This window comes from Cydia pomonella, unplaced genomic scaffold, assembly GCF_033807575.1.
Source record: "Cydia pomonella isolate Wapato2018A unplaced genomic scaffold, ilCydPomo1 PGA_scaffold_162, whole genome shotgun sequence".
NCBI lineage: Eukaryota > Metazoa > Arthropoda > Insecta > Lepidoptera > Tortricidae > Cydia > Cydia pomonella.
The window spans coordinates 59,802-203,980 of record NW_026907804.1 but is presented as its reverse complement, the minus strand read 5'-3'; the positions used below and the strand labels follow the sequence as shown (position 1 = coordinate 203,980).

The following is a 144,179-nucleotide window of genomic DNA, read 5'->3' as shown; positions in this document are numbered from 1 at the left end:
CCTATTAGTCATTATTTTTTCTAAGAAAGCATTTATATGCGAAGTTTGAAGAAGCTTTAATAGTTATTTAAATCACTCAGACCAAGTCAACCGTTAGTGTTTGTAGAACTCGGACTTGTCCCCTCACCTAGAGAGTATTCGTCCCAGAATACAAACTATTTGTTAACAGTAGTCACTTTGTCTAATCATTACATTACTTTAGGTTCGGTTATTTCTGCATTCGTTATTAGAAAGTTTATTTATTTCTTAACCACTTCGACACTGTTTAGTAATACTGGAATGATGAAATTAGACTATATGTAAAAACATTACTTTAACCTTCTTTCAATATTATACATAAATCTTTTATGTTTTATATATAATATAATATCACTTGGTAATCGCACTAAATAATCTAATATAATGTAGAGAAAGATTGTGATTTCATGCGATGGCCAAGTCAATCTATTTATTTAAAACAAAAGATTTTTAATATTGGTATGGTCACTATAAGAGGTTGTTAGGTTAGCGAATTCCGTAACAACTTAAGACAGAAGATCCCATAAGTATGAACTGAATAAATTTTAAGAAAAAAACCGACTTCAATGAGGGAGGAGATTATTATTGATTTTGGATTTCATACAATGAAATTAAAAAGACAGCGTCGTACGCCTATTTATGTCTACACCTTGACACATTTCATGCCGGTTGACTGGTAAAATACCCACAATACGGTATTCGACTGTATTTAAAATAAATTATTTCACACCATGCATTAAATAATAATAAAAATAGCGATAAGTTTGCTTAAAAGAGTTGAGAAGTACCCTCAATTCCTCGTGGAATCCATCATCAGAACTGAAGCTTGACAAAAATGTGCCTTGAAAACCTAACTGCTTCACAAACATGCGAAGAGAACAAATTGCCAAACGTGAACTATGCGGCGTTGAAGAGTTCCATTCTGTTCATCACCAGCAGTTCCGCTTCATCAAATATCATTTCTACAAATGTCAATGCTTGATTTGATGATGAAAATATTAACATCACTATATATATATATATATATATATATGCTCTTCACATTTGAAGAGTTCCCTCTATTCCTCATGGATACCATCATCAGAACTGAGTTTTGACAAAAAGGGGACCAATCTGTATATATATAGATTCAATCAAAAAAATAATTTTCAAAATCGGTGCAGAAATGACGGTGTTATGAAGTAACAAACATTAAAAAAAAACATACCAGCCGAATTGATAACCTCCTCCTCTTGAAATCTTGAAGTCGGTTAATTAACCGACTTGGTATTGCATGGATTTAACAAAGTAACGGTAGAAGAACTGAGTTGCGACAGTTATGTTTTTGATGACATCTTATTTCTTTTCATTGATAGTCCTACTTTTTTTCCTTTCCGGTACCTTCTACTTCTTGAATTCCATTATATTATACATATATTATACAGGCACACTGATTCATTCGCTGCAAATGTAACTTTGTAATCCTATACATTTATATGGGATTACAAAGCTATATTTATGCAGTTGGTGTATCTAGAAAACTGGACCGAAATTGCAAAGTATTTGAGTTTTTCCTTGATTTATACACTAAACACTAATTGTATTCTAAATTTGAAGCTTCTATGTCTGCTAGAAGTGTCTTAGAGTTTTGACGATCGGTCAGTCAGTGAGTGAGTGGCAAAATTAAGAAACTTTGACTAGTTCTTCTTCTTCTCCTTTGACTAGTTATAATTCTTAAACTACTGGTTCAAATTGAATGAAATTGGAAATATACTGTGTTTATACAATGCCAGCTTGGGTACTGAAAATTCAGGCTTCTAGTTTAATTTACAACGAAGTTATAGGGGGTCGAAAATGGCCTGAACTGCTTCGAGGAAAGGATGGTACGGCCGGGCCGCTTTTTTGCTTGAGTTGGCGGGGGCACTGCCGTGCCCCCAGATCACTTAGCATTTCCTTGGATTATTAAAGTGGAGTTCAATAGTTTAGTTTTATACTTAAATCAATTATTTACCTACTTATATCAATTATTGATATTTCAATGAAAACAACGAGCGTACCACATTGAGGTTATATAGAGCAAGATCCCAGAGACCTTACTTATTTTCTCATGAATAAAATGTATGGTATCCCATACATTTTATTCATATATGAAGTGTTATAGGTAAAAAACTTAGGTAAGTCACCTGTTGTATGTAGTTGTGACGTGTTCGAATAGACATTTGTTTTGTTTGAGTGTGTCTTTTAAACATGTATTGTCTATTCGAACACGTCACAACTACATACAACAGGTGACTTACCTAAGTTTTTTACCTATAGTATGTACTTTTAATGTCTGCATACTTGCTATGTATATTGGCCCGACGGTAATTTGTCCGGTACAAGGTGCTAAAGATAAGTAAGTAAATTCTCATTGCTGATTTTTACGTATGTTTTTGGAAAATATTGGAAAAAATTGATACTCAACATTGCCAGGCCATTTCCGCCGGGGATAGCTTTTATCAGACGCTTTAAAGCTATCGAAAAAATATTGTAAGTTTACTTATATTCTCACTCTTGATTTTTATATATGATGCTCAGAGACACAACTACTACTACAAGTAGCCAAACCAATTGCAGGGGCCCAATCTCTGGCCTCCGATTGGTCTGGCTACTTACAGTACGTCAAATGCTAACAAAATCTGTCATATTTGTTTACATTACCTTTTTTAACTCTGCTATATGTTAGTTTGACACTTTAATATCTCAAACGTGCGAGAAAAAACCCAGGCCAATAATCTAATCTCCTTCTTGCGTACCTACTGCTTTCACATGTACTTTAGTACAAACGACAGTCTCACTGCCCTGAAGATAAGGGATAAGTCAGTAGCAAACTGTCATTTATGTAAACCCTAGCCTCCGTGACTTCGATCGCGTAGAAGTGGTTGACGACGTGCACCTACTACCTCTGACAGATTAACACAACAGCCCCGCCTGACTAGGGAAGCCGTCGACTTATCTGTCCGAGACACGGCAGTTCAGCAGCGTGTCCTGGCAGTTTACAACTCTTCTACGAAATGCTGGAACAACATATCTCCTCCTATACATATCTCTTTAGCTTGCAATTGCTGTGTTCGTGGCAATTACCTTGAACCTACGTATACTTATTACTTACCACGGATTATACAAATCGTCAGACTTAAGCATTTTTTTAAATATATAGTGATACCCTACAATGTACACCCAAGGCCAAAAGTATGGAAACAAGCTGCGATGCAAGCGATGTAATATATACTACTCATTAGAGACAAAATGGTAAATATAATAGTAGAAGATTTTAAAAGTAAATTACTCAAGTTGTGACTATGATATTTGCCAGTTCAATATTTTTCAAAGCAATTAAAAGTAAAAGATTATACCCTTTTACTTTTAATTGCTGTTAATTAATGTTACTTTTTCCTAATTTTTTTTTATATTATCGACAATATTTTAGGATATTTCGATATTTAGCGAGTATTTTTAACCTTTTGTGGTTAGTTAATAATTTTAGGTTACAATTATAAAAAAAAGACAGAAACATGAGATATTAAAGAAAACAACCTTGTTTCCATACTTTTGGGTGTATATAAGGAGACAACTCAAAATTTGCATTTGATTACTTTTGTGCACACACACACACACATGTGGATAAAATGCAACTTTCTCATCAGTTTTTGAACGATCAAGAGTGCCTTTACCAGCTGATGTGGTGAAAATAAATGTTGTTACTGTAATGTTCTGTAGATCCTCACAAAATGTTTATTTCTTTCTGTCCCTCCTCCCTCCTCAAAATGTTATATTTGTTCATTCACATTACGGCCTGTTCGGTTGTGAAACTCTCTTCCTATCAAATTAAGCTCGACAAACTGAGAATTTTAATTCTTTTGTGGTTAGCGTTCTGGCTGAATGTCCAGCGACCTTCACCAAGGAGGAGTTTTGACCGCAGGGTGTCCTGACACTGCGGGGTTGCGTAATGCATCTCAGCAAGAAGTAATATGTTTTGACGACCGGTCTGGCCTGGTGGGTAGTGACCCTGCCTATGAAGCTAATGGTCCTGGGTTCGAATCCCGGTAAGTGTATTTCTGTGATGAGCACAGTTATTTGTTCCTGAGTCATGAGTGTTTTCTATGTATTTAAGTAGGTATTTGTATATTATATATATTGTTGTCTGTGATAATGTAGTTATAGCTTCATAACTACATCAAAATCGATTCAAATTCAAATTTGGAACATCTCTGAAAAAAAAAAGCAATTCAACTTGACCTCTATTCTAATATCAGTCGATTGCATACAATTTTGACATAAGTATGTCGCATGTTAGTTTGTATCGAATGATACGGAAATAGGCCCCCGACTCTAGTTTGTCTCTAAATTTAAAAAAAAACTACATGCATGAAAAAAGTTTTCATTTACCACCATTTGACGTACAGTTTATCTTTTAATTAGTTTTAAGCATAAAATGAATATGTTTTGTTGTTTTTAAGGTAACTATAGCAAAAATTTCGTGTAAAATAAGCGATAAAAATATTTCGGTGACGCCACCACATATCCGCGAGTTCCGATTCGATTTGGCAACGATGCCCTAACGGAGGCTGTAATTTGGGTTACTGAATATTTCATAGTAAGTTTATAATACGTGTGTAGATAAAATAGTGTATGTAACTGTACATAATTAGGCATTAAAACGCTCGTGTGATCTTTTTAAGAAACTCACTTCGTTCGTTTCTTAAACCCACACTCGTGTATTTTAATGACTTTTATTATGTAGCAGTCACATAAACTACTATTCTTTATTGTTATTTATTTATTTTCGTATAATTTTAAGAAATACCTTATACATACGTTATAATATATTTAGGTATGCTAGTTTTAAAGGTATTTATCTAAGGGGCACTTTGCCTTACATAAAGATTGTTTAAGGCTAACCGTTTAACAACAACGGACGGTTAAGGATGTATATTGTTGAGGATGGACACACCCAGGTTGTGTAACTTGTCTGTTGAACTGTCAAAGATTATCTTTGTAAAATTTGTTGGCACGAGTATTTGTGACCAACAAAATATAAAGTCATGTCAAAAACCAATGGTCAAACGGTTTGCAGGGACTTTTGCCATTTTTACTTACACTTACACACCAAGAAATCTCCCGAAAGTTGCTAATCAGAGTTTCTGAGGAAAAGTATCATATTTTTCTTCAAATACTAGACTTTTTGGATGGTATTGTCCAAGGGCTGAATTTATTGTACTTTTACGTGAAATAATGATCTTTGGAATGTACATTATCGAACATATACGATAATTATCGTACGCCTGGCAACACATCTCAATCGGTCACCCACTCCGAAACAAAAAGCACCATTAACACATTTTTTTGCACTTAGGATTAAAACCAGTTAGCGGTCCATCGAATCATCAAACACGAGTCATGAAGCGGATACTCCCCGCGCCCGCCGGCCCCTAATTATTTCCGAATCACTAGGGGAATGATGATTACGTGTTCTAATACTACTTATGCAGAATTATGTTTGCGAGGAATCACTATAATCGGTGTTATTATGGATGGTGGCGTAATTTGGGTCGAATTCGTGGCGCAAATCAACCAAGTAGCTGGGCGGGCGCATCGCATCGACTGCTGATATATTCTGACATCTTTGGCATCCATCAAGACAGATCGTCTTGGCGCCGAAGGATAAGGAGAGCCGACCCCACCTAATGTGGGATAAGGCATAGCAAAAGAAGAGACCTTTGGCATCCATTAAACACATTCTTAGGTACTTATTATGATTGGTGCATAAAGCATCATTGGATAAAACAACGCCATATCTCTACAAGTATCTGCTACTACTGCTACGCGTTTTACATATAGAGCTAAGAATAAAGCTTTAAAATTTTGAAGCCTGTTCTCATCCGCCAATACTAATACCTGACTGTAAAATATATCTCTCTAGGGAAGAAGGAAAGCACAACTTAACAAACAAATATCTTACATACAATAACTATACCTTACATGAAAGTATAAATAGCGGTCTTATACCAGAAAGCATTCTATATCAGGTGACCAGAGTATGAAGTACCTGTCTAGTAATAGTAAAGTTTGCTGGTGCTATGAGTGAATAACAGCTGCAGTGCTGGGAAGCCGTCGCCAGGTGTCCGCCGTCACGAGCTGCTGGTCGAAGCCGGCGGCCTTCCGCTCCGACATGCTGCCTGGCGCACTAACAACTAACAACTAATCATGAGGATTTCATATATAATGTGCTGTAGTGATTGTCAAGATGGCGCTCGAACCGGAAGTTCCGAGTTTTAGTGATTCGACCTATTTCCAATATGATACTGATGTGTCAGTGTCAAAACTGTCAAAGGTGACATTTCTTCAACCAAGAACTTCCAGTTCCAGTTCGATCGCCATCTTGATAGTCATGCCTCGTGACTAATTCCTTTGTTTTATGCTCATTCATATTGTTTGAAGTGTAATGTCAATAAAAATAATGTGGGAGTGTGCAGTGAATGGAAAATTAATCTTGCAACGCGTTTTACCACCAATTTGGAGCAATGGCCGGTAGTCCACGTGCTACTTGTAAAGTCCAGCTATCGCTTTACATCATCATCAATGGCCACAGCATCCTTGTCGGATGATTGTCGCAACGTCATTATCTTCGGTTGTGCCGGTTAATGCAGCTTCGCTTATGGCTTAGCAACCCAAGAGCTGATAAAATCACCGTATATACACTGTCTTGTACTAACCGTACAATTTTAGTCGTATTTAAAGCTCTTAATACCTTTATGCCTGTATGCCTGTGTACGTACATAACTTTTTTTTTTATACTATGTCGGTGGCAAACAATCATACGGCCCGCCTGATGTTAAGCAGTATCCGTAGCCTATGTACGCCTGCAACTCCAGAAGAGTTACATGCGCGTTGCCGACCCTAACCCCCTCCCACTCCTCGTTGAGCTCTGGCAACCTTACTCACCGGCAGGAACACAACACTATGAGTAGGGTCTAGTGTTATTTGGCTGCGATTTTCTGTAAGGTGGAGGTACTTCCCCAGTTGGGCTCCGCTCTAGATCTGGAATGACATCCGCTGTGCTGTGCCCTACCACACAGAGCGAGATGACATTCACAATGCCCATACCTCTCTTGTGGACGTAGTTTAAGGACGTACCCGGGTCCAAACGGGTTTCTTTTTGTTAACCTGTTTATGTGCAATAAAGTGACTTAAGTACATACATACATTATTACCTTGATACTGGCAAAATATTCCCACTGGATTGAAGCCATAATTTTAAAATAATGAATGAACAGATCTAAGAACTAACATTCGTATTGGCCTGTCAATCTAAGTTTAAATGTGCAGTGTGTTTAGGTTACAAAAAAAAAGTACTAGATGCTACTTTTTATTGAATTTACGAGCTTGAGAGCTCGCCGCAGAAAAAGGGAAATCAAAACTATAGGTAGATACCATCAACAACCCATTCCACAAAGCGCCCTCTGTAGTAAGTAAGCTCTTGGTAGATTTTCCAAAGACTTTAAAATCGACAATATAATTCACAACAACATGTCGACTTGCGTTTACACACTTTCTGAATCATAAAATACATAATTTATTTAAGCTTAAACGCCTAACATCTTATTTAAGACCGTCACATCACATGACGCCCGCCGTCTTATTGTTTCTTCTGCGATTTCTTCTCATCATTCTAGCCTACGGTACGGGATTAGGAGCTCACGTGCGTGTCAGCTCGCAAACAACTTATATAATTACTTTACGCGTTTAAACTATATTTAGTCGACAGGAAACAAAACGTAAACAAAGCATGTGACACAACGCTTACTTAATACGTGTGCGGCTTAATTGGTTACAAACTTAACAGCGTCACGGCTGAGACATTAATTTGCATGCTAATGAGCATGAGGCAAATACACTGATTTTAATGATATAATTATCGCAATGGTGATTATTAAATGAATTAAATGATCGTGTCGCGTTCGCCACGCGATTTTGATCTGACAAGGGGCAATTAAATTTTTTGTTTAAGTACGAGTAGGTATAGCGTATCCCTTAGGTAACAAAAGTAATGTAAACAAACAAAACCACGTGACCGTGAATAATCAGTTCTTGGAATTTTTTTTCGTAGGTCCCTCGGGGGAGTGTAAATTCAAAAAGTAGACTGAATCAGGCTTCTGTGTATATTCGAAAAACTGATTATTCACGGGTAGGGTCGGTTTTTTGGATATAATGTCTGTACTACATTGATACTGCTCACGAGCCGGTGCTCTTAAAAATGAGGTTTAAATGTATTAAAATATACCGGGTTAGTCCTGCAACAGGAACACAAAATTAAACTCTAGGCTGTAGCCGTATTCCTCAAACTGACCAACATTTGTTCAGCGACTTTTAAAAATAACTTGTGTTTTGATTTTTAACACACCTTACATTAAGGAAGTATTGTTTAGTGTAGTTAAGAAGTAATAAAATAAATAAATAAAGAATAAGTATTATAGGGCATTATTACACAAATTGACTAAGTCCCACAGTAAGCTCAATAAGGCTTGTGTTGAGGGTACTTAGAAAACGATATATATAATGTATAAATATTTATAAATACTTAAATACATAGAAAACACCCATGACTCAGGAACAAATATCCATGCTCATCACACGAATAAATGCCCTTACCAGGATTTGAACCCGGGACCATCAGCTTCGTAGGCAGGGTCACTACCCACTAGGCCAAAACGGTCGTCACAAAGTCTAAGACTTCATATCATTTTAAAATAAATAAATTAATATTATGGGACAAACTTACACAAACCGACCTATCCCCACAGAAAGCTTAGTAAGCCTTGTGTTGTGTACTACACGACGATATATTATAGATAGATATAGATACAGTGAAATCTAGTTAATTGAGGCCTGAATAAATGGAAAACCTCAATAATTGCAACCAAAAGTCCGGTCCCGGTGCCTAGGGACCAAAAGGCCTCTATACCTAACTGAAATAATGGAACCTCTTTAAATAAAATTCAGATTATAGAGCTTTTCTTAATTGCCTCTGTAATTGACCTAAGACCTAAGAAGACAATTGCAACTAAGACCTTTATAATTGAAACAGTGCTAATAAGGTCCGCTATTTTAGCCCTTCATCTTATTACCTCTATTATTGATACGAGGCGTATGTATTACCTCTGTAATTGAAAAATATTATTATAATAATAATAAATATATTTTAAAATAATTCAAATCTTTAATTAATACCATTTTTTTTTTATTGGGTATCTGTAGGTAAAGTAGTTTTGTTTAAATCAATTAAATTACACATTCAGTTACATAATATGTTTTACATTTCAATAAAACTCTCTTCTACAATTCACGGTAAAAATTTAAAACTATTATAACAAAATAGAAAAGTAATTGTGTTGTGTTGCTGGGTGTCCATGATTGTAGATACTCAAATATGTCCTTACCAAAAAGTTAAATAACAGAAAAGAAGCGTGATTGTTTTACTTAATATGATGATGAACGATTCATTAACATTTACTGATTGCGTAGGCTGTAGTCCTGCTCACGTCTCATGAATTACTCTGTATATGTTACATATTAACACTAAAATTCGCATTTCAAAATAACTTCCACACTCAAATTTATTTACGAAGGTATAATAGAGAACTATCTCTTTTTATAAAAGTGTTACTCAATTTCTCCAAAATATCAAAAATGCACAACGTTAATATTCAAGTTTCCACTTCTGCCGGCACTCCCGGAGTGCAACCCGTTTTTTTTTTGTTTTTTCATTTCATTTCATTTAATCATTTAAAACCTTTTTTATTCGCTGGGTAGGGGTACTTAAGGGATAAGAAACAAGCCAAGTAACAATACACTAATAGTAACTTAAGAGTTAGGTAGAGGTAGGTAAGTGAAATGAAAATTGATTAAAAATATTCCCAACTTGTTCCATATCTAATCAATATATTTGTTATGTCACTTAAAGTAAGCATTTGTCATCACTCATCAGAGTTATCTCTAGATATGGCTATCTTTCGCCTAACAGAGCTGTCGCCGTCATCGTCATTTCGATGACAGTGCGTATCGATTGCGTATCATAGATACGATAACTTATCGGGAGGAATTTTCTATTGGCACTGACAACATAAAGGCACCAGCCAGCCGGCCTAGCCAAGGTGACAATCGCTATCGCTTCGACAGCGAAACACTTTGTGTCTCTCTATCACCCTTCCGTATTAGTGCGACAGTGACAGTTGTGTTTCGATCGCTACGGAGCGTAAGCGATTAGAACGTTGGCTACGCGGCCTGAAAGCCTGCCGTCAACATCAAAAAATCGAATATCATTATCTGCCTCTTTCGGCCTTATTCGAACAATGCTTTTAAAAAGTCACAGCGATACGATACCGATCTGTTAGTGTAAAAGGTGACGTTTTTTGGTTGAAGAAATGTCACTTTTGACACTCACAGATCGGTATCGAATCACTGTGACTGCATAAGCATTATTCGAACCAGGCCGTCTATCGCTCAAATACGCAAGGGCGGTTGAAAGGCAGATAACGATTTTGAAATTTTCGGTGTTGGCGGCAGGGCCTCTGTACATCCTCAGTAGATCAACGTTTAGTTAAGGATATTTTGGTAGGATAGATAATATTAAGTAGGTATGGTTAATGTTCTGAAACCATTTGTGTTGCAAAATGTGCATAATAGGTACCTGTTTGATGATAGGTACATATAATATTTTTTTACTTTGTTTGTCTTTTTAGGGTTCCGTAGCCAAATGGCAAAAAACGGAACCCTTATAGATTCGTCATGTCCGTCTGTCTGTCCGATTCTGTCACAGCCACTTTTTTCCGAAACTATAAAAGTTATACTGTTCAAACTTGGTAAGTAGATGTATTCTATGAACCGCATTATGATGTTCACACAAAAATAGAAAAAAAAACAATAAATTTTGGGGGTTCCCCATACTTAGAACTGAAACTCAAAAAATCTTTTTTCATCAAACTCATACGTGTGGGGTATCTATGGATAGGTCTTTAAAAATGATATTGAGGTTTCTAATATCATTTTTTTCTAAACTGAAAAGTTTGCGCGAGAGACACTTCCAAAGTGGTAAAAAGTGTGTCCCCCCCCCCGTAACTTCTAAAATAACAGAATGAAAAATCTAAAAAAAATATATGATATACATTGCCATGCAAACTTCCACCGAAAATTGGTTCGAACGAGATCTAGTAAGTAGTTTTTTTTTAATACGTCATAAAAAATTTAAAAAAAAAATTTTTTCATCAAACCCATACGTGTGGGGTATCTATGGATAGGTCTTCAAAAATGATATTTAGGTTTCAAATATCATTTTTTTCTAAACTGAATAGTTTGCGCGAGAGACACTTCCAAAGTGAAAAAATGTGTGTCCCCCCCCCTGTAACTTCTAAAATAACAGAATGAAAAATCTAAAAAAAATATATGATATACATTGCCATGCAAACTTCCACCGAAAATTGGTTCGAACGAGATCTAGTAAGTAGTTTTTTTTTAATACGTCATAAAAATTAAAAAAAAAAAAATTTTTTCATCAAACCCATACGTGTGGGGTATCTATGGATAGGTCTTCAAAAATGATATTTAGGTTTCTAATATAATTTTTTTCTAAACTGAATAGTTTGCGCGAGAGACACTTCCAAAGTGAAAAAATGTGTGTCCCCCCCCCTGTAACTTCTAAAATAACAGAATGAAAAATCTAAAAAAAAATATATGATATACATTACCATGCAAACTTCCACCGAAAATTGGTTTGAACGAGATCTAGTGAATAGTTTTTTTTTAATACGTCAATAAATTAAAAAAAAAATTTTTTTCATCAAACCCATACGTGTGGGGTATCTATGGATAGGTCTTCAAAAATGATATTTAGGTTCCTAACATCATTTTTTTCTAAACTGAATAGTTTGCGCGAGAGACAGTTCCAAAGTGGTAAAATGTGTGTCCAAAGTGGTAAAATGTTGAACAAGATCTAGCAAGTAGATTTTTTTCTAAGCTGAATAGTTTACGCGAGAGACACTTCCAAAGTGGTAAAATGTGTGTCCCCCCCCCCCCCCCCCCCCGTAACTTCTAAAATAACAGAATGAAAAATCTAAAAAAAATTATATGATATACATTACCATGCAAACTTCCACCGGAAATTGGTTTGAACGAGATCTAGTAAGTAGTTTTTTTTAATACGTCATAAATGGTACGGAACCCTTCATGGGCGAGTCCGACTCGCACTTGGCCGCTTTTTTCTATAAACTTAATAGGTAGGTAATGTAAATGTATAAATTTTAACAGACAGTTATTTACATAATGCATTTATATCACTTGGGATGTAGGTGAGATGTAGTGCTAGTTTTTAGGCAAGTACATGATATATTATATTTGTCTATATTAGTTTTCTAACATTTGGTTTGTTAGTAAAAAGGTTAGCCAAGTCAAATCTTGAACTTGAATTGCCAAAACCCAAACCCAAGTGTAAGAAATGCATTATTTAAAGAATGCTTTGTTTGAATTTCAGAATTTATATCAATACCAACCTATTAAGTAGCAAACATTATGGTAGTATCAAGAAACGAGTAATTGTTACACCTATAAATTGTATAGTCGTGTAACTAAAATTTCTGGATTTTCTACACAGAACTTGGCACCTATATATAAATCTCAATCTTTTGTGCGCGACGTCAACAACGACGCATTATCTGGATATGGAGCTTGTCTCATTTCACTTTTATATTTTTGTTGTGATATTGTGTTACCTACTTGAATCTTCTTGTCTAATTTTATATTATTTCTGAACTTCGATGGTCTGCCGGCGGCTAGGATCGGGCGACTTTTAATGGAACGACATCTTTCTATATATTAACAGCTCTCAAATTTCAGATACATAATATATGTCCCGTACCTACCCGCCAGGGCGGCGCCACAGTCATGCACATGCGAATACGTCGCGAATGTGACATTGTTGGTAGCAAAAACTTCGCGAAATGGTAAACAGCAGTTTTTGCCCTGGTTTTGTCACGTAGCACTATAGTTACAGAAGTTTTGCCATAATAATTACTTTTTGCTGCTACAAGTTTTTTGGCACACAATAAAAGTTAGTTACGTACAAACAGTAACAGTCTTAACTGCCCATCGGTGGACCTTATATCGTTCGTAATAAGGTCCACCGATGGACAGTTAACAGAGTGGGCGATGGTGTATATATACTTCTTGCACTGTCATCGAGTCTCTGGATCATACTTGTATAAGTTGTATATTATGCTGGTCAACCTGTTGTTAATCCTTTTAATTTGTGCGTAGGTTACAAGTAGATACTTGTTTGAAAAACGATTACGTAGATTAGTTACAACAGTTTATATCGGAATACTCATAGGGACAATTGCAGCTGACAAGCAGCCTGGAAAATAAATGAAATGAAAACAAAAGAAGTACCTACAGATTAATCGTACTTTAAATGGGGAGTGTGTGTCAAACTTGCGTGTAAAGACAAAAATCCTGCATAAATACCCACAAGAGTCGCATTTGGATGTAAATGTTTTGAGAAAATCTAAATTTACTCTTATACAAATCCATCCGCAACTGCCTGGAGAGTGGGGATATATGAAAGACAATGGAATGATTTCCAGCGGATCTATATCTGTCACAACTGAGAAAATAACATATTATGTAGGACAAAGCATGTTTAGAATTATATACACATATATATTACGTTACATATTCGTTCGAGTCGACCGCCGGTCTTTTCTATTATAGGTACCAGGTCTGTGGCAAACAAGTATACAGAAGTGTTACTGTGTGCCTTTAAAGAAATAAAACAGAACCCGTATAAGGTTACTCATGTGTTTGTTGGTTTGTGCGTCCATCTGTCAGAAACCCACAAGAATGATAAACGCTTTTACGAATAAAATATTCTTTGTGTGAAATGTAAAAAAATGTGTAATTTCGTAGTTTTTTGTACAACCTAGCAGAGACATCCTTCCGTAAGTCCTGCGAGCTGCCTTTAGGGTTGCCATTCGTCAGGATTTTCCCTGATGATGTCAGGATTGTTGGCCCTTTGTCAAGAATGCGACGGACTTGGCTGATTTTAGAAACCTAACTACTGGACAGAAGCTAGCTAAAAGCTTGAAGTTGGATAGAGGAATGGAAAGGTTTATGCTTTAGCATATGATGGCGAAATTTTCTTGGCAAAAACATAAAGGTACAAGATTTTAAAAACTTCAAGTTATGCCTCCTTACATATCTTAAAGTTTTTAAAAATCTCGCTTGGTCCTTATCAAGTCATCCCGCTATCAACGTGCGCGCGCGCAACATGTCACGATAATCCCCGGCCGCTGCGCAAAACACGAGCACATGTCGTTGACAACTTACTGCTGTTTGTTCCTCCCACGTGTGAGATAACACCTGCGAGAGCACGTATTTGTCACACACTAATATTGGACTAGGGCAATCCGAGTAGATAATGTAAATATCTACACTGAAAAAAACAATTAGGTAAACTCATTGAGTAGGTAATCCAAAAATAACTGAACTTAAGAAGTAATAAATAAATATTTTTTACAATACACTTGCTCGTAACGTGGAACTTATTGAACCGCTTTTAGGCTCATAATCGGAAATATTACGCACGTGTGCTTTTTTATGCAGGGGGGGTCACCTCTCTCTGTAGCTGACTGAGTACAGTCAGTTGAAAAATAATTCTCAAACATGGTCGAAAATGGTCGCATTTTGCTCGTAAATCGAACACGCAAAGTGGCCAACTTTCAGCGGTGTGGACGCAGCAGACGATATACAATTCCATTTTTAGGGTTCCGTAGCCAAATGGCAAAAAACGGAACCCTTATAGATTCGTCATGTCCGTCTGTCTGTCCGATTATGTCACAGCCACTTTTTTCAGAAACTATAAGAGGTATACTGTTCAAACTTGGTAAGTAGATGTATTCTATGAACCGCATTAAGATTTTCACACAAAAATAGAAAAAAAAAACAATAAATTTTGGGGGTTCCCCATACTTAGAACTGAAACTCAAAAAATCTTTTTCCATCAAACCCATACGTGTGGGGTATCTATGGATAGGTCTTCAAAAATGATATTTAGGTTTCTAATATCATTTTTTTTCTAAACTGAAAAGTTTGCGCGAGAGACACTTCCAAAGTAAAAAAATGTGTCCCCCCCCCCGTAACTTCTAAAATAACAGAATGAAAAATCTGAAAAAAATTATGATATACATTACCATGCAAACTTCCACCGAAAATTGGTTTGAACGAGATCTAGTAAGTAGTTTTTTTAAACACTTCATAAAATTAAAAAAAAAAAAATTTTTCATCAAACCCATACGTGTGAGGTATCTATAGATAGGTCTTCAAAATGATATTTAGGTTTCTAATATCATTTTTTTCTAAACTGAATAGTTTGCGCGAGAGACACTTCCAAATTGGTAAAATGTGTTCCCCCCCCTGTAACTTCTAAAATAACAGAATGAAAAAAAAAAAAAATATGATACTATGCCAACTTCCACCGAAAATTGGTTTGAACGAGATCTAGTAAGTAGTTTTTTTTAATACGTGATAAATGGTACGGAACCCTTCATGGGAGAGTCCGACTCGCACTTGGCCGCTTTTATCCACTGCGCGCGGGGATCCGGCCGTCGCCCCTGTGGCCGGCGCGTCCCTGCACGCGATACCGGGTGTGAACCCGCAAGGAATCTCCTCTTCTAACCTAACGTATACGACAATCGCTAAATATATTTATTGATGTTTGAGGTATATCGTCAGAAAATTACTTTCTTTCCATTCCTCGGCAACAATATAATATTTATGTCCTTCGCGCGGAAACCGTCTTCAACTTCAACGTCAAAAATAGTATACCGTACAGTCACGTCTGAAAACATCGGTACCTTAATATGTGGGCAATAAAATCGTGTATACATATTTTTAGCACTTTTTTCGTATCGATATTTTCAGATGTGACCGTACAAACCTTGGACAATAAATAAAAAAGCCTCAGATCACATGGTTGTCGACCTCGGCTTTGCGTCGGCCATCAAATCTATGACATTTCTTACTTTACGTTACAAACCGACGTGTTGGCCGGTATGACGCATAGCTCGCAACTCGCAAGTCCTAATTTTTGTGTGAGCATCAACATAATGTATTGTTATGCAACCATCGGCCCTATTCGAAGAATGAAAAGATAAGATAACGATAAGTTCTCAATTAGATATCGTTTGTATGTCGTATAATTGACAGAAGCGGCACGATTGGGGCAACCAATGTCACTTTGACGTGAGAAATATCGTAAATAGATCTTATAGAGATCACAGCAGAATCGAAATAAACGTCAATTTTGACATATCGTTTAGTTATCGATCTTTTCAATCTCTTTCCAAGATCTTAAGCATCTCTTAATCATTCTTCGAGTCGGGCCCCATGTCTTTCCGTTCTATGCAAGTCCCGAGGCTGAACAGGAATAGATGTAGTTATTGTGTTACGCTCCATCTTCCAGCCTGCCAGTGCAGTCAGTACGAGACACTCGCTTGTGTTTACTTAGTTGCGTAATTAATTAATTATATTCACGTGAGAGTCACACAAACCTAGCCGCCGCCGCCGTACAATCAAAACATTCTAAATTAACTAAAAGTTAGTTGTTAGTAGTAAATCTAAAAACAAATAAAACTAATCTAAGTTTTATTTATTTTTAGATTTATATTTTAAGTTTTATAGGTTACTTAGTTCTATAATTCTGTTATTTGTTTTTTTCTTTTAATTTTATTATACTTTTATGAAGTGAAAGTATGTATAATTCTTTATTTAATCTTTATTGCACAATACAAAAAAGTACAAATGGCGGAATTAATGCCCGACGGCGTTCTCTACCAGTCAACCATTGCGTCAAACAGAAAAAACTCCGAGTTAACCGTTTATACAGTGCAGTTTAACGCTGTATAAATGGTTAACTGCGAGTTAGTTCGCTAACCCTGGAACGCGGAAGTGGACGCAGATATTGTCAAAAGGGTAACTTTTACATCTATTTATTTTAACACCTCACCTAGTTAACTAATTTGCCTGCTGACAGTACCTGAGGAGGCTGACAAAGAATTGCGACTCCAAGATGCAGGAAACTAGGAAAGTTCTGGTGTGTCCAGTGCTTTGATCAAACCTCGTTTTTAATGCTACCGGTTATTCCAATGACTTTTCTATTTTACTTTGTATTTCATACGATTTTTGAGCCCAGTTTTATATTAAGAAAGTGTCTATGTGAGAAGCTTATCTTCTACAGATCGTGTATGTTACATACGATCACATTTTTATTCCACGGGTAGTAAGTATGTGTACCTATAGACCCTAATGAATGAAGTTACACATGTTTTATTAATAACTTAGCGACCCACCCCACCCCGCCCCGGCTTCGCACGGGTTCCACAAAACCTTAACAAAATACATTCCTAAACCTTCCTCAAAAATCACTCTATTATTAGGTAAAAACCACATGAAAATCTGTTCAGTCTTTTTTGAATTTATCGCGAACATACAAACTGTCTCTCTGCCGATTCGAACTTTAAGATACGTCAAATATTTATTAGGCCTAGATATGATATAGATCGGATGAGTCAGTGGAAAAAGTGACATTTCTTCAGACAAAAACGGGTCGAATGTAAATATACTGCCTACTCGTACCTCGAAACACAAATTCAAATAGTTTTTGTTGAGAATGTATTTTTGTACTTACTGTAGATTTTGTTAGGTCTTAAGTGTTACTTGTTTTGCTGCCTTAGTTATGCAATTGAGATGTATATTTATAGGTACCGTGGTTAATTGTACTGCATTTGATAAATTCTTTGATTATTTTTCATATAATTTATTCTACAACGCAGATTGTTTCTGGATAAATTTGTTTGTTTATGAATGAATACTTACTATGACTATATGAAATTATAAATACTATATGTGCATGCTCAAACATACGGTAAGAATGTAAAGAAACTGCCTACAACCTACCTACTTACCAGAGTCAGTTCATTTACATTTACCGTTTACAGAAACTGGCTTCGTGTTTTCCTTCCTCCTAATATCAGGATTTGCGATAGTAGCCAGTAGGTATCAAACTCACAGTTATTGAGGAAAATCTACGTGTTGTGATATATAATTTATTTATTAAATGACAAGATAAGGATTTAATGGGCTGGCGGACTAGGGTCCATCAGGGGCATTAGGACTTCCTACATCACATCGTAATATTTGCTACATCCTGCTTGTATCACAAACAAAAATTCGTGAGGATGGATCATGATACATGAGCATAATGTTCTGGTCTTCGTGTTCGGGTAGCTATTTATGTACCCGTGAATGGGTTCCAGCAGGCGTTCTACATGACATCAAAGCTCTCCAAACGGCATCTACGTGTTGGATCTATATACCCACGCACGCCCTATAAATGACCGGGCTTGAACACCCGAGAATTTGTAACGGAGATACAAATAATAATAACAAGTCCGCAGGCCGCAGGGCAACTTGTGGCGAGCTGTTGGGGAGTAACGACTCCACGGACCCGAGTGCTCCCGAGAGTCGGTCAGGGTCTCCGTCTCCGGCGTGTTTTCTTCGGTCGGAGTGGACCCCAAGGGGACCCGCAGAACTCTCAGCTCTGGCTTGCGTTCATTGGCCGTCCAGAGAGGAATCGTTAGAGCTATATGCTCCGGGGGTGGAAGTGATTTAGATTTTTAGATTTAGATTTATTTATTTTCATAACGATAAATTACAGTGTAAATTATTCTTATGTTAATCTATATGAATTTACATTACGAGTATGATCGTCAATGATTTGGCATGCAAACATATAATTACTCGTATAAAACGTCAATAATAATATTAATAATTATAAAAAAAAAAAAAAAACAAATTCGAAATTACCGTCAAATTAAAAACTATGAAACAAAGGAAACAGGAAACAAAAGAAATAATGGAATACATGTCAAACTAAATATTTAGTAGATATCACATAATGATCGTCATTAAAACTAAGAGCAGTAATAATTAATAATAGTCTAGAACAAATGTGATCTTAAATCAATTTTACATAAACTATAATGTTAAATACTTAGTTATTATAATTTTAATTCCATGTATTCATCCACTGAATATAATGGGTTTTCCAATAAAAAGTCCCTCAATTGACGTTCAAATGCTTCGTTAGATATTTCAGTTCTTAATTCGGCGGGTAGACGTTCGTAATAAGTTAGGCCTATTACTCGCGGATCTTCCCGTCGATCTGATTTGTTTGCCCATAACTTGAAAGATGCATAAGACGCGAGTCGGCACAGTGGCTGTTATCAGCCACTGGGTAGAAAGCGGCGCACACCTCTCGACACCCCTGAGCCGCTCACACCGGTGTTGCTCCTGGTCGTCTTTACGATGGCAGTTTCAGGGGCCCCTCTAGTCAGCGGTAAGTCACCGCCTGCCTCGATAACGTGTTTAAGCATTGTTATGGCAGATTTTTTTTAATACTACGTCGGCGGCAAACACGCATACGGCCCGCCTGATGGTAAGCAATCTCCGTAGCCTATGTACGCCTGCAACTCCAGAGGAGTTACATGCGCGTTGCCGACCCTAAACCCGCCCCTCCACGTTGAGCTCTGGCAACCTTATTTACCGGCAGGAACACAACACTATGAAGTCTATGAGTAGGGTCTAGTGTTATTTGGCTGCGGTTTTCTGTAAGGTGGAGGTACTTCCCCAGTTGGGCTCTGCTCTAGATCTGGAATGACATCCACTGGCTGTGCCCTACCACACAAAGCGAGATGACATTCACTTCACAATGCCCATACCTCCCTTTTGGACGTAGTTTAATAGATTATTATTATATATTATTATTACAAAAGTTGGCAATATGAGGTGGCAGCGTGCGGACGCGGATATGCAGTGGCATGACCCTTACTTCCCGTTATAAACACATAAATACATAAAAAAACAATATCTATAAGGGTTCCGTTTTTTGCCATTTGGCTACGGAACCCTAAAAAGTGAAAAAAGTTACTTAACCTTTAGTAGAGTTAAAGAATGGGTGTGTAATGCTTAATATAATTTAACTATCTACATTTGTCATAATGCCACTTGATATAATATTATTATATGTTATAATGTAATTTTTATTATACGTTTCTTTTGTTATATTGTGATTTCATCTAAACTGTCATTGATATAATACCTATTGTAATAGAATTTTTAAGCAGTATATAGTCATGTTTTATAATGACTTTTGTTATCAATGAGTTTTTCGGAACTTATAACAATTTTGTTTTTAATAAGAAGGTTAAGGACTTTACGGAATATCATTTGATATTCACCACTAGCTTTTCGGTGAAGGAAAACATCGCGAGGAAATCTGCATACATCCGCGAAGAAATTCAAAGGTGTATGTGAAGTCCCCAACCCGCATTGGGCCAGCGTAGGGACTCTAGCCCGAGCCCTCTCGCGCATGAGAGGAGGCCTGTGCCCAGCAGTGGGACGTGTATAGGCTGAATTATTATTATAATTATAATGTATTATGTGTAATTATTCTTATTGTCATTATTTTAATGACTATTGCATTACGTATGAAAACGATGATGACGAAGATTTTCTCATCATGGGATTACCACGACAGATGGCGTGCATCAGGGTAAAGAGTTGGTAAAGAGGAATGCTGTTTGTTACTTAAACGTTGAAATATGGTAACATTAGGTACCATTTAATAATAAAAAAGATTGAAATAAAATACAAAACAAATTGTTTCACTATAGTTAGTATTAAGTAAGTAAATATTCTTTATTGTGCACCATACAGTTAAAAATAGACAGGAAATGAAAAAACACTTAAAAGTTAGGTAACAACAGGCGGTGTTATCGCTAAGAAGCGATCTCTTCCAGACAACCTATTAATTAGGGCATATAGTAACTATTAGTGGCTCTGTGAGCTGTAGACCTCGCTCATTACAGGGCCGCTACAATAGATGAATACCTGGTCAACGTGGCACTGAAAGGCCCAATAACACTACAATAATAACAATAAAAAAATACTAGGGTCAGATGCAAAAGGCGGTGATCTTAGATACGGCGCGGAGAGTCTGGCGGTTCCTCTCTCTGCGGCCCTGACCACCGGCAGCTTGGGCCCTGCCCCGCTGCTGGCGGCACCCTAGGTTAGGTTTTTATAATATGTATAATTATTTTTGTACGTGTTTTCGTATTTTACATTTATATTCATGTTGTAAAAAGTCTAACATAAGAAGAAAGAAAAATAAAGGAAATAATAAAATACAACAGATGGTTTTGCTTAACGAGAATGTTCGGTCGGAATTGTATGCATGGGCTTATCTTTACTGTTGAATTGTTGATCAATGATTATTACGAAAAGACTAAGGTCAATTGGGAATACCGAGATAAATGCGCTTAATTATCTTCGAAACGCAACGTATTATAACAATTATAGCCATCGACATCAACACTTCGAACAGAGGGGGTTGCAATATTTATAAAATGTTCCGTTTAAAAGAAATATTTAAAAGACGCATTTACCTCAAGTGACACATTTGTCCCGGTTGACATTGGAATCATACTCAGTGTAGCGTGACGTTACTTTTGCGTCAACGGCATGAAATGTACGGGCCCTGCCCGCGTAGCCAACATGCCAATCGTTAATGCTCCGTAGCTAGAGATGGGTAGGGGTACTCAGTATTTACTCAAAGCATCCGATAAATACCCGTGTTTACTCATTTAGCTGAGTAAAAACGATTGCTGATAAAGTATATAAAAAGTGAGATTTAAGAACTAAATTGTTTTAAATTGAAGAGTGATAAGATAATTAACGTATACTAACAATATTTACAAAGGAAAAAGCATATAGGACGCTTAATTTTTGAAAAAAAAAGGGTAATCGTCAATGAGAGGCAACTTGTAATAATGCGTAGTTAACAATTTTGTTTTTAATAAGAAGGATATGGAGGACTTTAAAAATATGGGACTTGAGTTCTATCGATGTTATAGATAACTGCATGTTGCGCAAAAGTGTTTACGCTGCACTTAAGACCTTTTAGTAAGGGTTTTTTTAAGAAAACTTAATAATGGCTCAATGGATCATGTTCAAAGTATTTTTTTGTACTCCATTCTTCGGCTAATCTTTTGATATTTTTTTTAAACTTTGGTTTGAAAGTTAAAGAAAGGTAAACATTATTTCGGCCTTTAGAAACGGGTTTTTTTCTAAAAGTATTCAATTTATCAAAAAATATTTTTTTTTATGGAGGATAGTCTCTACTCTAGCCTTCAACAGCAACTTGTAGGTATATTGTGTACAAGTAATTTTTAAAGACCTATTTAATGATGGTTTCTGTTTTTTTTTGTAAAAATTAGTTACATTGTCCCCCTTAAAAAATATTTCTTACAATTTTGAGTACTTAATGCAGTAGCGGCTTACAAAATACACGTATACCTATTTCAAATTTATATGCCCTTTCAGCACTCTAAATAGTTTATACCCACCAATTTGGGTATAAACGAGAAAATACTGCTATATTGAGTAAATACTGAGTATTTACTGAGTATTTACTCGGTAAAGATTAGCAATTTTAGTAACAAAACTTCCGTGAGACACACACATATTAAATATGTTACAACGGGTCACTCACGTATACGGGGTACGGAGTGAAACATGTCGAGCGTTTTCGACTTAAATACGTGAGTGACCCGTTGTAACATGTTTAATATATTTACTCGGTGTTAACTTGTGCCCCAGCTGAAATAGAGACCTTCGTTAACGCTCGGTCAATTACCCTTAAAACGTGTTGTGGTCTTATCAATAAATACAAGCCGTATAAGACAATTAGTTACTCGTAATATATGGAGTTTAATTTAAGAGACCGTTTTCGATTTTGGTCGCAAAAATGTCAAATTGATAAATTTAGTCGATGAAATTTTACATTTTTGCTCTAAAATGGTTAACGGGCTCTTAATCATAAACAGCCAAAGTTTTGTTTTGCTATACGGGTATTTCCAGTGGGTTTTTTGATCGCTCGGAAACTTACACCGACACACAAATTAACCGGGCACCTATGCGGTTTTTGTAACAGCATACCTTAACAGGTTTTTGTCCTAATGTTGGTATAAAAACGCCAAGGATACCTACTCGTATAAAAAGTGGGCACTGCGCAGTGCCTCTTACTCCGAGGACATAAGGAAAACTTACCGGAGCCGGTTCTAGTAAGTAAGTAAGTAAGTAATATTTTATTTGTGAAACACAGGTTATAATACAGATGACAGTGAAATGATATAGTACTCTGTGATCTACCATATAGGTGTACAAATATTTAGTCTTATAGCTAACTTATTATCTAGATAGCTTAGAACCTATTATATATTTACATTATAGCACATTAATTTGAAATTATGTCACATAAAATAAATTAATAGAAGGGATACTTTTGGTTACGGGCAAAGTTTTTGTCAGATAAAAATTCATTGATGGTATAGTATGTTCCTTTGATGAGCTCTGTCTTTAATATGTTTTTAAACTTTTGGATCTCTAATACTTTAAGGCTTTCAGGTAGTGAATTGTATATTTTGGACGCCATGCCTAATATACTTTTCCTTAATAAAGCAGTTTTGCCACCTCTCGTTTGTATTGCATGTCTATATCTGGTATTTCTCACGTTTCTCACGTTCTGGTTTTTCTGATTGAACAACTTGTTACGCTTTTGATCCTATTTTGAAATGACCTTGAAAATTGGCTAAGCTGATTAGTGCATGCGAAATGCAATGAAAGTAATGCGTGAGATGCGCACCAATCACAAAGATAGCAGATAGCCTAGGTCGTATAGAAACAAGATATAAATAAAATAAAAAGTTTTCTGAGATATATAGGTATTCAAAATTCCAAATCAAAGTTACATAGCAAACGGAGTCCATTCCATCTGACTCCTACTTTCCGAAATGTATCCCTTCCGATAACCGACCATCTTGAGCTTCTCGGAATCTCGCTGACTTCGAAACTCAACTTCGGCCCGCACATCGAGTCGAAAGCACAGTTAGCAGCAAAAAAGCTGGGCATCCTCAACAAGGTGAGGCAGTATTTTACACCTAGGCAACTGCTCGATCTTTACCTAGCACAAGTGCGATCATGTGTGGAATACTGTTCGCATCTGTGGGATGGTTCAGCAAAATACCAGCTTGAGGCGCTCGAGTCAGTTGAGAGGAGAGCCAAGAGAATCATTAATGATGACGATCTGACGAATGCTCGACTCCAAAGTCTGGAGCATCGTCGCAAGGTTGCCAGCCTAACGATCTTTTACAGAATACATTTCGGAGAGTGTGCCGAGGAACTGCACAACCTTATTCCTCCGTCCCCATTTCACCATCGGACTACCAGACAATCGGCACTCCGGCATCGCTTCATGGTAGGTATTCCACAAATACGCACGAAGCGTTTTGCTTCAACATTTCTTATGCGAACTGCCAAGGAGTGGAATGCCCTGCCCGAGTCTGTGTTTCCGCATGAGTACAATCTGGGTCTCTTCAAGGCTAGGGTAAATAGGTATCTCATAGGTAAGCGTGTTCCACCGTAGACCGCATCATCACTTACCATCAGGTGAAATCGTGGTCAAACGCTTGCCTATCGTTATAAAAAAAAAAAACACTGAGCATTTCGCCAAACTCCGCCTCTTTATATCAGGCGTAATTTCTCTAACGTAATATGTGGTGTTCTGTGCCTAAAGATGGGGTCTCCAAACTGACACCTGACCCCTATTTTTTGGGCCTGAGGGCCCTATTTCACCTCAGAAACTTTCGCGCGGGCCACCACCGGTTTTTGCACCAGAGAAAAATGATTAATGCTGAACCCCTGGAGCCTGGGATCCGTTTGGCGACCTCACGCGGGCCGGACCGTGGGCTATCGCGTTGAGTGCCCCCGGGCCGGATTACAACGCCGAAATAGTTTCGTCAGTCCCGTTCTCATTTTGAAATCAAATATCGCAGGTTAATGACCATCATTTTTTATTTTTTTTATTCTTTGACATTTGGAGAACCTTTACACCTCCAAATCTTATTAATGTCATTATTATTGTGTATTATTATTTTTCTCAGACCGTGGGGACCTTATACATCTCCAAACTTAACGTATTAACCGTGGAGACTATACGTCTCTGTCATATTGTATAATATACTTGACTTGGTACATACTAGTTATGTACAGAATGTAGCATTAGTTTATGAGACTGCTAGTTTAACAGTCCAGACGCGGTTTATTTATTTAGTATAAATTTTATGTTGACACTTGGAGAGACTTTACACCTCCAAATTTTATTAGTATTAGTACTCTGACATTGGGGACCTTTTACATCTCCAGATTTAATGTGTTTTTAACCATAGAGACTATTCATCTCTATTGTATTGTAGTAATTATTTATTTTAAGATTATTATAATGTAATGTTTACCCAGGTATTGGCTGTTGTATTTATAAATGTTGTTATGTATTTTTCATGTCACTATATGATGTTACTATAAATGTTGTATTGACTTGTAAAAGAGCCCTTGAGGTCTACTTGCAGAATAAATTTTTGAATTTTGAATTTTACCTACTGCTCACTGTCTGATTATGCTGTGCTTTAGCGTGCATATTTAACTCGAAACTCCAACGGTGGCCCAATGGCCACCGTTGGAGCAGCAGTGCATTGTTTTATAACCTAGTTCCAATGAACTAGGTTATAAAACAATGCACTTCGTTGTGATTTTACGTGAAGTCCAGTTCCGCGGCCATTAAGAGAGTACGGCCAAATTAGCATCAAAAAAAGCTCGGTGTGCTCAACATATCAAAACAGTATTTCACATCGGCCCACCGCCTACAGCTTTATAAGGCGCAGGTGCGCCCACACATGGAATACTGATCTCATCTATGGGTACCCTATGGTATGGCACCCCGGTACCAGCTTCTCCCTCTGGACCGCATCCAACGAAGAGCGACTCGAATTGTCGACTGCCAGCGTATTTCGGATCGGCTTGACTCCTTGGCGCTGCGTATAGATGTGGCCTCGCTCTGAATTTTCTATCGCATGTATAACGGGGAGTGCTCCGAAGAATTGTTCGGATTACCTAATCCTTGCCGTTTCTTTTCGCCATCGCCCTACGCGACAACATTTCCATCCTCACCACTTAGATGGTTGGCAATCCTCAACTGTGCGTTTTTCCAGGAACTTTCTGCCTCGCACAGCTAAACTATGGAATGAACTGTCGCCTGCGGTATTTCCGGACCGATACGGATTCCGGACTGATGGTTTGGTAAGCGATTACCGTCGCCCATGGACACACATTGCCGGCCTTTAGGAAGTACGCTCTCTTCTTGAAGGTTTAAAGGTCGTATCGGACCGGAAAAATCATTAGAAACTAACCCCCTTATTCATAAACGTCTACTAAAGTTGACAAGCCACTAATAATCGTTTGTCCTTTTCCAACGTATTGGTATGATGGTAAGGGACAAACGATTATTAGCGGCGTGTCAACTTTAGTAGACGTTTATGAATAAGGGGGAAAGACTCTTACTGGTATTAAAATCAAAATGAAATATCGACATGTCTGTTATCGATGTTACCTTGACGTTATAGATATTTTTTTAACATTGTATAAGAAGATATCTACCACGGAATACAAAACACGTTCGATATCTTCTTTGATATATTGGTAGTTTTCTATTATTTTTGGCACTGTATATTAATTAATTAGTTTACGTTAATTATTAAGTACTAACTATATGTCATAGAAAAAGTATGTACTGATTTGTAATTGATTTGCAGTCTTGAAATTTCTCGGTAATTTAGAGCAAGTAGAAGTTAGATCTTTTAATTATTAATATATGATTATATTATATGATTTATCCATGTTTCATTTTCTCAAACACTCGTTTGTGCCCCACAAACTTCTATGTCTGGTCATAAGACTAGGCCAAACCGGTCGACTCTACAGTGACGTCGCCTCTTATCAGTTTTTTTGTCAACACGGTTGTACGAAAGAGGTCGCTCGTGGGCGACCGGTCGGCCGCGTGGCGGCCTTAAAAACAGTTTCGATACCTCGCCTCGAGTTGCCCATGTGGCTGATTAATAGAGTAGAGATGCCGATTCAAACTTACATTGTACTGTACCATCAAAATGATATCTTTATTATCTCAGTCGCGCGTGTATTTCTCTTTTACTTGACCGTAATTGTATTGGCGCGAACGAGACGCACGGGCAACCGACATCATTTAGATATCATTTTGATTTCAGAATTTAAGTTGAAATTGATCTTAGAGTTGCGAATGTGGTTCTTGAGCTGTCGACGCATCGCCGAACTGGTCGGAGTGATGTATGGCGGGTCACGGGAGATTCCGGTAAATCCGGTTCCCTTTTGTTGGCCGTGAAAGGTTAATATTGTTGGCGGTTTTTTATTTATTTAATATCTATCAATTGCCACGTTTTGTTCTATCATAGACGTTGTTTAAGAGTCCTTTAGAGAAACTGTTGATACTATGATTTTATCGCAACATTATTATAATTTGTGCTATCACCAGGCAAAATTTGCCGAAATGGCACGCGTTTTGTAAACAATATGCAAAAGACTAAACTGCAAGATTTCCACTAACACAAGTATTTTCTCGAGAAATTGCTAAAAATAAGTACCTATTACTTCCTACCTAGCGAGGCAAGGGCCCCTTACGTAATCACGCGTAGTCAGCGCCTACGAGTCTACGGCGTAGCGCCGCTACGGCCGGGCCCGCGCTACGCGCCGCTGTATCGACAGATCGCATATCGCATGTCGCGTGACGGGTCGTGGGAAGGACGCGGCAGGTCGCATGAGTTCGCGGGCTGTGGGTCAGCTGCACATATTCATATTCATTTATTCCATTGTAATCGTATTCATCATAGTGGTCTGACATTTTAGTCTTATAGGCGTATTTGGATTGTATACACAACAGCCTGATTGTGAACAGGTTATGAAATTGATCTGGATATTTATTATTATTATTTATTTAACCTTTATTGCACAATACAAAAAAGTACAAATGGCGGACTGTTTTTTTTTGGCGGATATTTGTGTCAGATAATAAGATCTGTCAGTGTCAACAGTAACGTTTCTGGTTAAAGAAACTCACAGGCAATATTAATAATAATACATAAATAAGTAATAAACAAGCAGATCTATAGGTGCTTTTCTGTAGTTAGCACAGACCAGCGACCACACTTACGTAGTATATTTAAAATAATTAATGTTTTCCTATCAAAATCTAAGAAAGAATCGTCAACAAACATAAACATAGTCCCATATAATATGTATAAAGCTGCTTCTTTGACTTGCCGGTGAGACGGTAGCTTGACTCTGATTCCGGTTAGTATGGTGTAAATGGTCTTTTCAATCATTTACGTAAGTAAATCTCACAGAACTTTTGTAAGTATTACTTACCGTAAATTTATTTTAAGATGTAAACGCAGTCGTAAGCTACTTACATAAACCTTAAGTTAGTATTAGCTTACAAGTCTAAATCCGGCCTAACAATGACGGCTGACGTTTTCAGTAACTTCGAACTTTCTAAAAATTTAACTTCAGACATTGCATTCATTTATATTTACATAAGTATTTAACTAAGGTTATGTTAAGATATATTAGCTCCTTAAACCAGGTATTATATTAATGTTACAAACACAAGATATTTAGAGAGTCTAGGTTATAATATCCTTGGCCTTTCCTTTTACGAATAATTGATTGATGAAGCTTGCCCGCATTAAGACGTAGTTCTACTCGTGTCGTAATTCCGTCCTTCGACCGTTGTCAAATAAATCATAACTCCGTTTTTATCGCACACAAGAATCGTAAAATAAAATGAGCTAACACTCATAAATCCTTATCGGTAAGTTATGCTAATACAGAGTTTCACCCACAGAGGTACCTTGTTAACGCCTCTTAATGAACTCGGCGTGCACGAGATATTTTAATTTATTTGAACATTCACGCAATATATTTATGAGACATAAAAATCATTTGCGCATTGATAATAATCTAAAGCTATAAGGGCTTGTCTACACATGATTGATTAGTGTTAAGTCCGAGTTAATACATGAACTACGTGCGTTTGGTGGCAAAGGTCATGAACTTACGTGCGTAACACTTATAATCGATGTAAAGTAAGACCTGTGTGAACCTGTACCTACCCGATTGGCTTTCCAACTCTTTCCAAATAGCGCTAATGAATATTAGCGCTATTTCGTTTTGATAGCCATTCGATCTCCGTAAGATAAATGAATGAATACCTAAGCCTATAAATACGTGGATGAAGTACGCGGTCGCGGGATTTCCCTCCCGGGAACATGATCCCGTAAGCTGAGAGTTGCCACATTTTAAGAGGATAATGGAAGACTGCTTCTTTGAAAAAAAAGAAGGTGATAATTTCGGGTTATCACCCTCGTGTCCAATATTTCACTTACCCCCCTCGTTGCACAATGTACTATTGTTTTTGTGTAATGTTAATATGCAGAGAGGAAAAATGGAACTATGTTTGTCCACTTTGTACGGAGGAGAAGCGGGCGTTCTCTTTCGTCGTCAGCACCCGTGAGATGACGGCCGGGTTGCAAACAAGCGATCTTCACATCACACACGACCCGCTCCGGTGCGCAAGCGAGACAAAGCTATATATGCATCGCTTAGGGCAATAAAAGTAGACATTGGATTACCTTAGTCTACGTCAATCCCTCAGTCAATCGGTGCCGCGGCTGGGAACAATGATCCCCGCAAAACGCCAGCGAAATTAGCGCCGACTGAAATACAAGACTGACGCAGCGTCCACGACGAATGTACGACTGTCGTGGCGCAATGGGAAGCCGGGAAACTACTACTAACTGATTAGGTCAAGATCGCTGGTGGCACACAACATGTACAAAGTTATTGGCCTAGCTAATTCTCAATAATTTTATTACAATGATCGCCTCATAGGGTCCTTATGCTAGGAAAATCTTAACACCACCATTACTATTTACTATGCGCACTGTACAGTGACATCTAGCGAGATATTTGGTAAACTCTTTAGTAATCCTAACATAGCGATATCATGAACTGTAACAATTCGGATACCTTCAGTATATATTTACAAGTTGTTTGCGTAATTATTTGTAATTTTATAGGTTTCAGAAAACTGTTATTTAGTATTTACGATACTACTAACGCCATCTAGGAATTCTTGTTTGTGCTACACATATGAGTTGGCTATGTTCCAGTAATCTATATTTATACATTTGCTACGGTTTCGTAAACATAAAAGCGTTATGAAAAGCGGGATTTCATAATCTTAAAGCTTCAGACACATAAATTAAAAATCAAAACATTGGGTACTACTAATGCCATCTTGTGAAGGCGCGATGAACTATAGGTTGCTAGGAACCAACTAAGAACCATGGGCTATCTAATTGACATTAGTCTTGATTTTCCTTTCATTATGTTTACATAAAAATGTAGTCAACGCATAACACAAGTCACAGAAGGTTTCGGAATTTCAAAGCTACGGGAAAGACAAAATATTGGTGATGTTTACGTTGAAATCGAGGACTACTTACGCCATCTAGTTGGCTTCGTGCGAACTAAACATAACTTATTTATGTATTTAGGAAAGTTCGCCTTACAAATGTATAAATTTGACCTATCAAAAATAAAAACTGTTGATAAAATCATGGTTGTCCAGAAAAAGTGCGAGATTACGGAGAAACTAAGGTAAATTGGTTTGTTTTTTGTACATTACCTATTTGACATTTCTATTGAACTCCACTTCATAGGGACCGTGCGCGTTGGAGGGTCTGCCATCTTGTGGCCTGAATCGGAACGATAAACATACACACGTCACGTGTTTTCTTGTGCATAGTAGGTTCTGCCATCTTGTGGGCTACATCTACATACGCCTCGCGCCAAAAATCTGACGCCTCCTGTGCTGCCTCCTACAGTTCATGCACGCTCCCTATAGCGAATCGTCCCTTAATTTAAACCATCATAAGCACAATTGTCAATCCGTAAACCTTATTGCGAGGACGTACGGTACATGAATCACTTTTAAAGAAGGTTACTACGGACGCCAGATGGGACCAATCAGACATCTTTTGTGATCCTCTTTTTTAATCTTTAAAGAAAGTAGGTAATTGTAGCGAAATGAATTGACAATTTTATTGATAAATATAATTTAAATACAATAAATAAATAAATATTAGACATTCTTACACAAATTGACTAAGCCCCACAGTAAGCTTAATAAGAAGTCTTGTGTTGTGGGTACTCAGACAACGATATATATAATATACAAATACTTAAATACATAGAAAACATCCGTGACTTAGGAACAAATATCCGTGCTCATCACACGAATATTTGCCTTTACCGGGATTCGAACCCAGGACCATCGGATTCATAGGCAGGGTCACTACCCACTAGGCCACACCGGTCGTCGTAGATTAAAGAATTGAAGAAGTAACGGGGCATTCCAGAAATTATCAGGTTAACTAACTTAGCTTTAGACTGGCACGTTGTAGCTCAAAACCGGGACGAGGGGAAGAAGAGGAGGAGGCCTTTGCCCAGCGGTGGGACAATAGGCTCCTAATAATAATAATTACATAGCTTTAAATGCAGTGGTATGGTAGACCAAATATAAATAGGGAGTATTGTTGCAATGTTCTGCCAGAGTGCAGCACTAGCACCTATCGTAAGTCATAGAGTAACTTATACATACTGTGCCCTGTGCCTTAAACTGTTTTTGACAAGTTTTCACAGATAATAAAATATGACATTGATGCATTAAGGCGGTTTGTTTACAAAAGGCCTACCGGTAAACGCGAAAATCGAAATTGTGTCGCGCAAATGGATTGTGGTAGTGGCGCCCCCTACTTTCATTGGTTATAAAACGTTATCTTTACGAATCACGTACAAAAGAGGTGTGAAGGGCTTTGTCGCACGTCTCGTCCATATAGCGGGAATAACTAGTTATGATACTTTGTGTTTCTGGGATAGTATCGACACGTTATTAATACTTACTGCTGTGGCGCAGCGACCCAAAGTGGATCTTGGCCTCCGACACCAAACTCCTGTCACACGTTATTAGGTAAATGAAACTTTTTCTCGACACAAATAGTTTACTTTGAAATTAATATTTCTTAACATACATCTTTAATCTTTCTTAACCATAGACTTTGGATTGAAAAGTTCGAATATTAGTACAACATATAAATTAAAATTTGGAACAGTGGGATCAAGATTGTTTAGTCCAAGTAGGTACGTAAGCAATACCGGGAGTTGTTTTAATTTCCCTATTGTAAAAGAGCCTTTCATGGGCTCACTTTATTTTTCGCCAACTACACGATACGAGTACATAATAGTCATGATTGTAGTGCAACTATGTATTATGTTATAAGTGTATAGTCGGAATTCCCGACGGGCGTGAAGTGGCGCAGGATAGGGCTGAGTGGCGCTCTCTTGTGTCAGAGACCAAGATCCTGCTTGGGTCACTCACCCAGTGAAGTATACATAATAGTGATTTCTGCGGGCTGTGGCTGCCATAGGCGTCACGTGACACATCCCCGACAAAGTGAACCTTGTTGCGGAATGCCCCTAGTTTGTTCATTAACAATTAAAAACCATATACTGAAACTACCTTTGTTTGTTGGCCTTCGTGTAGTACATAATTTTGTAAGCATCTTTTAGGGTCACGTTATTGACTTCAAAATATGGGTGAATTGAATTTAGACCGCAAGGATTTTCTAGGGTTTATTAAGACACTTGTAAATTTTCATATTATTTATTTTATACAGGTTATTGATAACATAAATTTGTACAAATAATAATTTAGTCTCACCATATTTATTAATAGACGTGGGTGCGGTCGAGAATACAATCATATTATGTTTTAACATAATATACTCGTTAACCACAGTAGGAAGAACGCTACCAGTACCTTAACTCTGCACATTTAACACGACACTGGACGACCGCTTCTCCATGTCGACTCTATAGAAAATATTTCTACGCAAACGAAGGGGTACGATAGCTGTCGTTAATATATAGCAAATTGCGTAAAAATATTTTCTATAATGATAATATTCAGAGAGGAAAATAGAGACTATATTTGTATACGAGGCGAAAGTCCCCTTTTCTCATAAAAGCTGCGACACTTCAGCACGTTGTTTACATTTTAGAGGGTTATAATTAGTCTCCTCTGTTCGTCTGTTTGTATATTATGAATTGTATTTCTTGAAAATTTCACACGAGTGTGTATTACTAAGGTATTCCTTTAAACCCTTCTGTTTTCAAAAAGCTAAGTAGTCTTCTTTATATCGCAAGTACGCCAACTAAATATGTACAGTCAAAGATATGTTTCAACTTTTACACCTTATTCCTTTGTAATAAGGCAAACAATGTAAACATATCTTTGACGACGTTTGTACCTACAGAGTGTCCAGCAGTAGACTTGGGCTGTTTTAGTGTTGTGAGTGTTGCGGATTCATTAGTGGCATCGGATCGCTGGCCTCAGATCAGCTTGCAGTCATTTCAGAACACGCAGTATGTACACAGCCAAGGTCGACATTCAGATAAAGTAACTTTCAAATAACTAAAACAGCATTAGGTAAATTTCTGTTCATAAAAATAAACAGTTTATATGTTTGTTTTTTTTAAATCAAATTTTGAAATCGAAAATCGGACACTGGACACCCTGGATAATTCTTGGCGTATATATTGGCGTACATTCCTGGATAATACAATTCACGACCACGACGTTAAAAGTCAAAATCGTTGAATAATTAGGTACTTAAACTAAATAAGGTAAGAGTTAAGGCACTGATCACGTAACTCTGGTGCTTGACAGCGTTAATTAAGATTCCACTATAAATAATTAATCAACTTGCCACTTAATTTCATTCAAATTAAATAATACTTTAAGTAATGCCACTGGGCTTCGAATTGGTTGCCTATTTTATTAGTACTATAAAATTATTGCTTAAAAATTGGCAAAATATTACATTTTTGTCGAAAAATGGGTATCAGCGTCGCTCGTCTCATTCGTTTTTCGTTTATTTCTTATTTCGTATCATTCTGTATTCGTCACACGTTATTTACTCGTCTTCATCGCTCTTTGTCACAATATTCTTAAGTCGAATTTTGTAAAAGTCTCCCTCTGAATATGTCTTAATTAGTTTTTCGTCACGGCCTTCTTTAGTCTTAATCGTTGTTCGTCTCCATCGTTTTTCGTATTATTCGCAGTTTATGTTAAGTCACATTAGTTTTTTAACACTCTCTTTTTTGCTCTCATTGGCAATTCTTTTAGTTCTTTTTTTGGGTGCATTTGCTACCCGTCCCGTTCTCAGTCGTGCATTTTTTCGTGAAAGTCATTATTGTATTCGTTTTAGAGACGTTTACGACGAGATAATGTGGAAAATGGGTATTGAACACGATATTTGCAATAGTTTAATGATATTCATATTAAACAATAGTCACAGAACTCAGAATACGATAAAAACAGAAGAGACTAATTAGGAATGTGCCCAGAATCGAACTCGTCAAATTATTTTCGGCGAAAACGTCAATGAGAAAAAATAGGAAACCGACAAATGATGCATGAGACTAAAGAAGACCATGACGAAAAACGAATAAGACATATTAAGGGAAAGGCGTCTATAGGCTACGGTGACTGCTTACCATCAGGCGGGCCGTATGATTGTTTGCCACCGACGTGGAATTAAAAAATAATAAAGACAACTTAAAGAATATTGCCAAAGAAGATGAAGAGTGACAAAGAGGGAACAAGACGAGAACAGAACGAGTGACGAATACAGAATAATACGAAATAAGAAATAAACGAAAAACGAATGCGACGAGCGATGCTGATACCGAAAAATGATCGTGATCTTTGGTCGTCGGGCGACCGACGGAGCAATTCATTTATAACTATGAAATGAAATATAATAAAGATTTACAATAGTAACCATTGTTACATTTTATGTTAAATTGTTAACTTGTCGCGTTGCGTAGCCTAAAAATAGTGTTCAATAGAAATGGCAGAAAAAGTAAACAATTAAATTCTCTACTACTTGCAAAATCTTCTAACCGTTACTTAATTTGTATTTTTATTTCACATATCAAAATTGCTATTATCTTGGCAATTTTGTGGCAATATGTATCCGGTTAGAACATAGTATTAATTAAGCTGTATTTTTAATTGAAGAAGTAGACGTAATCTCAAGTGTACAATGAATTACAAGCAAAAAGCAGGTGATTAGAGAATGAAAAGACAAATTGGTGTATTTACAATCTCGTCCACTTCTTCTGAACACTATTAGGTCAGATCGCAAGCTGATTTACATGGCGAGCCTGTCAACGGTGGGCGGCGAGTGTGCCAACGTCGGCAACATGTCGTGTGCCATGTGCCAAAGTTAGCAACATGTCGTGTGCCATGTGCCAAAGTTAGCAACATGTCGTGTGCCATGTGCCAAAGTTAGCAACATGTCGTGTGCCATGTACCAAAGTTAGCAACATGTCGTGTGCCATGTGCCAAAGTTAGCAACATGTCGTGTGCCATGTACCAAAGTTAGCAACATGTCGTGTGCCATGTGCCAAAGTTAGCAACATGTCGTGTGCCATGTGCCAAAGTTAGCAACATGTGCCAACGCGCCTACTGGTCGGCGGCAGGTTGTCGGGCCGGGGAGTGCGCGCGCGCAGGTTCCGACTCCGCCTTCTTCTGTACGTACCTGTAGGGTTTATGAAACAATTGCATGGAGTTAATAAACTGTAATATTGTCATACTACATAAAATGTGAAGGAAAGTAGTAGTATATACATACTCATACGACCAGGAGTTGTAATTATTCTGAATGTAATAAATAACTGGTCATGAATTTGATCTGGATTTCGCTAATGAGCTGTAAGGTCCCGTGCAGCAGACGTGTGAGCGACCGCCGGTCACTCACGATAGTGGCCCATCAATAGATGTCGCCAGTGGCCTGTAGGATTGAAGATTTAGCCACGCGCCGCAGCAGCCTCCTGCCAGGCGGGCGGCTGCCCTCGGTACCTGTAGATGTCGCTGGTGGGCTGCAGGGTGCCGTGCTGCAGATGCAGCCGGCGGCCCCCCTCGGTACCCGTAGATGTCGCTGGTGGGCTGCAGGGTGCCGTGCTGCAGATGCAGCCGGCGGCCCCCCTCGGTACCCGTAGATGTCGCTGGTGGGCTGCAGGGTGCCGTGCTGCAGATGCAGCCGGCGGCCCCCCTCGGTACCTGTAGATGTCGCTGGTGGGCTGCAGGGTGCCGTGCTGCAGATGCAGCCGGCGGCCCCCCTCGGTACCCGTAGATGTCGCTGGTGGGCTGCAGGGTGCCGTGCTGCAGATGCAGCCGGCGGCCCCCCTCGGTACCCGTAGATGTCGCTGGTGGGCTGCAGGGTGCCGTGCTGCAGATGCAGCCGGCGGGCCCCCTCGGTACCTGTAGATGTCGCTGGTGGGCTGCAGGGTGCCGTGCTGCAGATGCAGCCGGCGGCCCCCCTCGGTACCTGTAGATGTCGCTGGTGGGCTGCAGGGTGCCGTGCTGCAGATGCAGCCGGCGGCCCCCCTCGGTACCTGTAGATGTCGCTGGTGGGCTGCAGGGTGCCGTGCTGCAGATGCAGCCGGCGGCCCCCCTCGGTACCCGTAGATGTCGCTGGTGGGCTGCAGGGTGCCGTGCTGCAGATGCAGCCGGCGGGCCCCCTCGGTACCTGTAGATGTCGCTGGTGGGCTGCAGGGTGCCGTGCTGCAGATGCAGCCGGCGGCCCCCCTCGGTACCTGTAGATGTCGCTGGTGGGCTGCAGGGTGCCGTGCTGCAGATGCAGCCGGCGGCCCCCCTCGGTACCTGTAGATGTCGCTGGTGGGCTGCAGGGTGCCGTGCTGCAGATGCAGCCGGCGGCCCCCCCTCGGTACCCGTAGATGTCGCTGGTGGGCTGCAGGGTGCCGTGCTGCAGATGCAGCCGGCGGCCCCCCTCGGTACCTGTAGATGTCGCTGGTGGGCTGCAGGGTGCCGTGCTGCAGATGCAGCCGGCGGCCCCCCTCGGTACCTGTAGATGTCGCTGGTGGGCTGCAGGGTGCCGTGCTGCAGATGCAGCCGGCGGGCCCCCTCGGTACCTGTAGATGTCGCTGGTGGGCTGCAGGGTGCCGTGCTGCAGATGCAGCCGGCGGCCCCCCTCGGTACCTGTAGATGTCGCTGGTGGGCTGCAGGGTGCCGTGCTGCAGATGCAGCCGGCGGCCCCCCTCGGTACCTGTAGATGTCGCTGGTGGGCTGCAGGGTGCCGTGCTGCAGATGCAGCCGGCGGCCCCCCTCGGTACCTGTAGATGTCGCTGGTGGGCTGCAGGGTGCCGTGCTGCAGATGCAGCCGGCGGCCCCCCTCGGTACCTGTAGATGTCGCTGGTGGGCTGCAGGGTGCCGTGCTGCAGATGCAGCCGGCGGCCCCCCTCGGTACCTGTAGATGTCGCTGGTGGGCTGCAGGGTGCCGTGCTGCAGATGCAGCCGGCGGCCCCCCTCGGTACCTGTAGATGTCGCTGGTGGGCTGCAGGGTGCCGTGCTGCAGATGCAGCCGGCGGCCCCCCTCGGTACCTGTAGATGTCGCTGGTGGGCTGCAGGGTGCCGTGCTGCAGATGCAGCCGGCGGCCCCCCTCGGTACCTGTAGATGTCGCTGGTGGGCTGCAGGGTGCCGTGCTGCAGATGCAGCCGGCGGCCCCCCTCGGTACCTGTAGATGTCGCTGGTGGGCTGCAGGGTGCCGTGCTGCAGATGCAGCCGGCGGCCCCCCTCGGTACCTGTAGATGTCGCTGGTGGGCTGCAGGGTGCCGTGCTGCAGATGCAGCCGGCGGCCCCCCTCGGTACCCGTAGATGTCGCTGGTGGGCTGCAGGGTGCCGTGCTGCAGATGCAGCCGGCGGCCCCCCCTCGGTACCTGTAGATGTCGCTGGTGGGCTGCAGGGTGCCGTGCTGCAGATGCAGCCGGCGGCCCCCCTCGGTACCTGTAGATGTCGCTGGTGGGCTGCAGGGTGCCGTGCTGCAGATGCAGCCGGCGGGCCCCCTCGGTACCTGTAGATGTCGCTGGTGGGCTGCAGGGTGCCGTGCTGCAGATGCAGCCGGCGGCCCCCCTCGGTACCTGTAGATGTCGCTGGTGGGCTGCAGGGTGCCGTGCTGCAGATGCAGCCGGCGGCCCCCCTCGGTACCTGTAGATGTCGCTGGTGGGCTGCAGGGTGCCGTGCTGCAGATGCAGCCGGCGGCCCCCCTCGGTACCTGTAGATGTCGCTGGTGGGCTGCAGGGTGCCGTGCTGCAGATGCAGCCGGCGGCCCCCCTCGGTACCTGTAGATGTCGCTGGTGGGCTGCAGGGTGCCGTGCTGCAGATGCAGCCGGCGGCCCCCCTCGGTACCTGTAGATGTCGCTGGTGGGCTGCAGGGTGCCGTGCTGCAGATGCAGCCGGCGGCCCCCCTCGGTACCTGTAGATGTCGCTGGTGGGCTGCAGGGTGCCGTGCTGCAGATGCAGCCGGCGGCCCCCCTCGGTACCTGTAGATGTCGCTGGTGGGCTGCAGGGTGCCGTGCTGCAGATGCAGCCGGCGGCCCCCCTCGGTACCTGTAGATGTCGCTGGTGGGCTGCAGGGTGCCGTGCTGCAGATGCAGCCGGCGGCCCGGCGGCGGCGGCACGGCGGCGGGCGCCCACCAGTCCACCACGCGCCCCACCACGGGCACGCGCCGCAGCAGCCCCTCCTGCCACAGCCGGTTGGCGTTCTCGCGCTCCAAGTCCGCCACCGCCTCTTCGATACCTGTCGCGAGCATATATCACATAACCCTCGGCCTCCTCAGGCCCCGCCGCCAGCTGGGCGCCGTGCACTCCGGCGCCGACTGGCGGCCGTTGCTGGTCGTTATCGAAGCGCATCAGGCTCAATACAGTATCTAGTTGCGATAGAGATATGGACACAATTCGACAAATTTTTTTTTTTAATTTATTTAGGAATTAAACAGTCATATATTAATATATATATAATATATAAGCTTAAGTGATAACAAACAGACCTTTAGTTCCATTGAAAATAAAAGAATACATAGTAAATTACAGATCGAAACAGGGAAGGTGTTAGGCATCTTCTTGTCTGTCACGCATACAGGGACTTCAAAACATCGGTAGGTAACAAATGGCGCATTCATTCATATTTCAATTCATAAATTAGACTAGCGCTTTAAAAAAGGAGTTAAACTTCGCCTCCGGGTCCTCCAAACGAGTAATTGCCAAAGCGAAGTCGCGCGCTATTCTTCGGGAACTCGTGCGTTCTGGTCTCTTGCCAAAGCTATCCAGGGAATAGGCTAGATGTCCATTTTTTATTAATGGTATCAATCGTTCAGGTTCGTTTTTAGATTCAAATGTCTATATGGGACCTATTGCATTAAAGCAATACAAAAGTCAGAAATGATAGTCAAAGTCCGACAGCCGTACTTCACTCGCGTAACGCACCAAACAAAATGATAAGCAAACGTGACGTCACGGTCACCAAGAGCCCATCTTGAAGTATGACAAACATTAAAATTGCGATTTTGTCGGTCAAAAAATTTTGCGTTTATGTATATATTTGCTATACAATATTTTTTTGGATAAAGTGTAAGGAATCGAATGGTACCCTTACTTTATTCCTTTTTAACACGTTTTTATTAGGTCGACCTGTATGTAACTATAACTATGTAATGGAATCTAAGGTAACTAATTTAACCATCTTCCAAGGATCGTAGAGTCATGAAAATTGACAGCTGTATGTAGTTCTGATGACAATACAATAATATGGTACTGTCGAACTGATCTGATGATGGAGCCGGAAGATATGAACTGGAACTTCATGATGGATTGGATTATCGTATCATAGCTGTGTTTGGATTTGTTAGAAAAGTCTTGTAATGAACTTTGACCACGATTAGGTTTCAAGGTCTGATGATGAAGCCGGAAGATAGGCACTGGCATTCCATGATGGAATATCGTATCATAGTGTTTGCACTTGTGAGAAAGGTCACGTAATAGACTTTTTACGTGCATTTATAAAAGCGTGTTTTTTAAACTATTAATTTAATGGAAATAAAATAGTGGCCAAGTGCGAGTCGGACTCGCGCATGAAGGGTTCCGTACCATTTATGACGTATTAAAAAAAATCTACTTACTAGATCTCGTTCAACATTTTACCACTTAGGACACACATTTTACCACTTTGGAAGTGTCTCTCGCGCAAACTATTCAGTTTAGAAAAAAATTATATTAGAAACCTAAATATCATTTTTGAAGACCTATCCCTAGATACCCCACACGTATGGGTTTGATGAAAAAAATTTTTTTTTTAAATTTTTATGACGTATTAAAAAAAAACTACTTACTAGATCTCGTTCGAACCAATTTTCGGTGGAAGTTTGCATGGCAATGTATATCATATTTTTTTTTAGATTTTTCATTCTGTTATTTTAGAAGTTACGGGGGGGGGGGGACACACTTTTTACCACTTTGGAAGTGTCTCTCGCGCAAACTATTCAGTTTAGAAAAAAATGATATTAGAAACCTCAATATCATTTTTAAAGACCTATCCATAGATACCCCACACGTATGGGTTTGATGAAAAAAGATTTTTTGAGTTTCAGTTCTAAGTATGGGGAACCCCCAAAATTTATTGTTTTTTTTTCTATTTTTGTGTAAACATCATAATGCGGTTCATAGGATACATCTACTTACCAAGTTTGAACAGTATAGCTTTTATAGTTTCGGAAAAAAGTGGCTGTGACAGAATCGGACAGACAGACGGACATGACCAATCTATAAGGGTTCCGTTTTTTGCCATTTGGCTACGGAACCCTAAAAATACCTTTAATTTGGAAACTTTTAGGTCTTATTTTTTTATCATTTCCATATATTATTTTAATAACCACATTATTGCGATAAATTGCTCATTTGCTATCTATTTTAATAATGCCATCTTTTACGTCTCTGCACATGGGAAATGATTCATTGGCCAACAAAGCAAAAGACGAAGCCAATATTCTGGGTAAGCTCTTTGCGTCCAACTCGCCAGCTCCTCCGGTACCCAGAGTACCATCCTGTGTGATATCTATCACTTACGCTATTCCTTTTGCATATCAATATGCTGCAAATCATCGAAATTCAAACAGAGTGCGTGTTGAATGGAGACTCCTTTACCATATTTCCACAGAAGAAACTTACGAACGACATCAAAACACAAGCAACCGTTGTTAAGTTCAACGTGTTCTCCATAAACAACGATATAAACTTAACAGTACCAGCCCTCCAAGGCGAATCAGATGCTTTGGAAAACAATGACAAATATTTCAAGGTCATCAAAGACCAAATCGAACACATGAAGAACGGAAAGCGCTGTCGGACAGAAGCAACTGCCACGACGTACTTCATTACGCAGTAATTTACGTGGTCATGGGCATTGTCATCGTGTCAGCAGCGCTGCACGTGCGCCGCTGCATTCTGATCTGACCCACACCAACATACTAATACGACAAGTTAAATAAAAGATTGAACAAAACGTTAACTGCTGCGCGTTGTACAATTGAGACGCTCGCGGCACAATACATGTAACTGCCCGCTGGAGGGCGCCCGCCAGCGCGGCGCCCTCCAGCGGGCAGTAGCGCAGCACCACGCCGTGGCTCTCCGTCTCGCACACCTCTATGATATCTTTACAGTTATTCTATAGTCGGTCTGGTACGCACCCTTCTTGAGCACCTCGGTCATGTCGGTGAGCTCCCGCGAGCAGGTCTCGGCGTCGCGGCCCGCCAGCAGCACGAGCTCCAGCAGCTCGCGCACGTCGGTGTCGGCGGTCACCATCCCGAAGCGCACGCAGGCGCGCCCGTCCGCCGCCTCGCCGCAGCTGAAGGCGCCGTCCGTGGCGCGGAGCGCCTCCACCAGTTGCCTGCGCAAACTACGGGCTACAGACGTCCGGAAACTTTAACCTCGTAAGGCTCGCCATACAAAAAAAACTTTTTTTAGTTTAAAAAAAAGACCAAGTTAAGATATCATTTACAGTACATATGGTGCAACTTTATAGCACTAGTGCGAAAATTAGCATATTACGTTACTGTGTCGAACATTTAAAGGGCCACATGTACTGTAAAACGTTGTACGATACATGTGCGAATAGGTCATTCGCAACTCGTGTCGATTTAAAACACTCCCTTCGGTCGTGTTTTAATTTATCGCCACTCGTTTCGAATTTCCTATTTTTCGCACTTGTATCGTAATGTATTATTATATACGAACTTCTAATTAACCAAAAAAATGTTGACACGCAACAAGGTCGACACGAGACGTACCTGTTGAGCGCGTCCTGGCGCTCGGGCGCGGCGTGCTCCCAGCCGGCGGGCACGTAGCGCACGCCGCCCAGCCCCGCCCAGCCCGGCACGTGCGCCGCCTGCAGGCACGGCAGCGCCGCCACGTGCCGCCGACACGCAACAAGGTCGACACGAGACGTACCTGTTGAGCGCGTCCTGGCGCTCGGGCGCGGCGTGCTCCCAGCCGGCGGGCACGTAGCGCACGCCGCCCAGCCCCGCCCAGCCCGGCACGTGCGCCGCCTGCAGGCACGGCAGCGCCGCTACGTGCTGCCGACACGGACCATGTTAAGAGCGGTTTTTGTTTCCACGACTTACTCGAGAACGCGTGACTTGAAAATTTTCACACGGAAACTTGGCTATATTTGCAAGGGCAGACTCTAAAAACCCTTAAAATGTTACAATTGGATCAAAAGAAAAAAAATACGAAGACATGACTAATTATCATTTATTTGCAAATATTTATCATTACTCTGCATAAAATATAGCTACTTATATTACTGAGGGATTTGACTAGCTAAAATTTTAAACAGAACTAATACTTTCAGAGTTCGCCAGTTTCGCACGACGCGCCATATCTTTCGTCCTTGACCAATGCGAACGTGCGCCTGGCATCAAAACTATAAATAATTATTTCGCTCGAACTTAGTAGTACAGTCGAGCTCATAAATATATATACATTTCTTCATCTTAATCCATTGCAATAAGGTGAAAAAATGTATGTGATGCAATAAGGTGAAAAAATGTATGACTGTACGGGCGAATGAGAACAAAATTACATTACTTAGTTAGACATCGTTTTGATGTCAGGTTTAAGTTTGAATTGGCCTCTAAGTCTCACTACAACGGGGTCAGCTAAAACAAACTAAATTAAATTTTAAAATGTGAAGGTTTTCTTTCTAGCTAGTTGAAAAAATTTCATTGTTTACGGCTGACAAAACATGTCCTAAACAAACTAATAACCAGAACCATTACTATCTGAATAGTGCTCGTTGTCTATCGTGTCGGACCAAACATAAAACCCATTTTTTTGAAACTATGTTTTCTTTCTAAATAAAAAAATCACTTAAAATCCCTTTGGTAAGGTTAGATCTGTGACATTTCTGATAACCTTTATATTGGCAATAAAAAAATTGTCGTCATATGGTCAAGCCTCCTCGGAGTTCAATAGTGGTAATGATTCAGCACTAAGATATGGCGTCATGTTCTGGGGCAATTCCACTGATCGCGAGGTTGTGTTTAAGATCTGTTTGTAGATTACCGTCAATGGAAACCTGTAAACCACTATTCATTAGGTTAAATATACTAACCTTGCCATGTACTTGCTATACATTTTTGAAACTGCTGTTTACATTAAAAACAACATGCATCAATTTTCAACGTTTAAAAGTGCTCGCATATGCGAAATATTTTACATCCAAGGAATAATTAAAATTACACTGAATAACAATACCCAGAAAACCATACGTGTACTGGAAGGAATTTGCAAAATGACCAATTCCAGAATGGCCGGTAAACCGTCTAATACATCGTTCATTCATTCACAATGGGCCGATGCGTCTTTTCGCTTTAGCAATATAGTCGGTATTTGAGAGGGTTATCATTATTACCTGTAAGAAAGGCTCCCTAAGAGCCGCCGTGGCCCTTAGTACATGGACCTGGGCGTCCAGGATGGGCGCCAGCCCGTCCAGCGCGCCCGGCAGCGCGGCGCCCGCCGGCGCGGCGCCCTCCAGCGCGGCGCCCTCCAGCGGGCAGTAGCGCAGCACCACGCCGTGGCTCTCCGTCTCGCACACCTCTATGCTGATCTGGAGGCGCAGTAGGGAACTTGGCGTTACCCCTTGATAATGTGTCGGCGGTAAATGATTAATAAGGTCCGACCGAGATCTCGGTCTCGGTCTCGGTCTCGGCATTCTCGACCAAAAATCGGCCAAAATGGGCCGAGATTCCTGCCGAGACCGAGACTAGGCAATGAGTTATCATTGGTGAATTTGAATTTTCCGCGCACGAGCGCCGGGGCCTAAGCCACCCGTTGGTTGCATCGCCCGGTTGGTGTGACGTTTTTTGTGATTTTGATTTCGTACCCACGTGGTTTCGTACCCACATTTTAAGCCAATTACTTATCAAATACTAAGTGTTGGGATCGGATAGGCGCGGTTGCAAGTAATGACTTGTTCATTTGTATCTTTTCGTTTTATGGTTGTTGTTATTGATGCATAAATGAGTGTATATTGTTATCTGGATATAACTTAGATTAACTTGTTGTGAGTGGATGACACTGGATATTTTGATACTAAATATATTTGTGTTAACGGGAAAAAGCAAAGCAGTAGGTAAATACAAAACGACACCTGTGGCGGATTTTTTGCGTTACAATATAGAACTCTTTAGTTTGATTATTGTTCTTGTACCTCTTTTGTGCACATCCGTACTGAAAAAACCGGCCAAGTGCGTGTCGGACCACGCATAATGAAAGGTTCCGTACCTTCATACATAACAAAAAAGCCGTACACGCAAAAGAGCGTACATTAGTGGCACTTTCGTCGTTTTAATAAGATCAGTTTTTTATAACTCTAAATGGCTTTTTTTTTATACCACGACGGTGGCAAACAAGCATACGGCCCGCCTGATGGTAAGCAGTCACCGTAGCCTATGGACGCCAGCAACACCAGAGGCATTACATGCGCGTTGCCGACCCTTTAAAAACCTGTACACTCCTTTTTTGAAGAACCCCATACTGTAGCTCCTCGGGAAAACCTCGGCAGGAAGCTCATTCTACAGCCTAAGCGTTCGCGGGAGGAAGTTCCTCTTAAACCGCACAGTACGCGACCATTTAGGTTCTAGGGTGTGAGGATGAACACCCTGCCGACGGCGAGCGGTGCGGCGATAGAAAGCGGCCGTTGGCATCATGTCAAACAATTCTTCAGAGCACAGCCCATTGTACAAGCGGTAGAACACACACAAGGAGGCAAAGTCTCTCCTTAGACTTAAAGGTTCAATACCGCTTGTGAGTTTGGGATCGTCGACGATTCGTACAGCGCGCCTTTGGACTGAGTCGAATGGTCCAAGCTGGCATGCAGGTGCTCCTGCCCAAAGGTGACAGCAATACTCCATATGGGGTCTGACTTGCGATTTATAAAGCAGCAGTCTTTGCCCCGGAGTAAAGTATCGCCTCGCTTTATGGAGCACACCCAGTTTTTTGGATGCCAGCGCAGCCTTTCCTTCCAGGTGGCTACGGAATTGGACGTCACTGGAAATGTCGACACCGAGGATCCCAATACTCCCTGATATGGTAAGGACTGAGCCTTGGAACTGTGGGACAACAGTAAATGGGGTTTTCTTAGCGGTAAACGCGCAAACTTGTGTCTTGGTGGGGTTGAATCGGACTAGATTGTCCCGACCCCACACCGAAACTCTGGATAGAGTGCTCTCAATGTCCGACACAAGCTTTTCACGACTCTCTAGCACCACAGAACGAGGGATATTGGCACGGCCTGTGTAATAGGCATCCCCAGTACTGTCGTCCGCATAGCAATGAATGTCGTCGTTAGACAACATGTCATTGATGTGCAGCAAAAACAGCGTTGGGGATAGCACAGAACCTTGCGGAACGCCAGCATTAATGTCCATGCTATCGGAGCAGCTTCCGTCTACTACGGCTCGTATGCGTCTGCCGGACAAAAAGCTAGCGATCCATTTGCATAGTCCCTCCGGCAGTCCATAAGATGGTAACTTCGATAAGAGACCCCTATGCCAGACCCGATCGAACGCCTTCGCTATATCTAGGCTAACTGCCAATGCCTCACCTTGACTCTCAATGACCGAAGCCCAGCGGTGTGTGAGATACACTAGAAGATCACCAGTCGAGCGACCGTAGCGGAAACCATACTGGCGGTCGCTGATCAGGTCGTGTTCTTCTAGGTATCTCAGGAGCTTTGCGTTAATTATACGCTCCATGACCTTTGAGAGAAGAGAGGTAATAGCGATAGGCCTGTAATTCGATGGGTCCGATCTGTCGCCCTTTTTAGGCACAGGGTGCACAAGGGCCGTCTTCCACGAAGATGGCACATGCCGTTTCTTGCTAGAGAGTGTGAAAAGGCGCGCCAACACGGAACACAACTCAGGAGCACACTGCTTAAGCACAATCGCTGGCTTAACCAACAATATTCAAAATAATTTTCCTGAAACATTTGCTTATTAAGCTTTATTATTCAAATATTTTTAAATGGTTTAGCGCTCCCGGTTCAAAAGTTAAGAGGGGATCACACTATTTTTTGGAGCGATTATTTCCAAAAGTATTTACATAATCAAAAAAACGTTTTTAGCAACCTTTATGTATTTTTAAAGACCTATCTAATGATGAGCCACATGTTTTTTTTTTAAATTTTAATTACATTTATATGGAGTATATATTTGAAAATATATTCAACGATTTTTTTTAAACTAAGAAGCGACATACATAATACATCTACACCTATGTTCCAAATTTGGTTATAAAATATATCGTATAGTTTTTGAGTAAACTGGCTGTGACATACGCATATACCGACAGACATAAGGTCATGACTAAACTATAAGGGTTCTAAGTTTGCCATTTTGGCTACGTAACCCTAAAAGTATTATTTAATAGCGCTACGAATTGATTATTATGATAACTTTTTTCTGATAAATCGTCGAATTTCGATTATAAAAGCATTTTTAGTGCAAAATTTGTCTTTTTTTTTCTATTTCATAAATTCTCGGTCTCGGTCTCGGTCTCGGCCGAGAATCCGAGCCGAAATGACCATTTGGGCTTGTCGGATCATAATACGGGACAGTTTGTCTCATTTGATGTAGGGAAACTAAAATATGTTAGGTACTGGTACGAATATAGGCGAGACTTTAGTGCGGAAAATACACAGAAATTCATCAATGCTATACATTCTTTATCTTTTCATGATTTATTTACGAATAATGAGATGAATGCTGCATTCAGTGAGTTTCATAGCTCACTAATTCTCTTTTTTGAATTATGTTTTCCGATAATTAAGGTGAGAATTACTCATAAAACTAAGAACTCGCCTTGGATAACAAAAGGGATAAGGAAATGTTGCAAACAAAAGCGATGTCTCTACCTCTCTTACAGAAAATCAACTGCTAGTGATAAGTCACTTTGTAAAAGTCTTTACATTAAGTACTCAAAAACGCTGCGACGTTGCATTAATAAAGCTCAACGTATGGTCAACAAAAAGACAATTAAAACCGCTAGAAATAAATGTAAAGCAACGTGGTCAGTAATTCATCGCAATATTAACACCAAGGGATTTATAAAACAGGTAGACCAAATATACAACAACGGAAAATACATAGATGATCCCCTAGAAATAGCGGAATCATTTAATAATTTCTTTATAGATCCTACTTGTACAAATAACACGATTACAGCGCCTCTACCCAGGCCTCATAAATGCAACCAAATAAACTCTATGTTTTTAACTCCCGTATCGGAAAATGAGGTGCTAAACATTATTTTTTCGCTAAATAACACAAATTCGGTTGGATATGACTTTATAAGCACCAAATTATTAAAATTATGCGCTTATAAGTTAGCTATTCCTCTGTCGTATTTAATTAATCTCTCTATCACCACAGGTATATTTCCGGATCGTCTTAAATACTCGATAGTTAAGCCTATATACAAAAAAGGTAACGCTCTAGACATGAATAACTATAGACCCATCACTCTTATCCCAATAATGTCAAAAGTCTTCGAAAAAGTTATTGCTAAGAGATTATATGATTTCCTATACAAAAACAAACTACTAAGCACGGACCAGTTCGGATTCCAGTCAGGTAAATCGACGTCTCTGGATAGTTTTTCTTTAGTTAAATATGTTACCGAGTGTCTTGATCGTAAAGAGCCTATTATAGCATTATTTTTAGATATGTCAAAGGCATTTGATTTTGTAAACCATAAAACGCTTCTCAATAAACTTTACGATTATGGCATTAGAGGTAAAGCCCATGACTGGCTTACTAGCTACCTAAATGATAGGAGACAGTGCACTGAAATATGTAAAGTAATTAATGATGAAAAAGTTTGTGTCATGTCAGAATATAAACTTAATGGCCGAGGAGTTCCTCAAGGAAGCATTTTAGGACCATTATTATTTATTCTATATATTAATGACCTTCCCGATGTAACAACACACAAATCTATATTATTTGCTGATGATACTACTTTATTGTTTAAATGTACGAACGTAGACACCTTTGAAAATGAAATTAATGAATCTATTAAAGCCATAGTAAATTGGCTGAATAATCATGATCTTAGAATTAATATTAGTAAAACCAAAGCTGTACAATTTAGAACAAATAAGAGCCAAGCATTATCTATAAATATAATGTACAATAATATTAAAGTAGAAATGGTTAATTCGACTGTCTTTTTGGGATTAACTCTTGACGAACACTGTAACTGGAAGAAACATATTGACCTTGTATGCACTAAAGTGAACCGATTTGTGTACGCACTCAAACGACTAAAAAATATCGCATCCTTAGACACAGCTTTAAACGCCTACCATAGCTATGTATCATCTGTGTTACGATATGGCGTTATAATCTGGGGTAACTCAGTTGACTTTGATAGAGCATTTAAAGCTCAAAAAAAGTGCATCAGAGCATTAAGCGGTATTGGTACAAGGCAATCGTGTAAACCCATGTTTAAAAAACTCAAAATTCTTCCTTTGGCATGTATATACATAGCAGAAATATGCATTTTTGTAAAAAAACATTACCAATACTTTACTTTTATAGCTCAAGTAAATCCAAATGCTAGAGCTAATCGACTGAACAAACTTCTTGGAACAAAAAACAATTTGGCGCTTTATCGAAATAATGTCGATGGGATGACATACACAATATATAATAAACTGCCACAATCGTTAAGAGACATGCCACTTATTAAATTTAAACGAGCGATTATAATATTTTTAAGCCAGCACAATTTTTATAGCGTTAAGGAATATTTAAATATAGATTTCTATTGATATTGTGACATTTTATTATTTATTAATTCTATTCTTGGCTCTATTTTCATTGTTAATATTTAATAATAATAATTTATTGAAATATAATGTTATTGTAATTGATTATGCAAATATGTAATTTAATGTAATATAATGTAAATAGGTTTTTAAAATATTTTGCATGCCTACTAGTATAAGGTATTGACATTATCTGGACATAATATTATTGACTATACCATCCTATCTGTACATAATGTTAAGCAAATAAACACATTTCATTTCATTTCATTTCCGATTGAATCTCGGTCTCGGTCTCAGTCGAGACAAAAAAAAGCGTTCTCGGTCGGACCTTAATGATTAATACTGACACAGGTTCATGTGGTACACATTGTAAGAAAGTGTATTAATGAGTAATATTGACTTAAATTATGTGCACCTTGAAGATACTTTTTATAGATATAGAAATCATTTATTAAAGCAAATTCAAAGCAAAAGTAAATGAAACAGTTGAAATAGAAATGAACAGCCTAGTTAAGCTTTTAGTCTTGATGTAAAGCACCCAATAGTACTGGTCTCTCGGTTTGGTGGTGGAAGATTATTCCAGCATTTCGTGCCAGCGTAACGAAAGCTGCCACGGAATGCAACGAATCTGTGCCTTGGGCTTAGTAGTCGTCTGATATGTTATGTGTTGAAAGATGGATCAATTTCTCAAGTTTTTAGGTAACTCTTGGTGTTTAACATTCGTTATGGAAATCTCGCTATCATTATAGAGATAAGCTTAGAAATGAACAAGAAAACTGACCATATCTGCCTCCCGCTGCAATACTTGTCCGAGCCAGGAGTTAAGCTTGTCGTAGTATGGTGGCGGCTTTTCTGAGTCTTCGGGGGCAAACTGAAATGTAACGCATGCGGATGCCCGCGATATTGCCTCCTGTAACACAAACATGAGAGATTTATTTTGTTTTCTGTCACTGTATATGTATAACAATAAATAATCACATAAAAAAAAAACTTTATTGCCACACAACAAAATTTACAATTTATGTAAAAATAGCTAAAAAAATACAAAATAACTTAAACTATTTAACTTAAATTAACACAATAATTATAACTTAAATCTATAATGTGGCCAATCTCAGCATGTGCAGTGCCAGAGGGCTCTGCGCTGATTTTCAGACTGGTCCCGGGAGATATTGGGGTGGGGACATGACTTTTCTCTGCAAAAATGCAAATGACAAATAATTCCATACATTTTTTTCTATTCGATCGGCGTTTGTTGATGTACCATTGTCATCTTGATTAGGCTAGGCCCCAAAAAAACAAATAGATTATCAGAAAAACATATATAGTATTTTAAATAGGGTTTAGTAGTACTTAATTATACAGAATTAAGTTTGAGATGTAGGAATTAAAAGTTGTCAGGACAGTACTCACAACTAGATCAACGGTTGGTGGTTCATCGCCGCCGGGTTCTGCACTCTGAAAGTATAAGTACCCAATTTTTTAAATGTAAAAACGTTAAAGATAATTAATTATTATTGAAAGTTATTTGTGTGTTTTCTCCATGGGTGGAGTTTTAGGAGGTACCTTATTTTATTACATAAAAATAAAACTAATAGATAAACTGTAATATTATTTTCTTTTTCGGGGTGATAAATACAAAGGATAAGATAAAGTTGTATTTTTTTGTTTTACATTTTTTTATAATTTGATATTATTTGATTGATATTTAGTCGATTTTAGTGACCAAAGTTGCCTCTGTACTTCGTCCGAAAGACTTAGAAGGAGGAAGCGTGTAAATAATTAGAATAAAAGTAATTACGAAAGGCAGCAGCAAATATTTGTATTAAGCGCCGGCCGCTTCTAGCGCGGCCCACAGTGGAGGCGCTCTTTCGACCCTATATAAAGTTAATAGTACTAATTTACTGGTTAGTGACGTACCAGTATCTTGAGCCCCGCCTCGGCGACGATGGTCCTGGCCGCCCGGGCGTGGCGGAAGGCCGCCGCCAGCCGGGCGGAGAGCCGCGCGGCGCCGGCGCGGCGCAGCGCCGCCCACAGCGGCAGCGCGGCCGCCCGCCCCGCGCCGCCCGCCCCGCCCGCGCCGCCCGCCCCCGCCCCCGCCAGCCCGCCCAGCGCCGCCAGCGCGCCCTCGCGGCTGCCCGCCTGCGCGCCACACCGCCGTATTACATTACCTTCTCCGCTCCGACACAGTCGGATGGGAGGAGCTTGGCTCTTTCTACTCTACCGACCTTCTCTAAATGGATTATGTAATTTAAGCGTGACAATTAGAAGCAACGAAACAGGTTGTAGACGGTGTTCTCCACATTGACCTTAATTATTAAATAATTAAAGACAAATAGAAAAAAAGCCTCGACTCAAAATCGACTTTCAAAGTTGGAAACACGTTTTCTTAGGTTTTATACCGTTTCTATACATATATCCAGAAGTTTAATTGGAAAATGTAGAAATCTTCTTCAGACCGTTTGGCAAGTTGATAACTGACATTATCCATCGGGGACCGGTCCGGTATCCCCTTCGAGGGTTTTTGAGACACACAAAACCCTCAGTTTTACAAATAAGAGCTTTAAAATCAGTGCTTTACGCGCGTTTACCTAAACGTCCATCAGAAAAAATCATTACTAATGAGCCTGTTTCCAAAAAATTGATTTATTAAAATGAAAGATAACAAGACGTGCTAATAGAACCCAGTACTTGTTATTTCTAATAGTTAACAAAAGGTGTACAATTCTATCAATTTCTATCAATTTGACATTTTTGCGACAAAAATCGATAACCTTTTGAACGCCAAGAACACCTAAAGGCGTCGTAACCAGTCGTGCCCATAGCGCCAAGGACAACTATAGGTGTTATGGCGGATGATGTCAAAGTAACCTTCACGCTTTCGAGTAAGGTTTACATTATCTCCCTTGCGCCCAGGATTTTGGCGTTCGAATTATGTTTGTTTTTATGACATAAAGCGTTCAAAGTTACACTTTTTTTGTACAATTTAATAAATCCTTCAGTGTAATCTTTTCAGAAAACGATAGAAATATTATGACAAGATACTCAAGATAGTTAATGTCATCAGAGCAAATCGATATAAGGATAACAGGGACCCGTCCACCCCTTCCCAGAAAAAAGCCTTTAAATGGCTTAGGCGTTCATCGAATAGCCCCAACGATTGGCTTACCCGTTAATTTGACTTAGCTCTAGGAAGGGGTTTCCCTTTCAGAGATACCGCTAAATGAAAGGGTATCCCCTTCCTAATTAAAAAAATTATGATGCCTGTGCTGTCAACGCGCTAGATACCCAATCCTCTTTAAACTTAAATAAGCAATATTTGATTCTATTTTTACCATAGTAAGTTGAAAATAGCATAAGCGTTATAATTTATAATCGATACCCCTTCAAGGGGTTAGCGCTTAGGAACGGGAATCAGCTTACCCGTATTATGAAGCGCTTAAAAGCCAAATTAAAGGGTTTTAGTTAGCAACGGCTTTGGTATGCAAAGCCTTACGAAATATCCCGTCGTAAACCCTCGAAGGGGATACCGGACCGGTCCCTGGTTCTTATACATCATTTTCTATAATTTGCCACCATAATTTTTTGATGAATTTTTAAAAACTGTCCCATATCGTCACATATTACCGGGGACGCACGCTTGCGACCTCATTATTAAAAGGCAAGAAGAGAACAAGTACTAATAGAAACCAATACTTGTTATTTAGATATTACGTAACAAAAGGTGTACAATTTCAACGACTAAATCTATCGATTTTACATTTTTGCTCCAAAATCGTTACGGGCTCTTAAAAAACTTATTCATCTACGACACTATTGATACTCAGTACTTACTGGATTTACACCTTTGGAATGATCGTTTGCTGTCATAGGTTCTGGAATTTTGTAAAATGTCTGTAGTATAATTTCAGGAAATGAACAATCTCAATTATACTTACTAAACATATACATCATTTAGAAATATTTAATGGACCAGTCACACTAGTTTTAAAAGTCAACTGGAGCGCGCGGCTGCAGCCCAATATCAGCCTTCGTGTATCCCGACGAGGTCCACGAGGACACGCCGCGCGCCGTACGCGAGGTCGGTGTTCAACGGGTTACAAGTCACAATTTGTCGAGTTTTAACAAGGTTTGAAAAGGATACGACAGTAGGGAGGCCGGGGACGCCAAACCAGGGCCCAGGCGTGAGTGTGACGGAGTCAGCTATACTATAACTCTGAAACAAGCAATATACTTCATTATTAGATAGCTAGAACAGGTCTTAATCGCATAAAAATAAACTTGACGTTTATTTATGATATAGGTATTCATTGGAAGCAAACGAGCAGACCAATCGTCTCTCAGCAACACCACGGGCCACGCTAGACTATGCCCTTAACCAGATCCACCAGATAACCAGTTACCAGATCACCTTCTAAAGTAAACAATGTGTAGGACAAGGGCACTAACTTCGTCTTTCGGCAACGACGCGGGCAGCGCCAGGCTACGCTTCCGCAGATGTAGATGTAAAACCCAGCGGCGACAGGCGTCCGCTAACGCTACAAGATCGTCTCGTCTCGCTAGGGGGGCTGCCCCGGCGGCTGCTAGGGCTAGGAGCGGTGTGGAATCACCTCACGATGTCTACGAACGGCACTAACTTCGTCTCTGGGCGTGGCCGCGGGCAGCGCCAGGCCGTGCCCGCGCACGTGCAGGTGCAGCGCGCGGCGCCGGCACGCGGCCGCCAGCGCCGCGAGGTGGTCCCCGCCGCCCAGCGGCGCCGCGCCCGCCGCCGCCAGGGCCAGCAGCGGCGTGCGCGACGCCGCCAAGTCTTCTTCGCAGAGACGTTCGAGGGCTGATACGTCCATGCCGCGCCCTGCCAAATAAAAATTGTATTTTACAGTACATATAGTCCTACTTTAGCACACTAGTGCAAAAATTAGCATATTACGTTACTGTGTCGAACATTTAAAGGGCCATATGTACTGTAAAACGTTGTACGATACATGTGCGAATAGGTAATTCGCAACTCGTGTCGATTTAAAACACTCCCTTCGGTCGTGTTTTAATTTATCGCCACTCGATTCGAATTTCCTATTTTTCGCACTTGTATCGTAATGTACTATTATACTACTGTAATATAATAAGGATTCTTAATATTCGAGGAGATTGATGATTGAAGCATTGGAGTAAATAAGAACATTTAATGCGCCGTACCTGGGTCGCCTAGCAGGAGGACGTCCTATCGGACGCCCTAGGTATCGCTGGAGCGACACGGTGGAGGCGGATCTGCGCGAGCTTCGAGTCGACAATTGGCGAGAGGTCGCACGGGACCGAGAAAAGTGGCGCTGTCTTGTGTCGGAGGCCGAGTCTCATTTTGGGTCGCTGAGCCAACGGAGTAAGTAAGTAATGCGAACCGTGAGGCCCGGAACATTCGGTCGAGGTACACTTCCGTAAGAGGAGCTGCAGGGAACAGTTCTTGGAAATAGGTAAGTCCGGAGCGGCCGACCGCGGCCGTTGCCGGGGGACCACTCACCGCGCGGGTGCTGCGGCACGGGGCGCACGCAGGCGAGAGGCAGGCCGAGCTGCCTGCATAAATGTTGTACGACCCCTAGCGGAGATGCCACGCAGCTGTATATGCATGGGAGGCGAGTCGCGAACGCCAGTGCTACAAATAATAGAATATAAACTTATATTTATTAGGGCAAAGTGGAATGCCGTGCCTAGCCCGACCCTGCCACTTCGCATGGCTACCGATACTTATCTACTTCATTAGATTTTCTTTATGTTATTACCCTATACTTCTACAAACAAAAAAGATTTGCTAACACTTCAGCCATTGTGACGTAATCTTAAACATCAATCGAACTATTATAGTGTAACATACCCCCATCTTCAAGATAGCGCGGGTAGCGACAGTGCAGCAGCATGCGAGTCACTCGCACCAGACCTTCCAATTGCTCTTGGTGGTAATATGCGCTGTAGTCTGCCAATCTGTGCACCAACAAACATCTCACAATGTCAGCTGTTAACATTCATCAATCCCATGCCAGAAAATGTTGAAATTGCTTTAGGCCCCGGACTGGGCGCATGCGAACGGCGGCGCGGCGAGCGGTATATCAAGGCTTCAAGGCCGTTCATAAATTTGATCGAGCGCAATGTATGATTATGATTTGCCGCTCGCTGCGATACCATTCGCGTGCGTTCAGTCCGCAGCGGTAACATTATTTTGATTTACAAACGCAAACGAACGTTTTAGGTGGAAGATTGCTTACCCAACAGTGCCAAATTTAATAATAAATGAAACGTACACATATATTATATAAACATAATAATAACAATCGAATTTAAAATGTGTGGCGTAGGTACTGGATGAAACAATGTTCATTATGTATAAGTAGGTCATGGCCATTACTACATGGCGATTCATTAGTGTAGTCAAATACCTAATAGTCCCGTTTTAGCCTGCAGTTTAAATTAGCACTACTTATAACTTTTCAGCATAGCAAATCACAAGTGTTTGAATATCCTTAGTAGATAACGTGAAACACAGGACAAGTTACAGTAGTGTCTACACGCGTTAAGTATAAAGCGAACAAGGTATCACTATTTTTCTAGCCCACATAAAGAGCCTCTGGTCTGCTCGGCAACCTAATCCCACGGGTCACACATGCAAATGCACTGACTGGTTTTATGAATGCAACTAAATTCCAACTTCTCATTGGAATTGGTTTCGTTTCCTCAAAACGTTTCCTTTCATCAAAAAGAAAGTGGTACACATCAAATGATGTTTTGTCAACAACTTCTGAAAAAGTCAGTAGTACAAGTCAGGATGTAACTAAACCCGTTATCTCTAGTTATAAAGTTATTACTTTAGAGTACCAACGACAATGAGATACATGGTGTGACGGAGAAAGCATTATTATTGTGTCCTTGTTACAGTCTCGCTTTTCAATGTTGTTTACTAATAGAATGGTACATACTTCATAAATATTTTTTGTCTAATACCTAATAAGTGAGACGGTCAACTACTTTATTGTCAGAAGAAAAAAAAAACTGTTTTCCTGGTCACACTACAATATGAGTGAATACATAGGTACTTTCAATAATACCACCATATATTCTCTAATTCCATTGTGAGCCAATCTAATCGGAATAGGCTCAAGGTCACTGATATGGAGTTAATTCAACCATACTTATGTACTAAACTTCCTCGTAGTAATAATACGCGTGTAAAATGTATTGGACATGCACTTTATGGGTGTAATTGTCGTTATGCATGCTTGCTTTACATACTAGGCATAGATTATGGTGTATGTAGTGTAGTAGTAGTTTTAATTTATTTTTTATTTTTATTTTATTTTATTTATTGTTCGGAGAACCAACAGCTATAAATTGCACAATAGTTATATACAAAACACAAAATGTACAAAGTATCTAATAATTGCAGTAATCCAGCATTGTTAATATTGGCAAGCATAATCCTAAAGATCATCAACATGCCAGGTCATATCATATCAGATAACATGGCTTCACTTGTAGTATGAGTCACTGCAGCTGGATGTAAGTTATTGAATCCCGGTAAAGGGCATTTATTTGTGTTTTAATTTTTTATGTACCTCAATTACTTACCTATTAATTATACAAGATGCCAACAAGGAACCTGAACGAATTTACCCACACATTCAGAGGTCAAAAGATTTGCAAACAAAAAAACATTCCTCGGACCGTTCTGGCATGACTCATTCTTTATTGAAATATTTAAAAGGGGTCACTCATGTAATTTAGGTCGAATATCATTCATGGTATGATACTTAATTTAAAAGAATTGTCAATAGAAGCTAAACCTGCATTTGGAACTCTGCATTCAGTGACCCATTTTAATATCTCAGCCCATGTGTGTGAATCCGTTTCTATTTGGATGATGACTTTTATTGAATTTTATAACAAAGTCGAATTCAGTAAATAGAAAATGAGTAATTTACACAATTAATTGGACACAAAACAGACCTTTGGTTCAAAGCTTAAGCTTTTTTAATAACTTTATAAATTAAAAATAAAAATGGTTTAAGAAAAGCCTTATCGGGCAATAAACTTTCAATGAAATTAATGGCCTTCTTGAAAATGCCAGCTTATTTGATAAGCAAAATTGTTGCTCTATGTAGAATTACTCGCCTCCTCATTTCCTTGTTTTTTTGTTTGCATATCTCATATTTTAGTAAGCATTGGATAAAAAACAACTTCTATTAGGCAATAAGCAAAGAGTAGTTTTGCATTGAGTCATATCATATTTTTAAATACTTTGGCATAATCTATGAAACCAATCTTTATTTTTATGTCCCAGATACTAAAACGACAGTTTGATTGCCCCAATTAGCCCCACTTTCGCCCATCTTTCATTTTAGTACAAAATTGGTTCAATATTGATTGAGTATAAGAGTCATTCAAACTGTCATATTAGCTTGAGCAATATAAAAATGGAGCTAAGGATGAATGTCAACACTTTGTGTCTAATTATGATCGGACTCTCTCTTCAGTCTCTAAATATGATCAGGAAAAACTGCTAAAATCCTTCATCCCACAAGAACGTGGGCACATCAAATCTGTTGTTATTTAGGTACAATCAGGGACCCGTCCACCCTTTCCCAGAAAAAAGCCTTTAAACGGCTTAGTCATTCATCCAATAGTCCCAATGATTGACATTCCCTTTTAATTGCTTACCCATTCATTTGACGTAGCTCTTTGAAGGAGTTTCTCTTTCAGAAAACAAAAGGGTATCCCCTTCCTAATTCAAAAAATTATGACACCTGTGCTGTCACTGCGCTAGACACCCAGTCCTTCACTTTAAACATAAATAAGCAATATTTGATTCTATTTTTATGAACAGAAACTTGAAAATGGCTTAAGCAATATAATTTATAATCCATACCCCTTCAAGAGGTTACCACTTAGGGACAGGTATCAGCTTACATGTATTATGAAGTGCTTAAAAAGCCAAATGAAAGGGTTTTAGTAAGCAATGGCTTTGGTAAGAAAAACCCTACGCTTCCAAAACTCTCGAAGGGGATACTGGACCAGTTCCTGTGTACAATACTAAACACAACACAACCAAACCTTATTGTGCTTACTGCGTCTACATTTATATAGTACCTGAACATGTGCGCCATCCACCGCGACGTTTCGCTTGCGATGTGCGCTCCGAGCCGAGCGGCGTGCCCGCGCTCCAGCCGCCCGAACAGCGCCGAGATGCTGTGCGACAGGATCGCCGCGCGCGTCACCTCGTCCGTCGGCAGCAGCGGCGGCTCCGCGCTCTCGCAACTAGGGTCCGTCTTCAACACCAACTCCTCTAAAACCTTCAATATCTCATCCATAGACGTTTCTTCCGGCTCGAAGAACCCGGCGCTGATTTTGCGCGGTTCCCTCCGTCTCTCTTCATCTCCGGCCTCGTGAGCGTTCACTCCGGCTTCCAACCTCTCTACCACTTCTGAAACTTGAAATTCCAGCCCGCCGAAAGGACCCCGGTCCTGTTAACAAGATGAAAATAAGAATTTTTCTCACAAACAACAAAGCCACTAAATAGTAGGAGTTTTACCGTCTCGGACGGCGCCTCGCTTTGAGGACTGGGTTTATTAGATTCGGTATCTGCGACCGATGCATCTCCCATGCTGCGTGGCGAATTTTTCGCAAATTTACAGCAGCTATCGCGATATCACCCAACATAAAAATTTGTAAACGTCACGTATTGTTTTGACGTGGGCTGCCGCTCACAGACAAGAAAATGTTTTTACTCAAGCAATACAAACAAAGATCTGTTCAAATGGACGACTTTTACTGTTGCTCAAACAATATGATATCAAATTTGACGTTATCGGTTTTTTTTGTACTCTATTTTGAGTTTTGACAGCAGTTTGAAGTTTCACTCGTCAAAATTCATTATTTCTAAATAGGGCTTAAATATGTCCTTAGCTAAAATATTTTCCGTAACTACGCGAGGTAATAACAGTGTTTGATTCAATCTATCATTAATATTCTTCCCCGAAAGCGCCTTTTCGATATTTTTGCATTAATATATCGATTACGCAACTGTGTTGTTTATAACCTCTTCTGCGTATTTACTATTGAAAAATTCTATTAATATACCGAAATTGCGGCGTGATTTCATATATTATACACTACTTACATTAGGCTCTTGAGTTTATCATTCCTACTTGGCCACAATTCGGTAATAAAACTAACTTATTGCTTGCCCTTTTAAATTGACCAAGTATAGAAAATGAGTGTGTTGTAGTGCGCGCTTGCGGCGCACTGAGCCGCGCGTACAGCGCGCCGGCGGGCAAGGCGGCAGGCGAGTACCCGCTGCAGGAGAAAGGCTACATGTACGTGAACGCCGAGCCGCAGGACATGTCGTTCAAGGCGCTGTCCGACAAGGCTGCACAGACCATGTTCTGGACGGAGCTCGCCAGAGGCTTCGCTGTCACCTTGGCTCATATATTTAAGGTATGTTTAAAAGCTATACTTTGGTGCAATTATTTAGTGAAATCTGTGAAAATGTATATTTTTTCAAAACAGCTGTCTTATGCAAAGGTTTGAGATATTATTATGTGTATAACTGTAAGCCTAAGGAAATCTAAACGTGTGTGTAACCAGTATGAAATAGAAAGATTTACTCCCTATAATGTCTACATTTGTTGGCTATAGTTGCTTTGCTTTAATATTAATTTCTCATTTAATGACGAAAACTCAATGGACCATATTTTAAAAGGAGAAGAGAAGAAGTATAGCATCAAAGAACGCCCAATCCCTTGAGTGTTGCTATATAGAGCTTACACTATAGTTTATTTTTACAATGCTCTTTTACATATGTGACATAGTATAAAAAAAAAGATATAATTGCTTGATTTATAGTATGCTTGCAAAATGACTTTTTGCGTATACATTAATATAACAATAACAGCCTATACCTATACCCAACTAGGGTTTCCTATACAAGAAAATAATGATTAAACAAATCAATAGTGCATTAAACAATTATGTGATGGGAAACAAATTGCTATATAAATAAATAAAAACAATAACAGCCCCCTCTTTTTCCATCAGGGGTTATTATTATTATTATTAAAGCTTTTTTCCACTTAACAAGTTTGGCAATGTATTTCTAATTTACAACTATTTCTTCCATCTTTGTTATGTGGCCCCTCTGAGGGTAAAAGCCTCCTCCATTCCTTTCCACCTTCCTCTGTCCTTTGCCATATGCATCCAACATTTTCCTGCTGTGGTTATTATATCATCGGCCCATCTTTTCTTTGTCTTCCCCATTTTCTTTTGCCTGTTGGGCCCGGCCATTTAGTTATTTGGTAAGTCCATCTCCTGTCTTCGTATCTTGACAAGTGCCGGGCCCAGTTCCACTTCTGTTTTAAACATTCCATCAGGGGTTAAAAACATAGAAGGAATAAAGTGGTATGAAATGGTCTCATCTCAGCATGTTTCTGGAGAGTTCCAGTGCTGATCCTCCAAGAGACCAAGCCACTATGCTGGATTAGATACATTTCGTTGGGTGTGTTCATCAGATCATAGTTCGTTCTCTATAGTGCGAGTGTGCATGATGATGAAATGGCCTATTGTATACAAGTGACTAAAAGTACAAATATTGTATTGCTACTATGCCAGATGATATTCTGAACTATATGATGTATTAACTGTCATGGAGGAAAACGTAAAACAACCACAATGCTTGAATTGAAATAGAAGGCATGGCTGGTAAAACTAAAACATGGACCAGATTAGTGCAAAATAAGGAAGAGTGGAGAAGATTGGGGGAGGCCTTTGCCCAAAGGCACACAGAATCGGTTATCGTAGATTAAGAAAAACTATAGATACTTATGTTAAACCTGCCACCTCTCTTATATCGTCTTTCTTCCCATCTTTGTCGTCAAGAATGTCATCAGAAATGGTTATAGATAAAAAATGTTTCCAGGAACCTGCAACCATTAACTACCCATTCGAGAAGGGGCCACTGTCCCCGCGGTTCAGAGGGGAACACGCGCTGCGCCGCTACCCCTCCGGCGAGGAGCGCTGCATAGCTTGCAAGCTGTGCGAAGCTATCTGCCCCGCGCAGGTTAGTCACTACAGTACGTTTCAGAATGAAGCCATTCGAGACATCAAACAGAAGGCTTTTCCTACTTGGCCTCTTTATTAATGAACGTATTCATAAGGCCTTGTGCACAAATCACGCGAGGTTCGATAGTGGGGAGGGGGGGGGGACGTTATAAGGAAACCTCACGTGTATTTTTCTATAGTGAACGAAACTAAGAAATAATATCTACTTACTACATACTTTTTCTCGGTTTCGGTAAACATAAATCTTTACTTGGCACTTCAATAGCGAGTATAAACAAGATTTGCTGTATACAATACTATTTATCTTAAAATTAAGTCAAGTGAAAACATATAATAAAAATACACGTGAGGTTATGGGGGCGGAGGGGGGGGGGGGGGGATAGCCAAGAACCTCACCAAATATCAAAGGGGGAGGAGGGGTCAAAAAAGTAGCCGAAAAAACCTCGCGTGATTTGTGTACAAGCCCTAATGTGTCCATGGAATTTTACAGATAGCACAACAGTTCCAGTCCTTGTTTGGTCTTTGAACAAATTGGTTATTAGTTAATTAAAATCACTAGAAAAAACTGACTTCCACTATGTAGTTATTGCAAAGTTACAAAGCAGTGTGACCCGCAGGCCATCACGATCGAGGCGGAGGAGCGCGCCGACGGCTCGCGCCGCACCACGCGGTACGACATCGACATGACCAAGTGCATCTACTGCGGCTTCTGCCAGGTTACACGTCTACCTTATACTCCTTATACCTCATCATTCATTTAAATTTTCTGAATTTTTGGCTAAAATATCGGCATGTCCAGGGATCGGCCCTGGATCTTTGACTGATAAAGAGCTGAAAAGAAATTTTGTCTTCCTCTCAAGAGGTTCTAAGTATGAGCCTGACATTATTTATCTTAATCTTCATTTTAGCGTGAAATAAACAAGCTGATAATTATGTAATAGTAGCTCTGCGAGCTGTAGACTTTGCCATTAATTAATATAAAGCCTGCTAGCAAATTTCATGAAAATCGGTATAAAAATGCATACTGCAGAGAATAGTCAGATAGCATTTTTGTCAAAGTTGAAACACTCTCTCGATACACATATAAGAAAATTTGAGAAAAATAACCAATGTACATGAAATGAGAGTAATAACGTGGTCTTACAGGAGGCGTGCCCGGTGGACGCCATCGTGGAGGGCCCGAACTTCGAGTTCTCGACGGAGACGCACGAGGAGCTGCTCTACAACAAGGAGAAGCTGCTGCTCAACGGCGACAAGTGGGAGGCCGAGATCGCCTCCAACATCCGCGCCGACCATCTCTACCGCTAAACTGTCAACATCCGCGCCGACCATCTCTACCGCTGAACTGTCAACATCCGCGCCGACCATCTCTACCGCTGAACTGTCAACATCCGCGCCGACCATCTCTACCGCTGAACTGTCAACATCCGCGCCGACCATCTCTACCGCTGAACTGTCAACATCCGCGCCGACCATCTCTACCGCTGAACTGTCAACATCCGCGCCGACCATCTCTACCGCTGAACTGTCAACATCCGCGCCGACCATCTCTACCGCTGAACTGTCAAGTGCCCACCTATCTCGCATAGCTTTAGGAGCCGACTTGCACTGAGCTCTTGAAGATATTCTTCGGTTTAAAGACATGTTTTATCGTACATGAAATGTATTTGGGTATTTCCAAAAGGAAAAAGCAATACAAGTGAAAGAAACTTCTAAAAAGAAACCTTTATTAGCTTATTACTTTACGTGATTTTCGGGATTACCCAATTTCCAAAGGTACGCGAATACCCTTTAGTGGTAAAGTCAGCCTTTAGTTAGTTAAAATAATGTTCAATTTCATCTAGCCGGTGGTACAAGTGTTTCACTAGCTGTAGAAATGATCCATGTGACAGCTGTAAGTAATAAATGTAAATATTTGAGCTCGGCGCAAAATAGCTCTTAAATATAGAAATATTAAGTTATTCTTTTGTGATAATAAATCAATATCTCAGTTATCACTTTTCTTTTACTGATATTCTCAAATACTGTTTTTCTTGGGGGTATATAATTATGTACATTTTACGTCGTACAGACAAACTTTTTCTAATACTTTCATTGGTAGGATACTAAGGGCCAGTTGCACCAAACCACCTGCTAACGTAAGCACAGTTCGCTAAATTTTAACGCTTACGTGGGGGTCTTAACGATTGCTAAATAAAATGCGTTGCACCAACTATAAAATAACAGAATGTCGTCGCTAATCGTGTGGCCATACCATGAACGCATTCCTACCAAAAATTTTATGGTAGAATTTTTTTTTCATATAGCAACCCAGTCATAAATGTCAAAGTTGTCAAATTTTTCAACAACGAGAAAACTTTTGTAGGCGCGAACTAGTTTCTTTTCAGGTTTTAGATCTAAATATTACACAATTTATGCCATGCCAATCTTGATTATATTAAAAACAATGTATCTTCATGGCACTTTAAAGTGAAACAGATGAATAATCATTCAGTGGCCAAGTGCTTTCCAAGCTGCAAAGCCGAATCAAACAAGGACCTGCATTGCCTGGTAAGTTATCTTATTAGTTTAATACGTATCCCTAACTACTTTCAGAGCCCTAAGTACAAGGAATTACCTACGCTACCTACGACTATGACCCAAATACCGACAGTTGGGGCAACATTTCCAATTACATATATTGTTGACACAATAATACATAACTGTTAGTTCTGTTAGTAGCAGATATTCAAGTTATTTTTGTACTTTAATTTAAACGTGCTTGATCTAAGCATTTTCTTTTTGCCAATGGTTGAAACGGATCACAATATATTTTTATGCATAATAATTTCATGTTACTTTCTTTTCAGGTTTGATATACACCATTTGATATGGAATACAAGATGAAAGTTACACACAAGTGAATCGATTCAAGAAATCAAAGAATCATACACTAGATTAGCTGAAAAACTTGTTGCGAAAAATAAAGTATTATAAATAGTATCTGAATTTCATTTTCGATAATAAAATATATTTTTAGTTATCTTATCTTACTTTATTTTCTATCTTACACTAAATCTTTTTTAGGTAGTGAGTAATGGAGGTAAAAGGTTATCCGGAGAGAAATCAACAACTCATTGACATATAATATATTATTTCACAATTATATTTAAGTGCCTGCTTATTATATTTTCTGTCAGACTGGTGACTTCACTTGATTATTTCAACTATTATTTATTTTTTTCTTTATTGGGGTGATCATGATATAAATCATTTATGAAACATGCATGGGCTGTTAAAAAACTGGTATGGGGAAAACAAATAAAATCAATTTGAGGGCCTTTTATTATAACTGAATTTAGAGCTATTTAGGTATGTTAGGTTTTAAATGATGATTTATAGGGACTGGTAGGTTGATATGTAGTCAGTTTAAAAATAATGGGTTTACACATTCTCTAAAGTATGTTGTAATGCTCTTTTGCAAATTAAGACCTATGAATTATATTTTTAATTTACTGTTATGTTATTTCCAATACATGGCTAAGGTTACATACAATTGTTACATAGTAATTTATTTATATGCGATTTCACTGTATGACTGGTTGAACACAAGTAAAATTCAGGTGACAGAAGGGAGGCAATATTATATTTTATCTAACCCAGGTATTGGCTGTTATATTTATAAATGTTATCCAGTATGAAAGGAAACAATTAAGATGGTCAGCTCTTTATCATTTGTCACCATGCCTGTCACGTTCTAACAAGTATGTAAGCACAAAAGTGACAGGCATAGTGACAAGTGATAAAAATGGAACCATGCTGCCACCGCAGGTTATACCTATTACTCAATTGTTCTCATGTATATTCGATATTTCCAGAAGAATTACTTTATTAGGCTCGGAGGCCACTAATGTCTAGACACAGTAAGAGATCCTTTGGTGTATTATCAAGGTATGTCAGGGCATGCTGAGGCATCCCTCACACAAACAAATGCTAAGAACATCTGGCATGTCTAAGACACTGTGGTCAACCTGAAAATTCCAGAGGGATACCTTGACATTCACAAGCAGAGCTCAATGAGTAGGGATGCCTCGGCAATATGCTAAAGGACGCCCTGCCATGTCATGTCGCTAACGGGTGCGGGTTGAAGATAAGAGATACCCAGGCAGCCCACACTCAAAATAAATGTAGATTTTTGGAGCTGTTAATTGTTAAATCTAATTGTAACTTTGTATTCTAATAAATATTAATTTAAATATAAATATCACCATAAAGAAAACTATTTTTAGTTCATTACTTGCTAAGTTGTTGTTTCTAGGGTTAATGAATAAGATATGTTGTAAAAGCAAATAAAACACAAGCAAGTATGTATGAATTGAAGTATTATAATCAGTTTTACATTAGGTACACATTTTGCCCACTTATATATAACCTATTATGCCGACTGGTCTGGAATTGTCCAATACATTTTCTTCACACTAAAATACTTGATTTAATATGTAGCATCTTGTTTTATGTGCGTTTATAGTTATAAATATAGTTCACTTCTGTTGTGAGTTACGATTTTCAGAGGTCGACTTTGTATAGGTATGTTTATAGTTGTCATCTCGCTGTTTTCGAATATCATAGTTAGTTCACCAGTATTTCCAAGGGATATAACATTTTTATCTTGATTCCAATAAACAGAGAGCGTTTTAAATTGATTTTAATGACCAGTCTGTCGATAAATTGTGTTCATTACATGCCGTCGAGTTTCACTTTATGGGACGTATTTGTTAACCTGTGATAGCATCAATCTGGTCTTATCCTCAACTTAAACTCATTCTGCACTCGATTTCAATTTAAAACACACCTTTTCTTTAAATATCCAGTACAAATTAATGTATTTTATGAAACACAAGTCGTCTCGCAACTAAAACGACATTTAAAACCATTATGTGAACTGTCACACGTTTTTGCGTTTAGATATTTCCACCTTTTTATTGTTATAAATATATTTTGAATAATTTACATTACTTTTTTACTCAAATTATTGAATAATCAAACATAAATTCGTGAAATACGGACAATTTCCAAAAAGCGCCGCCATATTTATCGAACGACTTTGCTGTTAACCAGTGCTCTGCCACCGGTTAAGGGCAGCGTAACTTTTTAACGGACACATAGCGTGGTGCAACCCAAATATGCAGTTAGCATTCGCTAGCGCCATATTTACACATGATCAGTACATCAAATGGGCATGGTGCAACTGGCCCTAAGATAGCATAAGAAAAAAAAAGTACTTAAGATGAAAATAATTTATTCTATTATTTGATTTAATAAATTTAATTGACATAAAACATAACTAATTAATGAGGTAATTATTAGTAAATAGCTGGGTCCACACAGAGCGAGCGAGCGAACACGTACGTGCGAGGCAATTTTCCTCACGCACAAACCGGCCAGTGTAGACGTGCCTCGGCCGAGGCGGCGCGCTCGGCCGAGGCACGTACGTGCTCGCTCGCTCGCTCTGTGTGGACCCGGCTATTATAAACATATACAACAAAAACATTTGCAAATACTTCTATTTATTTTAAATGTTATTTATAGTTTATTAACAAATGTGCCATTTTCACAACACACAAGTTTTGGTCAACAATTTATCAATAAAGCAATATTTAATTATCACTACTCAGTCCATGGCTTAAAATACTTGTAAATTAATTAATGCTATAGTTCGTTATTACAAAACGTTTTAAAAAGATGTTTATATTACTCATGAAAGCAAAAGAATGTAAAAGATCGTATATGATTTATAATTGTTACATATTTGACTTATTTTTCTAATGGTAAAAAAACGAATTATATGTAACGTTGTATAAAATAAGCAGCGCAGTGATACAGTAAAAGTTGATATTAGAAATGGTATTGTGGCTCTGCTTTCACGAGTATTGCTAGCGTTTACAGAATACATTATAGGATCACTTTGGAACGTATTTCACAGGGGCTTTTCTTACGTTTGATATTTAGAGTAAAATTGTTAATAGTAGAAGAGTATAAAGTCTCAGAATAATTTGTGCCTCGACAGCTGAAGTAGATATCGCTGTACAGTCAGTACTGTAGTTCGGTACACCATATATTTAGTATGGTGTACCGAATTATTTGGCCACTTTGACTGCTACAAAGTATTTGACGCTGACTGTACGGCCCCTTACATTATTCGGTGACTTTGGTTAATGGTTGACAATTTAGTTAGGTACGACAAATTATAAATATTGCGCCATCTTTGCCATCATCAGCTGTCAAACTTAGGGACACTTTACACATCTAATACAATCGACGGACATTTAGTACAAATATGAATGATTATTTAGCTAGAGGTTGTGTAAACATCACATATCGGCATATGAGGTTTTTGGTGTCAGCTGATGTGGACAGCACTTGGAAGCCAAGGCCCCTGGCGTCAGTTGGTGTGGTTCCCGCCGAGGATCTTGTAGGAATACCTCTCCAGGTCCTCCACCACGAGGTCCAGGCCGCGGTCCGCGTCGACGGCGAGCACCTCGCAGCCCACGGAGCCCGAGCTCAGCCAGCTCTCGTACGAGTCGTGCACCTGCACGTCAGTTACAATCTTTACAGTGAGGACATAACTGCACAGTGCGAGCGGGATAGTAATATAGATATGCGCGTGCGACAGAGATAGATAATAGTGGATTAGTTTCATCTAAAGCGTGTAATGCAACTCACTTCCTGCAGGTACTCGAGCGGCACGGCGGCCTCCTCGGCGCGCGCGCGGCGCCGCACGCGCTCGTGCACCACTTGAGGGGTGCTCCGCAGATACACTGCAACATAATTTGTTGTAGAAAACCCTAAAGCATATTTACGTAAATCAAAATCACCCAAATCCATGAAATAGGGAATCCCATCTTTCTGAAGTGTTTGAAATTACGATGTTGTTTCATTTAATTTCATTGATCAGCCAAATTTGATGTAAATTGAATAGGCCACGATGTAACTGAAATCTCATGCAAGTTCATGCACCATCTAAATGACCCCTTAAGAACTACAGATAATAGTGTCTAGTTGGATCACCTAGAAAACATAAAATTTTGGATGTGTAACTAACCTAATGTTTGGGTTTCAAACTCACCTATAAGATCCAGGCTGATGTCGAGATTCTTCTCGGAGTAATCAAACCAGGTCATCAGAACTTGGTACTCTGCATCCTCCAGGTAGTTCTGCTTCTTGGCATTCTCTACGAAGCAGTGCCGGCTGTTCTGTACTGACCTGCATCAAATATAGTTAAATTACGACATTTTGCCTCACAGAATAAAAGTAGAAGAGCTGATGACCACACAGTCTGGTACATGAATAGGGACCAGGAGTGAAGGGTCATACCATTCAGCAGGCAGAAAGGAAGCAGGAAGCTCATGCTAAATTATTAGTTAATGAAAAGGAAGAAAGTGGGCACTCGGTTTAACCCTATGGCACTCAAGTTTGTCAAACCCTTACTTTTATAAACTGCAGGTTTTAGGGACTCTATTAATATCAATTTTAAGAGGCATAGTAAGTAAATAAATTAGTCTTAAATGGGTCTATACATGAAATTGATGTATTCCCTGTATGCTAGGTACAAGTGGGAAGAGTCGCTGCATATAAATCATTCCCATTTGTGGGTTGGCAAATAGGAATACATCATGAAATGTGCCCTAAAAAGTGTCTTACTACAATCCGCACCAAAGAATTTTACCTCTCAAACATCTTGACAGTGATTCCCGGGTGCGAGGGTGGACTGATCTGTATCTTGAGGCGGCTCAGATGCACATAGTGCTGGAACGGGAAGGTCCACTTGTGCACATTCCCATACAACAGTCCCAGCAGATTGTGGCCACCAACATTCCTCCACTCATCTAAGGGTTCCTGCAGATCAAATGTGTGTTAGTTTTCAAACCACTGTTTTATAAGGTTGACATTAGTCCTCCCTACAACTTTTAGTCAAAATGAGTGCTTTGGATACAGGTTAGGTTCACCCTTCAGATATATATTAGCTTGTATGGGGCCTGGATGAGGGTTTCTGCAGGCAGAGGCTAATGGAGACTGCTTGCTGCAGAGAGAGAGTTGCACAGATATATTATAATTACAAAATATTCAAATGAAATTTACATGTTCTGATGGCTTTATTATTAGAATAGGTGTTGCAATTTGTAATGGTAGATACTTACTGTGGGACCTAGAAGCTTTTAGATTAATATGTAAGCAACATTTCGCTTTTAAGCACTAATAAGTCATACAGATATTATGTTGGATCTTAATGGTTAACAAAATTAAGTATCTCAATAACTCACCGGATGTGCCTCAACGTTGCGGTATTTCTGAAAGAACTTGATACAAGTCGACTTCCCGGAGCCAATGTTGCCTTCGATGGACACTCTAAAGGGCCGAGAGCCCGCCAAACGGGCAGCGGAGCCTACTGATTTCATTTGAGACATTATACTTGATATAGTTGCGAAATAAGCCTTTTTTGAACTTAGATAATATATATATATTAAACCGAGTGACCTGTGGCATTTAAATATAAAAATAAATTGCATCTACCATGCCAAAATAGAAAACATCACAATATTCAGAGAGAAACGGCGGCAAATCTAGCGCTGCATCAAAAACAACTGTCAATGTCAAAATGGCAGATTGTTTGAGCTCTTAATAAAAACGCGTAATACATTCAATAAATCGCCAAAAATGAGCATCCGGTAATGGCAGGTACTTGTACAACAAACAAACCATTTTTGTTATAGTTAAGATTTACTTACTTACAAACTTACTTATCTCTAAAATCTTTAAACAAACCTTTTTAAATGTGGCTTGATTCAGTTACATAAAAAAAAAACAAAATAGTAAAAAAAATAAAACACTTTTCACTAGGATATCTTAATACTAAAATTATACTATAAAATATAAGCCATCATAAAAATCTATTCTGTCAGAAATGTATAGTTATGTTGCGCACTAATTCCCGTCGGCCCCAGATAACAGAGCAGTCCGCACGTAATTAAAGTGCCCGGCTCATTATATGTCGTTATAATGGGATAACGAGCGCATTGTCGCCCCAAACACACTCCAAACGCTTACCGAGTTCTGGAGATACGAAAATTTAGGTAAATTACATTTATTATTTGCCTGAAAATGTTGTTATTACGAGTACGTTCGTCATAATAAGGGTGTGGGCTGCGCGCGCTTACACATGGCGCGTCTGTAATGAAGTAGTGTAGCCTTATACGGCCCGTTTCGAAGAATAATTAAGACACGTTTAAGATCTTGGAAAGATCGATAACTAAACGACATGTCAAAATTGACGTTTATTTCAATTCCGCTGTGATCCCAATAAGATCTATCTACTATATTTCTAACGTTAAAGTGACATTGGTTACCCGAATCGAGCTGCTTCTGTCAATTATACGACATACAAACGATATCTAAATGAGAACTTATTGTTATCGTATTTCATTCTTCGAATCGGGCCGCTAGGCCGGCTAGACCAGCGCAGTAGTGAGCGTGATCACCGTGTGTTTTAAGTTTTATATCCACGCATTTTTGAGAAAAGCAGTCGACTTTAAACATAACTCGGCCGTGGTAGAAATTAATGGCCGTGTATTCATAAAATGGCCCACTACGCTCGGTCGACAATTCGCTCTTTCCCGGCCTTCGTATAAAAAATATGTATGTATGTATATTCTTTATTGTACATAGAAAGACAAATACGAGAAATACACTTTCAAAGGGAATTAAATACAACAAAGGCAAAAGTTATCCCAATATGGGATCTCTTCCTTTGAGGAAACCTTTTATACCGGAATAATGAAAAGTCACGGTGAATATTTATATATTTTTTTCTATGAATGTTTGTCATCTTGCCCAGGCCTCCAGGTCATGTAACATTGGTTCAGGAGGTCAACGTTGGCCTGACCCGCACGCGCCCTGCCTGTGCAACCAACAACCCCGGAGTCGCGGGCGAGCTTCCCGGGCATTGTTTGTGGATCATCGTTTTTGCGCGACGGAGAACTCTGTAGATAGCAGCATTGGTAGAATAAAACGGGATAAGGATTGTTAATTTTGTGCTTTTCGGTGAAGTTACCTTGCGATACAATTCAAGGTATCCCCAAGCAATCAGCATTGGTCTAGCAATAGCATTCTAAAATATCTTCAATGAAAAGAAGGAATGTGCTCAGAAGTAAAGGTATTAAGATGATAATATGTATGATGTTCATAATCATAGGCTCTTTGCGCATGAGGTCCTTAGCAATTTTTTTCATTATCTACGTAAACACTTAGACGCATTCTATCCAATTTGGTGGGAAAATACCAACAACAGGGTCGAGTGGGGAAAACGAGGAGAGGCCTTAGCCCAGTAGTGGGACACTGAAGAAGGCTAACAATGAAATAAAATAAATCTACGTAGACAGGTAGGGAAAACGCGTATGTTACACGTCCCACCGTTGGGCACATGCCTACTTTCAGATATTTCTTTTTTCATCAGATAGGTATGAGTTTATTTAGATTTCTCTCATAAAAAATGTGTTATCACAATCTAGATTAAATAACGAATGAAAGTAAATAAAAAGTAAGATACTTAAAACATAGCAAGTACTTACCCGTAATGTTGTTGCTAATAGAATTGATGGTCCCCTCGAGGCAGTTATTTAACATTCTAAACTAAGTTGGACTCGTAAACTAACTCATAAAATAACTAATTAATTTTTGAACTTGAGCTGTCAACAAGTTTAATGCGCCCTTTATACCTCGGGTTCATTATGAAAATGTCGATTTACCCGAGGTTTTTGATTAAAGTATTTGGAAGTCGATTGTAATTTAATGATTTATTATGGTTTTGACGTTAGACGATCGTCGTGATGGTGATCGGCATGCATCCACGCATAACTTTCACTTTAATTATTATGGGTTTGACGTTAGACGATCGTCATGGTGATCGGCGCGCATCCACGCATAACTTTCACTGTATTTATTATGGGTTGGACGTTAGACGATCGTCGTGGTGATCGGCGCGCATCCACGCATAACTTTCACTTTAATTATTATGGGTTTGACGTTAGACGATCGTCATGGTGATCGGCGCGCATCCACGCATAACTTTCACTGTATTTATTATGGGTTGGACGTTAGACGATCGTCGTGGTGATCAGCGCGCATCCACGCATAACTTTCACTTTATTTATTATGGATTTGACGTTAGACGATCTTCGTGGTGATCGGCGCACATCCACGCATAACTTTCACTTTATTTATTATGAGTTCGACGTTAGACGATCGTCGTGGTAATCGGAGCGCATTCACGCATCACTTTCACTTTATTTGGCATTCAGCAATCAGGGTGAGCGATCGTCACGGTCGTATCAACATCAGTTCGAATCTATAACAAATTCTTAAATTTCAATCGGCCTCGAAGTTTTCGATTAAAATATACTTTATAAAGGCTCGTCTTTATACCTTTTAGCACAAAATTTTGTAGATAATTTCATTTAAATTATAATTTCTTATATAATAGATAATTTCATGTTCAATTCTCGTTCCCCTTATGATACATATAGAAAAATAGATATCTTTGTCCTAATTAGACTTACGTTGTTAATTCAAAGTTTGGTTATACCGTATTTTGTGTTTCTTTAATAGATTATTAAGTGGTGGCAACTGTATTGGTTTATGAATTATGTATATATAGTAATGATAAGAAATATGTACCGTTTGTGCCCGAATAAACATTAAAACATATATATAATAATAAAGCCATTTATTCCGAACTATATACTTTTTAAATGAGTTTTTTTTCTATAGTATATCCCTCAGTTCGGTGTGCCGTAAGGCATAGGCGTACATAGGCTACTGATACTGCTTACCATCAGGCGGGCCGTATGCTTGTTTGCCACCGACGTAGTATAAAAAAATAGGCCTCCTCCAACTGTCTCCATTGGGCTCTGTCTGCAGCAACCCTGATCCAGTATGGCCCCAGACTCAGACGAATGTCATCTTTCCATCTTGTAATTGGATGCGCTTGCTTTCTAGTACAGCCTCTAGGGTACCATAGAGTATCCTGTTTTCTCCATATTTCTATAGGGCAGCGTAGCATCAGTAGCATGTGGCCTGTTTGTGGAATTAGTTAGATACAGTAAAATAATGAGAGTGTACCCTATTGGCGAAAGCTGTCCAGCAAAAAAAATGAGATTAAATAATGTCTTATTTGCTAAGCAACTTTCAAAATGCCGGGACAACGCGAGGAAGAAGTAATTCGCAAGTATTTCCTTGACAAATTTGCTTCTTCATCAACTCAATGATTCACACTTGCTATAAATTATGTATGTATTAATATATGTTTGTATATTTGTATTAAGTATATGTGTCAGTTTATCAATGTATTTTTTATATTCATATATAGTCTCGGTTACAAATTCATTTACTTTAAAAGACACTGCACCTACTTAATCTTTCTGGTTTAACCCATTGGTTGACTGGTAGAGAATGCCTTTAAGGCATTAAGTCCGCCATTTTTACCTTCATGTATTGTGCAATAAAGATTAAATAAATAAATAATAAGAAGATTCCCTGTATAATAAAAAAAGATTATTTAATTTAATTAGTTTCTCCGATCATTCCCTATAATTTGCGTCGAAACCCCGGTTAGTTTCCAGCACTCAGTCTGAAGTAATTCTTAAGTTCAGTTTGCTACATTAACTTTCAGTACTAAGAATTTAGCTAGCAGAGCGGGTTCTAATACTTTAATAGATACTCGTATTCTAGTTGCGAGTAGTGGAGCGGAGCGTACGGGAATATAAGTACGAAGATTGCTTCTCTCAACTTCTTTTTCATGCCTCGCTTGCTACATGCTTTTAATGCTTTTACTTAATAGTTTAAGCCTGTTATTCTGAGCAATCTGAGCTCTATTTTATAAAACTTGTTCTTGTGTTTAAAATTTCACGATAATTACATACATATTATTCTCACTGCCTGTATTTAGGAAACATTTATCGGAATTTTTAGTATAAAATGCTTTATGTTTTGACCATATTTATTAAATTTAGTAGTTATAATGTAGTATAAATTAGATTAATTTATTTATGAATATAAGATTTGCATGCCCATTAGCTGGCTGAATACATGTTCCTTGAAATGTATTTGACAACATCCACTTGACTGTATTCTAGCCACGGACCTAGATAATAAGCTTTATGTATACCTTCATGATTCTAGCAAATAAATGATTTTATATTTGATATTTCATGACTCGATTAAGTCCCGTTTTACTTAATAATAAAACTAAAGCACTTTATGCTCTAAGAGTAGGTAAAAAACTGTTTTTAACCGAGCCTATCATTTTCAAATTTGGAAATTTAATCAAAACAAATACCTATGGACAGCAGGCAGAAACGTTTTGCACAAAATGACCTACTTTTGATCAAAACTTTGACTTGTAGATGTTTTTGAATTATCGAGTAATCCTCAGCAATAAAGCACTTTTAAATCCGGGTATGAGATTGACCATTGGACAGACAGACATACAAGGTAATATGAAACAGAATTGCTCCTGCTCAGAGCGTTGTTACGTAATCTAGGCATCATTAGTTATTTTTAATTATCTTATAATATGTCCCACTAACGCATCTAAAACTTAAATCGGCCATCTGCGAAGCTAACTGTTAATTTATTTACATATGTATATTTTCGTCGTCAAATTCAAATAGGGTCCCGCGCGGCGCCGGCGAGGCAGCATTTTGTGGCCACAATAGTCGTGACTCTTTTCAAGGCCTCACCCCCCCCGGTGTTCGTTCCATTGTTAGTTTTATTTGTTTTTCTGCAGCATTATTTTATGGTTTCCGAAAGCATTATTTGTAAATTTAAATAGCCAATTGATGCCATATAAAAGTTGCATCGAATGATTATCGTTAAGGAAAACTATAAGAATATATTGTTGTTTTTAGGACAAACAGTGAGAGTGTACCCGGGTTTGGGTCGCAGATGAAGGCCAAAGAGAATATAATCACTAATGAAGGCCCTCTTAGAGTCAAGTGTACGTGAGTTTTGATAAAGGATGCAATAATAATCATGTGTTAACTATAATAATAATCATATGTTGTTGTTCCTCGGAGTAACAGTGAGAGTGAAGCCGTCTTTGGGTCGCAGAATGAAGGCCCTGGGGTCAAGTTTTCGTGACGAGCCGCCGCTGACGCTGTAGTGCCGGAGGAACTGCGACAGGAACACTTTTGCTGCTGTTGTCGCGAAACGGGACCCTGAAATATCAGATGTATCGTCAATATATTTTTTTATACTATGAACGCCTATGAACGCCTGCAATTCCAGAGTGACATTCGCGTTACCAACCCTATTAACACTCCACAGTCTCCACACCCTCATTGAGCTCTGGAAACCTTACGCACCGGCAGGAACACAAAACTATGAGTAGGATCTAGTGTTATTTGGCTGCGGTTTTCTATAAGGTGGAGGTACTTCCCCAGTTGGGCTTTGCTCTAGATCGGGAATGACATCCGCTGTGCTGTGCCCTACCACACAAAGCGATATGACATTCACAGTGCCCATACCATACCTCTATTTGGACGTAGTTTAAGAGGAATTCCTAGTTGCGATTTTTCCATACAAACGCTCTCGACTGATTCCTCCCTGGATTTTTAACCTAGAGCAGTGATTTTTTCAAATAAGATCAATATCATCAATATCTGTGCCGCTATGTTTTGCTTTTTTGGATTGTTTTATTTTGAAGAAAGATACAGCGCCTCGAAAATCGCAAAAACGGCTAAATTGAATTGGCTGTAAAAAAAGGCACAGTATACAAATATGACAAATAATATCCAAAAAATCAAAACATAGCGGCATAGATTATTTCTTCCTCTTGCAATTTCCAAAATTTCATAATGATTAGTTGCGTTTTGGAGGAGGAAACAGTCGAGAACGAAACCTCGATTTTTGAGTTTTTTGCGAGTGAATTTCGGTCCGAGCTGCAGTTGTCCTTATCGCACGAATTGGAGGCGGAGACAGTTTCTAAATATACGTACACAGAAGGAATAGTGATGGGCATAACATCCTTATTAGGGATTGCAGAACCGGTACTGTTTTAAAGAACCGGGATTTCCCGGTACTTTCGGAACTGGTCTAATTATTTCATTATTTTAAATAAAACGACAGCATTTTGCGATTTGACCACCTTTCGTATTATAATTTAATAATCACATTTTCTTTTATTACGTAGTAGGCAATTTTTTTTAGAAATATAGTATTTTACATTGCTCACACTTGTGCGTCACAAGTAAAAGATAACTACTTTGATGTTTGCCACTAGATAGCAAATTTAATGAAATTACATTGACGAGGGGATTTATATATAAGTATCGCAGTCGTATTGTATAACCCGCCGTATTACATTACGGCTAGCCGATATCAAAATAAGGGCCATTTTGAAATGCGGCGGTTCAACGATTAAGGTATGTTGGGTAAATACCAGATGCGGGTGAAGAACGTAGGACATTCATTTTCCCTCCTAATTTGGCTTTATTTTTTAATGTTGGCAACATTTTGTAAGACGCCATTTCATTGCGCCTCGACTGTCAGTGTCCCCGCGTCGCTCAGGGAGTCGGGCTTGTGCTATGTGCAATCACAGAGAGCAAGGTAAATTTCGCGAATTCTTCCTTCTATTCGATCTTCGCTCTGTAATTTATTTTGCGTATTGTGATGAAACTGTGTTTGTTTTTGTAATTGTGTTAACAGACCTAGCACTGCTGTAGACTGATATCCGATCTTGACCCTTCCAGGAAAGATCGGACCAGAAACAATCAGATCTTTACCTATTTAAAAAACAGCAGTGATTATCAAACTTTAAATTTTCTTCAATTTACCTACTGACCTTAATTATCACATTTATTGTTTTCTTGATCACACTTTCGTACCATTATTTTTATCCAGTACCACTACCAGCGCGACGGTTACTGACAATGTATTTTTTTTAATTTCCGCAACCCAAAGGTTGCCTTTTAGCGATAAGACCGCATGTTGTTTACCTGTGCTTATGTGTTTTAAATTTAGGTATAGAAGTAAAGAAGCAATTCATGTAGGTATTTATTAAAATAAAGGAAAAAAATTAAAATTTCACTGCTTCGGGCAAGATTTGAACTTGCGACCTTTTAAAACACCGGTCCAATCGCTCTTAACCAACTACCGGAGCTTACCCCAAGCATATATATGACCTCTCCATTCCTTCTTGTTTGTTTACACGTTTATACGCCTTAGGCAAGGAGGCGCATGGCGACATCTACCATAAGAATGTTGTATCTTTCCGGCACCGAAGTTTCAAATTATAACACCAGTAATAATGTGTTAACCCATATGTTAATTATTTGAGGCCTGAATCTGATCATAGGCGTCGTAGCGGAATAAGGATTCAGTCTAAAATTAAACTTCTAAATGATAACTATCTGGTAATAACGTACGAAGACTTAGTTCAGTTATATCCTTCAGTTATGACAAAGTGCGGGGGCGGGCGCCGTGAGTTACGACAAATCTCTAATATGTGTTAATATTTAAATAGCAATCGACTTCGAGGTTTCTCGCACGTGTAAGCAAACGTCTAAAGGTTACATTCTGATTGCGGCTGGAGCAGCATGCAGCATGCAGCCGGAGGCTGGGGATGCTACTGTAATATTCTAAATAAAATGCTTCACTGATTGAATGTTTAAACTGTTTCTCTTGAACTGTACTGCTGCCGTTATTACGTTTTACTACTGCGACGTTCGGATGTCAACTGCAGCTGTATTACTGTTCGGGCGTCGTTGTTCCTACCGCTGTATCTTTATATTTCTTTGTCCAAATGAGAGACAGATTGAACGTCATAATCGGGCCAATAATGCGGCTGCGAACTTCACTGACTTTATCAAGGAAATTGACAGATACTGGCAACAACGACGCCGCGACAGTAGGTAATGCAGCTGCAGCTAACATCCAAACTTCATCTTAAGATAGAGACACATTTACAATAAACTTAATAGAGAGCTCAACGTGTGCGAAACTAACTCTGTGGCCTAGTTCAGTGAGATCTTGATTAAGCTGCGACTCTATTTAGTTGAATGAATTGTTTGAGCAAGTTGGTAAATCACTGCTATGAATATCTAAAGGTATGTATGGCAGAATATTCTGCTTATTGGCAGACGAAAAGCGCTCCGGATTGCACTGCTGTGGGTCAGACCATTAACGCTCACGATGTACAGCATACCGACAGTCACATATACTTTACTCACCGATGCAGTGTCTAGGCCCAGTGACAAAAGGCATGTATGTATATGTCACAATATTCTGCTTATTGGCAGACAAGAAGGGCTCCGGATCATACTGGTGTGGGTCTGACCAGTAGCGCTTACGATGTTTAGTTACAGTATAGCGGCAGTCATATATACTTTACTCACCGATACAGTGTCTAGGCCCAGTACCAAACGGCATGTATGTATATGGCAGAATATTATGCTTATTGGCAGACGAGAAGCGCTCCGGATCGCACTGGGTTGGTGTGCCCGGTAGTGGGCACGATGTAACAGTATACCGGCCGGCAGTCACATATACTTTACTCACCGATGCAGTGTCTAGGCCCAGTACCAAACGGCATGTATGTGTAGGGTAGAATCTTGTGCTTGTTGGTAGAGGAGAAGCGCTCCGGATCGCACTGGTGAGGGTCGACCCAGTAGCGTGCATCGCGATGCAGGGAATATACTGGTAGCCATATGTGCACGCCCGCTTCTGCCTGGAATGACATTTAAACTTAATGCTTCTTTTAGAGGATCGTTATATCGTCATAAATAACTGTTAGAGGAGAGATTATGACTCTGTGCATTGAGTTTTTATTGGCTTTAAAGCGCGATAATTCTATTTTATGAAATGCTATCATAAGAAATGTAGTGGTGTCGGTACTTATGCTAGCTATATGGTACGAGACGTGACATGTTATAAAAGTACGGGGTAGTCTTTTGTGGTAAACCTGTGTCATACTCCTAAATGGTTTTAGAGTTTGTCTACAATAAGCTAAACTCTGCACTGACTTGATAAGCTAGATACTTAGGAAACGTCACCACAAACTACTATGAAACAATTGCTGCTATATACGTACATCTTGTATCTGCCACGTTGGTGCTTAGTTACTTACTCGAGATGAATTTTATTATTAGATAATGTTGTTAGTGAACTTACAACAAAGTGAGTATTTCCATCGGGCTGGCTTGGGCCAAAGTCGTAGCGCGCAACCGAGCGCCGATCTGCGGCACCGACCAGGGGCCACAACCTCAGAACCTCTGTAAAATAACACAATTATTACGACGAAGAAAGAACTAATTTATTTTACTTGTTGAATCTTGTTTACTGTTTAGAGTATAGACGACCTTAGTCGTTCAGTAAAGGGTTCCGCGTGGTGCCAAGCTTTTAAGTGTTTTGTATATTTAAGTTATACAGATGTATATGTTGTCCTGCATATCAATAAAAACAATATATATAGACGTCCATAAGGTACGGTGGCTGTTTAACTGACAGTTCATATTTGTTAAACTCACCGCAGACACACATGTCCAAGTATTCCAACCCCTGGACATTATCGTATGCTTCCTTGTCCTCCTGTGACCCTGGTAACTGGTCCAATTCACTCTGCAGTTTTTCCTGTATGTAGAAATTATAGTAGGTACAATTGTTAAGAATTCGAACTTCAATATTAAAATACGATTGGACTTATTGTCTTAGACCTAGAGATTTTGCTCTCAGAAAAACACTGCAGTCTTGAAATCTGTATGTCTATGTCTGTCCTGAAAATATAAATAAATGATATGAAATTATAAGATTAAGTTCTTTCTCGAAACTTTTTGGAGGGTGGTGCTCTGTCACCAATTTGAAGATTTTGCCTTCTGTGACCTAAATAATTTGTTGCAATAAATCTGCAGAAAAGCTTTGATATTTTATCTAAGAATTTTAAAAGACATCAAGTTAAGAAAATAATGCCTGAGTCATGTCGTAAAGTTGAGAAGTACAGTTTACCTGTGTAGTAGGGTTGGTAGCCATTTCATAGAGGAAATAATTGATGAGATTTGCCGTCGTGTCGTAGCCGGCAATATAGAACAGGACAGCCTGGGCGACCAAGTCGTCGTCGGCGAAATCTGGAAATATTTATTATAAATATTTGGAAGAAATTTTACAAAGTAAGTCAAGACCTAGCCCCAGCCTAACCAAGGCTACCGCCGCTGTGACCTAACGTCCGAAGTATGCACTATGCAGCTCTGTGGATTTTAGACGATAGACGATAAATGACATACTGAGGGCCACTTGCACCATCCAACCAACCCAGGGTTAACCGGTTAAACCGTTAACCCAGTGTCAAATTGTAACTCCAGGTTTAACCGGTTAACTCCCGGGTTAGTGGAATAGTGAAAGTGACCCTAAGAATACTAAGATTAATGACAAACACACAAAGAAATGCCCTTACAGGGATGCGAACATATCAGGCCGTCCCACTTTCCTAGGCATGGTCACCACCGACGAGGCTAAGAGGCCGTATAATTAAACAGCTACAGATAAATATTTTTTTTATTTCTATTGCTGGAAGAAAAAGGCTCTGTAGTTTGATTTCTTGTAGTGATTATTATTATTAATTCTTTATTTCAGATAAATTTTATCCATAGTATTGTTAGTTTGGTTTATGGCTACGTTAGTTAACTACTACAGTATTTATTTATATTTCATTGAACCTAACATTTCAGTAAATTAAGTACAATCCACCCTGTCAGCTATGGCCTTATGACTATACTGATTTGACTTATTTATATGTATTGTTAAAACCGGTCCCGACATAGGTTGGTGCGGTACCAATATTGTGGTATATTTTTTACCAGTAATTTTTAGGCACAGAGAACCTAAATCTGTGACTTAAATAGGTAGGTACGATTATTGCACCTCATTTTAAATCACATATAAGCGTCAAAAAACCCGTTCATTCGTAGCGAAAAAATACTTTTAAAACACTATCCTAAGAAAAAAGAAGATCCGGCACAAAGTGAAGCAGCGAAATACCGATTTTTGCCACTCAATTTACTCCAAATGAACACAATAAATGTCCCAGAAGAAAGGAGCCGTCCACCTTCACAATCCCTCAAAAGCGGGATTAATGGTCTCAAGCCCACAATGGTCGTCACAACAAGTAATAATTGAATTTCTCCGTCAATCAAAGTCAACACTTGCTAAAGGAGAACAAAATTAAACATGGTACTTACTCTCAGCGCCTGACGCCGTTTTGCCTGAAATGAGAAATAAGTATGTTGCAAAGTAATTTTGATTTGAATGGTTTTGAAGTGTTTAATTACGAGACCTATGATGTCGGTTTTCAATCTTCTATGCTGGGTATTAAAAGGAAATAAAATATTGTGATATTTACACGCGACCTAGTGCCACAGTAAAGCGTTATATTATACAAGTTAATATAAAACTGATATCCTTGAATTAAATAAGAGAGAATTTTTTTTTTCATTTGATTAATAATTTTTTTTAAATCAAAAACTTCATTTTTAGGGTTCCGTAGCCAAATGGCAAAAAACGGAACCCTTATAGATTCGTCATGTCCGTCTGTCTGTCCGTTTAGGTCACAGCCACTTTTTTCCGAAACTATAAGAACTATACTGTTCAAACTTGGTAAGTAGATGTATTCTATGAACCGCATTAAGATTTTCACACAATAATAGAAAAAAAAACAATAAATTTTGGGGGTTCCCCATAGAACTGAAACCTAAAAATGTTTTTTCATCAAACCCATTCGTGTGGGGTATCTATGGATAGCTCTTCAAAAATGATATTGAAGTTTGTCATATAATTTTTTTCTAAACAGAATAGTTTGCGCGAGAGACACTTCCAAAGTGGTAAAATGTGTCCCCCCCCCCGTAACTTCTAAAATAAGAGAATGATAAAACTAAAAAAAATATATGATGTACATTACCATGCAAACTTCCACCGAAAATTGGTTTGAACGAGATCTAGTAAGTAGTTTTTTTAATACGTCATAAAATTAAAAAAAAATTAAAAAATTTCATCAAACCTATGTATCTATGGATAGGTCTTCAAAAATGATATTGAGGTTTCTAATATCATTTTTTTCTAAATAGTTTGCGCGAGACACACTTCCAAAGTGGTAAAATGTGTGACTTCTAAAATAACAGAATGATATAACTAACAAAAATATATCCAATATACGGACCCCAGGTTACACAAAATTGGTTTGAACGATTTCTAGTAAGTCGTTTTTTTTTTAATACGTCAGAAATGTTACGGAACTCTTCATGTCCGACTCGCACTTGGTCGCTTTTTGATACAAGATTTTGTAGCTGCCTGCACTTTTCTTTCAACAGGCAACTAATATTAATCCAGACAATTCTAACAAACCCAAGTACAATTATAAGTTACGTTGTTTTATCACAGAGTTCCTCAAACTAATAATGGGAAATGGGTCTAATTTAGCTTGGAAGATTGGACCAACATGAATTACAAACAAACATAAGCTTGTAAAATAATTGTTGCTGTGAACCTCAGTTTGAAAAAACGTCGTGGCATAATTGAAAAACAACTTAAACAACTTAATTTTGATTCTGTATAATTGGCGTAGCCACGGCCCTCGTACATCGCTAATCACCCAGCATTTGGATGACTAAGTCACAGCCCAATTCCGGTTGAATTTCTAATTATAATCAAGAACATTTATGCGGTTTCTATAACTGTGAAGTATAAAGATATGACTCGCCTTAGACCGGGTCGGGTCCGGGCCGGAGCTTCCGCCGGCACTTCGTTTTCTATGGAAAGCATCAAATGATCACCGGTCATCTGTCATAGAAACCGCCGGAAGCTCCTGCCCGACCCGGCCCGGTCCAACGTGAGTCATCCTTTATGAGCAGCATCCACCAGAGTCTGTATAAAGTCCGGGCTCGACGTGGCTCCGATTTAAGACGATATTTAGTGCACAAACGCTTCTCCATACAAAGATAGTCTTCATTTTCCTCCCTGGATATTAACATTATGGAAAATATTTTCACACATTTTAATGTATCTTCATCATAGCTTTGCCTCTTCGTTTGACTTTTTTCAATTTTTTATTATCATTATTATTAATGTAGTAGAAGCGAAAAAACAAATTTTGTATATATTTAAAAGCTCCTGACACAATAATTAAATAATCTAGGAAAGAGAACGCTCCTGCCAATGGCCTGTGGTGATTTTTACACATCAAATTTTGCACAAATATTTACTATAATACCCAGAGAGAAGAATGGGGAGGCTGCGTTTGTATGGAGAAGCATTTTTGAGCGGTCGTCCACTTTCATCTTATACAGCTCACCAAACTTCTTACGTCATAGGTCCTTATTAACATCCTCAGACACATACATATTCCCTACGTCATGGGTCCTTATTAACATCCTCAGACACATACCTATGCCCTACGTCATGGGTCCTTATTAACATCCTCAGACACATACCTATTCCCTACGTCATGGGTCCATATTAACACCCTCAGACACATACCTATTCCCTACTAGGGAATGCAATAACCGGGCGTTATTCATTACCGGTAATTTACCGACGCGAGGTCCCACTAACCGGTTAACCGGTAAATTACCGGTTATACGTTTATGAAATAAAAAACATTGATTTTGCATTATTATTGATTGTGTCCTTATTTTCGTCAGTAACCTTTAAAAGTAATCAACAGCACGTTACAGAAACATCGACAAAACAAAATAATGAAAATAAACTATAAACATTAAACAAGATATATTTACTAATCATATTAAATAAAAAATCAAACATGTATCATTTCAAAGCGAAATGAACTTGTACATTAAATTAGCAACATCAAACTTTTTTAATTCTTTAAAAATCGCAGTAATCAAAGGGTAACAAAAATTATAACTAAAGAGTGACAGTCGTCATTTAAATGTCATACAAGTTTGCATTTACACATCTATCAATATAATATTGTTATTAAAGTAACTAAAACCGTAATCATCTAGTAAATATAAGAAAAAAAAAATTTAACAGCAAAATAAGTTTCATATCATTTTAACACTAGTTACTTTAAAATTACAGTTTAAGAGGCCGTTATCGATTTTAGTCGCAAAAATGTCAAATTGATAGATTAAGCGCATGAAATTGTACCTTTTGTTAACTATTAAAAATGACAAGTACTGGTTTCCTTTAGCACGTCTTGTTATCTTTCATTATATTAAATATTTTTTTTAAAAAACAGACTCACTTAATTAATAATGATTTCTTTTCTGATGGACGTTTAGGTAAACGCGCGAAAAGCAGTGATTTTGTCGATCTTATTTGTAAATGTCGTTAAGTTTGGACTGCTAAAAATGGTAATTTTGTATTACACATATCCTGTACTTCAACTTTAATAAACTACATTTTTGTTACTATAAATTTGAAGTAGTGTAAATGAAAGTTAGACGAAATCAATTTTCTCCAGAAACTACTTCAAAACAAGTGACAATTTCTCTGAAAATTGACTTATTTTCAACGTAATTTTGATACTTAAACAATCTACAACATTTGCTGAAACTGTTCTTATACATCATTTTGTATAATTTACTACCATAATTTATATGAATTTTTAAAAACTATCCCTTCTCGTCACCTATTACCGGGGACGCACGCTTGCGACCTCATTATTAAAAGGCAAGATGAAAAAACGTGCTAATATAAACCAATACTTGTTATTTAGATATTACGTAACAAAAGGTGTACAATTCCAACGACAAAATCTATCAATTTAAAATTTTTGCTCTAAAATCGTTACCGGGCTCTTAAGATAGGATTTGGAATCAGGAACATGTCATCATCAGATCATTCTGTTAATTATATATAAAATAATTGCGTTTGTTAAATATCTAGGCGATTAATTAGAACGTTGCTTAGACATTCGTGAACGATATCTTGAACACAAGTTACCAGCGGTAGAAAATGTTCTTTCGCATTCCACACTTGTCGGACACTACAGACTAAAACAAAGGACACTGAACATAGTAAGGCGGGTCGGGTAGGGGTGGCGAGAAGGGAAAGGGCGAGGGATTAGCGACCACTCATTTGTCACAAAACATTGCTTCCTAGTTCCTACTCCGACGAGATCATAAGATGCAGAAAAGTAAGTATTTTAAGTGTCTCTTCGTAATCGTAAATCGTAGTAATTGTTTTTTTTGTAAGTACGAAGACATAGATGGGCTAATTCAACAGGTTGTTACATTTTTATTTGCCTATACAACGTTCGGTAAATTCCCGGTTACGGCTGGAAATTACCGGTATTTTACCGACTGTAATATTGGTCAAATTACCGGGTAACCGGTTAACCGGTTAACCGGTTAGCATTCCCTATTCCCTACGTCATGGGTCCGTATTAACACCCTCAGACACATACCGGCGGCGTCCACGAGCGTCTGTATGAAGTCCGGCCTCGGCGTGGCTCCGCCGCGCCGCGCGCGCAGCGCGGACTTAAACAGCTCGCCGAACTGTTCGGCGTCACTGGACTTTATTATTTTCACTTTCAGCAACTGCAACAAATATTCCTTTTCTATTACATTAGTTTCCCCGTGTTTTTCTTCTCGGGTTTTTGCCACTGCTCGCTAAAAGAGTCTGAGGTCTAATTAACGCCACAAAAATTGGTACAGGCCCAGGATTAACACCAAGCGTCTGCAATCTAAGCTTTCATTCTAGAGGGAAAACTATGATTTTTGGGATTAGATAGATTTGCTCAACACTTTTTTAATCCAACTTGGTAAATATCAAATGAAAAGTAAATGTCATTCCAAGAAACTTGTTGGAAAGAGCCGGGCCTTGGGCCCGGCTTGGATTAACCGTACACCTTACATCTAAAGCCACTGGCTCTCTCGGTACCTAGGACGTCTTTGTGTCTCTGGACTTTCTTACAGATTTATGGTTTGAAATTCTCTTCGACAGCTGCGGACGGTTTACCTGCATGATTGTCTTCATATTCTCATAGCCGAAGAACTTCATGATCTGTGTAGTATCCTGGACAACAGCTCGCTTCGCCAGCCGGAAGATGCAGTTGTGCGGGTCCTGGAGGGAGTCCGTCGCAAATCCAAACGCGCATGAAGCGATCACATCGTTCACATATGCCGTAGAAATCTGGAAATTCAACAATTGAAGAATATAAGTAGGTTGTTTTTTTAATATTGGATTTTAGTCATTTGCTCGGACTTTCGGTGAGATGATTGTGATACCTGAGCAGCGTGTTCAGCAGCAGAACATTTTGGATACTTTTTGGAGTATATCACTCACCTATCGCTATCCTATCACTACCGTACCTCATCGACATCTAGCTCTGTATCTTGTCGCACTCGCTCGCGCAGATGTATATGTAAGTTACGTGCACAGACCGCCATGAGAGGCGCCATGCTGCGACAGCGCGACGCGGAGAACGCTGGGGTCAGCGCCGCGCGCATTGTGCGCCATCTTGAACCTGAATCGACAAAAACTCTATCAATAGGTCCCGTAAGGTTCCAACATCCTCCATCTTTATGTCAGCGATAGTGTTTGACTAAACTCAGTGTCGGTTTCAGGTTTGGCAAAGATTTGGCTTAAATTTAATTTTTGGTTTCGGCGCCAAACATTCAGAACAAAACTTCAATAGAAAAGTACTTAACTAATTCCACCGTGAACTCTGAACTTATTATTTTTAGTAAGTTTTAATCCTGAACCTAATTTTTATTTATTTGTCAGTTTATTTTACAGTAATTCTACCGTAACTACTTGAGATTCCGAGCAATGATGGCCGTAACCAAGATCAGCATGTTAATTACCTGTTAGATTATTTATTTCAAAAGTATCTACCTCTTAGCATGATGAGGTTCCTTCCGAACAGCGGGTCGCAGTCCTGGTCGATGTGGACTCCTCGGTCGCTAAAGGCCGCGAAGTCTGCCACCATGATCCGGCGGATGAGCTCCGGGTCGCAAGGTACGAGGGTAGGCACGTGGTATTGGTAAATGCCGAAATATCTGAAAAGAATAAGCAAAACAATAGTTGTAAAATAATATATAGTAAATTATTTTGATTTAGATTACCGTAAAACCACCCAACTATAGTCCAATACTGCAACTATGGTCCACAAGTGCAAAAGGAAATTAAGTATCTATACCAATGTTCCTTGTGGTTTACTCCTAGTTTTACCTTCCATTTATAAACATACTTTGCCTTAGAACTACAAAAATATAGTAAAATACACACCTGAACGAGAAAAATTTAGTTTATTTGTGGACCATAGTTGGGAGCTTTGGACTATAGTTGGGTGGTTTTACGGTATTCTAAGTGACGAAGGAGGCAATCTAGTCGACAAATCGCCTGATTCCAACCGATTACCGTAGTCCATCCATATACACCCGCAACACCAGACAGATTGTAAGCGCGTTGCTTTCCTTTCTTTAAGGTTTTAAGGTTATATCGGTCCGAAAATACCGCACACGACAGTTCCATTCCACAGTTAATCAGTGCGAGCCGGTATTAAACTAATTATTTACTTTCTCGAATCATATCTCATATCTATGTATGTACCTATATCTAGTGTAACAATAAAATGAAAAAAAGAAATGAAAAATCTTTTTTCACGCGACTGTTGGATCATAAATGAATGAATGAATGAATGAATATTTTTATTACATGTAACACATGGACACATATTTTCATTAGTAGAACTTACAAACTAAGGGGTTAGTAGGTACAACAAACACTAATTTAAAATAAAACAACACTGATGGGGGAATGCAATCCCTCACAGTGCGACAAGTAGGGACAGTCGACCCTATCCGCTATCATTCGTAGGATGCTGTTGGGACTGCCACGCACCCGGCGCACCAGGGATGCTGCGCGTGAACGCATGGTAGTATAAAAACAGTCCACGCGCGCCGTCACGAACATCCCTGATGCGCTACAGAAACGGGGCAGCCCCATCAGCACCCGGAACGCATTGTTGTACTGGACCCTAAGGGCCCCGTATGCCCGTTGCGTATACTGTGCCCACAAATTGCAAGTGTAGAGGGAAGTGCAAAATGCCCTAAATAGTGTGACTTTAACCTCTTTTGAGCACCTTGCAAATCTGCGGGCGATCATATTCGCCCGGACCGACAGGGCCCTTCGTTCCCTCTCCATATCCAGGTCGTCCTTGAGGTCGGTCGCGAGAAGATGGCCTAGGTACTTAAAATGGTCCACTCTATCTATGGGGGTACCATTGAGGCAAATAGCAGGAATATCCATTGTCTTCTTGCGACCGCACTCAAACACCATGAGCTGACTCTTGGTTGCGTTATATTTAAGACCATGATTTGAGACATACGTTTCGCAAATTCGCAACAGTTTACGCAGCCCACACACCGACGCGCTCAGCAGCACCATGTCGTCCGCATAGCTTATGTTGTTGACACAAACTCCATCCACATGACAGCCGACATGGGTTCTACTGAGCGCCTCGATTAGTCCATTAACATACAGGTTGAAGAGCGTAGGTGAAGTCAACCCCCCCTGTCTCACCCCGCACTCCAACCTGTACTCATCAGATAGCACGTCTGCCCATCTAACGCAGTTGACCTGGTTTCCATACCAATACTTAAATATTCTAATGGTTTCCTGCGGTACACTGGTATTCTCCAGCTTCTTCCACAGTATATCATAGGAAACCAGGTCAAAAGCCTTAGACAGGTCAAGGAAACAGGCCACCACCGGGGTTTTACTTTTGGCATAATACCTGACAGTGTGCTTAAGACATAGGATCGCAGACTCAGTAGATAACTGTGGTCGGAAACCTAGTTGGTTATCATGCAGTTTCACATGGCTATTTAACTGGGAGTTAAGCACACTATCAAGTATTTTTGCCATGACTGTTGCCAACGAAATGGGTCTGTAGTTACTCCTATCTGCCAGGTCTCCGGTCCTGTTTTTAACAATAGGTACGACGATCGTCCGCATTAGATTATCTGGCAGATAAGAATGCCTGATACACAAGGTATAAAACATTGCCAACACTCTCGATATGTGGGGACCAGCATGTTGGAGGTGCTCAACAGAGAGACCGTCGTATCCCGGGGATTTACCTCCAGACATTGATTTTATAATTTTAGCAATGTCCTTAGCAGTAAGGCTAGGACCCACACTCTCTATCTCGGCCTCACTATTTAACCCCTCCAACTTCGTTGGGCCTAAAGCCGATTTTATAACGAAATGGTCCTTAAAGAGGTTAGCAATGCTTTTTGGGTCGCTAACGCCCTCAACGCTAGCCGGGTGACTAGTCAAAGGTTTTAATTTGTTTGTGGCCTTCCAAAAGGAGCGGAAATCCTTCTTTGAATGATGAGAGGTAATAATGTCCATCTTTATTTGATCTTCGTGATCTTGGCACCATTTCAAGCGCGATTTAAAGACCTTGCGACTTTCACGCATCTCATTAAAAAGAGTACCACTTTCAGGCTTTCCAGCCATTATCCAATCACAATACCTTTGTCTAGCCACCCGGTGAGCGGCACTAACATGTTTGTTCCAACCTACAATCCGTTTCTTAGCCCTCGGTTGCCTGTCTCCCCGACCGACAGTTGCTGCACTCTTAAGCGCATCAACGATTTCCTCATATAGCCGGTCCAAAACTTTTTTATGTCCCTGTTCCTGACAGTACCTATCGGCACAGGACTCTAATTCTATTGGAAAATTAATTAAACGCAGTCTTTGATGACATTCGTCGCGATAAACAACAATTTGCTCCGTCGTTCTCTCCCCCCATATTACATTTTTATCTACGTGAACCTGTCTTGTTATTCTAGAGAGTCTAGAGACTATAACATTAAGGTCACATTCCAAAAATATAGGAAAATGGTCCGACCACGTAACACAATTGTTATTTACATAAACATTGCGAACGGAGGGCACCGCCGACTGCGATAGTACAAAGTGATCCAACCATCTCCTACATAAATGCACATCACTAAAAAAAGTGTAAGTATCTGACGTAATCCCCAACTTATCCACGTCCATACAGCACCATTTTTGTTCGTCGCAATGATTAATCAGCTCACTATAGAAACGTTCGTGCGGATGAGCGTTAAAATCGCCCATTATGTATACTGATTCTATCCCACACTCATCAATTATCGCACTCACCGCTCCCAGGCAGTCCGTGAATTCGCCCAAGTTGTCACTGCAGTCCGTAGGCATGTATACACTGACCACTAATATCGGTTGATTGTCATTTGTCATAATTTTGATCGCGCACAAACGAGCATTATCGCACTGCACAACAGAAACATTTTGAAACACCGATTTACGAAATAAGAGGCCAACCCCGCCGTACGGGCGACCGACCATCATGCCCTCGCTGGTATTCATGGCAGACGTACCAGTTGCGCAGAAATCTTCATCAATTGTATTCAGGAATACAGTCTCTTCCGGAGTTAGCCAAGTTTCTTGCAAAGCGACAATATGGCAGGATCGGCACAATTCCTTAACAGTACCTATTGAGCGCTTTACGTTTTTGCAGTTAAAGCTAGCAAATTTATATATCGTACTATCCATTTATTTATTTATAATATCATGCTTACCGTTCTCAATTCTCGTTCTCGTTCAAAATAAATAACTTAAAACTACACCGAACTAAAAAACATACACTATGGCTGCCAAAATGCACCAAATTACAAACATTTTCCTGTTTTAAAGAATATTAAATATTAGTAAAATTACTAACCTCTGATCTTTGAAATTATTATAACCAGCTTCAATAACCTCTACAAAGTTCTCTCGTCCAAATGTAACCGCCGTCAAATTCCCCAAAAACGGGACCGGTATCAGAGTCTTCACGCCATTCGATGAGAAGTACCGCAAACGCCATAACGAATACACTAAGCACAACACTAGTAACAGAAAGAACCACATCGTTATATTTTTTTATTCTCTAAATTTTGTTTAAAGCTTGTGTTTTTAAATAAAAAAAATTAACCACAGGTTTATTTAGTTTGTCCACTTAGGTTTTACCGTTCAGGTTTTTTTCTACATGTTACATACGTTACACACTCAAAAAAATCCTAAACGAATGAATTCCTTTTTGTCATTATTATTTTCCATATTACTTTAAGATGTGAACACATAATGTTTTAAACAACCGACATAAAATTTCAAATAGACCAAAGTTGTTATTTTAAATTCGATTTTCAAATTTAGAATGTCCGGTTAGAGACGAGTGAATGTTTAGATAACAAACAAATGACTAGCGGCTAGAGGTATCTAGTAAGCGTGTCATAGAAAGTTGTTAGGTAATAGTGACGCAGGCGATGATTCTATGGAGAGTGGTAATCATAGATGGTACAGCTTTGGTTACTTCGTAGAAATTAAATTTGGTTATGTGTGTCTCTATCGTTCGAATCATAAAAGGTAGATACAAAAAAAAACATTCCTCGAAATTAAGTCTTTTACAATTTACGTTAATTAAAAATATTGTAGAAGAAATACAACATTAACATGTAACTTTAAATAAAAGTAACACATAGTTTTGGTACAAAGGTTCTAGTTTAAGTACCTTGTGTGTTCAGATATTTATGAGCACCTCGGCCGCTCCGTTGTATCTGATGGCGACTGTACAGTCAGTAGCAAAGTAACTAAGCGGGTCAGGAATTCAAAATGATTTGAACAAAAACTGCTTTGCTTTGTAAAGGTTTACTGTACCATTTGTAGGTACCTATAGAGAATAAAGAACGTGTGTAGATATTTTGAACACCTCGGCCGTCTAGCAATTTCTGCGGCTAACTGCACAGTCAGCATAAAAAAAGTACCGTATCAGACTAAGTGTCAAAACTATCTCTATCATTCTCTAATAGCTTAACAAAAAGAGATATTTCTTTGTATTCTGTCGAGATTATTTAGGTATATAAATAGTAAAGTAATCGAGGGTGGCAAATACTTTTGGCGCGTTGTTTCATACGCTACTACGAGTATTGATGCAGTTAGTCGACAATAAAATTGTAATACAAAACACAATGTACTTTTATTACCACACAATGCTTGTGTAAATACGTCCCTTAGTATCGTTCAGCGTCGCACTGCATAACTGTATAGACTCTATACAGTTAGACTATAGAGTGGTAGGGTAAAACCGGGATCGATAGCCCAACTGTTTCTCAACTATCTCTTGCTGTGTTTAAAAAATCACTCAAAGAACATTATTTATCTCTACCTTAGTGTTTATATAGTATATAGTTATTTTTACTCTGTGGCTGACATGCTGCTGTCATATTTAGCTATGTTTCGGTTAATTATATATATATGTATGTTTATGTGTATCTATTTGTATTCCTTATATGTGTATGTTTATTCACTGTAATTGTGTGTGTGAATGTAGGCTTCATAACGGTTTAGCAACACCTACTTTTTCTATTAACTTTTCTATTTCCGCTACCCAAAGGTTGTCTGGAAGAGCTCGCTTTTTAGCGATAAGACCGCCTGTTGTCTGCCTCTACATTTAATCAATTGTTTATTTTTCTTGTATCTTTTTACTGAGGTGTGCCAATAAAGATTATTCTATCTATCTATCTATTTTTATGGCATAATTAGTTTTATTTAATGTCGCAATTTAAGTACCACATAGCATCGCCCATACTGTTAACTGTCCATTGGTGGATCTTATTACACAAGGCATAAGGTCCATCGATGGACAGTTAGGAGTTTTTCTGTTTGTACCTTTGTCAGGGATTGGAAACCGGTATTTTTTGTATGGGAACGAAAACGGTATTTTTTCGTTCTTTGTTAATTATTTCATTCCTAATCGGGCAATCTAATAATACGAAGTCGTTATCTAAAAACACAACTGAGTCCTACATTTTGAGTATAAAATAAACCGAAATATATGGTTATTTCGATGTTTTTGCAAAAAACCGGTTCCGATCCCTGACCTATGTAATATTTTTGAGTTATAATGCTATGTATAAAGATATAATTATGCGTATAAACAACCCATTTTCCCCGGACATTTTACCCTACCCTTTCAAACCGGATCAGCTGGATCAAAAAATAATGAAAAGGGTACTGGCACTCTAGGAGGTTTCTCGTCTCAGCTCCCCTGGTAAGGTTACCTCGCCTGCGATCTCTGGAAAAAACAGATAACTGAATATTCTGATTTTCCCGTAGGCAAAACAGATAATCTTAATATTTCTTTTCTGTTAATCTAGCGGTTTCTTATAAATTTTTCGTTACAATTTGCTTGCCTGAAAACTTTTTGTTTTGTTAACGTCTATGCAAGCTTAAAGCTCGTCACTGCGGCAAGTATCCCGGTTGAACCCCAAATTGGCGGTAACATGTGGCGTCATAGCTGCAAGCCAATAGCAGATTCAACTTGTCTTCCTCTTGTCGCGCGACTTGGGCGCTGGTTCAAGTTGCAAGTGTTACTACATTATACTGATTCCAACTATCTATTGTTTTGAAAATTTAGAAATTAACTTAAAATTAAAGTCAGTCTCTCTCCAGGACTACACAAGTGCTTGACTAGATGTAGGTTGCGGCCGCGCTCGCTGCCTGGTGACTTGGTGACCTGGTGAGTGGTGCTTGGTACAGTCAGCATCAGCAGTCGCGGACGAAACAACGCGCCAGAACATACAACATTTCAAAGTAGTTGAGCACCCCCTTTTAGTTAAAATAGAGTTACAGAACTTGGTGTATTTTATTAGCGCATTAAGGGTCGGTTGCACCAAACCGTCTGTCACCGTTAAAGCGTTCGCTAAATTTTATTGTACGGGAAGTTTCATAGATCTCTGTTACGTGACGATGATCAGTTTGTTAACTGTGTTTGGTGCAACTGGCACTAAGTGTTACAAAATAAGGGGGTGCCCCGCCGGAAATTAAAAAAGATTTTTAAATTACCCTAATGTAGCCCCTTTTGTAAAATTATTAGAGAATAGTAGATAGGTAAATATATATATATATATAAATCTCATCTAATCTATTGTCAGATGAATATTTATACATTTTAAAGACTTATTGTAATGAGGTTAGATGAGGAAGACAAACATTGGGGCAAGAGAAATGATTTTAAGAAGAAAATAATGATTTTCGTACCCCACCATGACCCTATTTACTTCTGTGTTTCAATACCTAGTTAAATTTGCTTCTAATGTTAGTCTGTCCGCCTCCGCTCGTGAGTGATGCCGGTAACCAATGTTCTCGTCGTCCCGAAGCCCGCGATCCCGACCATTTACTTTAAATAGTAAATACGACGCAAGGATTTTGTCTTTGTGCCTCGTTTGCTCCAGGCAAGTCCACAGTAACATGACTTGTCAGAACGGCTTCCTTAAAAATGATGGTGTCAAATGTTATCAATATCTTAGTATAGAATTTCATAATTATACTGAATTTAAAATGAAGCAAGCAAGCAGCATATTTTTCTAAGTATATAGGAATTGCACGTCAGATAGATAGTTATTCTAGACAGTGTAACATAGTATAAAAATCGGCCAAGAGCATGTCGGGCCTTTCTCAGTGTAGGGTTTCGCAGTTTCCAAACTAAAATAGGCCAAACCAGGGGCTATTAGTAAGTATCATGCACATTAACACATTTTATTCTTTCGGAGACATTATTTCCGAAAATCAAAAAATGCACTAATGGGTCAAGACAAAAAAAAAAAAAACATTTTGTATGGGAGGTACCCTAGAAAAATTATTTTATAGTTTTTACATTACCATTCTGTTGCAATTTCTAGCACTGATGAGCTAGGACCAAAGCCTCGGACGGACGGACAGACGGATATGGCGAAACTATAAGGTTTCTAGGTGACTACGAAACCCTAAAAAACGAGGCATAAACATAAATTCCGATAAAAACGATTTTTTTCTTTATTATTTATGCAGTACATAATATTTACTTACCTACATAGGTACAATAAATTCTTGTTAAGGATTTTCTGTTCTGCTTTCTGTATAGGTCCATTAGTTTTTAGTTTTTTGATAGCTAGTCTTACAAGTTGTGTTTGTCTATATTTGGGTGAATACTACGGTATGATTTTTGTGGTTAATATTTAAGTCCAATTGTATTTGAATTACACCTGTTGGCAAACCTTAATAAATAAATAAAAAATAAAATAAATAAATAGTTTTGAGGTTGAATTGGGTCTCTATTGTTTCCCATAAAGTTTTAAGCCATAATGTAATGTTTGTCCGTATTTTCGTTCGCCATAATTTGGTTTTCCTCAGAAACGCGTAACATTTCAGGATTGCCATAACCTAACCTATCTCTATAAATATAGCTTATGCTATCATAACCTAAGGAAATTCCTGAAAAGTTAGCGGTTTCAGAGTTATGACTAATGATAATATGACTATCATTACATTATGACTTTCAATAATTATGCCAAACAAAGGGATCCGGGTTGAATCATTAAAAAGGCACCAATTGTATCTTAAAATGAGATAAATAATTAATTAGGTAATCAAAGCTTTAATCAACTGTCGAGTTTATTAACACTAATTCTGTTTATCTGTTTGAAGTATTTCGGAAAACAAACAGGTCACCAAAACAATTGGGTGATAAATTGTTTTTCGAGGACGCTGCAATTCGCGGACTATTGAGAATGAATACGAGCCAATTCGAACGAACACTGACACCAGAGTAATATCTTAATGATTTGATGTCCGGACATACTCGTCGCAGAATAGGTACAGGTACAGGTAATACTGGACTGGGTTCTGGTATACCCATATGCACCTACATATAAAAATCATCTCATGGAAATATATTCACATATTGATTTTCAATACACCTAAAATTGCAACTTGTGTCGTTTAGTTAACTTACTTGTTTGTTGAATATTTACTTAATTCGTACTTATTTATAAGTAACTATATTAGTGTTATCCCGTCGCTCCTGGGCTCAGTAACCTCTATCGTGTCTTCGGCATCGGCATTCATGACTGCACCCTCCAGTAATCAGGCAAGTCTACTCATTCCAGAACTGCCCCTCATCTGAACTCTCCTTTACACTAAATCCCAGTTAAAATTCAACGAGTTAAGCTTGAGTAACGGCGCGACGTCCGTAATGTTTCGGAAATAATCCGTAAACGTTATGTCATTTGTTCCGAACCGAACGTTTGTTGTGATTCAGTGTCGGTTCGCTAAAACCGCGATGGATCGTGAGCCAGCAGCAAATGCTTATTAACTAGTTCTTCCCGGTTGATAAATTGTTAAGTTTATAAGATGAATGTCAGCTGTCGCTTCGTTGGCCGGTTATATAATAGTAACCCTGCTCCACCCAATTAAGAAAGTCCACACAATCAACCCAAAAAAAATTGGCTAGTAATTATTATTTGCATTGTATACCGTATATTAAACGCAATATTCATTTCGTACGCCTAAATATCTCATGATGGCTGATGTACACAATAATATAGCAGTAGTAAAACTCTTTATTGTACAAAAAAGGAACATAAAACAGGAAAGAACACACATTTGTACAAAGGCGAACTTATCCCTTTCAGGGAATATATCCCGTCACCTAGTTGTTATCTGTGATGACACAGATAACGAAATAAATAAAAATTAAATTGAATTGAAACTTAATGTTGACGAGCATTTGCTAAGCATTTATGTCGCTGCAATGCGGTTGGAAATCGTAACATTTTGTAAAACTAATTTTGTGAAAGTAGGTATTGTTCCATTTAAAATCTATACCAAAATGTAGGGATAGAAAAACATGTAGGTAGTACTTACCTACAGAAATGTAATAAGTTTTTCATATTTCCACCCTTATGTCCGAATGTCTGCGTCCTTATTACCTAAGCCCTGGGGCTAAATCCTGAAAGTTGATGTTTACGTCTAGTTGGCAATTAGGCTGCTCCTCGGGCTATTGAGGCCGGTAAAGCTTAAGCCCGATATAGGGCAGCTTAATATTATTTTAACAACCAACAGGCCAATTCGAACGTACACTGACCTCAGGATGATAATTTAATCATGTTATCTTGCGTCTTACCAATGAGTAGGTACATGTCGGACAAGTATGAGCGAAATGCACATGTAGTCAAAATAATGTAACATTCATAAAAGTAATATGGAACTCGGATTATTTTTCACTACAGCAACAAAAACTAAAATTAAGGCTGATCTTCTTTTTTTTTATACTACGTCGGTGGCAAACAAGCATACGGCCTGCCTGATGGTAAGCAGTATCCGTAGCCTATGTACGCCTGCAACTCCAGAGGAGTTACATGCGCGTTGCCGACCCTAACCCCCTCCCACCCTCGCAGGCGCGGATACAAGATTTGGCTTAGGGGGGGGCCATTTTGAGAAAATCATATATTTTTGCACAGAAAATAAGGTAAAAAAAATTTACTCAATTTAGTAATGTGAGAGCCAGGGTTTTAGGGGGGGGGGCATTGCCCCTATGGCCCCCCCCTTGTATCCGCGCCTGCACCCTCGTTGAGCTCTGGCAACCTTACTCACCGGCAGGAACACAACACTATGAGTAGGGTCTAGTGTTATTTGGCTGCGATTTTCTGTAAGGTGGAGGTATTTCCCCAGTTGGGCTCTGCTCTAGATCTGGAATGACATCCGTTGTGCTGTGCCCTACCACACAGAGCGAGATGACATTCACAATGCCCATACCTCTCTTGTGGACGTAGTTTAAGGACATACCCGGGTCCAAAATACCCGGGTTCTGACCTCACAGGAATAAGGTAGCCGTTTAAGAAGTTTAACGCTCTTACGGTAGATGTCGCTAGGGTCCCCTAGACCCATACGGTGAAAATATTCGCTGGCTATGGACGAGGTCTCGGTGGCTCAGTTGGCAGAGCGCTGGAGTATCGATCCAGAAGCCGCGAGTTCAAGTCTCACCCGGAGCAGTAATTTTTCCAATTTTAAATTTATTCTAATTTTACAGGGATATGTTTGCCTTTGCATCTATCTTCATTACTTCTTCTTTTCGTGTCATTACTGTTAGCCTGTAAGTATTGTCCCCTAAGTGGAAGGACGATCGAAACTACAACAAATATGTACCTATATACAAATCGTTAGTACCTATAATTATAACACCTACCCATGTAAGATTACCAGAATAAATGATTATTTATTTATTTATTTTTATTTTATGTTATCCTGAATTTCCTGAGCAAAGAAATCTAACGCCTGTGATTATTTACAAACAATTTCGTCGAAACAGATTTTGTCGGTCAACCATGATTGGCTTTACCATTTTACTTCATGGCTTTTATCGGGTTGCGCTGATTGCATCTATTGGATATATATGTTGAATGAAAGTGTCGCCGGCTACACAATGCAATAACAACGGAGTAAAGTGCATATTTAACTTCTAATGTAGTAAGGGAAGTTTATGAAGTTATGAGATGAGAGTAGGTACGGTCAACCAATTTAATTCCTAGGCCACTATAGAACCATGCCATAATGACTTCTACGACAGTGCTTATTGAGTGATGCATGTCATGTATAGAGTAGTTAAAGCGACAAGGTTCTATAGTGTCCTAGGATTCAAATTGGTTGACTGTACGCATTACTCGTATTGACGTTAATAAATAATTATGAGATAAGAGTGTGCTACCTATTTGTTAAAAACTGCAACTTTGAGTGGGGTTAAGACTAGCATGAACTTACATGCAATTTTCATTACATTGCGGTATTTGATCAAACTTTTGAATGAAGTTTAACTTAGGAGTCGGCAATGTAACATAAATTGCATGCAAGTTCTTGCTAGTCTAAGCCTTGCTTTATATCGAAGTGGTGCAAATTATATTTCGCCAATTACATTACTTACCAATGTGAATTGTGACGTATAAGGATGGTAACACGAAAAGTACCTATATCTAGCAAGAACGTGGGCCTCATGACAAAACCAGTAGGTTAGCTTATCCCTCACCTCGGAACCTACGAAAAGATGATTATAATATTCCTCCCAAGATAGGTACTGTAATCTTATAGCCTAAGAGCACGTGATGGCCAAACGTCTTAGTATAAAAACTGAAAAATAAAATCTATTAATGTATTTTCCCTTACAAGGTAAAAACGACCTCCGACGATGAAACCTGGGTCTCAGTAGCTTTGCCAGGTAACATAACAGGTAATAAAAATTTACAAATTTAGATCTCAAAATTGTATTCAAGTAGTTTATTTGCTTTAAAGTTGTACGTGAGTTCTTATGGAATAAAAGTTTCCAGTTTGTTATAGTATAGAGCTTGGTTTTTATATATTTTATTTATAATAATATTAATCCCATCAAAATCATAAATATGAAATGGGAGCCAAATTCAAAAAGAAGTACGAATATATGAGTTGTTGTTGACTTTCTTGAAAGTTGAAAGTCTTTACTTACGGTGGCGTCGTTGATCGGGTCGCCACTTTCCCGAATGAAGGTTGAGGGAGGCGATGGCTGAGATACACGTCATACTCGTGAACGGGTGCTGTTTGTGGAGACCGGTCTGTTTAAGCTTACACGGGGTACAGGTTATGTTAAAGTATGTAACTTTACTTTTGAGTGACATTAACGTGAGACACTTCATTCGGTTCTTGTCTGTTTTAATTTATTTGTCTTTTAATTATTTATATAAGAATTCAAGCCTTGGCGACCCTCTACATCTCTAAGGATAATTTAATATATATTTTTATATTTTATCTCTGACACTTAGAGACTTATACATCTCTAAAGAATTTTAGTATTTTATGGTTTTATTTTTTTATCATAGTTTTTTTTTGTGTAATTTGACATTTAGAGACAGTATACATCTCTAATAAAGTATTTATTATTTCATAGATTCGATATTTGTAATTGTTTTTTTTTTTTTTAATTTATTGTTTGTAAAAATGGACATGTAAAAGTGCCCCTGTGGCCTATTTGCTGAATAAATGTTTGATATTTGATATTTGATATTTGATACTTCTCTGACATAAGAATTGAGATCATGGGTGTCAAGCGCTGTGTAGAAAATCATTTTTATAATGCATTTATTTTACTTGGGATGTAATTCATGTCCAAGATGTAACTTGGCTATTTTTACCAACGAACCAAATTTGTGAAATATGCCAAGATAATAAAACATGTACGTAAAAACTAGTCTTTTGTCGGAGATGTCAACAGCAACGCATATACTTTACTTTATATTGAACTTAGCTCTTATTTCAGATTTATGTTTTTTATGCGATATTATAAATTTTTGTACAGAAATTATTAGTATCCATTGTGAATACATTGGTATCTGTAAAATTACTCCATTATTCACCACTTACTTTCATATTTAACTTTGTTAATAATAATAATAATAATAATAAACCTTTTTATTCCTTAAATAAAGTATACAATATATTAAAAACATTTGTTTCTTTAAATTGTTGAAACTATGAAGAGTATGTATATGAATATTTGATGTTTTATTTAAGGTCCCGTTCGGGTAAAGGTCTCCTCCAAATTTTTCCAGACACTTCGGTCTTTGGCTTTCTCTGTCCAGTTTGTACCGGCTACTTGATATATCTCATCTGCCCACCGTTCTTTTGGCCTTCCTTGTTTTCTCTTGCCTACTGGACCTTTCCAAGTTGTCGCTTTTAGTGTCCATCTTTTGTCAGAGTAGCGAGCTATGTGGCCTGCCCACTTCCATTTGAGGCGTTTAGCATGTTGTAAAGCGTCTATAACATTTGTTTTATTTCTAATATCAATGTTTCTTTTCTTGTCTCTAAGTTTGATGTTCAGGATGCTCCGCTCCATAGCTCGTTGACAAATTTGAATTTTATGTTTTGTTTCTTCATTGTATATCTAGGTTTGGCTTGCATAGGTGAGGCAAGGAAGGAGGCACGAGTCCATAATCTTCTTTTTAGTTAAAAGAGGGAGACTAGATTTAAGTACTTCCTTGTAGGACCAGAACTTGTTCCATGAAAGGGTGATTCTTCGATCCAGCTCATCTATGTCTCTTGACTTTTTGAAAGATATCAGCTTCCCTAGGTATATATACTGATCTTCATAGTCTAGTTGTGTTCCATCAATCAATATAGGTGTCTTTTTACTATTAGTAATAATTTTTGTTTTGGAAGCATTAAGTCTTAGTCCAATATTGTTGCTAGCGGTGCTCAGTTCTTGTATCATATCTTTTAGTTGTTTTGCGGTTTCCGAGAAAATAGCTATATCGTCTGCAAAACGTAAATTGCTAAGAAATTTACCATCAACGTAGATACCTTTTTTATTCCATTTCAAGGTTTTCATAATGTCTTGCAGGACTGCAATGAAAAGTTTTGGTGACAGGGGGTCGCCCTGCTTTACACCTCTACATATTTTTATTTCTGGGCCTGGTCTATCCAACTTCACTCTGCTAACACTGTTACTATAAATGTTTTTTATTATTTCTATGTATTGTTTAGGTATATTCTGATGTTCTAATGCCTTCCATATGCTTTCATGGGATATTGAGTCAAAAGCCTTGGTATAATCGATAAACGCAATGTAAAGGGGTTTTTTTAGCTCCTCAAAATTTTCTATAATTTGTTGTGTTGTGTGAATATGATCGATGGTACAGTAGTTTTTTCTAAACTTTGTTAATACTATTTATCAATAATTTTCAGTTAATACTCGAAATTATTCTGAATACTACACTAGTCGTAATCGTAGATTGTAAATTATACACAAATATAAATATAAAATCAAAAATGGCTCCCTACAAAGTTATGAAGAAAATGTTCAAGATAATGAAGCTCGGCGCGCGGCGGCCTGGTCTGCAAAAAGAAGAAAGACGGCAACAAGATGTCAAGAAATAACTACAACAGTTTCTCATTATACCTCATCAGAGTATTAAAATCACGTACAGGAAATAACGTCGGAATTTCAAGCAAAAGCATTTTAATTATGAACTATATTGTCAATGTTATTATAGAAAAAATCGCCTGTGAAGCTGGAAAACTAATACGCGGAACGAAGCGAAATAAGAATGGCCACAAAACTACCTACTCCTTCCTGGCTTACTAGGAATGCAATCATTGTTGAATGGGGCGAAAGCGCTCCAGAACTACAAGAAGAACTCGAACGGCCTATAGTTATTATGCCCCATTTTGCCCATTTGGCCCATTTAGGTAAATGTATAAAATCGATATTTAAATGAATTATATTAAAAATTTATTATTTTTATTAGCAATTGTAATGAATGACCCTTTTTAGGGCCGCTATTAAAAAAAAAGAAGATCTAATAGCTTACCATGATGCCAAATATAAAGTTTCTAGGTCATCTGGAAGTGGGTTAGGTTTTCTTATTTAATCTAATAATTACCAATATATTTCATATATTTTCCAATGATTTTTTCCATCGAATTATTTATCAATTTTCAGTTTTCAGATTTTTCCCTCTATATACACCTAATAGTCTATTGATATAGTATTATGGTTGATGACAGATTTCAAGTTTTCGGGTCATCAGATTCAGATTCAGATGTTTTATTGATAAGAGGCAAATTTTACAAGTCAATAAATAAATGTACATTTATCTATGCTTAAGTATATAATTTTACATGTCAGGTACCAGTTAATTATTATTACAAATTAATCATCATCATCTGGAAGTGGGTTAGGTTTTTGATCTATAAGTGACTCAGCCACAAGAACGCCAGTTTTCAAACGTCAATTTCACTAGCGGCCCGCCTTAAAGAGCGCTTGTGCAGTGCACTCCCATAAATAATAATTATGAAATTATAGTACCTAATTAATATAATATTACTTATTCATAATTAATGTATCTATCGTAAACAAGTCAATATTAGTTAAATAAGTAATTATTATTCATTATAAGTTTTATAGACAGCCTAATATGACTGAGTAGTCATATTAGGCTGTCTATAAACTTATAATGAAAATTATAATGAAATTATAGTAGGCGAGTGCCTACTGCTATATTTCATACGTAACGCGCGAAGCGGAGCGCTTTGGATTGCGCTCAAATGAAAAAAGATTTAGTACATTGAATCAATAGGAAATTCCATAAGAGGGAAAGAGAAGTTCAGCCACAGTTCCGCACGTGAAACATAAGATGTTCTATAAAGAAAGACGTAAAATTGGAGCGGCGCTCCTACTGCTCCTAGTCCGTTTGACCTTGTGCCTTCTCGACGAATGCAAACATTCCTTTTACCTTGGTATTTTTTAAAGTACGCGCGGGAATGCAGTTTTGGCTTTTTTCATTCTAAATAATTAGACAATAATTAAAAAAGTGAGTGCAAATAAGTTGTTAGTGGTAAAGTGATTAAAAATAAATGAATATAACGTGACATTCATAAAATAATGTGAAAAAACTTTACAAAATCGACTCGAGTTAGATACAAAATGAAGACCTTCAACTTTCGTAAAAATATTTGGACCGAAACCGGTGTGTTAACAATTTATTTATTTATATAATTTATTTCCATGAAATAAAAAAAAATCATAATCTCGAAACCATTTGTTAAATGAACTGCAGTTGACGTCTATCGGTCGTAAATATATTCGTAAACATTAGATTCCATTGCGCATACTTACCCAAAATCTATAAGAGAGTTCAATGACCGGGTGGACGAAAACCGATATCTATAGGTATTTTGCGACGGTTAATAAATTGTTTTAGTTTTTTTCTGATATTTCTGATTTCTGTAAGTGAACACCCGTAATATATAGTCACCGGCTGCCGCTGGTCAATTTATCAATACCTGTTTAAGCTACGTTTACGAAATTTGTATTCTAGACAAGCTAAGCGACTTGAATAAATGTGCCTAACTTCATATGTGCAGGTTAAATAGGTTTCAACTAGTGAAGGGGTTTTTCACAATCCAAATCTCCCGCGGGAATAATATAGGCCTTTATCCTTTAGTACACCTGAACTTTTAAAATAAGACATGGGTCTGGCCGTCACGGGCTCTTGGTCTATTGCCCTCCTCGTCAGCAGGCCCCGCACGTCGCCCATAACTCCCGGACTGCATGATTTGATGCCAGGCTCATGAGGCCTGATAGTGATGGTTCAATACGGATAGAGGGTACGTTAATTTTTACTTACCAGATACGTCTGCCAGCGATACATTTTTTTTAAGTTAAAGGAAAGCTGATGTATTTTTGCGGCTATTCGAAAGTGTTAGTTGCTAAGCCAACTTGAATTAAAAAAAATGAATTGATCCACTACTTCCGGCAAGACTCAAACTTGGAACCTTTTGGAGCGGTAAAAAGGGTCGCATTAAGCGCGAGGCTTGGCCCAAGTGGTGAATATTCCATTTGTGACCGCGGTCGGCACAACGTCCCAATTTGTCTCTAACCACAAGGACGAGATTTGCTTGTATCTGTATATGAATAACCTATCAAGGCAAGGCATTGCAAGCGACAAATTACATTACATACAGTTTGGGATTAGATAATAGGTACCTATGATATAATATATAAAAAGTATGATATGATATTATTTTTATTTTGCTAAGTGGATGTATACAATAATAAAAATCTTTTTTCAGGCCTTAGTTGCCTGAAAATAAATGATATTTTTTGTAGCTGTATACTTTGATTATTTGGAAAATCGTGATAAAGGATAAAAACATTAAATAACTTATTTGAGACCAAATTGACTAAATTTATGATGAAAATAATTTAGAATTCTTAAATTTAATTCAATTTAAAACTCATCTCAAACATAACTATATCTTCAAATTCATTTATACGAAGAAAATTAAGAGCCGCACAAATTAATAAAGTATCAATGTAAAATTAATACAATAAAACGATACATTTCGGTTTCATCCCTGAATACAAATTAATCATTTCTAAATGTAATCTAAACTTGACCTGGAGTCCTCCAGGGCTCTTTATTTCAAACCCATTGTTTATTGTGCCTACCTAAATTAGTTCTTTAAGCCACTTCCAATTTATTGGAATTAAGGGCTCACTAAACGAATGAATTGACAGTTATAGACACCTCCTTATTCATAAACGTCTACTAAAGTTGACAAGCCGCTAATAATCGCTTGTCTCTTTATTTCCGACGTATTGGTATGATGGAAAGGGACAAACGATTATTAGCGGCTTGTCAGCTTTAGTAGACGTTTATGAATAAGGGGGTTAAGGACTATAGAACAGTTAGAAGCGGTTTTGACTGGAGTGCTGTCATTAGGCAGGCAATGTCTGGTATAGTCGCAGAATATTTAACTCGAAAATAGAGTAAAGCCCTAATTTGAACCCATCCCTCAACTCCGCACTTTTCCCCCGTAAGTTGGTAAGTAATACCGCGAATATATCATTACGCGCACTTAATCTGAATTTATGGGCGCGTTGACGTAATTCTGGCACTGCCGAGTGCCATTATGCCCGTTATACGTTTTTCTTGCTTAATACACGCTGTTTGGAGTTTCATTGCGGGCATTTGGCGCAAATTGGGCAGAGCCCGGAACTTGGAATTATTGTGTGCCTTAAATGTGTCATGAGCGGTATTCGGAGTTTATTAAATATCTTCGTTCGATTTGATATTTATTTGATACTCGTCTACATCTGAACACATTCGAAAATCCTCCAGAGAGAAGACCAGAAGGGGATGGGGATTCAATTAAGAAAGGCCTTGAGTTCTGCAATGAACCACGATAACCACGTAAGATATATCAGGGCAAAGTAGAAGAAGATAACAGGAAAGCAGACCCAACTATCAGGTAACAATAATAATTGCCGAAGAGAGAGAGAGAGAGAGAAATTGATTCGATAGGTACTCGGTACTCGCAGTGCATGTTGCGCACGGCAGTGTAGGCAAGCGAGGCGCAATGCGGGTAATGAATTGAAAACTACGATATAAAATCGATTTGTTAACTTTGGATACGGCTTCAGCAATCTACACCGAATGCCAAAAGCTGAAGTAATGCTTATGAGTAATGATTTTTTTACTGTTTCCCTACAATAACACATTAAATTGTTAAATGCGAAAATATTACATCCCAGTTGCTAGCCCGGGCTTCCACCGATAAACAAGAGCCGGATCTGGCACAACATCTACCCCCTTATTCATAAACGTGTACTAAAGTTACGATGCCGCTAATAATTTATAATGAGCGCCTATAGCTCACTAAACTGTATTAATTTATTGTTATTACTGTCTAGGATGGAAATGTACACTAGATTAAGTAATTACATTGTACTAAATTATGTTAAATAAAGAACTCATATAAATAAAAAAAAATCGTTTGTCACATTCCGACGTATTGGTATGATGGAAAGGGACCAACGATTATTAGCGGTATCGTAACTTTAGTAGACGTTTGTGAATAAGGGGGCTAGAGTTTCGTTGCTCTATAAATTAAACTTTTCCCGCATAGATCATAATCTGTACTACAAATTTGGTCTCCGACTGCACATATTTGTGATGAACCTAAAGACCTAGATATTCTGTTGTGAAGCTTCAGTCTCTGAAATAAGTACGTTTCGTTAGTACGGAGGGCACACATCCCCATGGATACAGGTATCCATAGTATAAGTAGGTCTACTTTGGAATGCGAGCGGTGTCGTGAGGTGTGACGAAGTGACCGCGCGACGGCATAGCGATGAGGGATGATCTGCATGCTTAGCATGTCCGAACTGCTATGTAGGTACTCCGTAATAGCTTCAGGTGAAGGTTGAAAGGTGGGTATTTAAAGGGCATCGAAAGGGCTATCAGCATCAAATAGATATAGCCAAAGTGGCCAAATATTTCGGAACACGTCCTTATTTGTACAATAACATATATTTTCGTCGACATTATTTGATGGTTGCTGTACATCGGTACATCCATTACTCTTAAATGAGCTAGCATTTAGCTAAATGCTTAAGTAATTTACAATTCAGCGAGGAAATGCTTTCCGTCTTAACATCATCCACAGGAACATTCATTATAATTAGAATTTAGATATAATTTAATCGATCACATCAAATCCATTCTCTTTGTGGTACGTAATTAATCATAATTTTTAATAAAAAAATGGCCACGAGAATGTCGGGCCATGCTAACATTTGGCATGGGAAGTACTCTAATAAAACTTTTTTTTTGGTTTTTATTTTACCGTTCTGCATGCCATGCATGATTAATGCATTCATGCCAAATTGCAGCTTTCTAGCACAAACGATCACGGAGCAAAGCCGCGGACGGACGGACAGACGGACATGACGAAACTACATATAAGGGTTTCTAGGTGACTACGAAACTTTTATTTAGCTGAGTAAGAAAATTAAAAGTATTTTGTGTCACCAAAATTTGGCAAAGTCCCCAAATTTCTGTGACCAAATTATTAGTTTGATCACTATTCCTATATATTTTTCTACATCCTAAATAAAATCTGTCACCAAAAAAAATTTTTCACCAATAGATCTGTCACTGAACTGTCAGTTAGAGATATTAAATGTTACAATGATACCTACTGGAGTCAGGAGCTGGTGGACATTGTAATTCTTCCGTAGCTACTTCAAGATCCCGAGTTTACGGACATTGAAATCGTTACCTTCCAATAGGTACTTCAATGTTATATCAAATATACTACTATTAAGTATTGTAACGTGTCAAATTGGCACGTCACATGCTAAGCATTAAATGAATAAATTATTGTCCTAACTTAACCTTCATTCGTTTAGATTTCCTTCCAAATTCAGAACTTATCGTACCTATATAAAAAATCTACATAACCTTACTCTTGTCAATTTTGCCGTTTGACAGCTAGTTTGTTCGAGCTAGTTCATACTTCATAACCTTAGTAATAACTCACTTTTGCTAGATGAACATTAATCGTATAGAATTTCTAAAGTATAGCTTTATTGTTTAGGAAAATTAATCAAACAATATTTGGTGATATATTTAATAATATATTTGTCAAAGATTGTTTATTTCGAAATTATATCATGGCGTTTTTGTCAGTACCGAACGGAATCATTCCCTTTTTTGTCTCTGGTCACCTTTAGATTTCGTCTGTGGATCGATGGTCATTCCGCTCGAATCACTTTCCTCTTGTCATCTGACTAAAGAACCTCTCATCTTTTTTATCCACGTGAATCAAGATATTTTGAGTCCTTTTGAGTGAATCTTTTTAACTGTTCGTTCCCGGAGTCTCTGGAGCAGTCACAGGTATGAAGATTTTCAATTATTTTTAAATTTTTCCGATAAACATGAGTTTTCCTGGTATTCATTTTGCCGTCGCTTTGTTTTAGATGTGAACTAGCGGCGTCCAACGCCTTCCCGGCGTACTCCAAATACCATGGAAGGCTAACGTAAGTTTTCATTATTAGTTTCGTCATTCGAATCGAGTGGCATAACCGAAATTCTCTGGTTTGATTTTCTCTGACCCGTTCCATTGTTTTTTTCCAGATACGGGGCGTGTTAGCCTTTCTTTTTATTTTATTCCTTTCTTTCCATTTTTTCGACTTGCTTTTTACCCCTTGTGGCGCTCCACATCCAAAAGCAAGAAAACTTCAATAGTGGGCGCGTAGAAATGCCTCCAAGAGTGACTACCCATTAAATCTAACACCATGCGGTCCACCTACTTCGAGTAGCTAAAGCCACGCTGGCTACCACCCGCCTCTGAGCGTCGTGCACATGCGCTGTGGGATCCACAACATCTGAATGGCGCGTTAAAGTTACCTCGCTGTGCGCCCACGGACGAAGGTCTCATTCAACACCTGGGTAAATGTGTACCCTCGCAGGTCGATGAACCTCCCTTTTTAGATATATCCTATGCAGTGTCTCAAACTTGTAAGATAACTTAACTAGGTTTAGTAATTAACCTCCACCTTCTGTGGAACTATGACTTTGGTTTACTTATAAAAAATTCTGTAACTGAACGCTTTGAACAATATATATATATGATGTTTAAAGGCAATAAGTTTGTTTCCCTTTTCTCCTAGCCCGCCCTAAGATTAAAATTCCATTTTGTTTTTTCCTTTTAGCTATCTGGTTTTTAAACTGTTTTCTGTGCTTTCTGCCAGGCGCCCGAACTTTTGTTTAAATATTTTAATTCTTGGTATTTACCTTTTCAATTATTTAATTTCTTTATAAGTCTTTTTAGACAGAAAGGACAGACGGTTAAGTTTTAATGGAAAACGTGGCGTGGTGGCCACTCACCGAGCCTTAGTCGGATTTACAATGCAACTGCCTTAGGAGCACGTTACAGTATGCATCCTTCAACCTAATTTTTATCTGTTAGTAAGCCTTAGAGAATTCGATATTCATCCATATTACATAAAAACTACCTAGGTACATATATAACCTTAACTATTTATCTATATTAAATATAAAGACTGAAACTTACAAATTTTCCTCCAGAAAATTTCTCCCCGAACGAACTGTCGACTCGCAAGTCCCGCAACTTCATGTGTGTTCTAAAATTTCCGAAGAACAGCGACAAGAATCCTGTGTGACCGAAGTTACACTTCGGCTACTAAAATATGCTCCTCGTTCCATATTCGCCAACGCGGTAACTTTGAGATAGTAGTAAACTTCCAATTTATATCATGTGCATTGGACAAGGTTGACAAAATATATATTATTGTATATTTTTGTCGATTAAAGCTCTGGTGTCCTAGGATAGCGGTGCAGTCATATTGAGGCCGTAGGCCGTAATATTACGGACGCAAAAAGAATGTTCCTTCAATCACCGCTCTCTAGGAAACCGTGCTATTTTGTTTACATAGACAACGATCTATAGATGTCATTCAACCGCTGTACTGTATTACGGCCGCTGAATGTCGGCACCGCTATCCTAGGAAACCAGAGCTTAAGTCTCTGATTGTCTACTTTTTCCAAAATTTGTAAGTGCCAATCATCGCCAGTTAAAAAGTTGCAGAATATCTCCTAAGACCATTTTGGAGTACGTAAGTAGTATTACGGGGTCTGGTAGCCGGCCGCGTGGGACTTCTTAATTTTTTTTTGTTATGTGGAGCAGTATTATTACAACCATCTCTAATATAGGTACTAGATAAGTAGTATTGTAATATTATATAATTAATTAACAAAAAAATAACAAAGCAGAGCTATATACGTTTTAACGGGTTGGTTTCATAAAACTAGGGCATATACTTTAAGGCTCCAAAATATGTTTGATTTTTTCGACAACATTAAGACAATTGTGAGCTTAAATGACATTTAACTGCAGAAACAGTGGATTGTGGATAATAAAGGAAACAAAGCGATGAATAAAACCGCCGAGGGTAGCGACCCCTGGCCGCAAACTATTAAGAGCCAGACAGCGAACACCCGACTTTCATTATTCCATTTTATAATAAAAACCGGGAACACAAGTGGAAATAACCCGCGGACCTAAGAGGCTGCTCGTGCCCGCCTGCCATACAACTCTATATAAGTAGGTTATATCATAATCATAATTTATTAATAATATAAAATTAGATGTCAAATAGGTACTACAATTATGTAGGTATTACTTAATATTATTCTTATGCTATGACATAGGTTTACTTATAAATAACTCTTTGTGGTCATAGAACGTCTGGGCCCTTATTCGACATGCTAAAAGTGACGTTTCGTGTTGATTTCCATTTGATGTGAGAAATATTGTGACTTGTCGAATTGCTATTATCACCACCTGTCAGTGAACAATATCCACACTAGAGGCGGGGCGTTGTACCGGAATAGTTTTTGGAACAGGTTATTTGTAATAGACTACTTTTAGCTTGTCGAGTATTTAAAAGTACGGACTTTGATTTCTGAAATAAAACAGATATGAAACTTTTATCACCTCGTACCTCCATTCTTACCGTTACTTTAGGTAAAATAAAATTTTGTTAACAGATGGTCGTCTGGGTGTCTGTTGTATCTAAAAATAATGTAATAATATATAACAAAAATATGACAATAGATTCATAGCCTTCACTCAAAACGTCACCATATTTCCGACCCTTACCGAAATAATAAGTCGATATTTGTATAAATAATCCTTATTTGTAAGACGCCTAAGCACGGCAAATACGTAAACTGCCTATTGGGGGTCATACTCGTAAAACTGGTATTTTAGACGTACTTTTGGTACGAGTAACAGAGACGTACTTTTGGTACGCAGTCCCAGCTCTAGTCAGGATTCTAGTTGTCAAATATAAGCGTGTCGAATACGTATTAGTTAACTGTCAAATGAAATTAGATCAACGGTAGACTTTTTTGTCGATGGGTATGGCTGCCATGTTTGGATTTATGACATTTAAAAGGGGATCCTAAGGCAGAGAGTAGTTTTACCTGTACGATTTTGATTCTTCTACTGGACGCAAGATGGAGTTAGCTGCCAAATTCCGATCAGGCTGACGCAACTAGGAAGAAAAAAGTTTTGTATGGAATTTGTTTCGCAAATCATTGCCAACGAAGAAAAAGAAAACGTCAGTGCTATTTATTCTGTCAAGTTTACATCAAGTCTACTGTCAGCCTAATTGCTTTGTTTGTTTTGAAGGCTTCAATATTTTGTTCGGGTATTTCGTGTAATTTCTTTATTGTTTAGTGCAAAAATCGAAAATAGTCAACCGTGATCAGAGTAAAGAGCGAGTTTGTTACAATGCCAGCGAGAAAACGGTTTACTAAGTGTGAAATATGTGGCAAGCGAGCCACTCGAGAAAATCACGAAAAAAGGGATTTTATGGCGAAATTTCCCTTGGATGAAGACTGGTAAGTATTGCTTTAGATACTTTTGACCTTATTTTGGGTCAGCAGGCTATAAACACATCGAAAATTAGATATTTTACATTATTTTTCGTTGTGAACTAGGGATGTACTATAACTATCGATAACTGTAGTTTTATTTGTATATCAGTGTAAATAATTAAATTAAATATGTGAAATTTCCTTAGAACTAGCATGCAATATGACCATAATTAATTCGTCGAAGCTTAATAATGCATAAATTATCTATCACTTATGCATTAATGGTCATTAGTTAACATATTTTTTTTATCTAGTGATTATTTAATATATTAACCTAAAATGTAAGAAAATTAATCTCTGTTTTTATGATAAATAAAGAAATATTATAGGACATTATTACACAAACTGACTTAGTACCAAAGTTTGAATGGCATGTGTTGTGGGTACTTAGACAACGATATATATATATATATATATATATATATCCACAACACATGCCATTCATACTTTAGTACTAAGTCAGTTTGTGCAATAATGTATATATATATGTACATAGACCTAATTTATAAGTATTTATAAATACATAGAAAATACCCATGTCTCAGGAACAAATATTCATGCTCATCACACTAATAAATGCCCGTTCCAGGATTTGAACCTGGGACCATCGGCTTCATAGGCAGGGTCGCTGCCAACAAGGCCAGACCCGTTCTCATGATTAACAGACATATAAATACATAAAAAGTTAAAGCATTGATAAAGGGTTGTTGATAACTGGATGCCGAAAAACATGATTTATAGATGCATATTAGCGCGAAATAATCAGTTGATCATCTCATTAGCAAACACATGGAATATAAACTGTAGATAAAGTCATGTTTTTCCAAGGCTGTATGTTTTCAGATGCAGGCAGTGGGCCAAATTTGTTGGAAACGAAGACCTGATACATCTTCCCATAGAAAAGTTACATTTATTCAAACATGTATGTGCACATCATTATGAAAATCAAGCATTTAATAAAATAAAAAAACACGACTTAAAAACTGTATTAAAATAATTCGGGTCCACATTAAGCCCGACCAGATAGTAGTCCAATTAAGAACTATCCACTTTATAACATGCAACTTAAATGTGGACTCGATGCTAACCTGATTTCGAGTACAAAATTTGTAGACAGGAGCCTATGTTTCAACCCTCCCCATTTTATCGATATCGATAAGAATCGTAAGAGTGTAGCGTACTACACTATTTAAATCGCTTATGTTGCTACTATGGTTCTTGTCGTACATTTTGGTAATGATTTGCGAAACAAACTGATTCCACTCGCTAGTATGGAAGTCCCGTCTCTTAAAACGTAGTGATTATATGCTCTTTGACAATGACATGCAGTTGCGTCGATGTAGATCTATCATAAAAACGTACATGTGACGCATGTGACAATTGTCCAGGATGAAAGAAATATCTTGACAATTAACATAAAGCAATACAATACCACAAAATGTCAACAACAAAACAGATTTATTATAAAAATACAAATTATATACAAAGCTTCATTTTAAAACCAATGGTCGTGGGTTCTAACCCCGGCTCTTAACAATGTGCATCTTGTATAATGTACCGATTGCTTTTCAGTAAAGTAAAATATATTATCATGAGGAAGATGGAGTAGCCCCAATAAGGTATATTTTCCCCTCTGGGTTAGAAGGTCAGATAATAGTGAGACAGGGAGATATAGTGAAGAATGCGGATAAACAAGCATTTATTGTGTTGTTAGGCTAGTTCTTTTTTTCAAAATTTGAAAACGAACGCAACAGCATGCTCAAAGCCCCCTGTGAGTCAGAATCTGTTAAATTCAGGCTTAAGACGTAACAGGAGCTGAGCCCGTACACAAATTTGAGATTTTTAGGTAAAAGGTAAAAAATATCGCCGTCGCGCTGACGAGTGTGGCCCCCGTACCTAGCTAGAGACTATCCCTTGTGTGTGTACCAACAAACCAAATTTTAGACAAATATGATACGTCTTCTTCTTCTTTGTCGTTGTACTCTTTGCAGAGCGTCGTGGTCAACTGCTGATATCAGGCGCAGATGTTGCTTGCCGTACGATTTCTCGCCATTTTTCGCGGTTGGGGGCCATTCTGGCAAATGCGTTCAGGGGACCCTTCATGGCAGATTTGATTTGGTCAGTTCATCGCATAGGTGGCCTTTTGCGCGGTCTTTTTCCGTTTGCTCTACCCTGCACCACTAGACGCTCTATGGAGTCGTTGTTCCTCCCCGAGACGTGACCGAAAAAAACTGAGTATGCGGGTCTTTACGAGAGTCGAAAGGCGCTGCTTGATACGGAGTTCTTTAAGGATGGAGACATTAGTCCGAAACTCGGTCCAGGATATCCCCAGCATTTTCCTCCAGCACCATATTTCTAGGGCGTCTATCGTTTTCTCCTCTGTCTTTCGGATAGTCCAGGTCTCCGCAGCGTATAAGAATATAGGAAAAACGAGGGCCCGTACAAGCCAAACCTTCGTGGTGTTTGTGACGTTTCGGTGATACGTAGCCTATACGTAAAAACTAGCCAAGACAAATCCTTTATAATTTCAGGATTTTCTACACAGCACAGAACATGGCACCCATATAGATCTCAATTCCGTTGTCGGCGAGTCAACAACGACACATATTCTTAATATTGAACTTAATTGGCTCTCATTTCACATTTATGTTTTAAATTAATTATAGGCATAGACATACCATATCCTATTGTAAGTACAAAGTTTCAGAGCAATCTAGCAAGTCATTTTAAAATGAGAGCGTAACTACATTTGTATGGAGAACCGAATTTGCTGCGGACGCACAATGTAGCATAATCGGATTAGGACCAACCTCGAAATCTCTGTAACAGTCATGAAATTTATTATGTATATAAATTAAAGGCCCCGTTTTCATGCCCAAACCATTTAACATTTGGGGACCTCGAGGAATCCGAACCATCTTGGAATATGTGTACCATCAACACAACAGTCAACATTAAAACTTATTAAATTCTACACAAAAAAGTCCTCGATATCTTTGCAGAACAATACATGTTATAGAGAATACTTGCTGAATCTAAGTTTAACGCTTATACACTTCCAGGGGACATTCTCTTAAAAGGAAACTCGGAGGAATATGAATTCTATTTTTAACTATACATTTGTACGTGGTCTACCCCAATATTAACATTTTACTCTACTGTGACTAAACCAGAAAGAAGGGTGGTAAGGGTTATGATGATTCAGTACACCCAGTAGCTAGGTATTAGGATACTGGACGGATTTTTTAAAATGACGTATCGTTAGATTCCTCTTGCCATTCACAACCTACTTTTACTTGTTCTATTAAAGAAAAATCAATACAGCCGCCTTGAGAGGACTCCGAATATTAAATCATATTTTTTCTTCTAGCGCCTAAACTATTGAGCGGAGTACAGTAAAACAGACATCAGTAGATCAGTAGACAGTTAGTATACAAGTGCTATGCAATACAAAGTTACTAAAATTAACGGAAGAAAAAGGTTTAGGGCTAAATAATACGTCATTTAAAAAATCCGTCCAGTATCCTAAGCTACAGGGTGTCCTGAATCCTCAGTACTTATACCCATAACCCTACTTTCTGGTTAAGTTGCAGTCAAGTAAAATATTGATATTGGGGTAGATTATGTACAAATGTATAGTTAAAAGTGGAATTTTTATTCTTCCAAGTTTCCTATTAAGAGAATATCCCATGAAAGGGTATAAGGGCTAAATCTGGGTTTAGCAAGTATTTTTTAAAGCAAGATCATTTTTTTTCGCAAAGATGTCTAAAACTATTTTATGTAGAATTTTATAAGCTTGAATGTTGCCTTACACGATTATTGAATAAAGAACGTAGATTTAGAGTAAAACGCGAATTTCTCCTGGATGGTCCACATTTTCCAAGATGGCTGCGGTTCCTCGAGGTCCCCAAATGTCAAATGGTGTGGGCATGAAAAAGGGGCCTTTAAGGGGCGTATATACATACCAAATTTCATGACTGTTCAGACATTTCGAGTTTGGTCCTAATCCGACTGTGCTAATGCCACTATGTACGTAAACTGTAACTGTACTGCGGACTCAACCTTCACGTTATAATTTTTTAAGTATTAACGTTGACATAGTAACGAAAATAATAAACACGTCAATTGAAGTAAACAATATTATTATATGCAAGAAAATTTTGCAAAATAGGTACATTAATGATTAATATGTAAAACACCATTAATTATTGAATTATAATTATGATTTTGTGTTAAAAAATATGAGACCAATTATACAGCCCGATTACACGGGCTACATATTAAAAATGATTATCATGGAAACAGTAAATATACACAGGTGAACAAAGTTATAGTAAAATAGGTGCATAATTTCAGAGCTTGCCTGGCCCACCTGTACCACCTACCATGACCACGGCCGTCTCCTACTATTATTTTTTTCTAATACCTATGGCCTTACTAGCGAATAGTATTCCATGTTCTTGATCCAGAATTTAAACCCTTAACTACATATTTGTGGCACTTGGGGTTGAATTTGAAACTCTAGGGCACTAGCGTGGCTCTATGAGAGCGCCTTATATAGGCTTCTGGTGACCAGAGGATCAGCATTGTTAACCAGCGCGGAAATGCACCCAGCCTTCTGGGCACCCTACCGAGCGACCAGAATATAGGGCAAATATTTTATGTATACGTTTTTGACTTAAGTGTTTTTATCATGTTTTATATTTAAACTTACAGATGTCGAACTACCAGCAAAGTTTTTGAAGAGGTGTAGTTTTTATATTTCCTGGTACCAAACTGATACAGGAAATTGGAACATCAGTAAATAATCTACACCGAAGACAATGAAATATAGTCACATAATACTTTAATGTTTTATTTTATTAAAGAAATCGGTAAAAAAATGTGTTAACTGAAAAAGATAAATTTTATTTTATTTGTAGTTGAATAACAAAATATGTATTTAATCTCCTTTTAACATAGGAATTCTCTTTGTGTAGGTACATATAAATAATAGGTACTTAGGTCTTGGTAAGTAATATAGACAGTACAGTAGGTCTTATCTTAATAATTTGAGATCTCATACATGCGTTCCGATATATAGTTGTTGATAGACCAAGTGAACGAGCTTCTATGGTACCTATCTTTATATCAATTTTATGCATTATGTAATAGCGCAATACAGAAATTTTTTTTGACAAATGTAGTATTATTTTTATAGTAATAAAGGTTATTCATGAACCATCTCGTAATTTAAAAAAAACGGACTTTATCTCTAAATCATATGCCTTATATTTACAGATGTGTTAGGTTACAACTTGGTTCGTGAATGTGGTTTAGATTTAGAAGCAACTTGAGACTGGGTGCGGAGTAAATTGCATCAATTTTTTTTACAATTTTGAGCGTTTATAGGAGAATATGTGGAGCGAGCATTATTCGACGTGTAGGTGTGGGTTCAACAAAAAGATCGCATGTCAATAGTTCTTTACTGTCGTTAAAATTCAATTAATAATCGCCTTTATCGACCATCAACTGTGTGGTCACTTTTTAATTGATTGACGTTGTCAGGTACAGTTTCACTACTCGCCGCCGGATTGTTCATAGCGCATTACTTATCCTATCGAATACAAGATGTCGCTGATTCCTGTAAACTTATGTTTAAAAAAAAAGACGCTTTACTCTATGCCATATATTGTAGGAAAGGAAGGGTATTCCCTGTCGTACGTCAAAAAATCCAAGATGGTGCCCAAGCCCATGGACTATAAAGTCTAGCAATAAAATCAACACTTGTCAAAATTTGACATTAGCAATCCACAGTCAGGTGACAATCAAATCAAACCGAACCACTTCGAGTTCAGAGCCATTTCAAACTATATAGTAGTAATAAACAAAGTTGATTTTTGTTTGATTATTTTTTCTATGAATGAGTTTTGATTGTTCCAAATGATAATATCCACAGTTGATAGAATCAACACTTGATACAATCAACATGCGATAGAATCAAGTGTTGATTTGATGTGGACGTGAAATTTGACAGTTGTGCATCTCGAATAAGGCCCCAGCTCGAGGAGCCAATATCGAAGTCTAGTTTTAAATATTGACGCACTTTTTGCAGTAACAATTTCACGCGAAAGGCAATTATTTTATTTTTTGTAAAAATGAATCATATATATATATAGATCTGTTCTTATGCTGTAGGAACTTGTATGTGTAAATTAAGATGGGCATAAACTTTTTATAATTTATTGTATTTTTATAAGTGAGAACCTGTAATTGGCTCTGTAATTCTATTGGAAGTTCTAGATATATATAGCGCTGTTGGTTTTCCATATACTAAAATAAAATAAAATAAAATAAAATAAACTTTACGACACATTACATGGGTTAGCTTTTTTGTTTTCGCAAGCCTGTGCGATGCAAGTGGCAGCATTCAGGCCCGCGCGCTGCGCGTTGCGTACCTCCGCGGAGCTTCGATGATTGGATTAGAGTCTACCGCTTCGCGTGTGTTTATTGCCATTTGCATTATTAGTAGCGAGAGCAGTGTGAGTATTCCCAACGACTTGAATAATGGCCTCGCGGAGTGACATTGAGGGACGTGAACTATGCGAACGGCGCGCTTCTGGAGTCGAAAGACCCTCTCCGAATCGGCGGCACCAGCCCGCAGCTCGACTCCGTACTGCAGGAGTGCGTGGATCTGACGCGAAATAGCACGCTCGGACTATTTCAAATGGAAGTACTCGAGCCAGCCACTTTAACGCAAAACATGCTGTTGCGAGTTTTTTGCACATTTGATGAGGCAGCTGTCCAGGTCAAAGCCAAGGAAGTTTGAGTTCATGACTTGGCTGATTACAGTCCCATTCCCTATTACAGACAGCTGCCTAACTTGCCGGCCAGACAGATCAAAGCAGATGTAGTGCATTTTGCTCGTATTCAAAATAAGGCCATTAAAGCTAAACCAATTCGAGAGTGATGCGGCGATCAAGTTAAGCTTGAGTTCGAGCTCGTCGTATATAGGGGCGGACACAACTGAACAGCTGCATCGTCGGTATACAACGTCGACTCCACTCCACTGGTGTTAGCCTTTGGCAGGTCGTTTAATAGTATGGAGAAGAGAATATTTGACACCGACGAGCCCTGTGCGACGCCCATACATGTGGTCGCGGCGTCAGATCGAACTATGCCGCCATCAGAAACCACAACCTGTGTTCTGCTCCGTAGAAGGTCAGATAGCAATGTCCCTTGACCTTGAAGGTCTTCAAGGCCATAGTAACGAAGTTTGCCAATCAGAACTTTATGATCTGCAACGTCGAATGCCTTTGATAGGTCCCAGCATAAGACTACGACTTGGTTCTTGCACTCGCTGGTCTTAACATATAATCTGCCGAATCACGGCCCGGGCCAACGAGGTCGCACCGTTGAACGCATGCGTCAACGGCATGTAGGAAAAATAACAATGCGCGTACCGCTGCGTTTACCGCGTAAAACAATGTAAAGTCATTCAGATTATCTGATGTAAAGGGGTGCGTGTTAACGCATCGCGTTTAACGCTGTGTTTATCGCATAAAATAATTGCGTTATTTATTCTTTTCTTTTTTAAACAGTGAAATTAGAGTCAGCCGGCGCCCTATTATTATTATCCAAAAAAAAAATTATTCGGAAACCAAATTTACCTTATAAATAACGCGAAGTAGCCGATGGAACAACAATATCAGTGTGATATTGGGAAACTATAATACTAATACAAAAAAATCAATCAATGTGGGAATGTAATTCTATAAAGGTGTATAGTAATAATTGGTCCTTCAAACCGGACAATTTCGTTACAAGCAAGTTAGCTGCGGCGGCAATGATCATAATTATTATTGAAAAGCATTTACTCAGTACAGGGGGGCTAAATAATATGACACGTATATCGCTAAAAGCCAAACGAAAGAGAACAATGTATCGAGATGACAGATGCTACGAAAAGTCACATGACTATTTCTAAACGTTATTTAATTCCAATTGTTGTTTTCTATCAATGATTGTCATTTCGACTAGGCCTCCTGGAGTAACGCGTCCTCTCAAAATGTCTACGCTACTCTAACGGTTCCCTTGCGACAGTTGTGACATTTCCAGGGTCCATGCTGCAATGCCCAGAGGCAGCGCTAGGCATGAGCGACGTGGGCAACCGCCTACGGCCTCGCGGTCCAAGGGGCATCGTGCCTCAAATCGTATAACTCGGAAGCAACGTAATAATTATTCGTTATTTCTTGTGCCACCAGAGGCATCGCTAAATGTGCCTTGCCCACGCCAAATTTTGGTCTTGCCCCGCCATTGGCAATGCATGCAACCTTTTGTATGGCAGCCCCGTCCGCGAGTGGACCCAGCAATAACTCGCGCATTCTATTTGCATTCATTGTCGGGATGTACTTCGTTACTGCTATTAAGATTTATTTTTCTCATTAACGACCCGCTGTTTTATGCGACGTGTACTTAAGAAAGTCTTACATTACTGGTGGAGTTAAGCACAGACATATTTCTAAATTGTTGGATATATTTACTTCTTTACTTTGTACAAATGTTTATGAAAATTTTGATGTTATCATGATAACTAAATTATGATAGCGAAGGGAGCCCCTCAAGAGACTTGTAGTGCAGCAGCCTAGCATATCCTGACCGAGGTCAATGCGAACGTTACATTTGACACGAAAATGATGTCTACATGGGTACCAATAGTTTGACAGTCTGACATAATATGTCAGACTAAAATAAAAAATTAAAGCACACGCTATCGAATTGCTTTAATTTACTTTCTATGCATCTCGCTTGTCCTCGCATATTAGTGCGAGCGTGTGCCGGCGCACACGTCAAAACGCACCAAAACAAATAAGTATAATTTTATTTTGTCAAAATAAAGATTCAAAGTAGAATGGAGCGGAAGACCTTTTTATAAACCTCTCGGTGGCCACAGCCGGAGGATAGCTATACCTAAAAGTTTCAGTAGCTACCCTATCTAGAGTAAAACACTAAAACTTGTTTTTGCTTCTTGCAGAAGTTGGGACACTTCAATTGTCATTTCCCGGTTCAAAATAATTAGTCAGCTCTGATTAATGCCGAGCGCTGCAAACTGACTAACTTCCTTGAAACTACTAACTGGCTGACAAACTAAGACTTCCTAAACAAACTCGCTAACAATATTCTAAATAACCCCGCGAGATGCTGCTTGTCATTTTGAGACTTTTGGGTAATATTTCATGTAGATATAGGTACTAATTTTGCACTACACTGTATGGAGACATAAAATAGTAAGTTTAGGCCGCGTTTCCATCAGAGATATGCGAGGACGCGTGGCGAGGGATTTGTTTTTTAGCGTTCCGTACCCAAAGGGTAAAACGGGAACCTAATACAAGGATCCGCTGACCATCCGTCCGGCCATCAGGCCATCTGTCTGTATCTCATGAACCGTGATAGTTAGACAGTTTTCACAGATAATGTATTTCTGTTGCCGCTAACAACAAATACTAAAAAACTGAATAAAATAAATACTTAAGGGGCTCCCATACAAGAAACATGATTTTTTTTGCCGTTTCTAAGATAATGCCAGAGTCCAACTAGCAATTCTTATTATTAATTACCTATTTAAAACCAAAAAAATCACTTCATTTGTTTTCCTAGCTAAGCGTGTAGTTATTCTATTGGTTTTTTTAATAAACACATCCCTCACTACGCATCCTCACTCTAGTGGAAACGTACCCTTGGCTTGGTGGGTATTTTATTAAATAACTAAACCTACATATTTATGGCAGTTATAACTGTTACAAGCCCTGTTTAATAATGGGTCATATTCTTAGCATGCTATTAGTAGAACGTAGTAAACATTTCTTCCTACAAACTATGCTACTATTGTCGGCACAGAATAACAAAAAAAAGTTGATCCACCCCCAAAATACATTATTAAGTAGTTTCAGTCATTCCATTCAACTCTATTCAAATCTAAAAAAAAAAATTATGCCACATTGTGTAGAAATCGGATAGACTATATATCCATTTTGCCGCTTGCCATAGGGACGCCTTGCCAGGTTATTCGTATAAAGATACAAGCAAATCTCCTCCCTATGGCAAGCGACAAAAAGGGATGTTTCACGTTTTCGGCCGCGGTCACATATTTTTAAGAAACATGTAGTGTATGTATGCGATCTAGATACAGTTAAGTGTATAAATATAGTTGCATACAACTTACTTAAAAACATGTCCCATAGTTCTTAATTCGCCGACATGACAGAGCTATGGGCCCTATTTTAAGGAAGATGTGCACCCATGTTATTGCAAATATGATTTATATTTTCTTCAATGTTACCATAACAAACAGAAAAAGCCAAATAAACTTTTTTCTAACCATTGCTGAAAGCATTATTTCAACATGATAATTACAGTCTACGTTTTTTTTCCCTTTTAAATGGATAATAGGCAACTCTAATGTGATATTTTATAATGCGTATGTGTGTGTATGTGTGTTACTAGTTTTAACCAAAGAGAATTTGAAATAGAGGTGGATTGTAATATTGCATTTTGTAGTCACAGTAAATTCCATCCCATCTTTCGACACATAATTAAAAATCACTCTAAAAGATGCCGCCAAACCTTTGGCCAATGCTAGAGTATCTACAAGAGTAGATCGCGCCACTTTTGATATATAACAAATTTAATACATATCAGTGAAAGAATAAGGATCAAAGTCAAATGGCGTTCTAAAAGTTTTAATCATGTTTTAAAAGATGGCGCAGTAAATTTACGGTGGCTACAAAATTTACTTTGACAATCCACCTCTACTTCGAATTATCTTTGGTTTTAACTGGGGAAAGCGCAATTTCACTAAAACGAGTTTTTGTGGTGACATAATCTTGTCTTGGTATATCTAAATCAAATAAGTAGTAGAAGAAAACAAAAACATAACACATAGGTAGGTATTTATGCGTATAATATTATAGATCTCCGACTAACATTACGTTACTCCACCTTACCGCAATCGGAAAAGAGAACTGCTTATCATTATCGGTAAATTCCCCAGAAAACAAAATAAAAACACGAACATCTCATATCTTGTCGGCATCAGCGAAGGAAGCCGTATATTCGACACTGAGCATATTGCTAATGTTCAAGCGAGCACACGAGAGTTCAATATTCTGTCGACTTGAGTAACATGACCTCGGAACCTACTCGTGACAACGTACTTAGCCAAATATTACTATACAAAGCCGATCAAACAAGTTTGTCAGTAGAAAAATGCGCCAAATTCAAATTTTGGGACGATAATCCTTCTTTTTTTCAACTGACACAAATGGCTTGACAGACTATAGGTAATGAAAAAACACTTACCAGTACCACTGAGATGGTTGGCAGTCTTTATCTGTGCGCTTTTTCAAAACTTCTTCATGCACTATACTAAACTTCTGCACATAGCTACGGCTGCGTTTCCACCAGAAATGTGCGAGGATGCTGAGTAAGGGATGTGTTTGTTAAGAACCAATATAATCACTTCATTTACCTTTCTTAAAACACACATCCACAGGTATGCATCCTCGGACATCTCTGGTGGAAACGCAGCCTTAACTGTAGAAAGAAATGTTGCCCGCGGTATCGGACCAATATGGCTTTCAAACCTTTAAGAAAAGCGCGTACTCCCATCCTTAATTCCGGAAACGCACTTGCAATTCCTCTGGTGTTGCAGGTGTCCTAGGGTGGCGGTTATTGCTCAACATCAGGCAATTTGTATGTTCGTTTGCCTTCTTTTTTCAAAACCCTCAAACTTACATTTATAATACGTCTTAAATAAATAATATTTATTCATTCATTTCAAAGCATAAACCATCCCTTTTTTCTACTATTCTACTATAGTTCAAAATTATAGCTAATTTCTAATGGTTATCTGAAATCTCTAAAAAACCTGAGAGGTGCCAAGTTCTCCCGCAATCCTGACAAATTACTATAATCCTGACATGTCAGGGGAAATGCTGACGTATCAGGAAAAAGAAGTCCTTGAGCGAAAGAAATGAGAATACGAATGTTTCGGTAAATCCCGATAGCAGACCACGAAGTTCATTGACAGCATGGGCGTTTACCCATGCTCGCTAATCGTCCACAACCGCCCTTAATATAAAACGCCATATTGGCGCGCCATAATTGCGCCGTCATCTGATTAAGTTGGGAAATCGAGTGGAAACCGATTGATGGATGACTGTGGCTCGCTCATTATTTGCTACACTCAAGAGCTATCCACGGGTCTCTTTCTATAGAAATTTGTGTATAATGTGACCTGTTTTAATGGCTCTTGAGTGTAGTTTGGTGAAACTTGATCAATGTGAGTTAGGATATCAATTTTGCTGAACAGATTTTCTTGGCAAGTGGGGCTGTGTTTTACCCCTAACTTGTTCTAGGAGCCTCGCCTCAAGCTTAATTATATTACTCACTTGACAATGGCCAGTCTTCTGGACACCCTACCGAGCGACTTCGACTTAGGCCAATTTTTTTATTTATAAAAGTTTTTATTATGTTTTACATACTTGTTTTTTGTTGTGTCAATAAAATTGGCACCTGACACTGATAGTTTTTGGGTCGTTCTGTACCCAACCCAACCAAGGCACATATTTAGCGTCAATGTTTACTTGATAAGAGTTTTGGAAAAATTTTGGAAAAGTTTTATTATGTATGTTTATTTCTTTGTTTTTGGATATTATACGTTCTATATTAAACAAAATTTTGTATTTTGATTTTTTGATTCAAAAACGTGGTCATCATCTAAATTTTCTAATCTCCATAAAAGAGTCCTTAAACCCACTACACCTAAAGATTCTCGACAGGTAAACTGTAAGAACCTTAAAATCGGTTAAAAAGATATCTGTATGAAATCCTCTGGCTCACTCCGTTAACCCTATTGATGCTTGGCACGTGCTGGATCCACACGGTCAGTGACATTCAGATTTTACCGTTTTGGTTTTAATATGATACGATCGTAGAAAAAACTGCGAGTCGGACTCGCACAGAAAGGGTTCCGTACCATTATCTATAAAAACGGTCACCCATCCAAGTACTGACCCCGCCCGACGTTGCTTAAATTCGGTGATTGGATGAAAACCTCGAGATTGGAAAGAAATATTTATTTTATTCTGTTTTTAGTATTTGTTGTTATAGCGGCAACAGAAATACATAATCTGTAGAAATTACAACTGGCTAACTATCACGGTTCATGAGATACAGCCTGGTGACAGACGGACGGACGGACAGCGGAGTCTCAGTAATAGGGTCCCGTTTGACTCTTTGGGTACGGAACCCTAAAAAGAGGTAGCGAAATGACTTGGATGCATTCTATACAAATAATAAGCGATAGGGCTGCACGGAAGAAAAGAGGGGAGGACTTTGCCCAGCAGTGGAACAGTAAAATAGGCTAATATACAGGGTGCTCGCGAGGAACCCATATAACTTTACCACCATGTTCTTGACCATCTTTAGAAAATAAAATGTCATATAAAGTAAACTGGATTCGGCTTAGTTTGCGAGTAATTAATATTTTTTATTTAAGAAAAAATCCAGTATAATGCACCTTTAGGATAGCGACGTTGCAAGACCGCATCACATTATCTGTCTGACGTAAATTGCAGAAGCTCGTTCCTGTCACTATCATCGACATGTGTCATTGAAAATAAATACGTAGAATCTTAAAATTCTATCACTTAATCCAAAGTATGATCAATGATCATTGCTTTTGTTAAGTCCACTTATTTAGTATATTGTGTAGTATTGAGCAGTAAACAATAATTTACGAGCTATTAGTATGAATTGAAGTGCGAAGCAGAAGGGTTTAATTAACAAGAGTTTGTAATTCCTGTGCCGCCCGTGGCACACACATATTTTTCATCTTGTGAGGAAGAAAAGGGGGAAAAAACTTCTTCCTTATTTAATCCCGAAATCTAGTATTTACGGACCGCATCGCCTACTTGTAATAATGCGTGTGATGAACAATATGATGAGATCGCTACCGCTGTCATTAGCACCATTCCATTAATTGTACAATCGTATTTCGCTAAGGAAACAGAATAACTCCCTAATAAACCTAGTTTTCCACTGGGTTGGAAGGTCGGATGGCAGTCACTATCGTAAAAACACCAATTCTTGGGATTAGGTTGCTAAGCGGACCTTTGCTCTTCATGTGCACCGAAGCAAAACTAGAAAACAACGTTAGGAACAAGATGACGTTAGGAGTGACGATCGCTCGCTCTTATTGATGCGCGAAATCCACTGCGAATCGTATCAAGTTGTTTTTTCTTTATTGGGGAATAACAGATACATGCCTGTAACATACACAGGTAAGATTCAAAAATGATAAATTAAGTCTACATCCTAACACAATTCCCACTAGGAGTTCAGGCAGTAATTTTAGGACACCATTGTAATCGAGACTTGAAACAGACCTATCTATCTTTAAGTACATTATAACACAAAAATAAGTTTATTGGGTTCGGCCCAAAGTACAGTAAATTGAAATGAAGCAACAATATAGGTAATTAAAATTTTACTTATAATTAAGATTAAAGCACCAAGTACGTATCGAAATAATATCAAAACTGTACCAAATTGTGCACTCTGAATAGCGCTCACTACGTTTACTTGATGTATGGCTGATACAGTGGGGTATTTTTCAAGATATTTTAAAATTGGCGCGGGATATATCGGTTAGGATATGAAGCGAATTGGAAAGGTACTTACGAGTATATTTTGCTAGTTTCAATTCTACATATTAGGTATACAGTGTGTATTTTTGATATAACTGCAAACTTAAGCTAGACGTAGATTTTAGTGCTATAAAACGGCTCTGAAAGATTTTTTAAATTTAGTCTTAACAACCACAGCATAATTCAATTTTTGAAATATTTTACCTATTTCGTACGTCATAATCACTTGTGACAATTATGACGTCGCGTCATTAAATGTGACGTTTTGAGTTAAAACAAAGTAGTGATACATTGTTTGCTGAATTTTTTTATACGAAAAAATTAAAGTCGTCTGTTTTTGATAAAACCTATGAAAGTGTGTTCATTAAAGCCCTTGGTTATGCGGTCGTATCAAAAATACACGCTGTATTGTTAATGTTGCATGCAGTCTAAAGATAGGTTTGTTTTCATGATATTGTGATTCATAGTCATCTGAACTTTACACTATTGTTGCTTATGAACGTACCTTTTACCAACTATTAATATACTCGAGGCTCACGGGAGTTTTATAGTTAGAATTATCGTGTCAGTAATCAGTGGTTACCGGTGCATTTTTAATGGTAAAGGGGTCACAACATGGGAGTGGTTGAAGAACCCTTGTGTCGAGCAGTAGGTCACGTAAGACGAATGTGGGCCTACCGTAGGACGGCGCCAGCTTGCGAAGAACACTGCATTCTAATGAATACTCGTAACCGGCATTGTGCCCGCGGTGGGCAAAAATCAGCTCCAATTACAGAGGCACAGAATGGATACTACTACGCACAAAATTCTTATAATAACAAAACTGATGTTAACAGCAAGTCACGTTGTCGTGCATGCTTTCGCGCGGCATGGGGCTCATGCCCGCGACTCAAAAAAGAATTAGTTCCAATTTCACCGTAGATGTCGATGGCTACTATAGTCACAATATACCAATATATAGGTATATAGAATAGGTTTGTTAGGTTGTTTTAGATGCCGGAAGGGCAAACTCTCCAGAAATAGAGCCTCGCGTAGCGGGGCTCCGTCGACTCCGGGAACGAGACAATGATTTTCATGTTTTACGATATATCTAAGAATTTCATGACCTGCCTGATTTTACGATCGGCCGCCGACATAGATATCACGCGATCCGAGATAGAAGTGGTATACTGCAGACACTGCAGTACAAGTAATTGGCCAAATAGATTTCAGTAAAGATGAGGCGGTGGAAAAAAAACGGCTCCAATTGCAGTGGTGCTAGATAATGCGTGGTCTAAGTCACTTGCGGTACGCTACATTCTAATTTATATATTTTAATCCTTCATTTTACAATCAAAATTAATCCTTTTAAAATCTAATTACGCAATTTCCGCTAATTTTCGGTAATCTTTTTCCTATTTGACATGTATTAATATGCGAACCATATTAATGGAGTAATAATTAATCCCCAGCTGTATTCTGAAGAGGAGTTACACAGTTGATGCCCGTGACCAGGATTTCCTATTTTTATTTTATTGGTGAAAATTACATTGGCAATATCCGGCAAAGTACCAAGCTTACCTAAAGTAGTGGCTCTGCGAGAACCTCGCGATTAGCTTAAAAGGGTAAATTTCGAAGTAAAATCTGTGGTTTAAATGCCCGACCGACCTATACAAAATGTGTGAAAATAGCCGTGGCAATTATACGCCACCACAGGCATATCTCAGAGAATGACCCAAAAATATAAAAAATCTTACTTTGTTGACTTCATTATCACAGTGAACTTACATAATCTTACATGCTCTTAAGTGCTATAGACGCTAGTGGTCATATAGGTAACTTTTCTAGAAAAACGAAATGACAGAAGAATTCAATCTAAGTAACTACTGAACCTGCTTATAACATTTCATGAGAATCGGTTGAGAATCGCGATTGCGACCTACGAAAGCATTTTGTCCAAGTTAATGGTCTCATTCACAATCAATAAATCACAATAGGAAGTCGATCTATGCATGCTGACAGTGGAGTTTGTCATGAAAGCCTGCGCTTCTCCAGTGGCAAAAGGTACTAGTGCATGTGCTTGTTAGGCTTATCTAGAATGGAGCAGACGAACAGTGGTTACTACTCACAAGGCCATCTCTGCTTCCTGCCCAACTGTCCAACCACCGTGCGCTATTTATCCCTCCTTAGTTCACTTATATGGTATGTTGTTTAAGGTCCTTTATTTGCTAACTTTACTCCCTTAGAGCTCATTGCGAGTTTGGCAACAACTGCTAATGTTTATTAATGTGTTTGAGGCTCAGTCATCTCTGCAGCTTACTGTACATAGCGCGGCAGCCCGCTAGATTCTGTAGCTCGGGACAGACAAGCCGGAGCTCGGACCAGCTGCACTCTGAGTTGGGCAAGTCGGACGTGCACTGTTCTCCCCCCGCCCTGATACCGATACGTTTGCTGCAACTTTCAGAATCACTCATTTTATTTCTATCTATTCTTTAGTTAGAGAGTTCAGAGAAATCGAACGGTGTACATATTTAATTAGTAGTAAAATCATACGATTTTATTTTTTGTTAAGTTTTATAGTATTTATAGTATAGGTATAGTATAGTTAAGTAGTATAGGGTCCGATACATTAGAGCAGCGGCGCCAAAATCAAAATATGTATACTAATTACTAATGCACTATTATTACCTATAGCGAAATAAATAGCTATTAAATTAGGCTGCCTGTTATTTTCCTGTATCTTCATAAAGAGGATTTGTATTGTATTAAATTAAAAAAACAATTTCATGCAGTAGATTCGACCCGGACGCAATTAAACATTATACATCAAAACATAAACCGCCTCGAACATAAAACACACAAACTTGAAGCCGAACTACAACAACTAGATCTGCCTCCAGATATCCTGTGCATAACCGAACACTGGCTACAATCATACCAAATGCGATCAGTCAACATACTCAACTTCAATCGGTGCGCCCATTACTCCAGGTCCTCGCGGCAAGGTGGTGGAGCATGCATCTATGCCAGATCTGATATGGTGACCATTGAACGACCAGAAATTGCCCAGCTGTCAGTCGAAATGCACTTCGAAGTTTGCGCGATCGAGTGTATCGGTTTAGATATCATAGTAGTATGTATATACAGACCGCCAAGTGGCGATATAGAGTTATATCTTTCAAAACTCATTCAATTGTTAAACCTTGAAGTCATACAAAATTATCAAGTATTAATAGTCGGTGACATAAACATCAATCTGCTGACAAATTGTAAATTATGCAAAAATCTTAATAACATTCTAAAACAATTTGGATTTAAGCAATTAATAAATATTCCTACGAGAATAACTAATTCCACGAGTACATGTATTGACCATGCATTTTCAAATATACCTAAATCTGACATACTAAATATCTCTTGCAACGAGCTTAACCTCTCAGATCATTTATGTACTAATGTTACCGTAGTTATTCATAAAAACAATCAAGTGGTCAAACATGTACCGAGGCGAACGTTTACTAAGAATAACATAGCTAGCTTCACTACAAACCTTGACATGTATGATTGGAATAGTATATTATCCAAATGTATGTGCCCAGGTGACAAAATGGAGTTAGTTATGAATGTTATCAAACACTATTTTGACATTTGTTTTCCTGTTAAAAAAATAGTATTAAAAAAACCGGTGAATGTTTGGGTCGGCGCCGCTATCCGACAACAACGCAATAAAATACGCAAACAAAAGTTAAAACTGATCAGTCACCCTACTGACGCCGAGGTACTTCTGACTTTGCAAAATTTGGAAGTAGCTTACTGGTCTATGTTAAAAAATCAACGTAGTGATTATATAAATAGTCAAATATCACAACCAAATATAAATATGTGTCGAAGTGTTTGGCGAGTAATTGCTTCCGAGACCTGCAAAAATGACAGTAACAAAAACAGTGCAATAAACTTATTTGTGTCACAATCAGCTGGTAACTGCGATAAGGTACGCGCCGCAGCCGCAGCGTCCCGGCTAAAAGTACTAACGTTAGTGACAAACACCCGTGTTATCGTTCCGCTCTCGTTTATCTATCTAAATATCTGCCGCTAGACAGGCCCTCCCTCCAATTCGAACCTTTTACTCTAACAGAAATTATGAAAGCTATAAAAATAATAAAGAGAAAAGATTCAAAAGACATTAACGACATGTCAACTCGTTTACTAGATTATTTGCCTCCCGTAGTTGTATCAATTCTACTAATGTTATTTAACCTATGTATTTTAAACGGTGTATATCCCGATATTTTAAAATTAATTAAAGTTCTACCAGTTTACAAGGGCAAAGGTGAAACGAGTTTAGAGAAATGCTATCGTCCGATATCCCTAATTCCCGTTTTTTCGAAACTATTCGAAAATTTAATTAGTACAAGACTTATGAGATATCTAGTGGCAAATGACCTACTAAATAGTCAGCAGTACGCATACCAGCCGGGCAGGTCGACGGCGGACGCGTGTCGTGACGTCGTGGCGCGCGTGTTGTCGCACCTCGAGGGCGGGCGACGGGTCGCAGCGATATTCTGCGACTTGTCGCGCGCTTTTGAAATGGTCGACCACACGCTTCTTCTAAAAAAGTTGTCCGAATATGGAGTCGAAGGAGGGTTTTTCTATACAATAGCTTCCTTCTTAAAAAATAGAAGGCAGTGTACGTATGTCCTAGACACGGTATCGGAACTCGAACAAATTGGAAATCGAGCTGTCCCCCAGGGATCATCAATGGGGAATAATTTATTTTTAATTTTAATTAACGACATCCCTACGGCTTGTCCCGACCTTGAATTCATAACTTTTGCTGACGATACGTGTGTATTGGTAGATGCTGATAACTGTGAAACCTTACAATATAAAATAAATGACGCAATGTACCATTTGTCAAACTGGTTCTCTGTTAACGGCCTGAAATTAAACATAGAAAAGACGAACATCATGCACTTCAAATTAAGACCAAGCAACAATAACTTAAGTATATCACTTGACGGAATCAACGTTCCGCAAGTAGATCAGGTTCAATACCTCGGCTGCACCATTGACTCCGGCCTCACGTGGTCCCCTCACATTCAGTTGCTGTGTGATAGGTTGGCATCAGCGTGCTTTGCACTCTCTAGACTTGCCATAACCCTATCATTCAACAAAGACCACCATTTCCTTCCATCTAACCCAAATTCTCACCGGACACGGCTACCACAAGAAATACCTAAAAAGAATGAAAATTATCACCGACGATCTCTGCCCCTGTGACGGAAACACCCCACAAACAATAGACCACCTTCTACGATCATGCCCAAAATTCAGCATAGCAAGATTCAATCATGAAATCATCTGTCATAATCTCCAAATTCAACCTTACAGCCTCCCAGACCTCATTAGCAGAGAAAGTACATTGACCTCATTTTGCAATCTATCCAGGACCATAATCAACAGTTTAAAAAAGTTCAACAACACATAACAACTCATCTACACCATCCATCTTCATATCTTAACATTCATTACCACCATCACCTTTCATAACAACACAACATCATCCCAGTGTCACATAATTAATTCATTAGAGATATAAAACATCACACAGACCTTACGGATCCAGCCGCCCGTACACTTCGCGGGGACTGGACCCAAAATTTTAAACGCATAATAAAAAAAAAAAAACCCTATCATTTGAAAATATAAAAAAGGCCTATTATGGGTATTTTCATTCCTTACTAACTCAAGCTATAGATCTATGGGGCACAGCAGCTGACCGTGATAAAGTATTCAAAATGCAGAAGCGCGCCATAAGAATAATAACACGCAAACCTTATGACCACCCCGCGAAAGACCTGTTCAAGGAGTCAAAAATACTTACGCTGCCGGCAGTTTACATCTTGAATGCATGTAAGTACGCTCGAGCCAACTTACACAACTACGACACGACTCACGCACATAGCAGGAGCACTCGCAGACGTAATCTCATAATAATTCCAAGAAGTAGACTCGCTAAATCTCGTAAGTCCCTCGGCGTCATGGGGGCCAAATTATACAACTCGATACCATTAGAAATATCGGAAGTACAGAGCGATAAATTGTTTGCAAACAAACTAAAAATATTATTAACCAATTTAGCGTGTTATAATATCGAGGAATTCGTCGATAACGGTTGCCGACCCTGAACAAACACTTTAAATGAAACCTAATTAAATATTAGACTATAATAATTTCAAAATATTGTAATGTAATTATCTTAATAATATGCTATAATATTGAAGTGTAATTAGCTAGTTGACGTGTAAAATGTTATTTTATAAATAAAGTAATGAATGAATGAATGAATGAATGCCAATAATGCCTTCAGTTCCTCATTTTGGAAAAGTGATACACTTTAACCTGCTGGATCGATTTCTATCAAACATACCATTGCAAGGAAACTTGCTTTCATTAAAAAAAAAAATCTTGCTATCCGTTGGAGACCTAGGATGCCACAGACAGACAGACATTGGCTTTGACGTCGATATGTTTGAACATATAACACCCCTTTTTTGCGTCGGGGGTTAAAAAACCAAATCTGTAGTTCTTGAACGTTGACTTGTCACGCTGGTATGAACCGAGAACGGGCGGGCGCTGCGAAATGAGCTTAATTTTTTATTACATTGTTGTGAAGATATTCGACTTTAAAAATATAAATTTTTGCAATTAGGAAGTTTCTGGGATACAATAGATAACAGGTTTATCATTAACAATTATTGAATGTCACGGGAAGTAGAATCGACTGACGCCTTCCAAAAAAATCATGCATGTAGCTGTAAGCAGCTACCCTAAGGAAGGAAGGAGGAGGGGGGGGGGGGTTTGGCCTAGTGGGTAGTGACCCTGCCTATGAAGCTGATGGTCCCGGGCTCAAATCCTAGTAAGGGCATTTATTCGTGTGATGAGCATGGATATTTGTTCCTGAGTCATGGGTGTTTTCTATGTATTTAAGTATTTATAAATATTTATATATTATATATATCGTTGTCTAAGTACCCACAACACAAGCCTTATTGAGCTTGCTGTGGGACTTAGTCAATTTGTGTAATAATGTCGTATAATATTTATTTATTATTAGTAACATTCAGGATAATGAGGAAACTGGGAATCTTTAAAAACGTGGGTACGTATTTTTATTACCTTTTTTTTTTTTTTTTTTTTTTTTTTTTTTTTTTTTTTTTTTTTTTTTTTTTTTTTTTTTTTTTTTTTTTTAAAGTAACATTCAGGATAATGAGGAAACTGGGAATCTTTAAAAACGTGGGTACGTATTTTTGCCAACCTTTAATTTCAATGTGCTACAACACTCATAACAGGGCTTGCCAATCAGTATGAATGTGTTGGAGTGCGATGCGTTGGTATTGCTATGAAATTACGTTGCGTTCCTAAACACGCTTACCTGTGGATGTGGAAGTATCGGTGTTTCCGCGCCCTAATTAAAATCTCGTGTCAGAGATAAATCGAATAGAGCCGCTTATACTTGCAACGTTTTGAATGCACCACAGCGAACAGTACTACTGCTGTTACACAATAAAAAAATAAAAGAATCATCTCGTCAGGTAGAATTTCGGTTAAAAAAGCCGCGCTTAAATCGGTTCATTCGTTATGAGCTGTTATAATTGCCATTATTTACCACCAAGTTGTCACAGTGATTAAGAACTATGACAATTATGATTTGAACTCAGACAGACATAATAATAAGGGTAAGGGCTCTTTCTGCCGTAGTGATTAAAAAGTAACAGTTGATATACCTCCCATTATTACCAATATGGTATACTGATTTAAACTTTCACGTTACTTTCACGAACGGGACTTAATCGCGTATTGGGCTTTAAATTTACGTCCAACGTTTCGAGGAGGGCGTTGTCCCCGTGGTCTCGGAGAAGACTGTCTTGACATTGACATCTTCTAGCCGCGCAAGTTTTTCGAACTACCCGCATTTTGTCTTGTTTATCAACTTGAACGTTTTGCGCACTAGGGATGTTACTCTGTCGACACACAACACTAACGATAACCATCACTGAGATTAGCAGACTCGGCTGTACCTACATGAGAATTGCTGAATGTAATCTGCACGCGACTTGTAAAAACAATAAAGACTTGTGTGGTTATCTTCTTCATCACCATCATACTAATTTTTTAGATTTTCAGGGTCCGAGATACATTAAGATTATGGGCATGTTATCTGTAAACTGTAGCTGAAGAGCAAGAAATACAGATATACTATGATAGAAAATTATGGTTTATTACCTGTTCGTTTAGACTGGGCTCATTGTTTGGGAGCTATTTGTAAAGTGAAATCGGGTAGTTGTGCGACTTGTTTTTTTTTGTATACTACGTCGGTTGCAAACAAGCATACGGCCCGCCTGATGGTAAGCAGTCTCCGTAGCCTATGTTCGCCTGCAACTTCAGAGGAATTACATGCACGTTGCCGACCCTAACCCACCCCCCCACCCACCCTCATTGAGCTCTGGCAACCTTACTTACCGGCAGGAAAATAACACTATGAGTAGGGTATGGGTAGGGTAGGGAGGTAGTGGGTATGGGGTGTGCGACAGGAATCGTAAAATTAATTCCGTACCTATACGTACTGCCTATTTGTCTGTGTACTGTGTTCGATAGTGCGAGAAACTCCCAATACGCAGAATTGCGATGCACTAATGAGAACGTATTCCGTGAAACGAAACTCAAACATTACCGATATCACTTATATTTATGATGGAAATCGAGAATCTCTTTGGAACGAAACTGTGTAAAGGAATCGTCTTCTTAGTCCCAGGTTCGTTGCCAAGAGATTTTTAATAAATTGATAAATATGGTCGATACGGCTAAGTGCGGCATAGGGATAAGTGCGGCTGGCCTTGAGATTGGGGCCTGTTTACATTTAGTGTTTATCGCGAGTTCATACATTGCCTACTTGCTACTTGCGGAAGAGCGGTGCTTCTTAACACAAGTATCTTCATTACTTAAAAAGAGGCATCGGCACAGATGTAAAAAAGTTGCGTCTAAGCGCAAATGTATGAACTTGCATAAGCACTAATTAATGTGTAAAGTTCTTAACTTATCTAAATTTAATTCACTCGAAACACTCATGAAGTTTAATGTAATCCTTACCTAGTATAATAAATATATGACATGGTATCATCATCATCATTGGAATTTTCGTCTGTAGTAAGCGATTTATGTTATAACGACATGATGTGTAGAAGCATAATATGTATAATGTTAGGGCGAAAGAATGGCAAACGTGCCCGCAGTGGGGCACGTACGATACGTACACATTGCGTGAGTGAGTTACACCTTAAAATTAGTTTAATCAAGTAATAAAGATTTGTATTGATCGAATTTAAACCGGTTTTTTCAAGCATTAAATAACAGAGCACGTGAGTTAAACCGCGACATTAATTTAATATTTGTACGAGTATTTAATATCTTTATTGATAGGTGTCAAAAAGTGTCAATTAACACTTCGCAAGAACTAGGTTTTATGAAACAAAAATGAAAATTCATTTTAAGTGACAGTTTTACCTAATTTACTATTTATGAACAAATACATTCGAAAAGTTGAAAAAACAAAACAACATTTTTTTGGCCTCAGAATTACGTGGTCAAATTGAAATCTTTCGGGTTCCTTGCGAACACCGTGAATTTAGGTAAGTAATATCTCGAAATGAGCAAACATGTAAAAAACCACATACTGCTACGTAACAGTGAGAAAGATTCACGGCAAATACTTACTTGTCGATGCCGGGCCATTAATATCGAAAACAACAATCTTTCAAATTAAATAAAAAATCCAATCAATTGCATGGTCCACAGTGAATCAATTAGCGGTGAAAGCGCAAGCAAGAGCTTTGAAAAGCTTTTAGAAGGTGGTCGCTTATGCGGAAGCACGCCGCGGCGTAATGAGTGTTTTGTAAATCGAGCTCTATCGGAAATTAACATTTCTGAGGAAATACTGTCTCAGGTGAAGAATATAAACATTTATAAAACTGGCAACTAATGTACGGATTAGGAACGCCATTATATATACCTCGCGCGTCGAATATTGGTCCCCATGACCGTTCGTTTTTATATAGAGTAGCTGTCATGTAAAATGTTAGTAGACGTCGTGGCACAGAACTTGATCTTTGCTTGAAGTAATCAACCGACCATTTCATGAAATGATTAATTCTAAGATCTGGCCACGAGATGAGTAGAATTAGTTTGGAACTTTAGCGCGCTAATTTATTTAGAAATGTAACAATACATGTATTTAAAGTAATGAAAATACAGTAAAAAATATCTCTTCAATTATTTTTCAAATTATACCGAACCAAAAGGGACCTAATAGTAAACGATAAGAGGTGGATAAAAGTCATCATCTATTTATTTAGATGTTTGTTTGATATATATTCTTACATTTGGGTGAAGTTTGATTTTATTGAAATACGAAACAATTCTGCTCTCCTAAGCTAAATGCCAGTATCTCAAGTATACAGCTTGTTTTTGTACCACGAATATGGTCTGAATGTCTTCCGCGCCCCACAACAGAATTCCATGGGACACGGCACTGTGGAAGTAACTAAAGTACCTAAGTATACCAGCCTGGTCGTCTTTTCGTTTGTTAGCTGTCTGATCGCCCGCTGCATAGGCTGTGCTATGTTTGCCGGCTAGAGTGGCTACTATTGCTATATGTGCTATTGCACTTTGAAGCCTAAAGCGCTACCCAGGAAAACAGTTTGATCGTTAAAGTTCACCCGTAGGGCTAAGATGGTCGGCTCTTTATCATTTGTCACGACGGCTGTCACATTCTAACAAGTAGGTATGTAAGCGCGAAAGTGACAGGTAAAAATGACAAGTGATAAAAATGGAGCCATGCTGCCACCGCTGATATTAATTAGCTCTACTTACATTTTCAGCTGCATCTTATTATCCAATTAGCAGTTCTTACATATTCAGATCAGAGCTCGTTCCCACGTAAATGGTAAACAATAATTTTCATATGTAAGTAATAAAATTAAAATATACTTTTTTACAATTTTAAAAAATTACACTCTATAATTGGCTTACGATAACTGACTGTTGTTACTGATTACGCTTTTTACTTTTTAAATCTATATTAATACAGAGTTTATATTAGTAAATGGTTCATTTATACGGAGGCAACAACTTGGTTAAATTAAACTTTTAATAAGGTAAGTTTAGTACCATTCAACAAGTCAATCTGATCGTACATTGACCTCAAAATTATATTTGAGTCATATTATTTAGTATTCTTGCGTTTCGCCCGCGCCAATACATGTACGGGCATGTACGAGCAACATGCACGATCACTGAATGACATTAGGTAAATGTGACCATGATTCAGTGTACGTACGAATTGGCCTGTAAGGCGAGTGAAACATGCCCATACGTTATTTATCTCGTTACGTTGGTCGTAGTAAAAGTTTTTTTTAATACTACATCGGTGGATAACAAGCATATGGGCCCCGCCTAATGGTAAGAGGTCACTGTAGATTATGAACGCCTAACAGTTGAAACTTTAGTGGGTTGGCAACCTTAAAAGTAAAGTTTATCCTAAAGTTTTGTTTGGTGTAGATTTTTTTTATGGTAGGTAGAGTATGGTAGATATAAGTATACCTGAGGCTTTACGGCGAATATCTAAATTTCAGCCTGCCTCGATCTCTATCTCTGGAATATCCAAGAGTAATCAAGAGGCATAAAATCATTCCTAATTAGATAGTCAAGTTCACGTGATCAGTTGTAGGCGTACTTTTAATTAGGAATTATTAGATTGATAACGAGCATCGTTGCGCCGGCGGCCAATAATAATGAAACTGCATTCTTAACACGAATGTACTATACCTAAAGTCACCCTTTGCTCTTCACCAAACCAATAATACAGGTCGTTTACCATTTCCAATCTTCTCAGCGCTCGTTAGGGCTAGTTTGAGGTTAGCCCGCCATTGCTATCTGTCGAATACCCGGCTATCAACGCCTCGGGGCAGATAAAACGAGGTTTCCGTATTTTCAGCTGACTTCAAAAGGAAAAGGATATTTCTGTTAAATCTTGTCGGGGAATAGTACTTTTGGTGGACGATATTGTTCACTGTTATCATGATATCCAACTCGACGAGCGTTCTCATATTGGTATGGTTTTTTATTCGATTCCGATTTTAAGTTCTTGTTCTGAAATTGTTATGGTTTTGATCTGATAGCCGTCAAATGTGACATTTCTGGACCAGATATCTATAATCTATATGTGTATGTGAAAGATACATGTTAATTATTTACTGATAGGATTGTTAAGAATTTAATAAAATGTTGTGTTTATAACACGAGACTTGATCACATATAATCCTCGAAATGACGAAGGTAAATTTTAATACTTAATTATATGCGATTAAGATAATTCAGTGTGTTGTGTTATAGTATATGTTAAGAACTGAACGAATATCAATTGTTGTGGCAGTGTAATATTTACCATATTCTGTAAAAATAAGGGAGATATGGTCAACATCAAGTACATTTATCATAACTTAACTTTTAACAAAAAGAGAACCGACTTCACAAAATAAAGTGTGAATAAAGTGTGCTTCACAAAGTAAGTGGCATTACATTTATAATAACAAAACTTCCGTGAGACACATTGACACATACATATTATAATAGTACTTTATAAAATCGTGGTATAATAGAAACCTTCTCAGTCAAGTAACGTATCAATTACGTACGAGATTGAAAAGCTTGATTATATCAATATTGTATACAATACTGTTTCTAACAAAAACTTAATAATTAAACTAAAATTCCGTAAGTCTGAGATACTACGTTTGAGTTACTGGATAAAAAATTAGTACAAAAGACATCAACGAAATTCTTATTCGCTAAATAGAAGCTCGTTGACGTCTTTTGATCTATCCTTTGGCGATAATGATTGGTCGAACTCATTTCAGTTAACTAAGCGCTGTCGTTACAAGTAATTATAGTGGATTTGGGAGCCCGTACTGAGAAGTAGGCGATACCAGTTTGATATACGACGAAGAGTTAATTCAACCACTGAGTCGACGAGTAGAAAGAAATATATACACTCACGTATTTTAAGCTGAAAATCGCTCATGTTTTACTCCCATGTTTCCTGTTTAAATTACGTGACCCTTTTTATATATATTTGGTATTAGGTACGTTATTCTATTGTATATTTCAGTAGTTCCAATCACCAATAGGCCATACACCTACACCTATAATGGCTATTATATATAAAGATTTCCCTCGATTTCTCCAGGATCCTATCATTCAGCCATAACTTTATGACAATGAGACCAAACACTATAAACCCCCTTTCAAACAGAAAATAATTTTCTGGACCTATATACATATTACATATGCACCCGTACTCGTAGTAACCGTTTTTGAGAAATCGCAGCGCATAAAATCCCATCAAAAGTCGTTCAAAACACCTCAGGGTCCCTAAAACCTATTTAAGGGCCATAACGATGTTTTTATCCCGCGATTCGGGTGTAAACCTGCCCCTAATCGGTTTCCGGTCCGAACGAATTTAAATATATTGTGTCTGAAAGTAAATTAGTTGCTATGGCGTTATAACTAGGCTACTCGGATCGCGGTGGCACCGGGCGAAAGCTGTCGAGTATAATATGTAATCATGTGTCGCCTATCGCCTATTGATTTCAGCCTTGGATGTTGGAGGGCTTGGTCACTTTTATTTTAGTATATTACATTAATTGCAGTTTATTATTATCATATTATATTATAGAGTTCCCTCTATTAAGCATACCTGTATTTGTCCGAAACCCTTTTCGCATAATCGGTTTTCGATGAATGTTAATTTAGCAGAAACCGTATTTGTTACTTAAAAAAAAAAAAACATTACTTTGTCCAAATAATAATTTTTCGTTTTTTTCTGTTACACTTATAATAAATTCTCCTAAATCATTTTTTTATGTTTAGTATGTCAGTTTGGAATTATTATGATTTTCAAATTAACCGTAAATATATCCGGTAGATGGTGCGACAGATCGGCAACTATTTTCTTTTTAAAACGACTTAAATCAAATTATGATAATTTTGCCAAAATTAAGTGTACTCGTAGAGCATGTGACGTTGTTCGGTAGTTGCTTTTACTAAAGGGAGAGATGTACATTACGAATAGCTACGATGGATTGCGGGGCGAAGACTGAAAGTTTAAACACGTTTTAAGACTAATTCTTCATTAGCTGCACACTTGAACGCTAGTTTACTGCATAATAAACTATCTGCCGATGCCATGCCCCCGCCAAGACGAGCAAAGCGAAGCGGAAGGGCACTACCTACTTTTTCTCGATGAATAAACAACAATAAAGAACAAAAAACTAAAAAATTCTCTTGAGACGACTTCGATATTTTGAAGTTAAACCAGAAATCTCGGCTCCATATACTAATGAAAATAACATCGGTATCCTCATTTCCCTGATCGCGTGGTGACCGCGCGGCTCGCGCTGGGTAATTCTACACGCTTTATTGGAAATTTTCCGCGCCGTCTTCATTGTGCAGCTGGCCGCAGTATTTGCATGCGCTACAGCAATAGCACAACCTTAAAATAAGTTCGAGCAAGTATTTCGGATCACGGACATAACGTGAACAAATGTGAACTGGTTTTTAGATGTGGAAAGGGTCCGGACGGGGTCCCACGAGTGTTTTTGAATGGACAACCAGTTCGGACAGCAACATCGGTCAAATATCTGGGTCATATTGTGACGGAGACCTTAAACGATGACGCAGATATCGAAAGAGAGAGAAGGGCCCTGGCCGTTCGTTGCAATATGCTGGCGCGTAAATTCGGTCGTTGCTCAGACGAGGTCAAAATCACGCTGTTTAAAGCATATTGTCAAAGCTTTTATACATGCCAGTTATGGACTAGGTACAGTAGCATCAGGGTACAATATAATGATTCATATCATATCCTGATGCGTATGGCTTGATACTGTAGTGCATCAGACATGTCTGCTACGGCCAGAGTACCTGACTTCTTCGCGATCCTCAGAGCCAGGGTAGCCTCCTTTTGGGAAGCTATTAGGAGCTCGAAAAACGAAATTGTGAGGACGATAAGTGAGAACCCAAATAGTCATGTTTTTAGGCATTGGCTATCTGTTCATCAGAGCGAGAACCAGAAATAATAATATTGAATTTTATTTAATACTCATTATTTTCTTTTTTGTTAAAGTTAGGCTAGTTTAAAGACTTTAAAGTTAGTTTTTAAGACATGTATGGTTTTTTTTATTACTGCAATAAAACATTTTATTATTATTATTTATTTATTATTTCATTGAAAATGTCCACGCTTTACCCCGAATGGAATTACCTCACCGCGCGACTTCATTTTGACCGAAACTTGACCCAATATGCCAATATTCATAGGAAATGAAATCATTTCTATTTCACACACATTGACTTAGTGCCACAACAAGGCCACAGATTAATAAATAGTTACTAAGGCTACATAAATAGTATTAACATACAAAACGCACGACACGCTCCACTCGATTGGCTTTTCTATTGTACGTTTGTTGCTATGTATTTGTCATGTCACTATATCATGTTACTGTAAATGTTGTTTTGACTTGTAAAAGTTCCCTTGAGGCTTACCTGTAGAATACATTTTTGAATTTTAAATGTTGATTGTCATCTTGGCTAGGCCCCCAGTCAACTCACTGCTTGTCGTTCTCTGCGGCCCGATACGAACGATACGGCAAACTTAACCTTACGATTTATGACCGCAATCTGCCGCGGCGCCCAAAATTATTACTTCTCAAAACTTGTACAACTCCTCCATTTTTAATGACGGAACGTAGGTACCTAAGGAGAAAAGCAGCCGAAAAAATTTGTCTCTTGAGTAGATGTGTACAGTCGCCATCAGATATATCTGAGCTGCCGAAGCGCTCAAAAATATTTGTGATTGTACATTTTGACAGTGAATAAAATAAATAAATAAATTTATAGGTCAAATTTACACAAATCGATCTAGTTGCACACAATAATCGCTATCTAAGCAATATCGCTCTATAAGGCTGGTGTTGTGGGTACTAGACTACGATAGGTATATATAAAAATATTAATATATAAATACTTATCCTAAATAGACAGACACGAACCCAGGACTACTTGCTCCGTACGCAGCGTCACTCCCGATTATTTAGGCTAGGAGGCCGACACTAAACACACACAGAAGGCAGTGTGTTTCAATTTAGTTTTTAGGATTCCGTGGCCAAATTTTAGAATTTAATAATTTATAATCAATATGAACTAAAAATGAGCGCGGACAACGGAAACATGTTCGCCCTAAATCTACTTGGCGCCGTTCCGTGGAGCAAGAGTTGGGTGTATTGGGGATGGGGTGGGAAGAAGTTACCCAAGCTGCCCAGGACCGGAGTCAGTGCATGGAAGAAAATGGTTCGAGCCCTACACCTCAGCAGGGGGTAACAAGATGGAAAGAAGAAGTAGAACTAAAAACTAGTAGTTGTAACTTATGTGACACCCATTGTCTGTCACTATCTTTACTGTTTTTCTCTACGTTGTTTCTTTTATTGAGTTGATACCTACTCTTAGTTATTAACTAATAAGTTACATATATATCTTTTAAATGTGAGTTTCTGTTGACATTTTAATACGTCGCAAAACCCATATACATTCATACCTTCATTGAAATAACATATTGCGACAATGCTTCAATAACACGAAATTTAAAGCCAGCCGAGCCCATGTGTAAAAAAAAAAAGAAAAAATATATCGTCTCATTGAAAAGAAAACAACAACCTATCGGTTCAAAACGAATTCGTAACGCAAGCAGACTGAAACGTGATTCTGTCAGGTGGAAATAAGCTGTCAATTCCCTGACGTACTAATGTCAATAATATCTCCACAATGTTGATTCTTGTTACGTTGTGATAAGATGAAAAGTGTATAGATTATTTTAGGAGTGTGGAGCCCAGGGAGTGCAGGTAGTTAATACCTATTCCCAGTTCCGTTTATAATAAAACTTTTATTTTTCCTTCTCAACGACTCGGGCAGAACAATTGAGAAAGAAATATATTTTTGGGGTCCCGCGACTGAAAACACTGAACTCTTTTTAACTTACAACTTTGGGAACAAATCAAATTATTTCATCGAATATTTTGATTTGCGTTTTAATAGTTGTCATAGGTACTATTATATATAAATTACAAACTGAAATTAAGTAATTGTCACATACTATAAAAATTACCAAGCCATAAAAATTTAACGTCAGAGATAAAACGATTGC

At 38.6% G+C, this 144,179-nt stretch overlaps 4 protein-coding genes across 5 annotated transcripts; 1 reads left to right on the top strand and 3 right to left on the bottom strand.

Annotated features, from left to right (window-relative positions):
• Positions 1–32,829: 32,829 nt before the first annotated feature.
• LOC133533410 (pyridoxal-dependent decarboxylase domain-containing protein 1-like) lies at positions 32,830–59,209 on the bottom strand. Of its 2 annotated transcripts, none has more exons than XM_061872383.1 (15): positions 59,006–59,209; positions 58,564–58,937; positions 55,301–55,407; positions 54,950–55,081; positions 54,075–54,289; positions 53,582–53,653; positions 53,272–53,331; positions 51,358–51,579; positions 50,851–50,895; positions 50,219–50,347; positions 44,017–44,211; positions 42,392–42,676; positions 41,792–41,991; positions 38,661–38,850; positions 32,830–35,792 (listed from the first exon to the last, which is right to left on the bottom strand). In XM_061872383.1, the coding sequence occupies exons 1-15, from the start codon at positions 59,075–59,077 to the stop codon at positions 35,664–35,666; spliced, it is 2,427 nt and encodes an 808-aa protein (XP_061728367.1). In that variant the 5' UTR covers positions 59,078–59,209; the 3' UTR covers positions 32,830–35,663. The 2 variants fall into 2 exon arrangements, with proteins under 2 accessions (XP_061728367.1, XP_061728368.1); XM_061872384.1 differs by having other exon boundaries at positions 42,552–42,676.
• A 73-nt stretch (positions 59,210–59,282) lies between these two features.
• On the top strand, positions 59,283–63,524 carry LOC133533411 (NADH-ubiquinone oxidoreductase subunit 8-like). The gene is made up of 5 exons (XM_061872385.1): positions 59,283–59,406; positions 59,702–59,910; positions 61,388–61,528; positions 62,148–62,246; positions 62,677–63,524. The coding sequence occupies exons 1-5, from the start codon at positions 59,370–59,372 to the stop codon at positions 62,836–62,838; spliced, it is 648 nt and encodes a 215-aa protein (XP_061728369.1). The 5' UTR covers positions 59,283–59,369; the 3' UTR covers positions 62,839–63,524.
• Positions 63,525–67,898: 4,374 nt separating this feature from the next.
• LOC133533414 (deoxynucleoside kinase-like) lies at positions 67,899–70,127 on the bottom strand. The gene is made up of 5 exons (XM_061872390.1): positions 69,831–70,127; positions 69,236–69,405; positions 68,636–68,772; positions 68,233–68,327; positions 67,899–68,098 (listed from the first exon to the last, which is right to left on the bottom strand). The coding sequence occupies exons 1-5, from the start codon at positions 70,074–70,076 to the stop codon at positions 67,952–67,954; spliced, it is 795 nt and encodes a 264-aa protein (XP_061728374.1). The 5' UTR covers positions 70,077–70,127; the 3' UTR covers positions 67,899–67,951.
• Positions 70,128–73,897: 3,770 nt separating this feature from the next.
• LOC133533408 (cytochrome P450 9e2-like) lies at positions 73,898–87,631 on the bottom strand. The gene is made up of 10 exons (XM_061872380.1): positions 87,409–87,631; positions 86,883–87,037; positions 86,530–86,703; positions 85,976–86,108; positions 81,792–81,815; positions 80,563–80,681; positions 80,088–80,190; positions 79,732–79,832; positions 79,120–79,288; positions 73,898–75,779 (listed from the first exon to the last, which is right to left on the bottom strand). Exons 1-10 carry the CDS (start codon positions 87,500–87,502, stop codon positions 75,616–75,618), a joined length of 1,236 nt encoding a protein of 411 aa, XP_061728364.1. The 5' UTR covers positions 87,503–87,631; the 3' UTR covers positions 73,898–75,615.
• Positions 87,632–144,179: the final 56,548 nt, after the last annotated feature.

What these genes read in the sequence shown, in the direction of transcription:
- LOC133533410 (XM_061872383.1), bottom strand. Translation starts at nt 59,077, where the DNA reads ATGGGAGATGCATCGGTCGCAGATACCGAATCTAATAAACCCAGTCCT. An exon ending in GCGAGGCGCCGTCCGAGACG is followed by an intron (nt 58,938 to 59,005) that starts GTAAAACTCCTA and finishes TCTTGTTAACAG; the next exon opens with GACCGGGGTCCTTTCGGCGG. An exon ending in TGCAGCGGGAGGCAGATATG is followed by an intron (nt 44,212 to 50,218) that starts GTCAGTTTTCTT and finishes CTGCGCCTCCAG; the next exon opens with ATCAGCATAGAGGTGTGCGA.
- LOC133533411 (XM_061872385.1), top strand. Translation starts at nt 59,370, where the DNA reads ATGTCCTTAGCTAAAATATTTTCCGTAACTACGCGAG. An exon ending in CCTTGGCTCATATATTTAAG is followed by an intron (nt 59,911 to 61,387) that starts GTATGTTTAAAA and finishes AAATGTTTCCAG; the next exon opens with GAACCTGCAACCATTAACTA. An exon ending in TCTACTGCGGCTTCTGCCAG is followed by an intron (nt 62,247 to 62,676) that starts GTTACACGTCTA and finishes GTGGTCTTACAG; the next exon opens with GAGGCGTGCCCGGTGGACGC.
- LOC133533414 (XM_061872390.1), bottom strand. Translation starts at nt 70,076, where the DNA reads ATGCAATTTATTTTTATATTTAAATGCCACAGGTCACTCGGTTTAATA. An exon ending in GCAACGTTGAGGCACATCCG is followed by an intron (nt 69,406 to 69,830) that starts GTGAGTTATTGA and finishes TTTGATCTGCAG; the next exon opens with GAACCCTTAGATGAGTGGAG. An exon ending in ACTGTCAAGATGTTTGAGAG is followed by an intron (nt 68,773 to 69,235) that starts GTAAAATTCTTT and finishes TATTTGATGCAG; the next exon opens with GTCAGTACAGAACAGCCGGC.
- LOC133533408 (XM_061872380.1), bottom strand. Translation starts at nt 87,502, where the DNA reads ATGGTGGCAGACTTCGCGGCCTTTAGCGACCGAGGAGTCCACATCGAC. An exon ending in CAGAGCTAGATGTCGATGAG is followed by an intron (nt 86,704 to 86,882) that starts GTACGGTAGTGA and finishes TTGAATTTCCAG; the next exon opens with ATTTCTACGGCATATGTGAA. An exon ending in CTACCAACCCTACTACACAG is followed by an intron (nt 80,191 to 80,562) that starts GTAAACTGTACT and finishes TTCTACATACAG; the next exon opens with GAAAAACTGCAGAGTGAATT.